A 144,179-nucleotide genomic window follows, 5' to 3' on the forward strand; every position below is an offset into this window, starting at 1 on the left:
AGATAGGCAAAGACCTGACCGTTATGGGCCCTGTAAGTCATGGTAAAGTTTTTGAGTTTGCTTCAAATCTAATGAGACACAACGGAAAGTCTTAAATAAGAGAGTGACATGGTCTTGGATTTTCAAAAGCTCTCTCAGTTGTAGAGGGAGTGATAGGTTGAAAGAGACAGAATTGAGACAAGTTAGAGGTTTATAGCCCTAATCTTGACAAAAGATGATAAGGATTGGATTTAGGAGATGGGTTAAAGGAATATAATTGGGAGAATTTACTGATGGGTTGCATATAATAGGTGAAAAAGATTAAGATTTCATAATATGACTTCATTATTGAAATTTTAAATTTAAAATCTTAATAAACCAAAGCTTTGATAACTAGCATTTTAAATAATTTTAAGGTTGAACAATGATAAAATTACTTCCAAATACAAGTCTCAAATTACACTGAGCATGACATACTCTGGTACTCGGTAAATGAGCAAATATATATTTAACAAATAACTTGGTGAAGTAGGTAGCATTTGGCCTATTCTAACAACTTATGAAAGCAAATTAACAATATATTATTTTTATCATTTTTCCTGATTTCTCAAATATTAGTGAAATAATGAATATTATGACTGAAAAGGTTTACCTGAAGTGCCTTGGCAGACCAGTCACTGGCAAACCCAGAACATTTTTGTTGCTATTGGACAAGAGGGACTCTTTCTGCTGGACTGGGTAGTTGGTGAGATGGGAGCCTGAGCTGCCGCTGCTCCCTTTGTCACTTCATGGGGAAAGACAGATAGACGGTTCTGCATGACATTTTTGAAGCCCTGGGTACAGTTCTGTGAGCTCTTCAACTTTCCAATGATGTGATGTGATAAATTTACTTTTTGTATTTTAAGCTAGTGTGATAGGATTTCTGTCATTTTTTTACAGAATGTATTCTGAGTAAGCAAGGATCTTAGTCTTAAACTAGAGGCTATAACTTAAGGAGAAGGGAAAAAATGAAGCCAACAATAGGAAGGATAGATGTGTATGTGGAAGAATCAGGACACTTGACATCTAATTTTGACTCGTCTACTCTTAGGTTTTCTGACTTTAGTTTTCTTATTTGGAAAACTAGTATTCATTCTAGCCCTGAAATTCTATATTTCTAAGGACCTATTTTATGTCTATATTTTAGTATCTTACTTAAATCGTACATCCTTTTTTTTTGTCTCTTTAGGAAAGATAGAGCTGTAAGGAAATAAAGACGTGTTTCTTAGAAGGCTAAATTGAATAAGAAAACGGAAGAGTATTCAGCTTAATGTACTAAAGTTGTCAGATCAAGATATGACCATAAAAGTAGATTGATTTACTGTAGAAAAATTAATGGGTCATACATGCATGTAAATTTATTTATGGAGATATTATGTTAACATTTAGCTTGAATTTTTTTTGTAAGATAAAGACCTAGCTATAGATAATGTAGAGAATGCTAATCTCTTAGCGACATACAAAACAAATTGTGCTGACCAGGTGTTTTGAGGTCCATAAAAGGTATCATAAAAATATAAAAATGGGCTCTCCTAGTGTTGGCTTGTATCTCTTTGGAGAAACCATGCGTTATTCATCTGTTCTCTGGCTTGGTTAAAACTGTTTCCTTTATTTTTCACATCACTGAGTGCATACAAAATGATAACAGAGACTTGGTACAGTGGCTCAAACCTGTAATCCCAGCACTTTGGGAGGCCAAGGCAGGAGGATTGTTTGAGGCCAGGATCTCAAGACAAACGAAGCAAGACCCTCTGTCTACCAGAAATTATATATATATATATATATATATATATATATATATAAACTAGCCAGGCATGGTGCACCTGTAGTCCTAGCTACTGAGGAGGCTGAGGTGGCAGGATTATTTGAGCCCAGGATTTCAAGACTGCAAGTGAGCTATGATCACATCACTACACTCCAGCCTGGGGGACAGAGTGAGACTCCATCTCTAAAATAAATAGATGATAGATAGATAGATAGATAGATATTAAATAAAAATTAAAAAAATAAATGAAAGGCCAGGCGCAGTGGCTCACACCTGTAATCCCAGCACTTTGGGAGGCCGAGGTGGGTGGATCACAAGGTCAGGAGATCGAGACCATCCTGGCTAACACGGAGAAACCCCGTCTCTACTAAAAATACAAAAATTAGCCGGGCATGGTGGCGGGCACCTGTAGTCCCAGCTACTTGGGGGGCTGAGGCAGGAAATGGTGTGAACCCGGGAGGCGGAGCTTGCAGTGAGCCAAGATAGATCCTGCCACTGCATTCCAGCCTGGGCGACAGAGTGAGACTCCATCTCAAAAAAAAAAAAAAAGAAAAAAGAAAACAGTTGTATGCTTCCCTTTGGAAGAGAAAACTGATGTTGGTCCAAGAATACTGGAAGCCAAAGACATTCTGAGACTGTGGGAATGAACGTTTGTACAGCCTTGTAATTCACACGAGGTGCATGTGTGCTTTGACATACTGGTTGAGACACTGGCTTAAAAAAGTAAAGGTGACATAGATGTTCCCATTAATTTTTTTTTCTCTAAATGAATGCTCAAAAACTTCCTTCCTGGCCAGGCACAGTAGCTCACGTTTGTAATCCCAACACTTTGGAAGGTCGAGGCGGGTGGATCACGAGGTCAGGAGTTTGAGACCAGCCTGGCCAACATAGTGAAACCCCGTCGCTACTAAAAATACAAAAACTACCTGGGTGTGGTGGTGGACGCCTATAATCCCGGCTACTCGGAAGGCTGAGGCAGGAGAATCGTTTGAACCCGGGAGGTGGAGGTTGCAATGAGCCGAGATTGTGCCACTGCACTCCAGCCTAGGCAACAGAGTGAGACTCTATCTCAAAAAACAAACAAACAAACAAACAAAACCTCCCTTCCTTAAATTCTGGCCTTGGATTTACGTCAGTTGGCAGTGTCATTTAGTCCCTAAAACTTACTATAACAGGGGTGCTAGCCCTTTTATAAGCTTGAAAAGAAAGACTCTCGATCTACATAAACTTTATACAATAAGCAGACTACTTTATAATTCCTGTTTAATAAAAAGGGAGCTTTTCCTTTGCATCTGCAACAACCACATTTACAGAATGCCTGAGATGAGGGATCACTCTGTGTTAAGCATTTGTTGAATTTGAGATCAGCCTTCTCAAAATATACATAGAGCACTTTGGTAGCTGTGCAGGTGGGTCCTTTTGCTGTCCAGCAAAAGCTGCCCTACTGCCTTCTCTTGGTCTGTGAGAAGTTAAACACTTTGCTTCCATGGTGTCTATGAGTTTAAAGCCAGCATTTGTTTCCTTGCTCTGAGTCTATTCTTTATAAAGTTAGTGTTTACAATAGTTAAAATTGGTCAAATACATAGGGAAAACCTAAAGAACTTAGGTGGAAAAATGTTAAAGCATTAGCTTGACCTAAAAAGAATATGCTTCTCATTCATATGCTTTCACTTCGTTTTCCTCGGGTAAGTTATCTCTCAAAGCAGGCTACTCTCACGGCTCCAACCCAGAGTGAATTTTGAAAAAAGTCCTACTGCCTGTTGAGATTTCTTCTGCATTGACTGCTGATTTCAGCTTTATTATTATTATTATTATTTTTACAGAGGCATTTCATTTCTCCTTGCTACTGTCTTCCCATGTTTTAAAATTACTCCTGTCTTAAGTCAATTTATGTTTTCCATGTGGTTTTGGAGGGGTGAGCAGTGTGCCCAGCTGTTTTTGATTTATACACACTCATTCTCTCCATAGTCTTGCCTGAAAATGGCCTCATCAATGCAGGATAGCAGAGACTACTTCCTGAACATAAAGATATATGCTTCCCTCTGGGAAATATACTGATTTAAATTTCCACCTGCTCTTCCGGGATTTATAGTATTTACTGAGGAAGTTATGCATCTGTCCTGCTCACTCTTTACTCTTCCACTTGGCTTACTTTTATTTGACTTTAAGCAATAAAAGTTGACTAAAAAGATAGAAATGATTCATTTCTAGGTGACACGAGGAAATGTGAGAGTGCAATTTCCTTCTATTTCACCAAAGGTAAAGGCTTAAAAGTAATTTTTTTCCATTTGATCATTCAATGCTGGAGTGTGCTTCAAGAAACATCAGCTGGTCAGCATTTGCTTTTATTTTATTTTATTTTTTATTTTCCTACAACATGATCTCTGCACAATTAAGTTTTTTTAAAAAACAACTCACAAATTTTCACCTACTGTTCTTGCAAAAACCAGTAGCATTGGGTAATGCATTTAATGGATAGGAACATTAATATTTTTAAGAAGTAGAATATGGATGCTTTGGATTATAATTTCAATTTGTTACGTAAGCAAACTACTTGTGACCTTGGTCTCTTCACCATCTCCATGATTGACATGATTGGCTTGGTTGGGCAGGTAGGGAGCCCTTCTCCACCTAAAAGGTTGCCTCTATCCTGAAGCTACTTGCTCAGCACAACAGGGTGTCCTTTTAAGATATGGGAAAGGTATGTGTATACATATATTTCATTTTTCAAATTAAAATTCTTTTCCATTTATTGCTGTCTAACCTGTCACTTCTTCCTCAGCTTATGCAATGGAGGTGTCTAACCTGGAGTCTATAGACCTCTAGGTTGCTCAATGGATTTTAGAGCATCCATAGTCCTTTCATGCATTATGCAAAATTTTGGGAGGGTGTGCAAATGTCTATTATTCTGAAGAAAGATATCCATGGATTAAAGTCACTGCTAAGGACTCATATTAAATTCTATAGCTAAAATAATCTTCATGTTTCATGGAGTTACATCCAGTATAAGACACAGTTAAACCGTGAAGTGTTAATTCCCTATGACATAATTTATGTTTGCTTATTTATTTGCATAGCTGGATCCTGCAGAACTTTCTTATGATCCACCTTCTGAAAAGCATTTGAGGCTCTGAAGGATTTAATCAGCATATACAACTGTCATTGTACAATCATGGTGAATCCTTGTATACAAATAAATGATCTGGACACTGGGAGCCGGGATTCCTGGTCACCCACCCATCCAAGCTGATCTTAATAAATATATTACTGAATTTTTAAAAATCGAATCATGAAGATATTAAATCTGAGTTCTAAGTTTCTTTTTTATTTTCAAAATAATCTTTTAATTTTTAAAAATTCCTGATGTTGTAGAAATAACCTGAAGTATATTGGTATCCACTCTTACATCCATATGAAAAACAAAATTGTTTAAAACCCAAGTTGAAATAAATCCAAAATGTGAAACAGTGAGCATCTTACACAATGAAATGTACATCTCAGCATTAACAGCTGAGTAGCTAAATAGATGCTTTAATTTTTTAAAACCTACAAAAGCAGAATCAGAAAATGTATAAATTATTTAAAATCTAGAATTTCTATTTGTTTAAAAGATAAAGGTAATAATGACATTCACCACTGAAGAGCTTGACTCAGTGTCAGCGAATCTGGTGCTGCTATCTGACCATCAATAAGAAATCTGTCCCACTAGCAAGTACAGCCAGTCTCAGGGATTACAGGCGGGTGCCACCATGCCTGGCTAATTTTTGTATTTTTAGTAGAAACGGGGTTTCGTCATGTTGGCCAGGCTGGTCTCAAATTCCTGCCCTCAAGTGATCTGCCCGCCTCAGCCTCCCAAAGTGCTGGGAGTACAGGAGTCTGCTATTGCAATAGAGCTACTGATGTACGTTTATATTTTGTCAGTAAGCCTAGCTTTGGAATGGCATTTGTAGATCTAGTTAGAATGGTAATTCTCTGGGGACAATTCCTTTCTAATATATTGATATTCACAGTGGTCTCTATGTGCATCTTCTTTCCTTATTCTGCTTTCATTCCAAAGATAACTCTAACCTGGCCTCCCTTACATAAGGAGCCAGATGTCATCGATGTTGAATAGGGCTGTGATGAGTTGGATTTCAATTACTGACCAAACGTTCAGCAAGTGGTGGAAGCTGAAAACTGCAGGACAAGTGACTGAGGAGAAAGGGGGAGTCAGTGGAAAAACCACTAATGGAAGGCCAGATGGAATAATGAAGACGCTGGAGAGAGGGATTACTTAGGGAAAGTAGTTTGGGCATTATTATAGTTTCCATATCCTATGTTTGTGTATGTATAAAACTTATACATCTTATGACTATGCAGTCATCCAAGATAACATCAAAACTCTTGGGCTCAGCTATTGTGAGACATAAGGGATGACCTCGCTGAAAATGATGCCCTCTGATAATGCCACATATATTCTCCAGCAATTCTTATTCAGTATATATAAGTACTAGTGCTTCCATTTGCTGAAGTGAAGACAAAATGACTCAAAATGAATAAAATGAATCATACAACAGGGAGAATTTTGTCTGCTCCTGAGAGTAACTAAGACAAAACAGAGTGAAACTGTAATTGCATCTTTCCTGTGTCTTGTCTGTGAGATCTAAGACATTATTAACAGCATTTTTAAGTGGTAGACTTAAAAATTACTATGAAAGAAGCCCCTCAGAGCTGATTTTCACCAAGACTTTCTTCACTCTACAATTTTGTTGTTGTTGTTTCTGAGTTGGAGTCTTGCTCTGTCACCCAGGCTGGAGTGCAATGCCGTGATCTCGGCTCACTGCAATCTCCACCCCCTGGGTTCAAGCGGTTCTCCTCCCTCCACCTCCTGAGTAGCTGGGACTACAGGCATGTGCCACCAGGCCTGGCTAATTTTTGTATTTTTGGTAGAAATGGGGTTTTGCCATGTTGGCCAGGCTGGTCTCAAATTCCTGACCTCAAGTGATCTTCCCGCCTCAGCCTCCCGAAGTGCTGGGAGTACAGGCGTGAGCCAGGCCTACAAATATTTCTTTTAGCCTCCCAATGCCCTATTACACTGTTACCATGCTGTGGTGGGGGTGGGGGGCTCTCCAGCATACTTAACGGAATTCTCTCAATGTTCAATAATACTTAGCTTTTGGGCCAAACTCAAATTCAGTATCTCCACCAGCCCTCAGTCAGTGTTCCTCTTTCCTAAAGCATCTGAACAACCGAAATGACTGCATTTCTTCTGAAATGTTCTCCAAATGTCCTGAGAATTGCAGCTGCTGCATTTGTATCCCATAGAGCAACACAATTCTGCAACTGCAAAATCTCATTAGGGGACTAACAAATTCTGCCCACAGATAGGCTGATAGAGGACCTGTGAACCCTTGAGAGCAATGGATGGAAGCAGAAGGCTGGAGACCCTCAGAGTACAGGCAGGACTGGCTACAGGCCACCTAGAATTCTGTCTAGAGTTTAATTGGAATATAATGTTCTGATACTAACTGCAGCAGATAGAGGTGGGAATCTGAGGGACTGATGAAACGTTAAGGAGGAGGGTGGAGAAGGGATGGCGAGGAGCCTCAGCTTCAGTTACTTAGAACAAGAAATTAATTTTTTTTTTTGAGACGGAGTCTTGCTGTGTGGCCCGGGCTGGACTGTAGTGGTCCAATCTTGACTTACTGAAACCTCCACCTCGCAGGTTCAAGCAATCCTCCCACCTGAGCCTCCCTAGTAGGTGGGACTACAGGCCTGTGTCACCACACCGGGCTAATTTTTGTGTTTTTAGCGGAGACGGGGTTTTACCATGTTGGCCAGGCTGGTCTCAAATGCCTGACCTCAAGTGATTCATCTGCTTTGGACTCCCAAAATGCTGGGATTACAGGTGTGAGCCACTGCACCCTGCCCAAGAAATTAGTTTTTGCCTCACTGTTTCTTGTGTTCCATATATAGTACCTGAACTTTTGGGCCTCATTTTGTAAGATGTTTTTCAAAGGTTCATGTTTTCCATTGCAGCCCAGTTCCCTGAGGCATTATGAAGCAGTCAGATCCCAGCTCAGCCACTGAAAAGCTATGAAACTTCAAGGCAAATTCTTCAAATCGCAATGTATATATCCTTATCCATGCTAGGTGCACTTTCTACTTGCCTCAAGGGATTAGGGAAGTTCCTCTCTTCTATATTCACATAATGGTTGGACTCTTGGGTGGCTGAGGAAGGGGTTGGAAGGATTGGAATCTTCTGTTTATATCCAGGGAAAGGGAATTTAACTTCAGCCTGCAGCCCTGTGGCACATTAAGGGCCCTACCCATATCATGTAGAGGTGGGGTGGGAAAGGGATAGTCTGAGAATCACCTTGGTACCTTTCTTTAAGCTATCCCTTTCCCATCAGTGTCTTTTCCTCCCAACCTTTAAGGGAGCCCTAAGCCTTAAACCCATCACCAGAAACCACAAATTAAAATGTACAATAGAGGCATCTCTGGGTCTACCCCCCCAACCCCCGTGAAGGACAGCATCCTGAGCAAGGCAGGGAAGATGCTTTCCAGACCAGGGGACACACTTGGTCAGTGGCTGCTTTGGTTCCAGCTGATGGATCTGCACTGGAGCCCTCCAGGGGGCACCTCAGATACTATCAGGACCCCAGTGTGGGCGCGGCGTCCTGCATAGATGTGAGGTTAGGCACTTGGCTTTCTTCCTGGTTCTATGAGCCACTATTTTACTGTATGCTTAAAAGTTCCTCTCGGCCGGGTATTGTGGCTGTAATCCTAGCACTCTGGGAAGTCGAGGTGGTAGGATTGCCTGAGTTTGAGATCAGCCTGGGCAACATGTAGAGACACAGTCTCTACCTTAAAAAAGAAAAAAAAATTAGCCAGTTGTGGTGGCACACACCTCTAGTTCCAGCTACTTGGGAGGCTGAGAGGCAGGAGGATCACTTGAGCCTGGGAGGTGGAGGCTCCAGTGAGCTGTGATCCCACCACTGCATTCCAGCCTGGGTGATGGAGCAAGACCTTGTTTCAACAACAACAAAAAAGTTCCTATCACTAAAATTACTAAAATATTTAACTAAAAAAGCTGGATTTTTGCAGAAAATTTGATTTACTCCTTGGTCTATGCATCTAATTCTAGATATCAGTATTTGTATACTCTGTAAATATTCTGATTTGAAGAATTTTCAAATATATATGGTTTTATTTTTTAAAACATGGCAAATATAGATTTTACATTTAGGAGTATCTTTTATATTTAAAGGAAGGACTTGAGCAGTGCTTTGTTGCCTTTTTTTTCCTGGTAGCTCTATGCACCATTTCTACTGAGATTTTAATAGAGAATCCACACCCTGCAAATTGAACCTGCGATTTTTGAATGAGTAAACTACAATTAAGGAGGTCATTTTCTTCTCATGTAAAGAAGGAAGAAACCACAAGAAAGAGAGATATACCTTTTATTTAAAGAAAGGTGTGAAAAGCAAATTTATTAACAAATTTAACACTGCTTGCATCTAGAAGATAGGATTTGGAATTGTGTTGCTTTCTCAAGCTGATTAGATCAAAGTATATTAGAAAACAAAAACAAAATAAGGGGCCAGGTGCAGTGGCTGAATAAGGGGCCTGTAATCCCAGCACTTTGGGAGGCTGAGGCGGGTGGATCATGAGGTCAGGAGTTCAAGATCAGCCTGGCCAAGATGGTGAAACCCCGGCTCTACTAAAAATACAAAAATTAACTGGGTGTGGTGGTGGGTGCTTGTAATCCCAGCTACTCGGGAGGCTGAGGCAGAGAATCACTTGAATCTGGGAGGCGGAGGTTGCAGTGAGCCAAGATCGTGCCACTGCACTCCAGCCTGGGCGACAGAGCGAAACTCTGTCTCAAAAAAAAAAAAAAAAAAAAAAAGCAAAACAAAACCAAAAACACATTTTCCAATTGTGAACCATGTTGACTACATACAGCTTCGGATTTCTGTGAATCTAGGCAGGAACAGACAGTTAAAATGTAAATGAAGCCCAGCACAGTGGCTCATGCATGTAATCCCAACACTTTGGGAGGCCAAGGGGGATCGTGGATCCCTTGAGCCGAGGAATTCGACACCAGCCTGGATAATATGTTCAAACCCTGTCTCTACAAAAAATACAAAACTTAGCCTTGTGTGGGGGTGTGCACTTGTAGTCCCAGCTACTTTGGAGGCTGAGAGCTGGGAGGATCACTTGAGCCTGGGAAGTCGAGGCTGCAGTGAGCTGTGATCACACCACTGCACTGTAGCCTAGGTGACAGAGTGAGACCCTGTCTAGAAAAAAATTTAAAAGAGAAAAAGTAAAGGAAACATTCAGTATTTGGACCTGTAGAGAAGCATGGAAAAGCAAGAATAAAATACTTTTATTAGGTCCAACTTTTAACATGATCAAACAAGAATAAGAAAAATACCATAGAGTTAATTAAAAGTAACCTGTAAGGCCCAGTGAAGAATGAGACAGACATGTGGAAACAAGATCTAATACCACTGGAAACAAGGAAATGCTTTGTTTCAGGGCTGGTTTACTGTGTTTCCATGGATTTGCAACTCATGAAGACATAGTGTGGCTTACTTTTGTGTAGTCTAGATAATATAACATAATTTCTTTTATTTTCTTCAGTAACTTCCTTTTAACATTTATAATTTTCTGCATTTGAGAACCTCACTTGGGTTATAAAATTGGAATGTAACTGTTGATTTTAGTTCGATGCCTCTGTGAAATACATTCTGCTATCCACACAATATTTCTAATTTCCTGTTCCTTCAGTTTTACATATGCATAAAACACACCGTAGTGGAACTGTCTGTTGAATGCCAGCACATTCATTTGTACCTGAGGAAAGAAAAAAAGTAACACAGATCATCAACTTATTTGGAACATTATGGAATAATATTAAGCTACTGACTGGCTTGTACTTGTGCATTGCTTATTTGTGTTTCAACAGGCAATCTCTAAATTGGGCCAAATAGAGGAGTATGGTGACAACTCAGAAAGTTCTAAAGGGAGAGTGTCACTCTGCAGATAAATGTAGACACGGAAGTTATTAAAGTAAGTTTGTAGAATCACAAGAAAACCTCCAAATTGAAATAGGAATGCTTTCACACTGTTAGTGGGAGTGTAAATTAGTTCAACCATTGTGGAAGATAGTGTGGCAATTCTTCAAGGATCTAGAACCAGAAATAACATTTGACCCAGCGATCCCATTACTGGGTATATACCCAAAGGATTATAAATCATTCCACTATAAAGACACCTGCACACATATGTTTATTGCAGCACTGTTCCCAATAGCAAAGACTTGGAACCAACCCAAATGCCCATCAGTGATAGACTGGATTAAGAAAATGTGGCATGTATATACCATGGAATACTATGCAGCCATAAAAAAGGATGAGTTCATGTCCTTTGCAGGGACATGGATAAAGCTGGAGACCATCATTCTCAGCAAACTAACACAGGAACAGAAAAACCAAACACCACATGTTCTCACTCATAAGGGGGAGTTGAACAATGAAGACATATGAGCACAGGGAGGGGAACATCACACACTGGGGCCTGTCAGTGGGGGGCATAGGGGAGGGATAGCATTAGGAGAAATACCTAATGTAGATGATGGGTCGAGGGGTGCAGCAAACCACCATGGCACATGTACACCTGCATAACAAAACCTGCACATTCTGCACATGTATCTCAGAACTTAAAGTATAATACAATTTTTTTAAAAAAGAAACATTATTTCATATGATTAACCAAAATTTTACACTAAAATTTGTAGCATTTGTAATAATGTTCTTCAGCAAATTCCATGAGGAATGGAATGTACTTCCATTACTTCTCACAGTTTTTAAGTAAACTCTTTCAGAAGGGTAAAAAAAAAGAAAAGAAAAGCTCAAAACTTTAGCAGCACTGTTAGCACAAACATTCCTAGGTCTGTGTGTAACTTTGTAGTAATAATACACCACTGACTATCAAGCTATGAATGTGCCTAATCAATTGGCATGATCAGCTGTAAAAAGAAAACCCAAAGTAAGAAAACATATAAAATCCACAGTAAGAGAAAAATAAGCTAATAGTATTTCCACTTATATCATACCTCACGCTCGTAAAACACGTCCTCCAATGTCTTTCCCCCACTGCCACCTACAGCTTCAAATAAAGGTTTGTATACCTTAAAAACAAAGACATTAATTTTAAAGACATTTTCATTTCTTATAAATGTATATAAATATATTTTTCCTAGCATTATAGAAATTGTATACCTATTTAAAAAAAAAATACCAGGAGGACTGAAAGTTTTTTATAGGATTTTGGCCTCCCAAAGAAACAATAAAAAAATCCAAATAACAAGAGTGTGGATGAAATTCTAGCCTACTGGCTTGTTCAGGGCTACAAGGCAATTCAACTCTCAGTATACAGTGTTTGAGCTCATTTTCTCACTCGGGGTCTTCGGGCTAGCTAGGTACATTATAGAAGCTCAGTGAATGTTCATGATTTGATCAGTATGGGTTCATAGGTTCTTTGAGATGAAAATTGATAAAATTCGCATGTAATTTCCAGTGTGGAAGGGGTGGAATTTGGGAGAAATCCAAATTTTAATATTGTGCTAAAGAGTCTCACGCAATTACATATGAGATGTCACAAGGTTTACGCATTTGCTGACTTTCATCTTTCCTGGAGTGCTTCAGAAATCCGCAGGAAAAGATGAGTGTCATTCTAGCCCTCGAAAAGTTACCTGGAGGTTACGTAACTGTGTGCAAGTCAGAGGGAATGGAAGCTGAGCCGAGGTGTACAACCTCAAGCTGAGGAGCTTCAGGCGCTCCAAGAGCAACAGGATGCTGGAGTGGGGGAAGGACACAAGCAGCTATGTTTCCTCTCCTGATATCTGGTCACTCAGCAAGGTGAGTGGAAAAACTAATACATCCATATTCTTCCTTGCAGTCCACCTAGACGTTCTGTGCCTAACCTTGTTTCCCTAGTGGGTACCTGAAAGGGCTGCTGGGTTAGACTATTTTACATAACGTTGATATGAGCTCACATTTCCAGAACACTGAACCAGTCTCCTGGGGGAACTTGCTTTATCAAACACTTCAAAAGGAGTGCTCAGATGACCATTCCTTGGAGATTTAAACAAGTACTTGCTTGGCAGGAACTTTAAAAATTAGCAGCTTGGGCTAGAAACAACGTGTTTCTTAGGGAGAGATTGCTTCAGCAAGAAACACTGCTTGCTACCTTACAAATATTATTACTTCTTTTGAGTATAAGCGGAAATTTGATGTGTGAGCTTCTAAAGCACATGGAAATGAATGAACACAAGGGACTTAGGGAAGCCAGTGTCGTCACATACTCCGTAATGATCCGCTACGTTCTTCATCTGGTCAAAGTCTTCTGCTTGAGCCAACAGCCGCAACCCCTCAGGATAGAGTTTGCCGAAGGTTGGATAGAGGGTCTCTCGGTCTTCTTTGCTCAATTCAGTGCCAAAGGAGTTAAGAGTAATGATAAAAGCACGTCTGTCGGCCTCAAACTGAATTTGCAAGACAAAACCAGTAAAATCTAATAAACTGCTAAATGCTATAAACAGACTCTTAAGTACACACATTCATTTCTGAAATGATTCGCTTTCCTTTCTGGATCTATATCTAATTATACTCCAGACATGTGTTATTGTGTTCCCTTAGTCTTTTCTTGTAATGGAGAAACTCTGCTTGCCAGAGAAGGATCACACAGCACCAATGATGACCTATGACTCCTGAAACCCTAGTGAGCTTTATTTCCCGGGCACCCTAGGATGAATTCCTCATGTGTCTCTGTCACATTAGGCCACTAGCGTCACAAGTGTCTCTTCTATAAAAAGGAGAATAATACCTATTTCTTAGGGTCCATTCAGGGACAGAACCAGGTAACATAAGTGGAAGTCTTAGCTGATGTTTGGAACAAAAAGTGCATGCCATACATGTTAATATCCCTTCCTAGTTGTCAATGTCAGCATAGTTTTTACATAATGAAATGTGCTACCTACCATTTGTTTACACTTTTATGGCTTTGGTTTTCCTTGTTAGTGTCCTAGGTGAGGTATCAATAAATCTAAGACTGTAGCTAAGAACTATGTGGATTGGGGCAAGTCATCTTTCTCGCAAGAAGTTTTCTTCTTTGTAAGATGCTGGAGTGTGGCTACATGATCTTCAAGGTAGGTCAACACATACTCACGGCCTGTCTTCTCTGTGCTGAACACAACTAGGCACCTGGGCTCGCATCCCTTCATCATTCCTGTTTCATCTGACCACTGAAGTCTTTCTTGAAATTTTGTTTCTATTCCTTTGAGCTCCATGTTTCTACTGTCTCTTGGTTCTCCTCCTACCGACTCTGGCCATTCCATCTCAGTCTCTCCTATAGGGGCTCCTCTGCCTATTGTGGGGGCTTGCCATGGTTTTCTTGGGCTATGCAGCTCTTCTCTAGGTACTCCAAATGCCCAGTACTTACCACTTCATTTTGAAATCTGTGCCTGCATTTCTCCCCACTACACTCTAAAATCTTTGAAGAACCATGTGTTTCTTGTTCATTGTTCTTTTTTTTTTTCCTTTGGAGATTGGGTCTCACTCTGTCATCCAGGCTGGAGTGCAGTGGTGGGGTCAGGACTCACTGCAGCCTCAACCTCCCACCTCAGCCTCCCAAGTGGCAGGGACTACAGGCACGTGACACCATGCCCAGGTAATTTTTCTTGTAGAGATGGGATTTCGCCATAATGCCCAGGCTGGTCTTGAACTTCTAGGCTCAAGAAAGCCTCTGTCCTGGGCCTTCTAAGGGTTAGGATTACAGGCATGAGCCACCATGCCCAGCCTTTAGTTCATTTTTGAATAGCCAGTGCCTGACACATAAGAAAGTCTTAAGTACTTACTGAATCCAACAGAGTGATGTGTGATCCTACTACTTTGAAATTCTCCAACATTCTCTATAATGTTGCTATTCAAAGCAATATTTAATGGCTCAGTAGCTTTGACGTCACCTGGAAACTCATTAGAGGTGCAGAGTCTCAGGCCACCGTCCAGCCCTACTCAACCAGAATCTGCATTTTCATAGGATTCCCAGGCTATCTGTATGCACGTGAAAGCTGAAAAGAATTGCTGTATGCTATCCTCTAATCAGCTTTTGACTGGTTAACCAATAACAAAACCCAACTTGCAACAGATTTCACTGGAAATCTTATGTAAGAACAGGTGTTTTCTATCAGGAGAGTGAGCGTTAGTTCCATCTGATCCTTTTGATTGCTCTCATGGAGATTATGGGTGAGCTGAAAAGTAGGGAGTGGCTTTATTTGGAAGCAAGGGCAGCTATCTCTGGCTACTGAATATAACCAGTTCTGTCAGTAATTTTAGACCCTCTAGGGATAAGAGAAGAAATGCAAGAAGAAGATTTCATGACAATAAGAAAACTTAAAACAAAAATTAGGGCAGCTAGAGCAACAATGGAGGTAATTGTCACAGATGTTCTTTAATGTGCTCTCTGATTCTAAAATGTTATGATCCTACGAAGAGAATTAGGGCAACCTAGGCAGCATTGCAGACATGGAAACAGCAGAGTCAGGCCAGAAGAGGGAGCTGCAGGAGATAAAGCAGGATGATTTGGAGGAATTGTCATGGCTCAATCATTGGGAAAGCAGTTGGAGAAGGATAGCTGGCTGGGGAGAGAATATGAATATAAGAAGAAAGGGCTTTGGCTGATACAGTAGGTTATGTGAGCCCTCCATCTTCTCGCTACCTCCTTGTCCTTGTTACCACTTCTTCCCTTAGCCTACCATGCATGTGCTCTGTTCCATAACTCTGCATGCTGAAATCCTCCCTGCGTTCGTGTCCCATCAAATGTCATCTTTTTCATAACAAGCCCTTCCATTTCTTCTCTAATTGGATATGATTCCCTTTGAACCCTGATTACATTCCATTTTCCTTTTATCATAACTGACTATATATCTACCTTACTCTTCTAGTCTAGAGGCTCTTTTGGGTAAGTGTGTGTATTATCCTATGAGTGAAAACACCCAACGTTTTAGAATTGGAAAAGGACTGTTCTTTGACCATCCCTAAGCAGAGTTTGACACGCATTTGATTAGAGGAGACTGAATGGGCTGGTGTTAGTGTGACTTAGCTCCTGTTTCTTGCAGAGAGTTGGCACGCTGTGTGGTATGGTGTATGTTGGCAGTCCTGTGCCTTTCCTTTTACTCTTCCCTATAAAAACTTACTCATGTTAAAACTAGACCCTATTTTTTTTTGTTATTTCAAGAGATAGCAATGAACTGTTTACTTGCTCAAAATCACTATCAGTTGCACATCATAAACTCAGACTGATGGGGTCACACATTCTCTCCAGTTCCTCATAGGAAGAAGGGCACACCTGGCGGGAGGCAGTGGGCGGAGATGTCAGTGGCAATGGAAAAGAATGAAGTGAACCGGAATGGAGCCCAGCCTTATCGGCACATGCACTGACCAGTAGAGATCAAACAAACATATTTTATGCTTGTTTTACACTGCCCTATTAACCATAAGATTGAAAAGTAGGAGTAAAAGGCAAATATTATACTACAGTGCATTTGCCTTGAACATAAGTCAATTTCTTTTTTTCATATAAAGTTATAATCTTGTAATTAGGTCAAATTTTCACATGTAAGCTGAGGTTAATGGTCTCTTCTACCATATTAAGTCTCTTGAAGTCTCCGGCCAAATGTGAGTATTTGAGAATATACATGGAACTTATAAACAGTAAGTGCTTTATAGTTACAAAAATAAAAGGGAGGTAATTACATGATAGAAAGTATTTATGTAAAGCTGACAAACACCCTTTGATCATATAATTATAAATGTTATAACTTCATGCCCTGTGTAGCTGATATTTCTATATAAATAAAAATTGTTCAATGGATTTTTATTTTTATTTTTTAGAGACAGAATCTCACTCTGTCACCCAGACTGGAGTGAGGTGGCTTATGGCTCACTGTAACCTGGAACTTCTGGGCTGAGGCGATCTTCCCACCTCAGCCTCCTGAGTAGCCAGGACTATAGGTGTGTTCTACCATGTCTGGTTAATTTCTGTATTTTTTGTAGAGGCAGGATTTTGCTATGTTTCCCAGGCTGGTCTCAAACTCCTGGCTTTAAGTGATTCTTCTGCGTAGGTCTCCCAAAGTGCTGGGATTACAGGCATAAACTACCATGCCTAGCTGGATTATTTTTAATGCTGTTTGAAACAAACAGACAAACAAACAAACAAACACTAATCTAATCTGATACCATGAAGATTGGAAAAGTTCAATGAGAACACTGGGCATATCGTAGTTTGATCACATCATCCCAGTGATAAGCATTTTTCTGATACTATCCTTTTTTTACATTACCGAGGATTACAAAGCCATAATTCTTACCTATTTCTTACCTATGCAAAGACATAATTCTTACCTTACCTATTTACCAATTTTTATCGTACACCATATGATCTTGCTGATGAATTAGCACTTATGTTTATATAAAAGAATTGTGAATGGTGAATTTAATGCAGAGGCACTATGGCAGAGTGGATAAGCACATAAGTACCAGAGCCAACTGCCTGCATTCCAATCCTGACTTACTAGCTGTGAGACGTCAGGTAAGTTATTAGCCTTCTCTGTGCCTCAGTTGCTCCTCCTGAAAAATAGATACTAGACTACCTATTCTGTGTGGTTTTGAAGTCTCAGTGAATTCATGTATATAAAGCACTCAAGATAGCATCTAGCACATAGTGTTAGCTATTAATAGTGCTATTGTATACCTTTGATAAGGTTATGAGTCTTGATATAACTTTTATTTCACATATTTCATGGGTATAAAGTACGCAAACCATTTCTAAACCACAAGAATTATGCTGAGTAGAAATTCTACTTTTGAGCCATAGATAATATGGATTCCTATAGTGTGGCTAGTAGTTGAATTTATGAAAAGAAAAGATAGGGCTTCATACGGTCACTAGTTAATCATATTGCATGATCAGCATGACTGAGAGACTATTTTTCATTCTGTCATTTACTATGCCTCAAAATGTTATTTATTTATTCAATATCCACTTTCTGTATAATATAGATAAGGACAAAAATATTTTTTGGAGATCTTTAATGATAAGATTTTCACTTCACAACTATTTAGGCTTTATTTTAAGAATTTCAGGCTTGGACAACATAGACAGACCTCGTCTTTTCTTTTCTTTTATTTTTCCTTCCCTTCCTTCCTTCCTTCCTTCCTTCCTTCCTTCCTTCCTTCCTTCCTTCCTTCTTCCTTCCTCTTCTTCTTCTTTCTTCTTTCTTTCTTTCTTTCTTTCTTTCTTTCTTTCTTTCTTTCTTTCTTTCTTTCCTTCCTTCCTTCCTTCCTTCCTTCCTTCCTTCCTTCCTTCTTTCTTTCTGATGGAGTCTCACTTTGTTGCCCAGCTGGAGAGCAGTGGCACAATCTTGGCTCACTGCAACCTCTGCCTCCCAGGTTCAACCTTCATGCCTCCTGTGCCTCAGCCTCGCAAGAAGCTGAGATTACAGATGTGCACCACCATATCCAGCTAATTTTTTTTTTGTATCGTTAGTAGAGACAGGGTTTCACCATGTTGGCCAGGCTGGTCTCAAACTCCCAACCCCAGGTGCTCACCCACCTTGGCTTCCCAGAGTGCTGGGGTTATAGGTGTGAGCCACCATGCCCAGCCAAGACCTGGTCTTTTCAAACTTTTCAAAAAAATAAAAAACTTAGCTGGGCATGGTGGCATGTGCACGTGGTTCCAGCTACTCAGGAGGCTGAGGTGGGAGGATCATTTGAGCCCAAGAGGTGGAGGCTGCAGTGAGCCATGATCATGCCACTGCACTCCTTCAGTTTAGGCAACAGAGTGAGACCCTGTCTCAAAAATCAAAACAAATAAACAAAATCTCAATAAGGAATAGCAAAATATCTTCAACTATAAAACTTTTTTGTTTCTTTTTTCTATATCACAAGTCATCAAGCAAGTAAAATTTTAATGATTAGATGTTTTGAGGGGAGCTAGTTTTATCACATGCAGTTTCAGAGCATTAGGTTGAAATATTTGCAAATGAAGTTAATTTTTTTTCTTTTTACCTAAAGGGTAATGCTTATTAGGCTTTTCTTGAAATCAGAATTCCACCCACCAGTGAAGTCACTGTACCAGATAATGTAATGATGAAAAATACTCTTTAGATAAAATTTAGTTTCACAGGGCAAAGTAAGGGCTTATAAAAGCCCAGAGTGATATTTTTTTCTTTTTAAGTGAATTAGGAAATTATTTACTAGCAAGAGGAATGGATGTAAAATACTCAGTGCAAATTATGTGCAGGATGCCCCACAAATCCTTCTGATCTCTGCCCTGAATCTCCCATGCATTTGCAGGTCAACATTCTTATGCAAGAGGACTCCTAAGCATAGATGAAATCTGTGGTCCTTAAGAGGAATTAAGTTATAACATCAACTAGAGAGGTAGATACCAGTGGTGGTGTTTGACACATAATTAAATGAGCTTACCAACTGTGAATCACATAACCAACGAGTCTTCCTGCCAAAAGCTGGAATGCTCATGGGTTGCTTGGGGCAGCCTGTATTTTAGGATTTATAAGGTACAATGTCCCTGTGGATGAAGCTATAGTGGACTTTTGGTGCCAAGTTGTGGGGGTTCCCAGCTGCCCAGTGTTCCCTCACCGGAGGGAATTTGGGTGATTATTGAGTGTCGATAGTCCATCCGTTGCTCATAGTGTCAGAGGCATTTGAACCAGAGCAACTCCATCTTGAATAAGGGCTCGGTAAAATAAGGCTGAGACCTACTGGGCTGCATTCCCAGACGGTTAGGGATTCTAAGTCACAGGATGAGATAGGAGGTTGGCACAAGATACAGGTCATAAAGACCTTGCTGATAAAACAGCTTGCAGTAAAGAAGCTGGCTAAACCCCACCAAAACCAAGATGGCGCTGAGAGTGACCATGGTCATCCTCACAGCTACAATCCCACCAGCACCATGACAGTTTACAAATGCCATGGCAATGTCAGGAAGTTACCCTATGTGGTCTAAAAAGGGGAGACATGAATAATCCACCCCTTGTTCAGCATATAATCAAGAAATAACCATAAAAATAGGTAACCAGCAGCCCTCGGGGCTGCTCTGCCTATGGAGTAGCCATGCTTTTACTCCTTTACTTTCTTAATAAACTTGCTTTCACTTTACTCTATGGACCCAAATTCTTTCTTGCTGAGATCCAAGAACCCTCTCTTGGGGTCTGGATTGGGATCCTTTTCCAGTAACAACAGTATACTAAATTTTTTATTGTTTACAATCTATTTTTTACATACTACATTAAAATGAATCATAACCAAATCTGTGTAAACATTATTATTTTCTAATTCCAAGCTAACTTTTCCATGTAGAAGAGTTCCATATTCCAACTTAAGAGGTGGAAAATACAACTCTTAACCAAATATATCAAATCATATGTATAATAAAATGTACTGCTTGTCTTATTTCTAGGTTAAAAAAACTTCAAAGATAAGGAAATATAAGTAAGGTTAAAACAATAAAAATATGTAAGCACCTTATTTAGCATAACAAAATTCAAGGACTCTTTCTTACCTCAAGAATGGGACACATAACTTCTGCTGTGACATCACCATGATTCTTACAGAATTTATAGAATGCCTCAAGGTAAGACTTAAAAAGAAAAAAGATCATAAAGTGATATAATGAATATATATTCCTTTTGAAAATGTCTAGATCAGCTTTTCATGGTTTATTAAATGCTTTAATGGAAACTGAATTACATCTCCCACAGGAAGATATTTTATAATAAATTTGGTAGAAGCTTTCACATTGCAGCATGTTGCACAGTCTAAAAAAGAACGCCAGAAAAGGACAAAACTGCATTTATCATAACTTATAATTACTTAACAAGCACTTTTTTTGCATGGTTTTGGATTATTTCATATGGTTAATTCTTGCTATTTTAACAAGAGTGCCAAGTTCTTTTCTGAGATCAGTGAATAATTTTAGATTCGGCCCTATGCTGACATTTGGTCTCTTGTAGAGGCACATTTGGGATGGCTTTGAGCATGGAGCTATATGGGAAAGGCTGTAGGGTCAGACTGCCTGGGATTGGATCCCAACTCTAATACGTTTTAGCTAACTGACTTCTTCCAAAGAAACCTTGGCTCTTCAAGCCTCAGTTTTCTCCTCTGAGGAATGGAGATAGCATAAACATCATATTTTTGCCAGGTGGATTAGTGAGTTAAGGCCTATAAATTACTTAGAACGGTGCCTTCTGTTAGTTATATCTCAAAGATGCCTCCTCTAGGCCCATAAGTCACTTTACCAAAAGGAACACTGCCTGCAATACAACTCTTCTGAAAGGACCACATGTTTGAACATAGCATGCCATAAATATGGCATGGCTGTATATATTCAGTTACTGTGTGTGAGTGTCCAAAGAGGCTAAGGTTATTTGACTAAAAATGGACAGATTTTGCTCAGCCTAAAGTATATACAGCTACTCAAATGGAGGCAGCACAGTACAGACGGACAGTCAGATTATGCAAAGTGGTACCTATGATGCAGTGAACACAAATTGTTCATTCTGGTATGCTGCACACAGTAGATTAAAATTGTGTGGGCAGATTAGCTGTGAGATTCAGGGATACTAACAGGATTGAAGACAGAGATGAACACTACATAACAGAAGGTTTACTATGTATGCTGATTGCTTTAAATGGATTGATATTGTTCACCCCACTTATTCACCTACCATCATCCAAACACCTTTTATGTTCCAGGTACCATGCAAGGAGCTAGGAATATGGAAGAATAGGGCATGTTATTTCCTCTCAAATATCTTGCTGGCTAGGGGAAGCTGACATGCATGCATTTAACTAGAGGACAGGCCAGAACTATAAAAGCTATATTCCAAATATGCACAGTTTCATAATTGCAGAAGTTGGTTAATGAGTAAAGTAAGTTTTAATAGAGAACTCTAGTCACAATATATTGTGTAATCAAGAAAAACACAATATTTGGGAAAACCATTACCTTATATAGTTTATTGCGTAGCAATTCAATATTCAGTTCATCTAGAGCATTTTCAGACATGCAGTCTTGAAAGAATGGAGCTGAAAGCAGAAATTGCCATACCAAAAAATGAATCTTAAGCAAGATTATAAACTGTAGAAAAGGTATCCTGAACACACCACCCTCTGCTCACTCCTGACAAGAACACTGCAGAGTTGCAATCCATACACTCCACTAAATAAGGCTAATAGTAATGAGGATGAAAGCAGTTATTACTTTTTAAGCATTTATCATGTGTAAGCCCTAAACCAGGGGTCCCCAACCCCCAGGCCAGAGACCAACACCAGTCCGTGGCCTGTTAGGAACTGAGCCACACAGCTGAGGTGAACAGTGGGCCAGAGAGTGGCATCAACTGTAATTACAACTGCTCCCCACTGCTTGCATTACCACCTGAGCTCCCTCTCCTGTCAGATCAACGGCAGCATTAGGTTCTCATAGGAGAGCAAACCCTATTGTGAACTGTGCATCTGAGGGATCTAGGTTGCACGCTACTTATGAGAGTCTAATGCCTGATGATCTGTCACTGTCTCCCATCACCCACAGATGGGACTGTTTAGTTGCAGGAAAACAAGCTCTGGGCTCCCACTGGTTTTACATTATGGTGAGTTGTATCATTGTTTCATTATATATTACAGTGTAATAATTATAGAAATAATGTGCACAATAAATGTAATGTGTTTGAATCATCCCGAAACCATCCCCTCTCTCCTGTTGTGGAAAAGTTGTCTTCCATGAAACCAGTCCCTGTTGCCCTAAAGGTTGGGGACTGCTGCCCTAAACCTCATTCACTACACTACACACTGAATATACTTTCACTTAATCTTCACAACTCCTTGGAGCTATTCACTTAAGGCTTTTTTTTAAGTCCCCCCTCCTTCACTATCTAATAATAATATTTATTATTTGCAACTTTAGTATGTGCCAAGCATTGAGTTGTACTTAAAAGTGTGTTTTATTTTTAAAACTCTGTTATAAAAAGATACGATTATTTCCAAAATGAGGAAACTGGGGTGAATTGAATTGCTCCTAGTCACCTTGCTGGGACCGGGCAGAGCCTGGTTTCATGCTCATGGTTGTCTGATTGCAGTCTCAACCTCTCTCGACCAGCCTATGCTATCTCAGTATTGGGTGCTTAATGATGACACAAATATTTTTTTTTTCCTTTTTAAAATATCTATCTCAAACAGCAACTATTTTGACAAATGATCAATAGTGAATTGCTGCTATCCAGATTTCCTGACAATATTAGATAATGATGCTTATACAATTATCTCTTTAGCATTTTGAATACTACAACTCTTGTTAGTGCCAAATTATAATGAAATTAACAATCATTTCATCATTGCTTCTGATGACTTGACAGATACTCTTCAGCATCTCAGAAAAATGACATTTTTAAACTTCCCAAAAGAAAATGCTTCCTATATGCAACCTTATCTAGACAGAAATTTAAATGGAAGGACAAGAAACTAAGTGTATAAAACCAAGCTAGAAAATTACATTTTTTTGGAAGAATGACAAGTTCTATTATTTATTTGCTATGACCTGGTATAAAGTGAAAGGTTTGAAGGTTGAGAGATGAGCTCCAGTTCGTTCTCTACTACAAATGGTTCACATGTGATCTGAGCAGGTTGCTTCATTTGTCCTGATCTGAAAAATGAGGGAGCTGAACTAGATAATTCCTTAATGTCTCTGCCACTTCCAGGAATCTTCATGGTATGCTACTGTATTCGTGGAAAAAAAATTGTGAAATCAAAGTACATTTTCTTTTGGACCACAGGGAAGAAAAAATAGTACATTTTCTAATGACTGTGATAACACACACAAGCAGCTACAAAATTACCTAAGTGTTCCTACCTAATGGCGTTTCGATCAGAATGGCATTAAAGAGATCTGAAGGTGTCTCTGCAATGTTGACAGCTTCCATTTCTGTGAAACGGCCCAAGGGGTGGCACTTCCCCAGAATTTCTTTCACAGATTTTTTCTGCAATGCACCATTCATCAGCAGAATCACATTGTCTATCATGTAACTGCACCTGGTTTAGAAGACAACTCAATCATTAGAGGACAGCTGCAAAAGGATAAGAAGCATCCCACAACTAAAAAATACACACTGTTTAGGTACACACTGTTTCATTCAGAAAATACATGAGTCTCTTTTTATTTTAAACACTGGGGTTTAGGAGATGTAGAGAAACATATATGACCTCTGAGACTGTCATAAATCGAAAAAGCATATTCAATATATATATATTTTTTTGAGGCAGAGTCTCTCTCTGTCACCGTGACTGGAATGCAGTGGCCCAATCTTGGCTTACTGCAACCTCTGCCTCCCAGGTTCAAGTGATTCTCCTGCCTTAGCTTCCCCAGTAGCTGGGATTACAAGCTCTCACCACCATACCCAGCTAATTTTTGTATTTTTAGTAGATACAGGGTTTCACCATGTTGGCCAGGCTGGTCTCAAACTCCTGACACCAAGTGATCTGCCCGTGTTGGCCTCCCAAAATTCTGGAATTATAGGCATGAGCCACTGTGCCTGCACCTGGCCATGAAAAAGCATATTCAATATTCTAACAACTAACTAAATAAAACCTTGGCTGGTGGGAATATGCGGAAGAAGCCCCTCCACAGTCATTCTCAAATGTGATGGGGCGGGGGTGAGGGTGTGAACTTGCTTGGTTTATCAGAATGGACAAAGGGCTTGAAAAGTTGAAAAACACAGACCTGGAGCATCTTACTCTACTTTAAAAACTGACTACTATATTTGAAACTGCAATGAAGCCTATCACTGAGGATTCAAAATTTAATTCTAAAAAATACTGTGTAATTCTGTCCTCATAGGAGATCACATTGTGAATTTTCTAGGCCACCTTCCTCACATCCCCGAGTTTATTAATTCATATTAATTCATATTTTAATCATTTTTATGTGATTTCTTTATTTGATATAAGCTCTGCTCGGGATACCCTGGGTGCATGTCCTGGTTCACTCATGTAGTCAGCACCTAGGATATTCCAAGCAATGAGGTTGAGAAGTAAATGAGACCTAGGGCCTTACTTTACAGAGAATACAGCTTAAGTGAGGAAATGGACAAAGAATCATTTACAACAAATCACAATAGGGCATACACGCTATGCTAAATAAATTATAGAGGAGTGTGGAAAATCACAGCTGGACACTAAACCAGTCCTGGAATTAGACTTGCTAGAGAAATGACAGTCAAGTAGAAACTTGAAGAATTGGTAGGAGCTGGCCAGCCAAAAGGGGCTGGGAACTGGGGAAAAGCACGTTTCAAGGCAGAAGGGAGAACATTTGAAAAGCCCCAGAGATGGGAACACAACGATACTCAGGGTGTTTCCTTTCCACTGGAGCTGGAACTGGGGCTGGGGCTGAGCATGTTCGGTCCCGAAAGACGAGATGAGGAGCTTGAATGTTAAGGGCAACAGAGGATACTGACTGCCCTTACACTGAAGGGAATATTATGACCTATGTAAATATTAAAACAGGAGAAAAGGCAAACAAACACCTACGCAGTGAGGTGCTTTACAAAAAGTTACTTTTCAAACCATAGCTGCAACACTGTGAGGTATGTCGTATTATTATCTCCATTTTATAGACGAGAAACCAGAGGGCCAGAGAGGTGAAGATATAACCCATGACGACATACACAGCTGACAAGTAGGAGAGCTGAGACTCAGACTCAGGCAGTCTGCTTCTGAAATCTTCCTTTGAACCCTCACATTATGTGCTTTTAGTTGTTGGGGTGATGTGTAGGTTTCTGGGCTTGACAGTTAGGTTATAGAGCCATTTATTGAGATGAGAGCATTAGGGGAAGAGGAGGTTGCAGTGGGTGCAGACGTTTTAGATGGAATGAGTTTAAGGTAACCAGGAGGTAACCAAGAGGAGATGCCAAGTAAGCCTAAGAAGTGTGTGTCCTGAAGACAGCTGCCAATTCGAGACATTTGGGCAAGCAGGTCAGGACGGGTTAGTTTAAAGGTGGAAGCCGAAGTCTTGGAAGTAAGCAGGATCACATTGTAGAGTGCATGTAGAGGTCTTTCTTGGGAACTCTGGGGAACCCCAGCATTTAAGGACCTTGAAGGAAATTCAGAGGGATGACTAGATGGGGGAAGGAGAATCAGGGGAGAGAATTTTAGGAAGTTCTAGAGAGTTCTAAGAAGTGATTGGAGAGTCAAAGTCCACATGTGAGACCTGGAAGTAGGCATCTGTAGGGTACAGCAACTAAGGAGTCATCAGAGAATGCAATGAAAATGCCTTCAGTGGAGTGTGTCTGTGCAAGGGAAAGGGAGAAGAGGATGGCGGAAGACTGGCCATTGTGTGTCTGAAATTAACGGGACATGGAGGCTTAAAGAATGGAGTTCATGCTGCAAGCTGACCTTGAAGGAAGAGAAAACCAGATACGTGGAGATACAGGGGCCAAGGAAGCTTTCAATTTTTAGTTTCAATATGTGTCCTTTTAGGGTGGGAGGAAGAGAAGTGAAGATATTTAAGTGCTGAGGGGAGGAGGCAGTTGACAAGGCGAGGTCACAGATCAGAAGGAGGAAGGGGCAATGCAAACCTAGTCCTTGAGGTTTCACAGTGATGGGAAGCTTAGCCACTGTTGTGAGATACACTTGAAAAATGATACCTTTTTACTGGATGAAAATTTACCTGAACACTTAGAAACATTGTCACCAGAGTCTGGCTGCATGGGGGACAGACTTCCTGGGCAGGGAATTCATTTCTGGCTGGAAAAGGGGGTCTCCTTCATTGTGGAGCTTCTACAGCTTACCCCCAAAAATTCTAACTAAAGATGATTTTGAAGCAGGCAATTATCTCTTTATAAAAAGCACATGACTATAAAGTTTCTTCACCTCCTGAACAGCAGTACCAAATTTAGACATTATGGAGTTCTAGAATCCTTTTTATCTCTTCAAAATGATATTAAAATGGAAGTGCTTATTTAACTGTCCCTTTATGGCTCAAAAGCAATTACCTCAGAGGGCAATTGCTAGTACTTAATAATCCTTAGCAGACTCCAGACACTTAATTGTTCCCCATAACCCCCCTGCAATGCAAAAGCATCTGAGCTGCGAACATTCCCCATTAGCAGAGGACTATTAGAGCAACGGTGACGGGCGACCAGCATCAATGGTGTGAGCAGGATGCAGGCTGCATATAACACCCAGACCTGCATCTACAGTGTGTGCATGTGTGTGTATTCAGTATTTTTATTTTTACTTTTTTACTAATAGACAGGCTAAGCTCTATATTGCAATGAGCAAGGGCTTTATAGATGGGGTTCAATTTTATTTCAACTCTTACTGAGTGGCCTTGTTTCTAAAATGGAACAATAACACCTGTTCTTGCAGTGTTGCTCAGAAACACTGAGAACCCAGGGCTTGGCCCACGGTGAGGGGCAGGGGTGTCTCTTTCCTGTCCCCTCTCTCATCTCCATCACACATAGGTACCAAGTATATAATTATCATTGGCTGTTGGGGTGACAGGGACATAATGTAACCAGAAGACAGTTTAGTTTCTCTAGACTATAATCTTTGTAGATCTCCAGGGGGTCATGCATGCAGTGGTTGGGAAGCAAATAATTGCTGACATTGACTGAGTAATTTTTGAACAAAAAGACACCAGGGTGTTTACCTAGTTCAAACCCCTGTTTTAGATAATTATCCTCATAAGTAGTGACAGAGCCACCCCTTCAGTTAGGTTAATTTTTCTCCTACTCATGGCCTAGACAAATGTCCTTTGACACCTGTAAAAATCATAGTCACCTAAAACTGCGATAAGCAAATTATTCAATTTCAAAAATTTTAGGATATTAAAAAATTTTTAAATGCTGATTCTTTTTGAGGTTTTTACTATGGGCAGTAATTATACGCACAGTCTCACTCAAGCTTCACAATAACTCAATGCTGTAAGAACAATTATTAAGGAAAACTGAGGCTTAGCAGTACTAAATACCTTACCCAAGATCACAGTGCTGGCAAGCAGCAGAGCTGGGTCCCTAAAATCAAAGTGCTGGCTCCCTAGTAGGTTCAGATAAAAGAGCTCAAGCCAGATGATATTTTAACATTTCCATTTGATCTTAGAGCTATTCTTTCTCCTCCTGCTCCCTAGCTTATTTAAGGATCTCAAAGATAACTATAATATATTTTCTGTATGATAACTACTACATTCTGCTGCTATAACAGTTGCTAAGAGGTCAAATAATATAGAGCCATAATTTGGTAAGTTAGAGGAATTGCTCTTCTCTGAATAAAAATTTTAGTACTTTAGTGTCATTAGCAATAGCTGAGAAATGACTGTCATTCACTAAGCACTCTGGCATGAGATAGAAAAAGAGAAACACCTAAGATAAACACAGTTCAGTGAAGAAGCTCTCCAGGGTATTACGTCTTCATTGTCACACCCACCCTTTCCCATCCACCACCCCCAATGCCTAGAAAATGCGAATCAGTTCTCCCACTCTATAATTTTGCCATTTTCTGAATAATATATAACTGGCAGCAGATAATATGTGACATTTTGAGACTGGCTATTTTAACTCTGCTCAGTGTTCTTGAGATACATGTAACACATTCAAGCTGTTGCATGTAAACAGTTTGTTCCTTTTTATTGGTGAGTAGTATTCCACGGTATTGACATACCACAGTGTATTTAACCATTCACCTATTGATGGACATTTGTGGTTTTTTTCTAGTTTTTGGCTATTACAAATAAAAACTGCTAAGAACATCTGTTTGCTGATTTTTATATTAAAATAAGTTTTATTATTCTTGGATAAATGCCCTGAAGTGCAGTTGCTGAGTGGCATAGTAAGAGTACGTTTAGTTTTTTAAGAAACTGCAAGACTATTTTTCAGAGTAGCTGTCCCAATTTTAGTGCAGTGTTAAAAACTTTACTTCTTTTTAAGTGTCTTTTCCTTCCCTGTTTATAACTTATATTTCCTCTATATACACTGAGAACCACATCAGACAGTGCAATGATTTTTCCTTCAACTGTCAAATACAATTTAGAAAACTCAAGAGGAGAAAGAGTATATTGTATTTACCCATATTTTTCTCCTTTCTGTTGTTCTTTCTTTTTTCCTGTTGTTTCAAGATTACTCTTTTTATCATTTCCTTTGTGTTTCAAAAGGTTTGTTTAGCCATTCTTTTAGAATGGGTCCGCTGGTGACAAAAATCTCCTAGTTTTCCTTCATCTTAGAATGTCTTGATTTCCCCTTCATTCCTGAAGAGTATTTTCACTGAATACAAAATGCTATTTTTTCTCTTGTCTTTATGCTTGAAAAATACTATACCACTTGCTTCTGGCTCCATGAGGTGCCTAATGAGAAATCTGCCATGGTTCAAATTGCTTCTCTGTTATTGGTAAGGTGTCATTTCCCATAGCTTTCAAGATTTGTTTTGTCTTTTTTTCTTTCAGAAGTTTGATTATGACATGTCTTGGCCTGGATTTCATTGGATTTTTCCTGTTTGGGGTTTCACTTAGCTTCTTGAATCGGTCGGTGTGTGTCTTTTGCCAAACGGGGGGAATTTTCAGCCATTATTTCTTTGAATACTTTTTCAACCTTTCTTTTTTTCTCCTCTCCTTCTGGGATTTATTACTACTCTGCATGTGGCCTCTATTGACACCAAGGCTAAAAAGAGGGCTCATTACTGCTGGGAGGTGGTCAAAGGCCCAGCTTCCCGCTCAGCCCTCTCTGACCCCACTTACAGCTGGGTAAGAGTAGACATCTGGGTCTCCACTGAGCCTTTGCTGACAGGGGTGGGGTTGCAGTTTTTCCCATGGCACTTAGTTAGAGTACAGCCATTATTATCTGAAGATTTTCTGCTTGTGGCCAGGTGTGGTGGCTCACGCCTCTAATCCCAGCACTTTAGGAGGCTGAGGTGGGCAGATCACAAGGTCAGGAGTTCAAGACCAGCCTCGCCAATGTGGTGAAACCCCATCTCTACTAAAAGTACAAAAATTAGCAGGGCGTGGTGGTGGGTACCTATAGTCCTAGCTAGTTGGGAGGCTGAGGCAGGAGAATAGCTTGAACCCGAGAGGCAGAGGTTGCAGTGAGCCGAGATGGCGCCACTGCACTCCAGCCTGGTGACAGAGCGAGACTCCATCTCAAAAAAAAAAAAACACTTTCTGCTTGTGAAGCTGCCCCTTTCCTGCCCTGGGTCTCAAGTTTCTTAGTCAATTGATCTTCTCTCTACCTTTTAGTCGTTAGTGTCTTCCAAGACGCCAATACTTCAGCCACAATAAGACAGCATCTTACCCTATTTAGAATGGACAGTATTAAAAAGACAAACAATAAAATATGCTGGAGAGAGGATGTGGAGAAAAGGAGATTCTTATACACCATTGGTAGAAATTTCAATTAGCACAACTACTGTGGAAAACAGTATGAAGATATCTCAAAAAACTAAAAACAGAAACACTATACAATCCAGCAGTCCCACTACTGGGTAGCTATACTAAGGAAAATAAGTCAGTATGTCAAAGGGATACCTGCACTCACATGTTTATTGCAGCACTATTCACGATAACAAAGATATGGAATTAACCTAAGCATCCATCAACAGATGAATGGGTAAAGAAAGTATGGTACAGATACACAATAGAACACTATTCTGCCATAAAAAGAATAATATGTCATTTGCAGCAACATGGATGGAATTGGAGGTCATTATGTTAAGTAAAATAAATCAGCCACAGAAAGCCAAATATCATATGCAATCACTCACGTGGGAACTAAAAAAAGTTGATCTCATAAAGGTAATGAGTAGAATGACAGATAATAGAGGTTAGGAATGGTGGGTGGTAGGGAGGGGGAGATGAGGAGAAGTAGATTAAGAGGTATAAATATACAGTTAGATAAAAGGTATAAGTTCTATAGTTAGACAGAAGAGCGGAGTGACTATAGTTAACAGCAATGTATGACATATTTCAAAATAGACTGATGGTTCCCAACACAGAATGACAAATACTCAAAGTCATAGACTCCTCAAATACCCTGACCTGATCATTACACATTCTATAACTATAAAAAAAAATCTCATGGACCCCATAAATACGGAAAATGTTATGTATCAATTAAAAAAGCAACACACTAATACTTCAAATGGTCCTGTGGTTTGTTTAGTGCCCTAAAGCTTTTTATACCTCAGGGCTATACATAGTATGGTATAAAAAGATGGTGGAAAAAGAACAGTTGTGATAAGGAGGTGTTAAGGGGAACCCAGCACAGTGTTCTGACTTCAAGTACTCTTAGGTAGTTTTAGTACTTATACATATAGGCACTCAGGATCTGGAAAGTGGTCATCTTATAATCACTCCTGTTTCCATAACCCTGGGAAAGCATCCTGTAGACCTAGGGGGACATGTACAACAGTGGAAAGGTTGCTGTCCTATAGAATGTTCAAAGTTATTCACTAAGATAGGTTTTAATTTCTTTTTTTTTAAATTTCAATTTTTGCATATGTTTTTAAATGGACATAAGGCTGGGTGCAGCAGCTCCCACCTGTAATCTCAGCACTTTGGGAGGCCGAGGTGGGCAAATCACCTGAGGTCAGGAGTTCGAGACCAGCCTGGCCAACGTGGTAAAACCCCATCTCTACTAAAAATACAAAAATTAGCTGGGGGTGGTGACAGGTGCCTGTAATCCCAGCTACTTGGGAGGCTGAGGCAGGAGAATCACTTGAACCTGGGAGGCAGAGGTTGCAGTGAGCTGAGATCGCACCACTGCACTCCAGCCTGGGCAACAAAGCAAAACTCCATCTCAAAAATAAATAAATAAAAATGGCTGGGTGCGGTAGCTCACACCTGTAATCCCAGCATTTTGGGAGGCTGAGGCGGGTAGATCACGAGGTCAAGAGATAGAGACCATCCTGGCCAACATGGTGAAACCCTGTCTCTACTAAAAAATACAAAAATTAGCTGAGTGTGTTGGTGTGCACCTGTAGTCCCAGCTGCTGGGGAGGCTGAGGCAGGAGAATTGCTTGAATCCGGGAGGCAGAGGTTGCAGTGAGCCAAGATTGCGCCACTAAAATCCAGCCTGGAGACAGAGTGAGACTTTGTTCCCCCCACCCCCCAACACAAAATAAATAAATAAATATAAAATGGACATAATAGATTAGAAAAATGCATATAATATATAATTAAATATGTTCTCATATTATGTTGGTCTTGTGTTTTAATGATTGAGGTATATGATTAAAGGATGGTAATCACTGATCTAAGGGGACAGAAGGGATATTGGACACTATATGACAAAGAACCGCTGGCCACACTGTTATTTGTCTCTAAGATAAAATCCAAAAGGGTCTCTGAGGTAGAGAAGGGGAGACTTAAGATTTCTGATGTGCTTATGAGTACTGAGTCAGAGTGAGCAGAGATGGAGATAAATTCAGACCTTGAGAACAGAATCGAAAGGGGAAGAACTGGGGTGGGGGGTCGTTATGACCGGCAGGCATGCTCCGAGGCTTCCCCATAGGGCACATGGGGAAGAGGACAGAGGCAGGCAGCTGGGCATATTATTCTTCCTCTCAAGTAGCCCCAAGAAGGAGGGCTTCACTCTGGGGAGAGAGTGCTTTTCAGGCTGCATCTGTCAGGATTTGCAATGGTATTTGATGAGTGTAAACACCCCTCCAGGACACCTTCCTCCTCATTCCTGGAACTTGAATTCTGTGATAATTTGTCTTATGGTTGCCCTATCTCCCAGGCCTGTCGTTTTCTTTTTCTATTTAGCTCATTCGTTGTTTTGTTTTCCCTGTCTGTCTCTTAAGCATTGCACACCCTGAGATTAGAAAAACTCTGTTTTGTAAAATCATTTTTAACATAACTTAATTTTTAGAATAATTTTAGATTCACAGAAAAAACTGAGATGATGGTACAGAGAGTTTCCATATACCCCATACCCAGTTTCTTCTTATTAACATCTTAAAATAGTATGGCACATTTGTTATAATTAATGAATCAATATTAACGTATTGTTATTCATCAAAGTCCATACTGTATTATTTCCTTGGTTCTTAAGGGATAGGAAGGAGATTTTTGCAAGGAAGAAGGAGAAAGAGAAAAAATGGTAAATTAGAATGGCTTTTGATGACCTGATGGGGAAGGAAATAAGACCCAGGTGGGATGAGGAAATAAGAGAAAATAGAGAAGTATAGATTATTATTTTCTTTTTTCTTTTCTTTCTTTCTTTTTTTTTCTTTTTGAGACGGGGTCTCCCTTTGTGACCCAGGCTGGAGTGCTGTGGTACAATCACAGATCACTGCAGCCTCGACCTCCTGGGCTCAAGCAATCCTCCCACCTCAGCCTCCAGAGTAACTGCAGCTACAGGCATGCACCATCATGCCTGGTCAATTCCCACCCCCCCGCCTTTTTTTTTTTTTTTTCTGAAACAGAGTCTCACTCTGTCACCCAGGCTAGAGTGCAGTGGTGCAATATCGGCTCACTGCAACCTCCACCTCCCGGGTTCAAGCAATTCTCCTTCCTCAGCCTCCTGAGTAGCTGGGATTACAGGCATGCGCTATCACGCCCAGCTAATTCTTGTATTTTTGTAGAGACGGGGTTTCACCATGTTGGCCAGACTGGTCTCGAATTCCTGACCTCAGGTGATCCACAGGCCTCGGCCTCCCAAAGTGCAGGGATTACAGGCATGAGACACTATGCCCGGCCAATTTTTTTTTCCTTTTTTATAGAGACAGGATCTCCCTGTGTTGCCTAGGCTGGTCTCAAACTCCTGGGCTCAGGCAATCCTCCCACCTCAGCCTCCCAAAGTGCTGGGATTACAGGCATGAGCCACCATGCCTGGCCAGATTATTCTTTTCAACAAACATGGCATCACAGGGTGAGAAGAAGTAGACAACTACTGTCTTCACAGGGTCGCTGTGCAAATTAAATCAAATTACACATAGGAAAGCAGTTTGTAAATCATAAAGAAGTTGTCACAGTAGGAGGAGCCCAGGCTTTGAAACAGATAAACCTGATTTAAGCCCAGCTCTGCAACTTAAAAACCCTAAGAGTTCCATTTCTTCAGTTTTGAAATGAAAATATTTATTCAACTTTGAATGGTTGGCATCAGGCTTAGTAACACATATGAAAGCGCTTGTAGAGTGCCTTGGATAAAGGAGGACATACACTGTTAGAAGAAGATATTTTTCTGTAAACTGGACTTTGCGGGAAATTATAAGCCACATCATCTTTAATGTAAAACATTTGAAAAGTTTAGTCGAGGTAAGCCTGAGCTTTCTTCATCTCTGTAGTTTTGGATTTAGTTTTAGCTAAGAGAGTTCTTTCTAAATTTACCTATTGCTCCCAGATAATAAGAGATTATCATGTCAGTTGTGGTGTGAAGACCAGAAGCTGAGTGATACAGTCATTTGGAAGGCTGGGACACCAAAAAAGAAGACCGTAAATCGTATTACTCAATAGTGTTGAGATACTAGCCCTCAAGTCTGATTTATACCTATTTCATAAAACCTATTACCACCTCGTTTTGTATCTTGTAACCCCAGAGCTGTCTTTGTGTGGTCATTATTTTATATACTGTTTCCTTTAAGTTATCTGAACTTCAAAAAGTTCAATATTACCTCTTTGGAAATGTAATCAGTAATCTCAAAATATTACTTGCCGACTGTTTGTCAAAACTGATAACAGCTTTCCTATAAAGAGACCTGAGCCCCTTTGCTAGATGGAGGCACCTCAATACTCAGTCTGAACTTTGTCCTTTGGGCCTGAGAGAACATTTAACTTGGTGATGACAACAGCTTCACTGTCTACACACATTGTGACTAATATTCGGCTTGATCACAGGAGCCACATCCCTTTTATTGTTTGTTTGTTTATTTATTTATTTTGAGATGGAGTTTCGCTCCTGTTGCCCAGGCTGGAGTGCAATGGCGTGATCTCGGCTCACTGCAACCTCCACCTCCCGGGTTCAAGTGATTCTCCTGCCTCAGCCTCTCGAGTAGCTGGGATTATAGGCACCCACCACCATGCCCGGCTAATTTTTTTGTATTTTTCGTAGAGATGAGGGTTTCACCATGTTGGCCAGGCTGGTCTCTGCCCACCTCAGCCTCCCAAAGAGCTGGGATTACAGGCATGAGCCACTGTCTGGCCTTATTTTATTTTTTTAGAGACAGGGTCTTTCTCTGTCATCCAAACCCAAGTGGTGCAATCATAGCTCACCACAGCCTCTAATTGCTGGGCTCAAGTGATCCTTCCACCATGGCCTTCCAAAGTGCTGAGATTACAGGAATGAGCCACTGTGCCTGGCCCAGAAAGCCACATCCTCGTATCAGGCCTTGATTGCTACAGGTTTCCTTTCTACCCTAGGAGGCTGGATCCACATCCTTCATCTGCAACATGTAATCAAATTCTTTATGACAACCATTTTGTTTTAGGTGACCAGAACTATGTGAGATGTTGGCTAGGTAACAATTATACATAGAGAATGTACAAGGATAGGGACATAAAATGCATGTTCAGGCTGGGAGCTGTGGCTCATTCCTGTAATCTTAGCACTTTGGGAAGCCGAGGCAGGAGGATTGCTTGAGCTCAGGAGTTTGAGACCAGCCTGGGCAACATGGCAAAGCCGCCTCTCTACAAAAAATACAGAAATTAGCTGGGTGTGGTGGTGCGCACCTGTAGTTCCAGCTACTCAGGAGGCTGAGGTTGCAGTGAGCCATGATCACGCCACTGCACTGCAGCCTGGGTGACAGAATGAGATCCTGTCTCAATTAAAAAAAAAAAAAAGCATTTCAGGGATCATTGCTCATGGAAAGGATCAGGGTGTGTGTGTGTGAAAGGCACCTTTCATTTAGGAGTTTCATTGAGGAATTAAATAATTTATAAAAGTACACTAAATGTATTTCACAATTTTTCAATGTATGAATTTTCAAATGAAAGTTTTCCTTGATTACATTGGTAAACATTTTTTGTTATACTGTGGATTTGTTCAATCCAACACTAACCATATATGCTTACATGGGGCAACCCTGTCATATTGCGTGATTTCCTTGTCAGCTGAATTTAGAATATCCCCATAAGCATTCTTCTCTCTCTTAAAATTTCACATTTTTGGTAACATTTCTTCCTTCTCTGAAGCTTCCCTTTTTTAAATAGAGGAAGTGAAAATTAAAATAATTTGAAAAAGCAAACAATTTTGCTGTCACACTTGTTTTTCCTTGTAGCAAAATAAAATACTGAAAAATTACTTAGAAGTCAGCATTGCCATAATAGCATATTTTAGAACAAGAATGCTGATCACTTTGCATTTCCCAAGCCCTTGGTTGCTCTGGAATTTTACGAAACCTCTTCAGTATTTAAGATTCTCTACAATCTTGGTTTAACCCAACTGTTTAGATTAAAAATTCTTCAAACTTAACTTGTCCTCTTCTACATTAATGTCTTGGTTCCTAGTCTTCTCCAGATGTATAAAGTTTCCCTTCCTTACCAATCCTTTAAGGCCATATTCAAGTATCATATTTTTCATGAAGCTTTTAAAATGTCTCCAGCTAGAGGTGATATCTTTTTTCTTTCTAGATTTCTGTATTTGTATTTATCCTGGGGTGAAATTAATTTTCTGTATACATTGGCAGTAGCAGTGATGAACATAAAGACTACTTAGCTCATTCATTCACTGCCTCACATATTTAGTGTGGCATAAGGCTTGGATTCCAGTACTAATTCTGCCACTGCAGAGCTGTGTGCTCTTGAGTAAGTCGTTTTACATGTTCATTTCAAACATAGTTATTTACAGATAATAAATAACTATAGGGGAGTGGGAGAGGGAGAGCATCAGGAAGAATAGCTAATGGATGCTGGGCTTAATACCTAGGTGATGGGATGATCTGTGCAGCAAACCACCAAGGCACACGTTTACTTAAGTAACAAACCTGCACATCCTGCACATGTACACCTGAACTTTACACTATATACAAAAGGATATATATATATATATAGGCTGAGCACGGTGGCTCACGCCTATAATCCCAGCACTTTGGGAGGCTGAGGCAGGTGGATCACTTGAGGTCAGGAGTTCAAGACCAGCCTTGCCAAAGTGGCAAAACCCATTCTCTATAAAAATACAAAAATTAGCTGGTCGTGATGGTGTGTGCCTGTAATCCCAGCTACTCAGGAGGCTGAGGCCGGAGAATCACTAAAACTCAGAAGGTGGAGGCTGCAGTGAGCCAAGATCACACACCTGCACTCTAGCCTAGGTGACAGAGTGAGACTCTGTCTCAGAAAAACAAATAAGTTAATTAATTAAATTAAGTAAATAATACATAAATTAAAAATATATTAAATAAAATATACCTGTATATATTTATGCAAAAAATTATAATAGATTACATTTTAAAAGGACAAATTGTGGACAATACGTATATGATCTCACTGTTCTAAAACAAACAAGAAGCCCAACTATGTATATTTATATCTGTGTTTAAATATAAACACATGCATATATAAAAACATTTTTCACAAGGGAAAAGTTTAGAAAGATACGCATGAAAGTTTTGAGTGGTTACCTCTGGGCTCTGTGACATGAATTCTGAAGTATAGTCTTTACTCAATCCATTTTATTATTTCTAAAAAGCCAACAATACTAGTACCACTCCATAGGGTTGCTGTGAAAATTGATTAAATTTAATACAGGAAAGTGATTATAAAGGTACTAACTTGTGTAGTGAGCGCAAAATACATTTTAGTAAAAAATCTCTCTCGTTTTTTAAACACACGTGCTTATTTTCAATTAAAAAATTAAAAAGATAACATAAAACTAGGACAATGGGTAAGTATGGATTTCAGTCTCCATCCTGAAAATGAAGGTTATGGGACAGTCTCAAATCTCTTAAATTAAACAGTTGGGGAAGGAGTAGTATTTTGGAAAACAGGTTATTGGGATCAATATCGCCTCCTGGTGGCTGATTGGTGCCTTGCCAGACAGTTGCTCAAGCACAAAGCAAAGACTACGCCCACCTTGGTCCTGATTTGTATCCCACTCAAAACTGTCGTAGCGATGGCATCCTAAGCTCTTTCACATCCATTACCTTAACATCCTCAACCTCAGACACTAATTTTATTGACATGTGGCATCAGCAACCCAACAACAGTAGTGGTGGGGCCTGTGTTTTCTGTTCTCTCTGCTGTTTGCCTCTCTCCAGCCGCGTCAACCTACAAACGCTTAGCCTTTCAAGCCTTAGCTTGGGCATCACCTTCTTCATGCCACCTTCTCTCACTCACACAGGTGAACATTATACTCAAATACACAAATAAAATTAGCTACATTTTTTGAGCATGTGTATGGATGTGTGGGTATATTTATATATTGTATAAGTATACATTTTTTCAATCAGCCAGTTTCAGGGGAGAGTGATCTGTGTAGTCACACAGGACTCCATGCTTGGTTTAATTCTCTGCTGCTGTTCTCTTGAAATCACTGAACACATTTTAAACAAGGAGCTCTATATTTTGCACTGGGCCTCACAAAATATGTAGCTGGTTCTGTTTTTAAATTAAACTCACAACTCTATATTGTATATAATTATGATTCCTGTACTATAGATAAGGAAACCAAGGCTTTGAGTGACTAAGGGACTTTTTTTGAGGTCCTACAGTTGGTATATTATAGACCCAGTTTAGAGTCTACCTACTGGTTATAAGAATTTCTCACCTGGATCAGGGATGCCTGGAGGGCTTTTAGAAGAGCAAATTCATTGATTGCATTCCAGAACCTAGTAAATCATAATTTTTAAAAGCATGATCTTAGAATCTGCATCTTAAGTAACTCTTCCATTGGTTAATGAACAAAGTCTATATTCAATTCATTTCTAATCTTAGAGTCTCGCATAAGCCTTTACTCATAGTAGTCACTTACTGTTATGCTGATTAAATGAATATCATTCAGTTACAGATAGACCAAGTATAGCTTTGGCAGAATAGCGCTAGTGTTTTTCAATTCACAAAATGCTTGAGAGTTTTAAGCACTGAAGGTCTTATCAGCAACTGCAATAGGGACATGTTTGCCCTGCACTTGCTCCCCTTTGACTATTCTCATTGAATCTCTGAGTGCAAAGCCTTTAAGACAGTGCAATCTGTAAGACCACAGAAGAACTTTTCCGACCAGAGACTCAGGATCACAAGGGCATGGTGGTGTCAAAAAGCCAATTTCATATTATTGGAAATTTGGTTGTTGAAGTTAGAATTCAACAAATGAAATATTATGCAAAGCTTGGGGAAAGAAAGACACAAAACTCAACACATCTATGTTCATGACCAGATGGAAGGCTATATACTCATTTAAAGATGTGGGAAAAATGCTGATAACACACAGAGAAAAACCAAGATTCAAAATTAAAGTGATGATAATGTTAGTTCTTTAAAAATGTATAGAAAAAGAGGATAGGAATATGTCAATTGATGGTGAGATTTAGGGTGATTTATTTACTTCTATAATTTCCTCTAATTTAGCATGGTCTTCCTAGTCTCTTTGATAAGAACTAAAAATAAAATCCACTTATATTACTTGCAAATCCTTTCTTTCCTTAACTTAGAATTCCCAGGAATTATTGTCTGCTTTCCCTCATGCCTCATAAATCAAGATACTAAATCCTGTTAAATCTATCTCTCAAATGAATCTAATCATATTCCCCACCTTCCTGTCTCTACCATTCAAAGTTCCAATCTAAGCTTTTAAAATAGCTTCCCCTATTGTTTCTCTGCTTTAAGTTCCATCCCCTCCATGCATCTTTTATAATACTAACAAAATCATCTTCCTAAGATATACATCAGATCAGCCCCCTCACTTTGCGAAGCAGGAGTTAAAAAGTAAAAACATGCGAATAAGCAAAAAAGAAAAAAATGATCACTTTTGGAATGCTATTTGGAGTGACTTGATATCACATCTTAGGCTTTTTACTTAGCAGCTACAAGGACTTGGACACTTTATTTTTAAGTATGCCCCAGGAAAGCAGCATAATAATAGCAATTGCCAGTTATTGAACAAGTGCTACGTGCACAGTAATCCTAAGAACAGGTACTCTCCCATTGGCTAGATGAGAAACTAATGCTTAGATGTCAAACCGCCTTTGGCCACACAGTCAGAGGTAGCAGAAGTGTTCAACCACTCTATCACATGGCCACCCAGGGGGAAAATACTTCTCCCCTTACAGGGTGGTGACCATTAAGTGAGGGGGTATCGTCTGCAGCACACAAGAAGCATGGAATTGATAGTATTTTCTGAAAGCCTTCCTGTAGTGACTTTTACTTAGAGACTTAGTGACAAAGCCCTTCACCTGGTCAACCTCTTTACTCTCTTGTCCAAGTCTCTGTTCTCTCTACTCATGTCTAGGTTCCAGCAACATCTGAGATGCCGTGTCATCTCCAAACACAAAATCCTTTCATGTCTCACTTATTCTTTCAATCTATGCCAATTTTAAACAGTGGCCAAAATTCTACTTTCTCTACAGAATCATTTAAAGTCAAAATTCCTTGTTCCAATCCTCTAGGTTCCTCTCACTGAATGTTCAAGCTTCTATTATAGCTGTAGCTTAATTCTGTCTTGCTTTTACACCGTTTGTGGACTTGCTTGCTGCATTAGAATGTGTATCTAGTGATATTTAGATTATCACTAGAATGTATCTAGTGATAATAGGGTGATCAACTCATCTGGTTTTCCAAGGACTTTCCCGGTATCAACATTATAAGTTCTGAGTCCTGAGAAACACTTTGGGTAAACTAAGGTGTTCAGTACCCTAATGTACAGCACACCACAAAGGCTGTAGATGGTTTATTATGTGTCATTGGGATATTTTAAAACTTTGATTAGCCTTTAGGAATGAATCTTTAAAGATTTCTTCAGTGTGTGGTCCTTAACCTCAGATTCTCAGTAATGTGAGAATTAGGACTTTAACCTAGGATTACTCACTACTGTTTAAGTACCAAAGATGACATTTCCTTGGTCATCCTCTATTCAGAAATTTTACAGCCTCTGAGGTGGGATACTTTGAATGCTTGAGAGATTATTTTTAAAAAGATGCCTGGTTTCAAAAGAGATGAGAAGTTGAAATGCTGATGGAAAATGTTCGATAGGAAGGAGGAAAAATAAAACAACCAAGGCCTATATTAAATGGTCTCTTCGTTAAAATGTTATTGGATTCATTCCTTTGTTTCACACAACTGTGTATAATTATAGTATACAAACCCTCCAGCAGATCTTCCTGCTATTAAGTATTTAAAAATATCCATTCCAGATTTTCAAAATAAGTTTCACATATACAGTAATTATATCTCATAAAATGTGCAATGCTTAAGATTGTGTTTATTATACCAACTTAAATTTAGACTGTCTCTATTAACATTGATTTAATCATTTGTATAATGCTGTCTTGGGCATTTCCTAATAGGGCAGGAAGTTACTTCATTTGATGGAATTTCATGGGTGCTAGAGAGACCCTTGAATTTGCAAGATATACTGGAAGAGAGATAAGAGAAAGGGTTTTAGAACTGTGGGATACCTTTTCACCATTTGTATATTCTTTCTCTTTCTTTCTCTTTTTCTTTCTTTCTTTCTTTCTTTCTTTCTTTCTTTCTTTCTTTCTTTCTTTCTCTCTCTCTCTTTCTCCTCCTCCTCCTCCTTCTCCTCCTCCTCCTCCTCCTCCTCCTCCTCCTTCTTCTTCTTCTTTTGAAATGGTGGAATCTTGCTCTGTCACCGAGGCTGGAGTGCAGTGGCACGATCTCAGCTCACTGCAACCTCCACCTCCCAGATTCAAGCAATTCTCATGCCTCAGCCTCCTAAGTAGCTAGGACTACAGGCATGCACCACCACACCTGGCTAATTTTTGTATTTTTAGCAGAGACAGAGTTTCACCATGTTGGCTAGGCTGGTCTCAAACTCCTGACCTCAAGTGATCCTCCCACCTTGGCCTCCCAAAGTACTGGGATTACAGGCGTGAGCCACTGTGCCTGGCCATATACCATTTCTTATTGTAATAAATCTCTAAGCTCCACAGAGAGCAGCTGAATGCTGCCAGGGTTGCCAGTCACAAGACATCATATGACATGATGGGACAGATCATGGATGGAGATTCAGAAGACCTAGGCTTTGGTGCTATCTAGTCTCTGACAGGGAGATAATGCTATCCGTATAGGTAACTGTCAAGAGAAACTCATGAAAGTATTTGTGAAAGTCACCTCCAAGTAATCAAGCTGAGGCCCCCTGATTAAACATTTTAAATCAGAGGTGCACCTCAGTATAACCTGGGTGCCTTCAAAAATACAGATGGGCTCCATTCCAAGGCCAATTAGATCAGAATCTACTGAAGTAGGGGTCAAGAATATAAGTAGTTTTTGAAGACCCACAGATACTTCTGATTTGCTTGCCTTATTATAAACTACCAGGACAATGATGAGATCATTAGCTTGCTAGACTGATAGACCTGGAATGGAATCCCTTTCATGTCTCTTACCTTTGTAACTTTGGAAAATGCATTAATTCATTGACCCTCCATTTCTGTAATTTTAAAAATGGAGATATAAACACCTGGTTTGCAGGGTTCTTGTGTAGAGGTGAAGGTAAAACATCCAGATCAGAGTAAATATGTTCAGGGGTCTGATAAGTAGCTTAAATACAAGAGTGTTGGAGACTGTGGCTAATGGAAGAATGCAGCTTTGACAAAATGGTTTATTTATTTATTTATTTATTTATTTATTTATTTAAAGAGACAGGGTCTTGCTATGTTGCCCAGGCTGGTGAATCAAACTCCTGCACTTAAGTGATCCTCCTGCCTCAGCCTCCTGAGAAACTGGGACTACAGGTGCAAGCCACCACATCTGACTTCAAAGTGTTTTTTGTATGTTTGTTTTTGTTTTTGTTTTGAGACAGGGTCTCACTCTGTCACTCAAGCTGAGGTACAGTGGCATGACCATGGCTCTGCAGCCTCAATCTGCTAGAATCAAGCAATCCTCCTGCCTCGGACTCCCCAGTAACTGGGACTACAGGTATGCACCACCACACTGGGCTAATTTTTAAATTTTTTCTCTTGTAGAGACAAGGTCTCACTATGTTTGCCAGGCTTTTCAAACTCCTGGCCTCAAGTGATCCTTCTGCCTTTGCCTCCCAAAGTGCTGGGATTACAGACATGAGCCACTGTGCCTGGCTCAAAGTGTATTTTTTAAAAGTTATTTTTTAAAACACTGAGCTGGCCTCACAAAATGTATCTGCAGGCATGACATCCAGTTTTATCCCTAATATAATGGTCAATAAAAAACCAATTCTCAAGTGCTATATAAAATATAAACTGCTGAGTTATTTGGATATATTTTTCTAGCTCTGTGTAAAGTATTGCTGAATGCAGGATTCTATACTGATTCAACAAGTATTCAATGCCCATTAGGTAATAGCGAGTCCAGACAGAGATACTAAAAGCACTAATTCAAAGCATGTATAGCCAATAGGAAGAGTAGATAAATTAAAATATATCCTTTAGTAACAATACTGATACTACCAAAACCACCTTTCCAATTCTACTTTTGCGTTAACATTCTACCCAGGGCTTTGTGATTATCTGTATTTTTGTACATAATTTTTAAAAATACTGCTTATAACTAGAAATATTTAAAATTTTAAGTAATTATTTTTGTTTTAGAAACAGTATATTTTAACATAGTAGTTTGTTGTGAAATAGGGACGCTTGCTTAATTAATGAATGCTAAGTTTCCTTCCATGTCTAAGATTCTATGATTAGGGCCAGGCGTGGTGGCTCATGCCTGTAATCCCAGCACTTTGGGAGACCGAGGTGGGTAGATCACCTGAGGTCAGGAGTTCGAGACAAGCCTGGCTAACGTGGCGAAACCCCATCTCTACTAAAAATACAAAAATTAGCTGGGTGCAGTGGTGTGCACCTGTAGTCCCAGCTACTTGGGAGGCTGAAGCAGAATTACCTTTTTTTTTTTTTTTTTTGAGACAGAGTCTTGCTCTGTCTCCCAGGCTGGAGTGCAGTGGCGCAATCTCGGCTCACGGCAAGCTCCGCCTCCCGGGTTCACGCCATTCTCCTGCCTCAGCCTCTCCGAGTAGCTGGGACTACAGGCGCCCGCCACCACGCCCGGCTAATTTTTTGTATTTTTAGTAGAGACGGGGTTTCACCGTGGTCTCGATCTCATGACCTCGTGATCCGCCCGCCTCGGCCTCCCAAAGTGCTGGGATTACAAGCGTGAGCCACCGCGCCCGGCCGCAGGGGAATTACTTGAACCTGGGAGGCGGAGCTTGCAGTGAGCCGAGATCGTGCCACTGCACTCCAGCCTGGGTGAGAGTGAGACTCCGTCTCAAAAAAAAAAAAGATCCTATGATTAGGAAACAAGAAATCTGTGGGATCATCAGTGAGGGGAACCTTTGGCCAAAGGACTCACAGCTGTTTTTAGAACGAGAGCATTTCCCAGTGTATTCTGGGCACATTGCCTTTATATCAGATTTGTTTCCTAATCCCAAAGTACAAACCCTGGCAGCTTTCTGGCTCAGATAAAATCGGGTTGCCCTCTGTCACTGTCATGGTCAGATTTTCTGAACTCAACTAAAATCTGAGCAAAATAATTTTATGAAGCCTACTGCTAACAATTATTTCAAATCATGAGTCCACCACTCGTTAGATCTGTGATCAGGGCAAATTATTGCACTTAAGTTCTAGGTTCCTCATCCTTAGAATGGTGATGGTAAGAATTGAGTAAGACTTGTCAGGAGGGTTAAATGAGATAATGTTTGTAAAGCACTTAGCTTTCCAACCTAATAAAGTCCCCGGCATATAGTAATATTCTGTAAATGTTGTCTAGTATGTTGATTATTATTTTTCCTTCCACACAACTAGGGCCATTTCGTCCTTCAGCTCAGGAATCTTTACTGTTTCCGTAATTATCCATGCCAGGTATTTTTGCAGGAGGCACCACTGCTTGCAGAGCCTCTCTCACGGCAGCTATTGAAGATTAGATATGAATTTGGAACTGACTCAGCCCAAAGCCGAAGCACTTTCTACTTCCTCCCAACCATCACCGGGAGGAGGAATATGTTCTGTAAGCAATCCTGGCGTCTTCTTTAATCTCTACATTTTGGGTTTCTCCTTAAGGTTTTTACTTTTTAGGAAGGGCCTTGCAGATACCAACAAAATATACCACATATACACACAACCTTGAAAAATATTCTGCGGACGGGCGCGGTGGCTCACGCCTGTAATCCCAGCACTTTGAAAGGCTGAGGTGGATGGATCACTTGAGGTCAGGAGTTCAAGACCAGCCTGACCAACATGGGGAAACCCCATCTCTACCAAAAAAAAAAAAAAAAAAAAATACAAAAATTAGCTGGGCGTGGTGGCGTACGCCCGTAAATCCAACTACTCCTGAGGCTGAGGCATGAGAATCACTTGAACCCAGGAGGCGGAGGTTGCAGTGAACCAAGATCACGCCACTGCACTCCAGTCTGGGCAACAAGGGTGAAACTCCATCAAAAAAAAAAAAAAGAAAGAAAGAAAGAAGGAAGGAAAGAAAGAAAAGAAAGAAAGAAGAAAGAAAGAAAAGAAAAAAAAGAAAAGAAAAGAAAAGAAGAAAAGAAAAGAAAAGAAAAACTCTGATGTGATAAGGTTCAACTTCCTTAGCCTGGCATCAAAGACTTTCCATAATCTGACTGGAGTTTGCGTCTCTAGCCTCGTTTCCCCACTTCCTCCTTCCTATCTGGCACACCCACTCCAGTCAAAACCGAACTGTTCCTCAGGCATGGAACAATCTTCCCATCTACATGTTTCAGCCCCGGATGCTAAGGCTTCTCCCGTATTGCCAAATTCTACCATTTCCAGGCTCAGCAACATCAGCCCTTCTGGTAAGGTTTTCCAGAATTCCTGAACCGAGTCCTATGTAAGTCCATATCTAATCTCTACCCCTGACTAGCTGTATATTTGTGAATTCTTAGAAAACATCAGCATCTGTGTCTTGCCTGTAAGTAATATGGAAGGAATTATCCTAACCCATAGCGCTGATGGGAGGGCTGCGTACAGCAAACAAGAAACATCGGCACTAACGTCATGCCTCAGGTATATCCACAATTCCTTCCTTCCTCGATCTATGGTCTTTTCTTCTACTTGCTTACTTACAGAAATGGAGTAGAAAGGGAGAGCTATTTGGGAAAAACAATTTGAGCTAGATCTGTAGTCTAATTCTTTACACGAAAATAAATTCTAAAATGGACCAAAGTTTTAAATGTAAAAAATGAAACAACATCTGTAACAACAAATAAATAGAAGAAAAGACAAGTGGATTTATTTATGAATTTGGAGTGAAGGCCTTTCTAAACAGGGTACAGTAAAATACCCAGAAGGCAATGAATGAAAACAATGATGAGTATAGCTAATTAAAAGCATTCAATGTTTCCACAGCAAAAACCCACAAACATTATAAAAATTAAATTATATAACACCAAGAAAATAGTTTTGCAACATATATTATTAAGGGCTAAAACTTTCTTAATTTACAAAGCGCTGTTATACATCATCAAAAAACTGCTGAAAACTGTAATAAAAATAGGCAATTAGGTCCTGTATCAAATCCACATAAATAATAAATATGAAATGATCAATTTCACTCATGAAGAAATACAAATTGAAGCAAAGAGATACTATTTTTTTTAACCTATTGGACTGGCAAAAGTTAAAAAGAAAATATCCAATGTTGGTAATGGTAAAAGGACACAAGTCTTGCCACAGGTTGTTGTAGGGGGTTAAAATTGGTGCTACCTTTGTTGAGAACTTAGAAATATTTACTAAAATAGAAAGATGCACATTCCTTTGACTCACCACTTCCACTGCTAAAAACTGAGCTTAGAAATAAGTTCAAGACCTGCATAGAAATAAGCTAATTGGTCTATGGCCATACCACCCTGAACGCGCCTAATCTCGTCTAATCTTGGAAGAAATAAGCTAATTGCAAATTTTTTTGTAAGGGGAAAAAATAAAAATAATTTAGCTACTTGTCAATAAATGATTGGTAAGTGGAGTCATGGCACATATAGCCAATTCTATGCAGTTATTTAAAAAGTATGATGTTTTCCAGGCATGATGGCACATGTCTATAATCCCAGCACTTTGGGAGGCCAAGGTGAGAGGATGGCTTGAGCCCAGGAGTTCAAGACCAGCCGGGGCAATAAGTGCGACTCTGTCTGTAAAAACAGAAATAAATAATAAAATAAAAAGAATGACAGTCACAAGCATATTTCTAAGAAATATTAAGTGGGAAAAAAGTACAGAAGGAATATGATTCCATTTGTATAAATTTGAAATTGTGGGTGGGAGAGTGTGTAGCAATAGACACACGTACATGTAAATATTTTTCTGGAATAACACATAAGACATTGAGAAGTGGTTACTTTTGGGAGAGAAACTGAGTGGGGAAGAAGGGGACATGTAGACACAGAGTGATATTTTTATTTTATGCTTTTCTGAACTCTTGAAAGATTGTAATCATGTCCCTTAATTACTTTTCTTTTTTTCTTAAAGATATTATTCATTAAATAAAATTGATCCTCAGATTGTATGATGCGATGTGAAATTCCAAACAAAAGAGCCTTCCTTTACTTCTACTCTTGCCCACTGTCAATAATAGGAAATTTGCATTGGTTTTTCTTTGTGCCAAAGGCCTAGGAATGCAGGTCTGTTTTCATGGAATATTTTCTGTTTGCCATATTTAGATGCCAAGGAATATGTGCTACAGTGTGAGAAATCTTGCTGACTGACATATTATTTTCCCCCGAAATTAAAGGCATGTGTAGAAGTTAAGGTCCACTTAACTTTGTTCAGCTCAGCAAGCATATTTGGACATTCTTAGTTCCATTTTCTTGTTCACTGGACTCAAGGGCAGAGATACCGTCATTTGTAAAGTGGAAGAATGTATGATGGAGGCGGGGCATGGTGACTCACACCTGTAATCCCAGCACTTTGGGAGGCCGAGGCAGGAGGATCACCTGAGGTTTGAAGCTCGAGACCAGCCCAGACAACATGGTGAAACCCCCATCTCTACTAAAAATACAAAAATTAGCCAGGCATGGCAGCACATGCCTGCAATCCCAGCTACTTAGGAGGCTGAGGCAGGAAAATCTCTTGAACCCCGGAGGCGGAGGTTGCAGTGAGCCGAGATCACGCCATTGTACTCCAGCCTGAGCGACAGAGTGAGACTAAGTCTCAAAAAAAAAAAAAAAATTAAAAGAATGGATGATACGGAAGGACAAAGAAAGAATAGAAGGATAGAGGGAGTATCATCTTCCTGGTCAGATAAGCGGATTCTTTTCATTCCCTGCTCCTTAGGGCAGCACCGTCATTTTATCGTTCAACCAGACAGAGGCTGAAACTGCTCTGCTCTTTCAGAAGGAGTCTCTGACCTCTATTTTTCCAGGCTTTCTCTTATGATATTTTCTTGGAATCTGCCTCTAAAAATCTTAGGTTGTCTCCCAAAGCCATGCTTTCATACAACCAACGCCCAGTTTCCTGTATTCATATAACATGTCTCTAATTTCCTATTTCTAGTACTGAGCACAGTGTTTGACATGAAGTCCTGTTCTTTCGTTCCCCTTTGACTAATCTTTGGCTTATATTATCCAGCGTTTTTTTCATTGATATTTTCCTTCCACAAATGTATTGATGCCTGAGTGCCAGGCGCCAGACCTGGGCTTGGACCTAGTCTTCAGAACTTTGTGCTTTACATCTAAATTTTATCTACATAATGCACAGCTCATCTATTTGTGGGTCATTCTTCCCAGTTTTTCAGCTAGGAGAACTGGAAAGGCATAAGCTTATTTCAAATGGTCCCTTTGAACACTAAGTAAAATTTATTACTTGGTGTCATAAAAGTGCAGTTCACTATTATGTGAGAGTTCAATTTTTTAAAATTTTTTAAATTTTATTTTTTTTTTTGAGATGGAGTCTCATTCTGTCACCCTCGCTGGAGTGCAGTGGCACAATCTCACCTCACTGCAACCTCCACCTCCCGGCTTTAAGTGATTCTTCGGCTTCAACCTCCCGAGTAGCTGGGACTACAGGGGAGTGCCACCACGCCTGGCTAATTTTTGTATTTTTAGTAGAGATGGGGTTTAGCCACATTGGTCAGGCTGGTCTCGAACTCCTGACCTCATGATCCACCCACGTCGGCCTCCCAAAGTGCTGAGATTACAGGTGTGAGCCACCGCTCCGAGCCCCAAATGTTTTTTAGAATGAGGAGCTCATGTGTTGCACAATTGGAACCACTGATGATGGATAAAAATAAAACATATATAACTTTCATAACTGCTACTTATACTGTTACAGAGGGAATTAGGAGTGGTATATGTGACCTTATGAATATTTTGAGATATTGTCAACCCCACCCTCGAAAGTGATCCAAGAATGTCACATAACATTTACCTTCAGTACTAACACCTTAAACACTGGCAACACTTTTTTTTTTAAATGAAAACTGAAAAGATTCCTTTAGATGGAGGCTACCACCACTGATATAATCATGTTTATAAATCAATGAAATCCATTTTCTAATGCAAAAATGTGGCTCTGTGAGCTGATCAGTTGCTAAAATTTGAATGAATTTAAACTTACAAACAATGGAAAAGGTTTTAAGTCTCACTCTGGCTTGATACCCACCCTGTAACTGTTAGGGGTCATCCACACGAGTACATTGGGGCTTATTAGGGCTTTCTGTCATCACTTACGTCATATAGGTGAGAAATGTGCTGAGGGGCTCCAGGGAATGATTCCGGAAATACTCAAATTCTCCACATAGTCTTTTCCTCATCTCGGTGTCAATTTTGGAAACAGTAAGAGGATTTGTGTGATTAGCCAAAAAGTTACCATAATCAGTAGTCTGGAGATGAATTTTCAGGTCTGAAATTAAATGAAACCCCAATGCAGGTTAAATTTTGAGCATACACAAATAGCTTTTTCAACATTAGTTGAATTCGTGCTAATTTTGTGGTACATACATATGTATTATCTTATTAGATTTTAATATAAGGTCTAAATATGATTTAGACTTGATCTCTAAAGCAACAAAAAATGTAATGTGAATATGGATAATCCAGCACACCACAAAATGTGTTTTTCTTTTGTTTTGAGAGGTAGTCTCCCTCTGTAGCCCAGGCAGGAGTGCAGTGGTGCGATCTCAGCTCACTGCAACCTCTGCCTCTTGGGTTCACGCAATTTTCCTACCTCAGCCTCCCAAGTAGCTGGGACCACAGGCGCGTGCCACTATACCTAGCTAATTTTTGTATTTTTTTAAGTAGATACACGGTTTCACCATGTTGGCCAGGCTGGTCTCGAACTCCTGACCGACCTCAAGTGATCTGTCCACCTCAGCCTCCCAAAGTGCTGGGATTACAGGCAGAAGCCACTGTGCCTGGCCCTCACAAAATATTTCAATTACCTAAGAAATCTGGTATTATTTAGCAGGTCTGAAAAAAAAACAAAACAAAACCTAACAAACACCTAATCCACAGATGGCAAACAGGTTTTAGTCATTTGGAGATAGCTATCTGGGAAACTGTTGAGGATACGAATGCTCCATCCCAACTTGATGGAAAAGATAAATGTATTAGTAGTAGCTACCATGGGTGTGGGGGCAGGTGACATGGGCAGCCATCGCTGCTCTGTTTCAGTATCCTTTTATTACAGACAAAGAAATTGAAGCTCAGTGGGACTAAATGGTGGAGTTATCTAATGAGATTGAAGTAGGAGATACGTCCCCTTTTTCTTATAATCCAGCATCGTTTCCACCAGACCATGCCATGCATCCTTTAAATGTCATCCATTTTGGCTGCCAGGTAATTGGATTGAACTTAATTTCAGCTTTGTTGATTGTCACTTCCTCCTGAACAAACCATGTGTTTTCTAGCATCCATACTTCAGTAAATGCTGACCCAACCCCACTCTACAATTTCTTCCTGCACCCCTTTTCAGATTGGCTTATTATAATCTACCCTTCAATGTTACCTTACTGGTAACATTAAAATAATAGTTACCAGTGATTGAGTGCTTATTAGGTACCAGGTATTGTACTGAACTTGTATTATCTCATTTAATACTCATGGCAATTTTATGAGGTAAAAATGATTTCTATGCCTTTGTACAGATAAGAACACTGAAGCTCAGAGAGGTTAGTAACTTGTTCAAGATCACATAGATTAAAAAATTTAAAAATCTCACGTAGATAAACTGTGATTCAAAGCCAGGTATTCCTGACTTCAAAGTCACTTAAAACTTTATTTTATTGCCAACTAATTCAATTAGATTATCACTTGTTCTGTAAAGATTTAATTATCTCAGGCAGAATTATTCACTCTCACGCATCTGAATTTGAAAGTACTTTGATAAAACCTCTAGCATAACACCTATTATAGGATATTATATAGTCTTAAGCATGTTAACCCAGAAGGCAGTTACACTATCTTAGTTATATCTTTTATCTGTGACTCCTTGTGCAGAATCCAACATGTAAGTGTTATTTCATATCTGAGTATCTAAAATGTCCTCGGCAACATCCAGCACACATATGGAGCTTATTGGATCTTTCATTCAAACATTTATTAAGCATCTATTATGTGCTGCCAACTACAGGAGACCCAAAGATAGACCAGACATATTCCTCATTCCCAAGGAAACTCATTGTTTGGTAAAGGAGAAGGCAGCTACAAATGATTCAAACAATGTGTTAATTTAGCGATAAAGATAAGGTCCTTGATTTATGGGAACATAGAAAATGAGACCTAGATCCATAAGGATAGGAGCAAGAAGCCTAGGAAAGTGTGTTGAAGGAGATGAGCCTTAGAATACTATGTAAGAGTGGAGGAAGAGGGGAGAAAGAGTAAGAACAGAGGCAGGCATTCGATGACTTAGTACAGGTATGGTGTGTGGAAGGAGCTCAAAGCGGTTCAGTGTTGCTGAAGTATTAAGTGGGAGATAAATAAATTAAAAATGGAACTCCCATATGATCTAGCAGTCTCACTACTGGGTACATATCCAGAGGAAATAAAATCAGTATGTTGAAGAGATATATGTACTCCTACATTCATTATAACATTGCTCACAATAGCTAAGACATAGAATCAAGCTAAGTGCCCATCAATGGATGAATGGACAAAGGAAAGGTGGTATAAATATACCATAGGATACTGCTCAGCCTTCAAAAAGAAAGAAATCTTGTCATTTGTGATAACTCAGAAGTAGAGAGTAAAGTAGTGGTCATCAAAGGGCAAGGAGTGGGCAAGGAGTGGGCCAGGAGTGGTGGCTCATGCCTGTAATCTCAGCACTTTGGGAGGCAGAGGTGGGAAGATCCCTTGAGCCCAGGGGCTCGAGGCTGCAGTGAGCTATGATCGTGCCACTGTACTCCAGCCTGGGTGACAAAGCAAGACCCTGTCTCTACATTTAAAAAAGAAAGAAAGAAAGAAGAAAAAGAAAGAAAGAAAGAAAGAAAGAAAGAAAGAAAGAAAGAAAGAAAGAAAGAAAGAAAGAAAGAGAAAAAAACCGACTTAGTAGGGGACAGGTGAGAGGGTGAGGGGTTGGAAAGATGTCAAAGAATACAAAACTCAGATTCAGTTAGATAGGAGGAATAACTTCAAGAGACCTATGGTACAAAATGGTGACTATAGTAAATAACAATGTATTTTTAAAATCATGTAAAGAGTAGATTTTGTGTTCTCCCCACAAAAAATAAGTATGTGAGTTAACATATATGTTAATTCACTTGATTGATAACATATAGGTCACATTGGGCAGGCTTCCAAATTAACCTGCCTGGTGGAGGTCTTATGATGCCTGTCCTGTCCTGTCCGGTCCTATCCCAGAGTAAAGAATCTTACCATGAGTCCCTCAGATTGTTGATGTACTGATTAATACATAACCTACTGGCACTGACAAGGACCCTGATTTGTTTCTGAATCATCAAGTTTTGGTGATTGGTTTCTGCATCATAAAGTTTACTGATTGTCTTGCACATAGACATTTCAGCCTGTATATTATCTGTAGCCAGTGATTGTAACCTCTGTATTGTGACCTTTAACGAAAAGAACAACTCTAGTATGAAGAGTCCTCCTCTGTTCTTCTAAACTTTCCCTTTAAAGCCTTCCAACTTGTAGCAGACTCTGGGACACACCCAGCTTTGTTGCTCTGTCTTCCTTGATCGGTCCTCACATTTGGCTTCCAATAAACCTTTACTGAACTATTTCCGCTTCAACAGACTTAATTTTGGTTGATACCACAATTAATACATATATTAAAACATCATAGGCTGGGCGTGGTGACTCACGCCTGTAATCCCAGCACTTTGGGAGGCTGAGGCGGGTGGATCAGTTGAGGTCAGGAGTCCGAGACCAGCCTGGCCAACATGGCGAAACCCCGTCTCTACTAAAAACACAAAAATTAGCTGGGTGTGGTGGTGTGTGCCGGTAATCCCAGCTACTCAGGAGGCTGAGGCATGAGAATTGCTTGAAGCCGGGAGGCAGAAGTTGCAGTGAGCTGAGATTGCGCCACTGCACTTCAGCCTGGGCAAAGGAGTGAGAGACTCTGTCTCAAAAAATAAAATATAAAATAAAATAAAACATCTTGTTGCATATGATAAACATATGCAATTTTTATGTGTCAATTTTAAAGGAGTGGTAGAGAAGGAGAGGTGAGATTTGAAGCCAAAGAAATAAGCAGGACTGTCCTAGGGAGGGTTTGGTATGCCATGTTTATCCTGAGATAACAGGAAGCCACTGCGAGCTATGAATGGATTGCTCTGGTAGCTGGGGGAGGGTGGATCTGCAATTAGGGACAATGTGGCTCTTGCAGTCTTCCTCAGTGTCTGGAGTAGATTTTGCATCGGAAATGCTGTTCATCTGAAGGCAGAATTTATTTGCTCAATTACCTATTTAATTAACTTAAAACAGTTCTACTTTGTTGCCATGCCTTATTTGGCTTTCATTTTGGCATTTCAGATTTTTATGCAATTTGACAGTTTGAATTCTCAGCACCAAGGAATATTTGCCAACAGAAGTGACACAAATGGTATTTCTTTCAAAACCATGATATTTTGCTCATGTGACATATGTTTCTTTCAAGCTAAATAACTTTCAAGCCTTTCAGCTGCCAGGGACATCCTGAAATTAAATGTCTCAGTGTTTCATACCCTGTAGGAACCTTGTAATACTGTAATCAGTGAAAGTAGAACAGAAGGAACCTCTCTTCCCCAGCACTAAAATGATCCAAGGGATGCTTGATTTCAGATTCCAAGAGAATCTGAGGGTCTGAAATGCACGCTGGGATGATGATAGACTGTCAATAATAACAACAGTACTCATAGTTTTATAGTTTTCATAATGATTTCACTTAATTTTTTTTCCTACATTTCCCTAAATGCTTATCTAAATAGGTGTGTGAGTAATAAGACTTCATGGTAAAATAAATTTGGAAGGCACAAGCTTCTTTACTGTAGGAATTGAAAGGTTTTACTACATGAAAGTGATTTCTTTGAAAAGAGTATGGGACAGAACCTCCCAAGCCACTAAAAAACAATGGGCCGCCCACAGAGCACACTTGGGAAAATCACACTACTTTTTATCTAGAAAAGTAGAGTGGCAAATGGTGTTTTTTCCTTTTTATTAAAATAAGGAAAATAGGATATATTCCAAACTGTGGGATCACTACCAATTAGATCAATTTAATAGGTGTCACACAGCAATAGAATAAAAAAAAATAGATTACACCATTTTAACAAATAGAGTCTATCACATAGTGTGAATGTGTGCCTGGATGTATGCACTCAGAGTCATAATATTAACATGCGTTTTCTGTGGGTTGCAGTTACTGCGTGAAGGGAATTATCTGAGATCACTTGGCTATAGGGAAGTTAGACTTCATGGTTATTGTCTACTAATTTGTTGGCAGACTATTTTTAGAAAATTCCTTTTTGGCTGGGCGTGGTGGCTGATGCTTGTAACCCCAGCTACTCTGGAGGCTGAGGTGGGAGGGTTGCTGAGCCCAGGTGTTTGAGACCAGTCTGGGTAACATAGGGAGACCCCGTCTCTACTAAAAGTAAAGAGAAGTGACTGTCTACCGTTCTATCCAAGCAGCCCCCTGCCTTTCCCCACACTCTGCTGCTGCTGAACTTAGGGAAATTATCTGACTTTTCTGAACTCAGTTTCCTCATCTACAAAATGGATATAGCCTATGCTTTCAGGTTGTTTTGGGGATTAAACAAGGTTGTCTGGTACAGCGGCTCATGCCTGTAATCCCAGGACTTCGGGAGGCCGAGGTGAGAGGATTGCTTGAGGTCAGGAGTTTCACACTAGACTGGGCAACATAGCAAAACCCCATCTCTACAAAAGAAAAAGAAAAGTTAGCTGGGCATGGTGGCACATGCCTGTGATCCCCCTACTCAGGAAGCTGAGGTGGGAGAATTGCTTGAGTCTGGGAGGTGGAGGCTGGAGTAAGCCATGTTCAAGCTACTGCACTCTGGCTCAGGCAATAGAGTGAGATCCTGTCTCAAAAAATAAAACAAACAAACAGACAAACAAAGAAGATGCAGGTAGGTAAAGAGCCAGCATAGAGAATCCACCACAAAATATTATTTTTTCAATTGTACCCACCTATCTCCAAAATAAATTGCTAAGGAATTCAACTTTTATCCTCTAAACCAGAATTTTTCCAACTAACATATTGGAATCAACCATCAAATCTGGTAATTACTCAGACTTTTATAAATACACCAGAATATGTACAACCAGACACTTCTTTCTCCATTTTTGCTAATATACTGCTATTCTCAGGGTGTGGAAATTTCAAAGTCTTCTTTGGTGCTTTATTACTCCAAATGCTCTGCATTTCTTCCCTGATTTCTGCTCCTCACTCCCATTTTGAATGACATCTGGCACTTCGATTACTGCAGCAATCTTTGAATCGATTTTCCCACGCTCATTTCTCCTCATGTGCTCCCCACCTGAAGTTTAATCTTTCCTAAGAATTGTTTTGGTCCTGTAATGATCCTAAAAATAGCTTGGAGCCACTGAAAAGTTTTAGGCAGATTAAAAACAACTTTTATAAAATTTGTAGAGCGTTTTACCATTGCCAGAATGGTTTTAGTATACATAATCTCTTAACTTTAACAATAATCCTGTTTCATAGATGAAGAAACTGAGGCTCAGAGTAACTTGTTCCTGTTTTCCACGCTGGCAAGTAGTTAACTGAGAATCATACCTGACTCTTGTCCTCATTCAGTGTTAGCTTCAGGATCCTGAAACTTCAAATCAAACCTTCAAGGTTTTTCAGAGTTTTCCCAGCCTGAATTCCAGCCCTATCTCCAAGTATTCTAGTATTGCAGCCTAACTGGTTTACTCCCCATCTACAGGCTTTTATTTTTTCCCTTTTTAAATTCATTTTTTTTCTCTGCCTGCTAGAATGTCTTGACATCTCAATTCTTCTCCTCCTGAAACCCCATTTCATTGGCCTTTTATCAACCTATTATTCAAGATTTGGTTCACCTTCAAGTATATCTGCTGTCAGTAGGTTTGAACCATTTTTGGATTTGAATTTTTATCTCATTTTACTTATTTGTGACATCCTGTCAACTACACAGCTGTCTAGGTAGTAAATGGTGCCATTTTTTTTTTTTTTTAGACAGATTCTTGCTCTGTCACCCAGGCTAAAGTACAGTGACATAATCATAGCTCACTGCAACCTTGAACTCCTGGCCTCTAGCAATCCTCTTGCCTCAGCCTCCCGAAGTGCTGGGATTACAAACATGAGCCACTGCACCCAGCATGTTCTTTTTTGTACTCTCCACAGCTCCAAATGCATTTTTTGCCACATAAATGAGCCTCAAATATTAATTTGTGATTAAAACTTAAGATCCATGTAGCAGTGGCCCCACAGAACTTCATTATTGCATTATCCTAGTAAATCTTACTAGGGTTGAAAATCTTCATTTTAATTTTTACTTACCAAAATAAATATTTTCAAAACTGGTGCTATCTGAAGGAGAACAGAATAAACTAAATGGAGTCATATCCAAATGCGACTACCCAAAACCATAAAATGGAAAGAACTATTTCAGGAATTCCAAAGTCTAGCAGAAGAGGGAAAACAAATTCTTGTTGTATATAAACTACAGTGCAGGGGTGTATTGTTAAGATTTGCAATTTACAAAACATCTTCAGATATTTTGGATCCTCCCAGTGAACTGGGAGTTAGGCCAGGGAGATACCATCTAAAGATGAGATAAGAAAGCACTTATCAGTGCTCACGCTTGTAATTCCAGCATTTTGGGAGGCTGAAGCGGGAGGATTGTTTGAGGCCAGGAGTTCAAGACCAGCCTGGGCAACAAAGTGAGACCCTGTCTTTGCAAGTGACAAAAAAGTTAGCCAGGCTTGGTGGCACACACCTGTGGTCCCAGGTACTTGAAAGGCTAAGGCGGGAGGATCACTTGAGCCTAGGAGATTGAGGCTGCATTGAGCCATGATCACGCTACCCACTACTGCATTCCCTGGCTTGGGCAACAGAATGAGACCCTGTCTCGAAATAAAAAAAAAAAATAAAAATAAAGCACCATGTTAAAGGATAAGCAGCTTGCTTAGAAACCCAGAACCATAAAGCAGAAGATCCAGGACTTGAACCCAACATGCAGATATTTCCAGCGTGTATTTTCAGATTCTTACTACATGCAAAATACACTCTTAGGCTTAGGGAGGTAGGAGAGAGAAAAGTTTAAGGTGTACTTTCTGCCCGTAAGAAGTTTACAGGCAGCCGGGCACAGTGGCTCACGCTTGTAATCCCAGCACTTTGGGAGGCCGAGGCGGGTGGATCACGAGGTCAGGAGCTAGAGACTATCCAAGCTAACACAGTGAAACCCCGTCTCTACTAAAAATACAAAAAAGTAGCCGGGCGTGGTGGTGGGCACCTGTAGTCCCAGCTACTCGGCAGACTGAGGCAGGAGAATGGCATGAACCTGGGAGGCGGAGCTTGCAGTGAGCCGAGATTGTGCCACTGCACTCCAGCCTGGGCGACAGAGACTCCATCTCAAAAAAAAAAAAAAAAAAAAAAAAAAAAAAAAAAAAAAAAAAAGTTTACAGGGTGGCTTAACGCTTGTAATCTCAGTACTTTGGGAGGCCGAGGTGGGCAGATCACTTGAGCTCAGGAGTTCAAGACCAGCCTGGACAACATGATGAAACCCCATCTCTACAAAAATACAAAAATTATCCAGGAACAGTGGCCTATGTCTGTAGTCCCAGCTGCTCAGGAGGCTGAGGTGGGAGGGTCGCTTAAGTCCAGGAGAGGTAGAGGTTGCAGTAACTGAGATCACGCCACTGCACTCCAGCCTGGGTGTCAGAGCCAGACCCTGTCTTAAAAAAAATAAAAAAGCTTGCAATAAAGCGGATAGAGCTATGTATTTATTTATCAGCTAAGCTTGTAACCGCAGCAGCTTCTGGAGCTAGATAGACAAACGAGGCAAATGTTCTGCCTCAGGATGACACATCTATGCAAATGTCACAGATGTTATACAGGGTTAGGTTCATTACAAGGTACCATGGAGCACAAAGTTGAAGCTTGTCAATTCCGTCCCATCATAGATACTGTAGGAAGAGGCTTACAGAGGAAGTGACTTAAATGGAGACTTTAAAGGGAGATGGTCACTTTCCAGGGACATGGGATAAGGGATGGAATTTGTGATTGAAGGTGCAGCTTTAGAAAAGGCAAAGCATTCTGAGGAAGGGCTTACAAGGTAGATCAGCCTTTTAAGCATAGTGTCATTTATCTTGCCTGATGGAAGCTCTTGGTGTGTGTGTGTGTGTGTGTGTGTGTGTGTGTGTATGCGTTTTAAACAGGAAAGAGAGAATTGGATATGTCTTATTAATATAAGGCAGAAAAAGTGCTATAATTAGAGGTACAAATAATGTCTAAGGAAGCAAAGAGAAAGCTCTTTGAAATCAGTCATCCTCCTATATGTTATTTTGAAATTAAAAACAAGTAATAGGTGTATATATGTGTAAACAGTGACAGGTCCCTATGCTTGTCACTCACCTACCCACCACCCTCTGCACTCGTTCCTAGCTTCACGTAACCTCTATTTTTAGTTTCTTTTTAATCCTTTCACAGTTTCTTTGTATCTAGGCAATCATATAGGAAGTATATTTTTAAAATTTATCCCCCTTTTTACTAAAGAGTGCCATGCCACACCTGGTTCTTCCCCTTGCTTTTCTGACTTAATATATCTTGGTAATCTTTCCATATTTCTCCTTTTAGAGTGCTTCCTCATGCGTTTTTCCTTTTAAATACAGAATATTCCATTATGTGAATGTTCCATAACTTATTTAACTTATTCCTGGCTGGTCGTGGTGGCTCAGGCCTATGATCCCAGCATGTTGGAAGGCCAAGGTGGGAGGACTGCTTGAGCCCAGGAGTTTGAGAGTAGCCTGGGCAACATAAGACCCTGCCTGTATTAAAAAATAAATTTAAAAAAATGAAAACTTATTTCCTGCAGAGGGACACTTGATTTGTTTCCATCTTTTTCTATTCCAAACTATGCCACATAAAAGGCTAGCCACGGTGGGTCACACCTGTAATCCCAGCAGTTTGGGAGGCTGAGGTGGGTGGATCATTTGAGGTTAGGAGTTTGAGACCTGCCAGTGCCAACATGGTGAGACCCCATCTCTACTAAAAATACAAAAAATTAGCCAGATGTGGTGGTGCACACCTGTAGTCCCAGCTATTCGGGAGGCAGAGGCACAAGAATCACTTGAACCCAGGAGGCAGAGGTTGCAGTGAGCCGAGATCACGCCATTACACTCCAGCCAGGGTGACAGAGTGAGACTCCGTCTCAAAAACAACAAAAAACTATGCCACATAAAGAGCCTTGTACAGCTGTCATCTCACCTGTGTGTAAGTTTGTCTATGAGACTTGGAATTCCTGGACAAAGTGTATAAGCATTTGGAATTTCGGTAGATACTACCCAATTGCCATCCTTAAGGGGTTCTCATTTTTCTAATATTTTTATTCTCCAGGTAGGATCCTTTTTAGGGCAGGGACTCTATCTTGTTCATCTTTACTTTCTTGGCCCTAGCTAGAAAGTACTTACTAGATGGTGTTGAATTAATTCCTACCTGAAGACACAGTTGGAGGAGCTCTGAAGCTCAAGCCCCTTGACAGGGGCACCATTGTTGGTGAGATATAATCAGCTTCCCTAATTCCCTTCTAAACAAACTGTGGCAAGGACAAAGTAAGGACTTAATCCAGGCCGGCAGCTAACGTCTGTAATCCCAGCACTTTAGGAGGCCAAGGCGGGCGGATCACTTGGGGTCAGGAGTTTGAGACCAGCCTGGCCAACATGGTGAAATCCCATCTCCACTAAAAAAAAAAAAAAACAAACAACAAAAAAACAAAACTAGCCAGGCATGGTGGCACATGCCTTTAATTCTAGCTACTTGGGAGGCTGAGGCAGGAGAATGGCTTGAACCTGGGAGGCAGAGATTGCAGTGAGCCAAGATCATGCCATTGGACACCAGCCTGGATGACATGAGCTAAAGTCCGTCTCAAAAAAAAAAAAAAAAAAAAAAAAGACTTAATCAAGAATGACCTCCCACATCTTGAGAGCCAGTGGACACTGTTATCATATGTTTTAGAAAACACTATTTACTACTAAACTTTAAGTATTGATTTACTATTTTGTCTTTTTTGAGGAGGGAAGAATATTTCCAAAAGTCTTATTTGTAATTTTTAAAAATTCTGATGCAAACTGTAGTGTTATTTTTTAAAAGAATATCCTATGCTCTTTTAAAGTTATTGTTTTGGTTCAAAGTCACTTTTAAAGACCCTAAAGTTTATAGATACAACTTTAAAGCAATACCAGTGGCAAAGGCAATGGGAACTAATTTCCTTCTTCTGTACCTAGGAAAGACTGAGTCACAGTGGATCCAGAGATCTGAATCAAGTCACAATTAGTCAGGGGCAGGCCTCGGAATACATGAGTATTTCTTACCGCACTCAACCCAATTATGCACACAATTAAGCCCAATTATGAATACTAACACTTTTCAAAGCTTTGCTGGATGATCTTTATTTTCTCTTTTCTAAATTTACCCAAAACCTTATATGTTCCTTGCAAGTTGTTCTAAAACAATTTGTTGCTATCAGAACACTTTCCTTTTAAAGACCAGATGACTTAAAAAGACTAAAGCAAATTTAATCTTGGCCAAGTTAGTTTTTCTTTTACAGAAAGTGCCTGCTTCAACATATGGTATTGGAATGGCACAGTGTAACCTGCTGTTTATCCATAATTTGTATGGTGTATATTTTGTGCAAAAGTAAACTAAAATCTTGAATCCTTTAGGATTCTATTCCAACAAGTGCCCTTGATTTCTTCTCAACTCTGAATCTAGCTCAGGGCAGACTGAGTCTCCCTAAGTACATTCACAGATGCAACAATTGCACTGCTGTTCACACACTATTTATTTCTCAACATCCTATAAAATAATCAGGTACAGCAGTCATTATTTTCTATTTCAAAATGGAGTGGACATCAACTCAACACAGACCTATTCATATATCTTCAATTTATACTCAGGAGGCAATGGCATATTTTTGTGGAAAGGGAGACACAGATAGCTCTATCCATCCTCCATCACTGACAGCCTGTTAGGTGGTCACAGCCATTCTAAGCCCCACTGTCCTCAACTAACAGAAGACATGAAATTCTTGTTTAGATTTGTTTTCTCAGCAGTCATGATAACCTAAACATGGTTTGATGATTCATGCTTGATATTTCTGGTAGTCTCTGAACAGTAGATTGGCACACAGATTCAAATGTAGTTGAGAATTGGGAAGAGAGTTAGAAATCATGAGACACAATGACAATAAAGCAGTAGAGTACAGGTGGGGTGGCTTCAGGTGGTTTCTCATCCCCTGACGTTGTATGGAAAATTCTGCATATGCCTGCTTATGTGTGTTTTTCTAACACAAGCTTTATTCTTGAGGTCTTTGAGATGGTTTGAAACCTTTTCTTCTCTCTCAAACTGAAAATGAAGATACCAGATTCAGCTAACTCTCTACGTACAGGATAGATCTGTTAATCTCATTTCTTGCTCCTTCTATCTATCCCCTTCCCTCAACAAGTCTTTTGAGTAAAAGGGACCTTGGCAGAAAATATAGGGTGCAAATTTTAAATTCCTGATTTTTATCTTTTTACTTTCTAGAATTCTTTTTTTTTTTTTTTTTGCCTGAGACAGGGTCTCACTCTGTCGCCCAGGCTGGAGCACAGTGGTGCAGTTACAGCTCACTGCAGCCTCAACCTTTTGGGCTCAAGCCATCCTCCTGCCACAGCCTCCCAAGTAGCTGGGACTACAGGCATGCGCCACCATGCCCAGCCAATTTTTAAATTTTTTAGTAGAGACAAGGTCTTGCTATGTTGCTCACGCTGGTCTTGAACTTCTGGCCTCAAGCAGTCCTCTCACCTAAGCCTTTCAAAATGCTGGGATTACAGGCATGAGCCACTACACCCAACCTATTTTTCTAGAATTTTTTCTTTTGTTTGTTTTTTGAGACAGAATTTCACTGTGTCACCCAAGCTGGAGTGCAGTGGCATGATCTCAGCTCACTGCAACCTCTGCCTCCCAGGTTCAAGAAATTCTCCTGCCTCAACCTCCTGAGCAGCTGGGATTACAGGTGTCTGCCACCACACCCAACTAATTTTTTCTATTTCTAGTAGACACGGGGTTTTACAGGCATGAGCCACCTCTCCAGGCCTAGAATTCTTTATATGGCTTTAGATATGGCTTCCCTTGATTTATCTCTGAATTCTTTTCTTCTTTCCTTCTTTTTTTTTTTTTTTTTTTGGTATCACAAAGATATTTTATGTATTCCTTGCATTTAAATTTGCATTCCTTAGCTCATTTAAGAGCTTGGCTGAAAACTAAATAGAATTCATTAAAATGGCTCCTCTCAGAAACACTTAGTCAGCCCTGTGTTCTTTATTTTATGTAGATTTTCTATACATGACTAACGTTCTCCAGTCACCAAACTCTTATTTTAATATGCTGAAGTGACTTAGGATTTGGGGTTTTACTGTAATTATCTGTAGCCAACAGAATTAGTTATCTGAAAGGTTCTTGCTGTTTCCAATGCTAATGAAGTGCAGGGTTTGTCCTAACTTGGGTGGTTCTGTCTGAACTCTGGCTTTAACTGGTCAGAACTGTAAACAGCCTCAGGACCCTTCAGCCCTACTTGAGGAGACTGCAAAGTCACCTTTAGAAGGTTCATTGGTTCGTTTTTGCCTTTTAATACCCTTCCTAGGAGGCTTTATTCTTCGTGCTTTCTTGCCTTTTCTAGAATAATCTGGAAGCTTTAAACCACCTTATTATTGACCTATATGGGTTTTATAAGTATGTTTCAAAATGAGTGAGTGTAGCTGTTTTTAATAATGAAAATACTGTTACAGATGTGGAATCTTTGGTAAGGTTTTGAAAAAAAAAATTTGGTTTAGAGACAATTTCCACTTGTTGAGTATTTATTTATTATAACTGAGAACACTGAGACTCAGAGGCTTGGAGCCACGGGTCACCTACGTAGGCATGACAGAAGTCAAATCCAGGACTTTTGAATCCAGGGCTGGCCCCACCAGTAACATCTCTTGATTTGTTTTTTTTTTTTTAACTTCAGTTAAAGGTAAATTTCAAACTCTCAAATCAATAGATACTGAGAAATGTGATAGAATAAAATTCTATAGAACAAGATTTTAAATATATATATTTTTTCTTTGTCGTAGATCCCTTGGCAGTGTGGTGAAGCCCTTCTCCAAATGTTTATAAATATGTAGAATGAAAATACACAGGATTATAAAGGAAACCAAATATTTTTAGATATAGTTATCAAAATGTCTTTAAAATGTATAAGAATCTGGCGGGCATGATGGCTCATGCCTGTAATTCCAGCACTTTGGGAGGCCAAGGCAGTCGGATCACCTGAGGTCAGGAGTTCGAGATGAAAACCCATCTCTCCAAAACGTACAAAAATTAGCCGGGCCAGGTGGTGGGCACCTGTAATCCCAGTTACTTGGGAGGCTGAGGCAGCAGAATCGCTTGAACCCGGGAGGTGGAGGTTGCAGTGAGCCAAGATCATACCACCATACTTCAGCCTATGCAACAAGAGTGAAACTCCGTCTCAAAAAATAAATAAATAATAAAGGATGCGTGTAATATCTAACTTCAAAATAGGGAAAACATACATGACATTTCAAGGTATCTGCAAGAACTTTAAAGGGATATGAAAACATTGAATTTTTGTTGGTGACAGTGTCACAGATACTACTTATCTTTTTTTTTTTTATTATACTTTAGGTTTTAGGGTACATGTGCACAATGTGCAGGTTTGTTACATATGTATCCATGTGCCATGTTGATTTCCTGCACCCATTAACTCGTCATTTAGCATTAGGTATATCTCCTAATGCTGTCCCTCCCCCGATACTACTTATCTTAACTACTGTGATTTGTTGCCTACATTCGTAATGAAAGATGTTACATTTCACTTAGAGGTTAAAAATAGAGATGTATTTTTTTTTTCCTCATTCAAGTTTATGGACCCCAGAAATCTGGACTGCAGGAATAAGGATCTGCTCAGAACTCTCAAACCATACGATTATGGGCTTTTTTTCTCCATGCTTCTGGAGAGTGACATCATTTCATTTTGTTTTTTTTTTCTTTTTAAAGGGTGAGAAGAGCTACACTTACCTTCTAGGGTCTCACACTGGACCAGGTTGATATAGTCTTGCTGGGTCAGGAGGCTGGCCTTGCATCCTCGAACCAGGCCCTCCAGGTAGCCATGGTCCACGTTGAAGTACAGCTCCGCACCTTCGAGCATGGGGGAAGAGATCGAAGCCAAGGTAGGGTGAAACGGCTCTGTAGTCCTGGACAGCCCCTGAAGATTTGCACTAGCCTGGGAAAAGTGCGAGTAATTATCAGGCAGCACAAGCAATCTATCAGGTGATAGTCAGGGTTTTTGTGACTAGTTTCCTCCGGTTTCAGTGGCTTTCAACACAGCACACTCAGCCCTGTTTTTACAGCAACAATGAATCAGCCAGATGACCCAAGTAAACCCAGGCAACAAACCACGATTGGGAAAAAGAGATATGAGAGTCAGGGGAGGATCCAGGCTCAATTCTTACTCTCTCACAGAAGGGACCCTTCCCAGCTTTGCTATTGGGAGGCTTCAAACTCCTGAATAGTTTGTAAACATTCCTACCACCAGCTGAGCTTTCAACTGTAATTTACACTAATCCAAAATTCTTTGAGGACTATCAGTATGAACAAAGAGAGGGTTTTTAATAAAAATAATTTAATTTAGGCCGGCATGATGGCTCACCTGTAATCCCAGCACTTTGGGAGGCTTAGGGGGGCAGATCATCTGAAGTGGAGACCAGCTTGGCCAGCACGGTGAAACCCCATCTCTACCAAAAATACAAAACTTAGCCAGGCTTTGTGGCGCATGCCTGTAATCCCAGCTACTCAGGAGGCTGAGGCACAACAATCGATTGAACGTGGGAGGCGGAGGCTGCAGTCAGCTGAGATCGTGCCACTGCCCTCCAGCCTGGAGGACAGAGGGAGACTCTGTCTCAAAATAATAATAATAACAATAATAATAATTATTATTATTATTATATAAGTAAATCAAATGTGACTAGGCAGTTTGAAGAGTCATGAGAACCTAATTCTGCCACACAGTGTAAGACAAATGGTCAGAAATGTCCTAAAATTGCCAAAGGCGGGCAGTTGCTTCCTAGCCAGTCAAAGGGCATAGCCCAGGAAGCAGTCCTGGAAACAGATACAGAAGGCTATGATTCTATAATAATAAGCCACTACCACTCAAAATTGGACTGTTTAGAAGGCACTCTATTTTCTTTTTCCTACTTGAATCTCATGTTTACTCTGCAATGTGGATCTGCACATACAGTATTATTACTAAAATCACAAATAAGGAACCAGGCCTCGGAAGCTGTGAGGCAGCTCAAAATGCACAGCTGGCAATACAGTAAGTATTTAATGAAGCTGGGACTTGTGTTGAGTTTCATACTCCAAAAGGAGTGCTTGTTCTCTCATATATTGTATTTAGTTAAAAAATTATGTAAAATATCCTGAATGCTATTTGCATATAGAGTGTTTCATATATATCGTGTCAAATCTTTAATCGGAACTAAAGTCCCAGAAATTATCCGGTCTCTATCAAGGTATTTCCGAACTGTTTGGGAGAAGCTAGATAAAAAGGAATCAATGTAAATTCTGCTTTGATTGTTGAAAATCACAGAGAATCAAACCTACCTTTTCACAGTGCCCAGACTTTGAAAGTATTCAATAAATAATAGAGGCTGTCATTATTGTTATCATTCTGTATCCACCCACCACAATTCCACCATCCTTAAACATCCTGAGTGTGTTTTATGTTGAATCAGTCACTTATTTATCACTTCTGTGGTCAAAAGATGGTTACATATCCGCAGTTTTATAGAGTTCAAACTAATACAACTTAAATTATAAACACCACATTTATCTTTTCCTAATTATTTTACTATGTTTTACTATTATTTATGCACTTGAGGTTATTATGTCTATTGTATTTATAAGGTAGATATTCTATATAATGACATGCTGTCATGCATCTCTTCTCAACTCTGGGTTTAATGACATAATGATGGTAGCTTGCAGCAGACCATGGCAGGAATGAAGTATTTATACCATGAAAATGGGCAAATGCTACAAATCAGGGCTTGATTCATTGTTTGGTTAATTGTCTGGACTTGAGAAAAAGATGGAGAAAATGTTAATAAAGCAAAGTAAAAGTATGTAATGTTTATAGCCATTATGTTGTAAATTGCAAAAAAATTTGAAGAAATGTTCTTTCAGTATTTAAAAACTGTTATCTGATTCAGCAAGGAAGCCACTCCCTTTATGAAGATCAAGAGAAGTTTTACATATGTCTTCGTAGTTTCACTTTCATATTATTCATTAATGTAAATAGAAATATTAGCCAACATTTATGTTGGATATTCACTTATTTGTCAATTGCAGGTACAGGTTGGGTACAGATAGAAGAATTGAACAAACAAAAAAATCAATGAAAACCTTCTGTGAAAATCAATTGACTATTGAATTGGAATTTACAATAAAGAGTATTTTTTTGGCTGGGTGCAGTGGCTCACGCCTGTAATCTCAGCACTTTGGGAGACTGAGGCAGGCGGATTGCTTAAGGCCAGGAGTTTGAGACCAGCCTAGGCAACATAGTGAGACCCAGTGTCCACAAAAAATTAAAAAAAATTAACCAGGCATAGCGGTGTGCACTTGTGGTCCCAGCTACTTGGGAGGCTGAGGTGGGAGTATCACTTGAGCTGGCTAGGCGCAGGTTGCAGTGAGTCGAGATCACAGCATTGCATTCCAGCCTGGGTGACACAGTGAAAGCACATCTGAAAAAAAAAAGTATTATTTTACTGTTACTTATAAATTGGTTGATACACATTCTTTGCATCAGTAAAATTTAAAATAAACATGCCATACATTTTTATGGACAGCCAATTGTTAAATGTGCACGCCACAGCATCTTCACAGTCTTGCCTAGAGCCAATCCTGGAGGTCAACATGCTCAAAAAAAAAAAAAAAAAAAGGAATTTTGTTGTTGTGTGTGCAAAACAACTTTCCAATTTGCCATATTTTACATTTATATGTAGAGACAATTTCAATGCATCTTTAAAATAATAGTCACCCGCATCTTTTGCTATTATGAAATTGATGGGTAAGGCAGCAAAGTTTTCCCCTTCCCTTCACATTGTCCTTCTCGCCTGGCAGAAGCAAAAATGTCTCACTCCTGCTAAAGGTACTTGTCATAAATGCCATCAAGCTCACAAAAGATGAGAGGAAACCCAATAGAATGACAAGATCTGGAGTTTCTTTACAAATGGGTCCTTATGGTGAAAACATAATAAAATTGTCATTCCAGTGTTTAAACTACCAATGATGTTCAGGAGAGTGGGCTTTGCAATGTGACAGGCATGGGTTTGTGGCTCCATCTCTCTAAGGGCCAGTGTTTTCATGCGTAAAATAGAAATAATAACACCTGCCTCATAGGTTGTTGCAAAAATTAAATAAGATAAAATCTTTAACATGCTTAGCACAGGCGGGCGTTGTGTGCTAAGTACTTGGTGAAAGGAAGCTACAGTTTTAGTTATCCATGGTCAATGACAGTCTGAAAATATTAAATGGAAAATTCCAGAAATAAATCATACACTTTAAATTTCGTGTCATTCTGAATAGTGTGATGAAATCTTTCTCTTGCCAGCCCCCTATGCCCCAGCCAGAACATGAATCCTCCCTTTGTCCTCCAGGCTGTAGGCACCCCCTGCTTGTGAGTCACTTAGCAGCCATCTCAATTATCAAACCAACTGTCAAGGCAGTTGTTTTATGTTCAAGTAACATTTATTTTACTTAATAATGGACCCAACGTGCAAGAGTAGTTCATCTAATTTATAGATAAACTTTAAATTACACTGGTATGTATGTACAGGAAAAAAACATAGTGTATAAAGAGTTTGGCAACCGTTGGGGTGGATTAGGAGGGACTATTGTACAAAAACCACTGTAATCACTTTCATTTATTTATTTATTTATTTAAGAAGGAGTCTCGCTCTGTCCCCTAGGCTGGAGTGCAGTGGCACGATCTTGGCTCACTGCAACCTCTGACTCCTGGGTTCAAGCGATTCTCCTGCCTCAGCCTCCTGAGTAGCTGGGATTATAGGTGCATGCCACCATGCCCAGCTAATTTTTGTATTTTTAGTAGAGACGGGGTTTCACCATGTTGGCCAGGCTAGTCTCAAACTCCTGGCCTCAAGTGATCTGCCCACCCCGTCTTCCCAAAGTGCTGGGATTACAGGTGTGAGTCACTGAGCCCAGCCTGTAATCACTTTTAGATTGAATTTCCTAAATCCAGGAACAGTGCCTTATTCATTTTTCATTTTCTTTTTTTTTTTTTTTTTTTTGAGACGGAGTCTCGCTCTGTCGCCCAGGCTGGAGTGCAGTGGCGCAATCTCGGCTCACTGCAAGCTCCGCCTCCCGGGTTCACGCCATTTTTCTTTTTCTTTCTTTTTTTTTTTTAAAGAGAGAGGGACTCACTGTCACCCAGGCTGGAGTGCAGTGATGTGATCATGGCTCACTGCAGTCTTGAACTCTTGGGTTCAAACCATCTTCCCACCTCAGGCTCCTGAGCAGCAGATACTACCGATGCACACCAACAGTCCTGACTCATTTTTCCATCTCTCCAGTGCTTAGTAGCATGTCTTGTGGGGGGCAGAGAATTCAATACTCATTTCATGAATTAACTAGAGTCAGAGTTTTAAAATGACTTAAAATTGCTTTTACAGAATCTTTAATTCCCTGTTTCTCTAGGAAACACTATACTTGGCGAGTGTATCCGAAGAGTGAGGGTATTTTGTGGTTTTGTAGCATAATGCACATACATATATAATTGTGGATGCGTGTATATCTGCATAGGATGTATAAGAATTATTGTGACTTTCTGTCAACTTCAGGGGCTCCTAAGAGTCATTATCTTCATAGCATTAGAGGATCAATTTATTCTGCAAGGAAAGGAGATATTCCTTGAAGAGGTAAAGTGTCTCTTATTCTGAGCATAAAAAGTTTCTTTCTAGGTGTAGTAGGTTCTTCAAAGCACAATGCAAAAGCAAAGGAGAAGAAGGCTGCTTCCCACACAGCACACAGTCCTCTGATGTCTTCGATGCAGCTAAGGCAGCCCAAGGCTTTGCCAACTCTAAAGCAGTTGTCAGGGTGGACAGTCATATTCACCCTCAGCCCCTGAGAGCATCTTTAGAGGCAGTGTGTGGTACACAATGCCCTCAGAGCAGACCTATGATGCCATCATTAATAGCTAATCAAAGGCCAGGTCAAAGCCCTTTCCTAGGACTATCAGCACTTTAAGAAAACAAAACAAAACTTTTAAACTTTTTAGGTTGGGTACAGTGGCTCACGCCTGTGATCCCAGCACTTCGCGAGGTGGAGGCAGGTGGATCACTTGAGCCTAGGAGTCCAAGACCAGCCTGGGCAACATGAAAAAATCACGTCCTTACAAAAAATATAAGCAAACAAAAATTGACTGGGCGTGGTGGGCACATGCCTGTAGTCTCAGCCACTTGGGAGGCTGAGGTGGAAGAATCGATTGAGCCCCTAGAGGCTGAGGCTTCGGTGAGCCTTGATCACGCCACTGCAATCCAGCCAGGGCAACAGAGTGAGAACGTGTCTCAAAAAACCAAAAACAAAAACCCAAAAAAGAAATCCCAAAACAAACAAACCAAAACCAAACCAAACTCTTAAGCTTTTTATGATGGAAAATTTTAAACATACAGGAAAGAAACACTACTATAATTAACCCCCACTTATCCATCACCTACCTTCAGTAATTATGGACTCATGGCCAACCTTGTGTCAGTTACACAAAGGATCAGTAAAGTATTTTTTATATAGGTCAAACAGTAAATATTTTAGGAATTGTGGGCCATTTCATCACTGTTGAAATGACTCAGCTTTGCTATTGTAGTGGAGAAGCAGCCGCATATCACACATAAATGAATGAATGTGACCTTGTTCCAGTAAAACTTTATTTACAAAAACACTTCATGGGTCAGATTTGACTTCTAGGGTATAATTTGCCAACCCCTGATCTATATATAACCTTGCTCACTTTCTTCCCACCCTGAATTATTTTCGAGTAAAACCAAGATATATTATTTTATCCATAAACATTTCAGTATCTCTGAAAGATAAAGATCCTTTTGCCATATAATCACAATTCTATTAGCATACTTAAAGTTATTCCTTAATATCAACAAAATCTAGGCCGGACATGGTGGCTCATGCCTGTAATCCCAGCATTTTGGAAGGCCAAGGCAGGTGGATTACCTGAGGTCAGGAGTTTGAGACTAACCTGGCCAACATGGCAAAACCTCATCTCTACTAAAAATGAAAAATTAGCCGGGCATGGTGGTGGATGCCTGTCGTCCCCAGCCGAGGCTGAGGCAGGAGAATAGCTTGAACTCAGGAGGCGGAGTTTGCAGTGAGCCAAGATCATTCCACTGCACTCCAGCCTCGGAGACAGGGTGAGACTCTGTCTCAAACAAACAAACAAACAAACAAACAACAAAAACCCAAAATCTAGTCAATGTTCAAATTTTCCCAATTGTTTTGTAATTTTTATTTTTTATTTTTGCAGTCGGTTTATTTGAATAGGAGACACTACAATTGGTTTACATGTTTTTATATTTTCTTTTAGGTATGCCTTCCCTCTTCTAACCCTTCTTTTTAAGAAACTGGTGGGTCATGTACCCTGTAGAGTTTTCCACATTTGGAATTTGCTGATTGCATCGTGTGGTGTCATGTAACATGTTGTGGTGTCCCCTGTAATTCCTATAAATTGGTAGTTAGATCTGGAGGCTAGATCACATTTATCTTAGATTTTTCTTTTGCAAGAACACTCACAGCAGTACTGAATGCTTGCATCAGAATGCATGTAACATTTGTCTCTCACTTTTTTTTCAAAGCAGCCATTTATGATCACCACCTAGATCCGCTATTTCATTAGGAATAACAAAATATTTATATTTTTAGTTTATTACTCCTTCATTCATTAGCTGAAATACTCTTAAAAAGAAACTACATCAACTATTGGTTACCCTAGTATACAGTTTGTATAGAAAAGGCAGGATAGGCCAAGTGCGGTGGCTTACACCTGTAATCCCAGCACTTTGGGATGCCAAGGCAGGTGGATCATGAGGTCAGGAGTTCAAGATCAGCCTGGCCAAGATGGTGAAACCCCGTCTCTACTAAAAATACAAAAATTAGCCGGGCATGGTGGCGGATGCCTGTCGTCCCAGCTGAGGCTGAGGCAGGAGAATCGCTTGAACCCAGGAGGCAGAGTTTGCAGTGAGCTGAGATCACACCACTGCACTCCAGCCTGGGCGACCGAGCAAGACTTTATCTCAAAAAAAAAAAAAAAAAAGAACAGGATAAAGGCCAGGGTTTCTAACAAATAAAGATATTATTAAGGTACATGAATAAACATGATTAACATGTTCTTTCGATACAACTCTGGCAGGAATTTTTTGTGTTTCCTTCCTTCCTTCCTTCCTTCCTTCCTTCCTTCCTTCCTTCCTTCCTTCCTTCCTTCTTTCCTTCCTTCTCTCCCTCCATCCCTCCCTCCTTTCTTCTTTCTTTCTTTCTTTCTTTCTTTCTTTCTTTCTTTCTTTCTTTCTTTCTTTCTTTCTTTCTTTCCTTTTCTCTTTCTCTCTCTTTCTCTCTCTTTCTTTCTCTTTCTCTCTCTTTCTTTCTCTTTCTCTCTCTTTCTCTTTCTTTCTTTCCTGTCTTTCTTTCTTTCCTTTCTTTCTTTCTTTTCTTTTTTCAGACAGAGTCTTGGTCTGTCACCCAGGCTGGATTACAGTGGTGCAATCTTGGCTCACTGCAACCTCCGCCTCCCGAGTTCAAGTGATTCTCCTGCCTCAGCCTCCTGAGTAGCTAGGATTACAGGCGCCCACCACTGCAGTCAGCCAATTTTTGTATTTTTAGTAGTGATGGGGTTTCACCATGTTGGCCAGGCTGGTCTCGAACTCCTGACCTCAAGTGATCCACCCACCTCAGCCTCCCAAAGTGCTGGGATTACAGACATGAGCCACCACACCTGGCCAACTCTGACCCTTTTTGATAGCTTCCTTGCTTTCTGTAATGACTGGATCTTCCAAGCTCATTTTGTACGATTTTTTGCCCAGACCTAGAGTGAGCTGTTCTCTGAGAAGCTATGGTTTAACACTGCAGTTCTTATTCCTGCTGCTTTATTAAGATATAATTGACAAAATTTGAATATATTTACTGTATAGAATGTGAATTTTTGATACATGTATACATTGTGAAATGATTATCTTTTTTTGTATATGTATAAAGAGAAAAATTTAAGATTTAGTCTCTTAAATTTTAAGTGTACCATACAGTATTGTCACCTATATTCACCATGCTGTACATTAGGTCCCCAGATTTACTCACCTTGTAACTGAACATTAGTACTCATGGACAAATATCTCCCCCTTTCCCCTCTCCTCCAGCCCCTGGCAATCAGCATTCTACTTCTGCTCTCTGTTTCTATGAGTTCAACTTTTTCAGATGCCTCATATAAGTGAGATCATACAGTTTTTGTCTTCATAATCCCACTTCTGGGCATATGTCCAAAGGAAATAAAGTCAGTATCTCAAAGAGATATTTACACTCCCATGTTTATTGCAGCATTATTCACAATAGCCAAGACATGGAAATGCAGTGGCATTCAATGGATGAATGGATAAAGAAAATTGATAAAGCTAATACATTTATATGTATATGTGTACATACATATGTGTGTCTGTGTGTATATATATATAATGGAATGTGTTATTATTTATTTAGTCCTAAAAGAGAAGGAAATCCATTTGCAACAACGTTGATTAGCTTTGAGAAGATGGCAGTTCTTTTGTTAAAAAAAAAAGGAAATTTAAAAAAAAGATATGGGATCTCACTATGTTGCCCAGTCTGCTCACCTGGGCTCAAGTGATCCTCCTACCTTGCCCTACCAAAGTGCTGGGATCCAGGAAGATTGCAGTTCTTAATGCATGTTCAGAAAAATGCAAACCCCGTGCAGTGCGTGGATGGTACAATACGTGGTGTGATGGCCCCACACTTCTCTCTGGAATCTAAAGTGAGGGCCCAGGAGGCAGATTTCTAAGAGCAGATGTGCTCAGTAGGGAACAGTGCTTTTGTGGATGGCTATGTGGTTACCTTTTCTTAACTTTCCCTCCACTACTTAAGTTTTTCTAATTAGAACATGTCAAAACAAAACAAATCTTCCATATCAGTCCAAGAAAAACATTATCCTGGAAAAAGTGAATTATAAAATCATATGAACTTGATGCCTGTGTATGTTCTTCAAGGATTCTAAGTTGACTAAGGCAGATTACAGTGAGAAAACTTAGCATATGACTGTCTTCAGTATCAGAACACTGCAGGCAAACCTGATTGCTCACTTGATATTGATTCCAAACAGATACTATGCTCCTCAGCCAGAGCACACTCCTGGTTTAACTTGCTTTTGATAAACAGAGGAGAATTTGTGAACTGTCGCCAGAATCATTGACTTTCTGGACTTCTTCACCCAGAAGGATCTCTTATGTTTGGAGTTGGAAGTGGGGCCATTTATGCTTTGTTGATTTTGGCAATTTAAAGTTATGAGTATTTTAGTATTTCCTTCTTTCTGAAGAGAAGACTAAAAGAATTTCAGGTGTTGGTTAGTTATTAAATCTTCCTTGGCAGTAATTTGTAATGCGTTATTTGCCCAAATGGTTTACATTCTGTATTTTAACAAAATAATATTTTTGCTATTATATATTAATTAAACCTGGACCTGATTTAGTACACTTTCCTTCATAATATCTCACTGTTCTTCAGTGACCTTATTTCATTTCTTATTACAAAATCTGTCTAGTGGCAAGAACTTTTATTTGAATTAGAAAAATGGAAAAATCAATCATCATTTGTTAATATTTAGATAAAATATTTTTGCAGGTATAACTACAAAGCAAAAGTAAGAAGTTCAAAATCATGGAATAGCTATATATTTCAAATGCTTAAGGGAATTACTTAGTACTTTAATCCAAATTCTATATTCTGATTGCAGTGAAATGAATAATTACCTGGGAAAGATGATAATTTTTGTCTATATTTTATTATATATTACTGTCCTTATTTTCTTCTTATCAGAGCAGTGCATACTTTTTATAAAAATTGAACCATTACAAAAATATATGAGATTAAAGCTACTTAATACCACTCTTAAAGAGAACCTCTGATAACAATTTGGGGGAACACTAAAGTTGCTTATTGAAGCACCAAAATATTTGCTTCCGGTGGCCGAATTAATTTTTCAAAGGTCATTTTGATTTTGAACCACAAGAGGTCGCCATAACACTATAGCAAGCGTCTACATTTGGTTCCTCTCATCTGCAAATTTTTTATTTGAAATATGTCATGTCAAAGTTTTAACAAGTGGCTTCGGGTTGTTTATGTTAAGAGATTCTTTAGACATCTCACTAAGTGTCAAGAAGTTCTGCTACTCCCTAGCTCTTACTCACTTCCCAAACCACTGTTGGTCTTCATCACAAATGTCAAGCCTTTCTTCTCTTTCCTAAAGAGCAAGTGACTTTTTATGTTTTTTGGCTGTTATTTCACACTCTATGTATGTTTTCATTTCCTCTGTGTGTTCACAGTGACTTATTTTATTTTAAGAATCCCTGAGAGATGATCTGTAAAAAACAAAAGAGAGTTCTGTGAACAAACAGGTTTGGGAAATGCAGTTGATAATCAATGTATCATCTTGGACAGTCCGTGTGCATATTAACATAATAAAGTCTCTGAGAAGCCCTTCGTAATTAAAGGTGTTTAACTTTAACCCAGCGCTTTCCAAACAATTGATTGGACAATGCCTTCCTTTGTTTAGATAGTTGTATTAGTCCTTTTTCACACTGCTATAAATAACTACGTGAGCCTGGGTATTTTATTTTATTTTATTTTATTTTATATTTTATTTTGTTTTATTTTATTTTATTAAGAGACAGGGTCTCCCTGTGCTGCGTAGGCTGGTCTCAAACTCCCGGACTCAAGTGATCCTCTTGCCTCGGCCTCCCAAGTGCTGAGACTGAGTAATTTGTAAAGAAGAGGTTTAATTGGCTCATGGTTCCACAGGTTATGCAGGAAGCATGGCTGGGGAGGCCTCAGGAAACTTACAGTCATGGCAGAAGGCGTAGAGGAAGGAGAAACGTCTTACATGGCCAGAGAAGGAGCAAGAGAGAGAGGGGGCAGATGCCACGACACACTTTAAAACAACCAGATCTTGTGAGAACTCTATCAGGAGACAGTACTATGGGGATGGTGCTAAACCATTAGAAACCGCCCCCATGATCCAATCATTTCCTACTGGGCCCCACCTTTCACACTGGGGATTACAATTCAACATGAGATTTGGGTGGGGACACAAAGCCAAACCATATGACAATTTAATACATTTAGCAACCTGAAGAAGTGGTATTCTTTTGAACATTATCTGGGAAATTCTGATTTATAATATTAATTATTTTAAAAGTGTTACAAAACTCATATATCACTATTCTATACATATCCACTTCATTTTTAACTTGAACAAATTATATCTTTTGAATTCACATGAATTTAAAAATTTGTATTCTAAAATATGTATTTTTAAAGCTTGACGGTATTTTCTTCTGTCTTCCAAATATTTCCTATTTTTAATTTTTTTGCATTTTGATGGCAATGATCCCAGGAGCTGTCTTGCTACAGCAGTAACTTGTATAGTAATTACATAAACTAATGATGGAAAATTCACCGGCTGGACTTGTAAATGGCATTATTATGACTAGAATACTATTTTCATGAGAAATAATGAACTAAGGAAAGTGAATTATAGGCAGAAAGATCATTATTTTAAATTATTATAAGGCCACAAAAATGTCACAGAAGAAAGATTAGTAATCAGAAATGGTTTTATGCTAACAAACCTTGCAATCTTAGTGTACAAAGAGACCTTAGTGTCATTTGATATAATGTCATATCACCTGCAGAAATCGGGAAGAACTCATGACTGTTTGAGGCTGATCATTAAATTTTCAGATATCTTCAAGTAGTAGAAATATCTGTTTCCTAGCAAAGCAAAACGTGTTCCCACGAAACTAATCTACTGGTTCTACTTCTGCAATATATAGGTTTTCTTTTTTTGAAATGACTTTTTTATTTTCTGGAAAATAAATTTCTTGATGTAAGAATTCTCTAAAGATCACATGGAATAGAATAATAGAACATATTGGCAATGACAGAGAATTTAGGACAACAAAAACAGCCTTCCTACCTTAAAGAAAGAGAAACGCAATTTCTAAAAGATTAAGAAAATTTTTAAATGTTAAGTTAAATTTAAAAATTGTAAACATCATTATTGAAATATAATTCAATGCCATAAAAGCCAACCCTTTAAAGTGTGCAATTCAGTGGTTTCTTATATTCAGAATTGTGCGATCATTCTCAAAATTTTAGTTTAGAACATTTTTATCACTGAAAAAAGGAATCTCATACCCATTACTACTCATTTCCCATTTTCTCCCTCCTACTTTCCCCCACCTCTACACAACCACGCATCTACTGTCTCCATAGATTTACCTATTCTGGGCATTTCATATACACAGAACAATATAACTTGTGTTCTTTTGCGTTTGGATTCTTTTGCTTAGCAAGATTTCAAGATTCATCCATGTTGTAGCAGATACAAGTACTTTACTCCTTTTTATTGCCAAATAATATTGCTTTCTCTTTTTTTTCTGTCTCAAATCTTTTTTAAAAATAATTTCAACTTTTATTTTAGATTCAGGGGTACATGTGCAGATTTGCTACATAGGTATATTGCATGATGCTGAGGTTTGGGGTACAGATGATCCTGTCACTCAAGTAGTGAGCATAATACCTGATAAGTAGTTTGTCAGCCCATGCCCTCCTCCCTCTCTTTCTGCTCTAGCAGTCCCCAGTGTCTATTGTTGCCATCTTTATGTCCATGTGTACTCAATGTTTAGCTTCCACTTACAGATGGAACATGCAGTATTTGGTTTTCTGTTCCTGGGTTAAATTGCTTAGGATAACGACCTCCATTTGCATCCATATTGTTGCAGAAAACATGATTTCATTATTTTTATGGTTGCATAGTGTTCTGTGGTGTGTATATGTACCACATTTTCTTTATTTAACCCACCATTGATGGGTACCTACGTTGCCAAGGGCTGATGCCCACCTAGGTTGATTCAGCGCCTTTGCTCTTGTGAGTAGTGCTGTGAAAGACATGTGAGTCCATGTATCTTTTTGGTAAAATAATTTATGTTCTTTCGGGTATATACCCAGTAATGGGATTGCTGGGTTGAATGGTAGTTCTGTTTTAAGTTCTTTGAGAAATCTCCAAATTGTTTTCCAAAGTGGCTGAACTAATTTACATTGTCATCAACAGTGTATAAGCATTTTCTTTTCTCTGAAGCCTCACATCTGTTATTTTTGTTTGTTTTTTAATAATAGCCATTCTGACTGGTGTGAGATAGTATCTCATTGTGGTTTTGATTTTCATTTATCTGATGGTTAGTGATCATGAGCATTTTTTTCTTATATTTGTTGGCTGCTTATATGTCTTCTTTTGAGAAGTACCTGTTCATGTCTTTTGCCCACTTTTTAATGGGGTTACTTATTTTTCACTTGTTGATTTGTTTAGTTCCTTATAGATTGTGGATATTAGACCTTTGTTGGATTCACAGTTTGTAAATATTTTCTCTTATTCTGTAGGTTGTCTGTTTACTGATCGTTTCTTTTGTTGTACAGAAGCTCTTTAATTAGGCTTCGCTTGTAAATTTTTGTTTTTGTTGCAATTGCTTTTGAGGACTTGGTCATAAATTCTTCCTTAAGGCTAACTTCAAGAATGGTGTAAGAATTTAAAAAAAAAAAAAACAGACATCACAAATCAATAATGGCAGAACTGGGGGTAAAACAAAGATATTACAATTCCAGGTTTATGATACATTTATGTTTTATTTTAAAATTGATTTATAAATGATACATAATTTTGTCCAAATATTAGTTAACTATTGATTGACCTTAGAGCTCTATTCTGAAATGGGGTTATTTTTCTGGGGAAAAACTCTTCTACTTCTCTATTTCCACCATGAGTTGGCAGGCTACTGAATAGTACACAACACAGGATCTCAGATACAGGTATCAGTGAAAAGAGTGGTGAATTGCAAAGTCAGCAAAGATAGGAGGTTATAAGATTTGGGTGAGTGGAATTTACTTGGAGAGAATGAGGTCATCACCTTCCCACTCCACTCTTCTGCTAAAGCAATGAGATCCGGTCTAATGTCTCCTGAACCCTAAGAGGTAACTTGCTTTGGTGATCTCACATGTGTGGTGAGTAGAAAATAAGAAAATTTTTTCAAAAGAACTGAGATTGATCATACAGTGCATTTCAATGTCATAATGTATCCAATATAGAAGGCTTTTCTGGGTATATGCAAAAGGCAGAAACAATAAAGGAAAAAGCGGAAAAATTTCTACATAAATATTTAAAATATATATATGTTTAAAAATTATCATAAACAAAACTGAAAGACAAGACTGACATTTATTTTTGAGTCCCATAGACTGAAACATCTGCTAAGAAAGGAGTATTCCTTTGGGCAGAACTGAATATGCCAAAGAGTTAATATCTTTAATTTATAAAGAGCACATTAATAAAGGAAAGAAAAATTGGCAAAGGGCAGATAGTTTTATTGTGAGGGTGGAGAGGAGAGCAACCCAAAAGAAAAATTGACAAAAAAGAGACAATTCACAAACAGGAGTATAAGTGGCCAAAAAATGTCAGGAGCAAAATTGAAACTTTCTAATAATCAAAGAAATGTAAATTCTAACTGTCAGGTTTTATTGAATTCTTCAAAAAATTGAAAAATTGATACTACCAGTTGAGTTCCTCAGGAAGCAGGATTTTTAGTTAATTTTCAACTTTAATTTTAGTGTGTAGGACTTTTATTAGAGAGGGTTCCTGGAATCAACACCTGTGGAAAGGAGTGGAAGTAAGATTGGACAGAGGGAGAACTTGAGCTCTGATGCAGACTCAAAGAAGGCCTCAGCCCACCCCGCAGGGAGCTCTGGAGTTGTGATGACCTTCAGAGTGATTGGAAACAGAGAGCTGGGCCTTTATACCTTCCGTATATTAGTCCTTAGACATGAGCTTACGCATGACCTTGGGGGAGGCAATTTTCTTTAGCTGAGGCATTCCCAAAGAGGAACCAGCCAGGGGCTTACAGAGGGTGGGGCAGTGGGAGCAGCCACCTCTGGGTGCAGGTAAGAAAGAAGAGCGATGCCTGCAGAGAATTTAAAAACAATAACGAACTGCCTACAAAGTAGGTCTGCTTTTTTTTTTTTTTTTTTTTTTTTTTGAGACGGAGTCTTGCTCTGTTGCCCAGGCCGGAGTGCAGTGGCACAATCTCGGCTCACTGCAAGCTCCACCTCCCGGCTTCACGCCATTCTCCTGCCTCAGCCTCCCGAGTAGCTGGGACTACAGGCACCTGCCACCATGGCTAATTTTTTATACCACCATACACCACCAAGTCTAAAGAATGTCAGTGATAAAATACTCTCTCTCCAAACTTTTGTTGGTCTAAGGTCAAAATAATTGAAATTACTGTGGAATTTAATAATATGTATGTAAGTTTCACATTTGCACACTTTTATTAGTCATCTGTGATACAGTGATATAAGAAGAAATATCTATCTGTATATCTATAGTTTATCTATATCTGCTATCTGTCTTTATTTATATCTATTTTGCTATCTATATCTATATCAATAGATACAGATTTTATCTAGCTATATCTATCTATATTTATATCTGTATCTATATCAATCTATATCTATATCTGCTATGTATCTATATCTATTCATATGAATAACTATATCTATATATTTATTGCCAGGAACTGGGGGCAGATATGTAGATATGCTTCTCAACTATATACGTCTATATCTATATCTGTCTATATGTACAGATATAGATAGATATAGCTATAGTTGAGGAGCATCTGTATAGATATATTTATAGATATAGATATATTGGTCCCTGCCCCCAGTTCCTGGCATAGAGCTCCTAAAACCCTCATAGATGGGGGTGCTATAAGTATTTTTTGTTGTAATATTTGTTCTAATAGTATTCGGTCTCTGACCCCAGTTTCTGACACAGAGCTCTTTAATCTCTTGAAATTTCCTGGGTGACAGGATCTTTTTTTTGTTCTAATGAGGCAAATCTTGGAGGTTCCTCAAGAGCCTCAGGACGTGGGCTGTTGCCAGGGGAACCAACCATGTGATTAGAGGGGTGGAACTTTCAGTTCATTGGGTGCTTGTGAAAAACACAGATTTTTGTCTTTCCCAGGCTGATATTTTGAGAACAGTGTTCTCGAATTTGTGCTTTTTTTTTTTTTTTTTTTGAGACAGGGTCTTGCTCTGTTGCCCAGGCTGGAGTCCAGTGGTACAATCACAGATCACTACAGCCTCGACCTACTGGGCTCAAACCATCCTACTGCCTTTCACCATTTCTAGTTACTGGAGCCACAGGTGCACACCACCATGCCTGGCTATTTATTTATTTATTTATTTAATAGAAACAAGGTCTCCTTATGTTGCCGAGGTTTAGAATTTCCATTTTTAACTAGCTCCGTGGGTTATTTTTGCATTAAAATGAATTATGATGATTATTATTTTTAGAAATGGGGTCTCACTATGTTGCCCAGGCTGGTCTTGAACTCCTGGGCTCAAGCAATCCTCCCGCTTTAGCCCGCCAAAGTGCTGGGATTATAGGCATGAGACACTGTGCCCAAACCCTGATTTATGCACATTAAAGTTGGAGAACTGTTGATAATTGCTGGGATCAAGGGTGACAAAAATGACAATATACATATTGAACTAGTGAATACTTTTTTTTTTGAAACAGGGTTTGGCCCTGTCACCCAGGCTAGAGTGCAGTGGTACAATCTTGGCTCACTGCATCCTCCCCATCCTGGGCTCAAGTGATCCTCCCACTGCAGCCTCCTGAGTAGCTGGGACTCCAGGCTCATGCCACCATGCCGGGCTAATTTTATTTTGTATTTTTTATAGAGATGAGGTTTCGCCATGTTGCCCAGGCTGGCCTCGAACTCCTGAGCTCAAGTGATCCTCCTGCTTTGGCCTCCCATAGTACTGGGATTACAGGCATGAACCACTGTGTCTGGGCCCTGAATACTTTTATTTTTTAATTTTATTTATTTATTTATTTATTTGAGACAGGGTCTTGCTTTGTCACCCAGGCTAGAGTGCAGTGGTGAAACTATGGCTCACTGCAGCCTTGACCTCCTGGGCTCAAACGATCCTCCCACCTCAGCCTCCCAAGTAGCTGGACTACAGGTATTAACCACCATGCCCAGCTAATTTTTAAATTTTTTGTAGAGACAGGGTCTCGCTATGTTTCCCAGGCTGGTCTTGAACTCCTGGACGCAAGTGACCCTCCAGCTTTGGCCTCTGAACATGTTGGAATTATAGGCGTGAGCCATGGCACCCAACCTGTGAATACTTTTAAATTCTGAATTTTATTTGACTCCTTATCTGAGCTATTTTCCTAGCAAGTGATTATATAATCAACATTTTAAAAGGCCCAAACAGATAGAGAAAATCAGTGATGCAATTTTAGTAACCTGAGAGCCCTTTTTCTCTCAGAAATTTACTGCTTCATTAAGGTACCCAACATGTATTTAGAAACTGAAGTAAATAAATGAAGAAGAAATGTCTTAAACAAAACAAAGAAAACACGAGATAGCATTTCAGAAAGAGCACTTCACATAGTGGAGGAACGAGTTCTGGATCTAAACATCTTCAGGTATTCCTGAAACTAAATGACCCCTGACAAATTTGGACACCAAACTCGTTGATAATACGGTGAAGATAATTAGGTCTTGAAAGCTTTCACAGTTGGCTTCAGCTTGACCACAGTCTTCTCTTGGGCAGTAGGGCTGTGTCCTACATTCTGAGACTAATGTTTGGAGGGAAACTGTGACCTCCAATTTCAATCCACAGCAGGGTTCTCCAAAATGTTGCAGAAAGAAAATTGGTCACAGACTAACAGCTGGGGAGAAAAGTGTGGTCAAAGGTGCAATTGACGGTGTTCCAGGAAGAAAAAGCTATTTCCCTGGAGAGAAAGAATTGTGTGGAAATTGTAGATATATAAGAAGTATCTTATATAGGTTGTGAAAATGCATAGAATCTACAAATCAAACAAGAACCAAGGTTCTTTTTCCCTATTAACTTTTTAAAGTCTTGTTTATCTTAAACATTGCGGCAAGGAAAGCCAGAGTACATTTCAGTAAATGGTTAAGAAACACTGATTTATTTAAATTAGAAATCAGTTTTGAAATGTTTGTGAAAACTATGCAAAAATTCTTCAAATAAAAATGCAGAATTGATTTTTATTTGTTAAAATGTTCATTTGAAAATAGTTTATCTAGGTATTCAGTATTACCATTTAAAATAATAATTGCATTGAACACTTGGTATCTATGGTATCCATGAGAATTGTGTCTTGCAAACCTCCTACTATGGCGAACACAGTTGATTGGGGGCCCCAGGGTCCGAGCTTTGAAATCCATCTTTGAGTTTGCGCAGCGGCCACACCACCCATGAGCAGCTCCTCATCAGCTGACTGAGTGTGGTGAGGATGCTAAAGCTGATCTTTTAACTGACAGACAGGGGACTCCTTTCTCAGTTGACTTTGACTCAAGGACTCCCCGATGACCTGCATAGCACTCTAAGAAACTTTCTCTCAACCCTCTTCAGTGGTTTTCCTAGTCTTTCCCATCACTCTCTTTAATTTTTTTACATGGATATTACACCTAATAAAATCCTTGCACATTTAGTTCTGTCTTGGCATCTGCTTCTTGGAAGATCTAGAATAACAGTATCTCTTTGATAGCTTCTTCCCTCAGAATTGCATTCTGATTGGAGGTTACAGTGGTTGAATTTGAGGTGCAGGAATAAAAATGCATATTTTTTTTGTAAAAAAAGAAGACTGTGAAACTGGAATCTAGACTGCAGTGATGGAAAGTTTAAAAATGTCTAACTGCTGACACGCCACTGATATTTATTTAGTTTCTTTTTATTTCCATTATCCTCTTAAATATTTTGGATGATTTCATCCTCTTTTTCATATTTATTTCTCTATCACCTAGCAACTGCACATTTTCCTTTCACGATGTTTTACTTGAAATTGCATGAGTTAATAGTTATCTTAGACCTTTAAAAAGTTTATGAAATGGAGGGAACATCCCTGAAGAAATGAAACAAATAAATATAAATAACTTATTATGGCAAAGTCAAAGAACTTGATTAAAAAAGCATAGATATAAATATATTTAAAAATAAATAAGCATACATATATAGTCTCATAATAGTTTTTTTAAACTTTTAAAATTTAAATATTATTAATTTATTTTTAGAGATGGCTCTTTCTATGTTGGCTAAGCTGGTCGCAAACTCCTGGGCTCAAGCGATCCTGTTGCCTCAACCTCCCAAATTGTTGGGATTACAAGTGTGAGCCACCATGCCCAGCAAGTCTGATAATAGTTTTAACATCATATGAGGGCTGGGTGTGGTGGCTATCTCCTGTAATTCCAGCACTTTGGGAAGCTGAGGTGGGCAGTCACTTGAGGTCAGGAGTTCAAGACTAGCCTGGCTAACATGGTGAAACCCTGTCTCTTCCAAAAATACAAAAATTAGCTGGGTGTGGTGGCATGCACCTGTAGTCCCAGCTACTCGGGAGGCTGAGGCCAGAGGATCCCCTGAACCTGGGAGGCAGAGGTTGCAGTGATCTGAGATCGCACCACTGCATTCCAGCCTGGATGACAGAGTGAGACTCCTTCTCAATTAAAAAATATCTATGTATCTATGTATCTATCTATCTATCTATCTATCTATCTATCATCTAGCTATCTAATCTATAGATATTTAAATATAGCTAAATATATCTATATCTGTAGATATCTAAATATATCTATGTATCATATGGGCTACAGACAATTAATAAAAATTTATAGATCTAAGTCAGGTAGCATGATGCCTCCAGCTTTGTTCTTCTTGCCCAGGATTGTCTTGGCTACGAGGGCTCTTTTTGGTTCCACATGAAGTTTACAGTAGTTTTTTCCAATTCTGTGAAGAAAGTCAGTGATAGCTTGATTGGGATGGCTTGAATCTATAAGTTACTTTGGGCACTATGGCCATTTTCAGGATATTAATTTTTCCTATCCATGAGCATGGAATGTTTTTCCATTTGTTTGTGTCCTCCTTATTTCCTTCAGCAGTGGTTTGTAGTTCTCCTTGAAGAGGTCCTTCACATCCCTTGTAAGTTGGATTCCTAGGTCTTTTATTCTCTTTGTAGGAATTGTGAATGGGAGTTCACTCATGATCCGGCTCTCTGTCTGTTATTGGTGTATAGGAATGCTTGTGATTTTTGCCTTTAATTTTGTATCCTGAAACTTTGCTACAACTTCCTGAGAAGTTGCTTATCAGCTAAAGGAGATTTAGGGCTGAGACGACGGAGTTTTCTAAATATACAATCATGTCATCTGCAAACAGAGACAATTTGACTTCCTCTCTTCCTAATTGAATATCCTTTATTTCTTTCTCTTGCCTGATTGCCCTGGCCAGAACTTCCAATACTATGTTGAATAGGAGTGGTGGGAGAGGGCATCCTTGTCTTGTGTCAGTTTTCAGAGGAAATGCTTCCAGTTTTGCCCATTCAGTATGATATCAGCTGTGGGTTTGTCATAAATAGCTCCTATTATTTTGAGATAAGTTCCATCGATACCTAGTTTATTGAGAATTTTTAGCATGAAGAGGTGTTGAATTTTGTCGAAGGCATTTTCTGCATCTATTGAGATAATCATGTGGTTTTTGTCATTGGTTCTGTTTATGTTTATTGATTTGCATATGTTGAATCGGCCTTGTATCCCAGGGATGAAGCCAACTTGATCGTGGTGGATAAGCTTTTTGATATGCTGCTGGATTTGGTTTGCCAGTATTTTATTGAGCATTTTCGCATCAATGTTCATCAGGGATATTGGCCTGAAATTTTCATTTTTTTTGTTGTGTTTCTGCCAGGTTTTGGTATCAGGATGATGCTGGCCTCATAAAATGAGTTAGGGAGGATTCCCTCTTTTTCTATTGTTTGGAATAGTTTCAGAAAGAATGGTACCAGCTTGTCTTTGTACCTCTGGTAGAATTCAGCTGTGAGTCCATCTGGTCCTGGACTTTCTTTGGTTGGTAGGCTATTAATTACTGCCTCAATTTCAGAACTTGTTATTGGTTTATTCAGGGATTCGACTTCTTCCTGGTTTAGACTTGGGAGGGTGTATGTGTCCAGGAATTTATCCATTTCTTCTAGATTTTCTAGTTTATTTGCATAGAGGTGTTTATAGTATTCTCTGATGGTAGTTTGCATTTCTGTGGGATCAGTGGTGATCTCCCCTATATCATTTTTTATTGTGTCTATTTGATTCTTCTCTCTTTTCTTCTTTATTAGTCTTGCTAGTGGTCTATGAATTTTGTTGATCTTTTCAAAAAACCAGCTCCTGGATTCATTGATTTTTTGAGGGTTTTTTCGTGTCTCTACCTCCTACAGTTCTGCTCTGATCTTAGTTATTTCTTGTCTTCTGCTAGATTTTGAATTTGTTTGCTGTTGCTTCTCTAGTTATTTTAATTTTGATATTAGGGTGTCAATTTTAGATCTTTCCTGCTTTCTCTTATGGGCATTTAGTGCTATAAATTTTCCTTCAAACTACACTGCAAGGCTACAGTAGCCAAAACAGCATGGTACTGGTACCAAAACGGATATATAGACCAATGGAACAGAACAGAGGCCTCAGAAATAACACCACATATCTACAGCCATCTGATCTTTGACAAACCTGACACAAACAAGCAATGGGGAAAAGATTCCCTATTTAATAAATGGTGTTGGGAAAACTGGCTAGCCATATGCAGAAAACTGAAACTGGACCCCTTCCTTACACCTTATACAAAAGTTAACTCAAGATAGATCAAAGACTTAAATGTAAGCCCTAGGACCATAAAAGTCCTAGAAGAAAACCTGGGAAATACCATTCAGGACATAGGCATGGGCAAATACTTCATGTCTAAAACACCAAAAGCAATGGCAACAAAAGCCAAAATTGACAAATGGGATCCAATTAAACTAAAGAGCTTCTGCACACCAAAAGAAACTATCATCAGAGTGAACAGGCAACCTACAGAATGGGAGAAAATTTTTACAATCTATCCATTGGACAAAGAGCTAACATCCAGAATCTACAAGGAACTTAAACGAATTTACAAGAAAAACTCAGAAAAACTCAAACAACTCCATCAAAAAGTGGGCAAAGGATATGAACAGACACTTTTCAAAAGAAGACATTTATGCAGCCAACAGACATATGAAAAAATGCTCATCATCACTGGTCATTAGAGAAATGCAAATCAAAACCACAATGAGTTACCAACTCACGCCAGTTAGAATGGTGATCATTAAGAAGTCAGGAAAGAACAGATGCCGGAGAGGATGTGGAGAAATAGGGATACTTTTACACTGTTGGTGGGAGTGTAAATTAGTTTAACCATTGTAGAAGATAGTGTGGCGATTCCTCAAGGATCTAGAACTAGAAATACCATTTGACCCAGCAATCCCATTACTGGGTATATACCCCAAGGATTATAAATCATGCTACTATAAAGACACATGCACACATATGTTTATTGTGGCACTATTCACAATAACAAAGACTTGGAACCAACCCAAATGTCCATCAATAATAGACTGGATAAAGAAAATGTGGCACATATACACCATGGAATACCATGCTGCCATAAAAAAGGATGAGTTCATGTCCTTTGCAGGGACATGGATGAAAGTGGAAACCATCATTTTCAGCAAACTAACACAGGAACAGAAAGCGAAACAGCACATGTTCTCACTCATAAGTGGGAGTTGACCAATGAAAACATATGGGCACAGGGAGGGGAACATCAGAGACTGGGGCCTGGGTGGGAAGGCTAGGGGAGGGATAACATTAGGAGAAATACCTAACGTAGGTGATGGGTTGATGGGTACAGCAAACCACCATGGCACATACATACCTATGTAACAAAACTGCACGTTCTGCTCATGTACCCCAGAACTTAAAGTATAATAAAAAAATTTATAGAGATCATTCTTTGTTTGGAATACTTGGCTGGACACAAAGACTTAGGTTTTCAAGAGACTTACTACCTAGTTTTGATTAGAGTTGACATGAAAGAAAAAGTCATAGAAGCCCAGGATTTGGAAGAGATCTGAAGGTTCAAGTCCAATCACCTTTGTGCTTGAGTATCCTTTTCCTCAGCAAGGCCAATGGGTGCCCAGGCTGCTTAAACAGCTCTGGTGATAGACAGCCTGCAATTTCCTAAGCATAGTGTTCATCTCTAGATTTATCTTTGACTTTCAAAATTCCCCTTTGGGTGCAGTGGCTCACACCTATAATCCCAGCACTTTGGGAGGCTGAGGCAGGAGGATCACTTGAGCCCAGGAATTGGAGACTAGCCTGACCAATGTAGTGAGATCCTGTCTCAAAAAAAAAATTTTCTCTTTGTAGTGAAATTTCACTCTTCAGTCCCAGTTCCACGACAGTAGAAGCCAGCCTCCATGATGGCTTCTCCAAATCCCCACCTCCTAGTAGCCACATCCCTGTGGAGTTTCTTCCCACATTGACAAGAGTTGCTCTGCATGACTAACAACATGTGGCAAAAGTGATGGCATGCCACTTCTGAGATTGAGTTATGAGAGACCGAAGCTTCTGTTTGCGTGTTCTCCTGCTCATTTGCTCAGGCACACTCACACTCCTCACTGGCTGTGGGGGATGCCAGCTGTCATGCTGCAAGGACACTCAGGCAGCCTATGGAGAAGCCCACGTGGTGAAGAGTGGAGGCCTTCTGCCAACAGCCAGCTGGGACCTGAGGCCTGCTGACGGTCATGTGCATGCACTTGGAAGGGGATTCAGTTCCTGTCAAGCCTTGTGATGACTGTAGCCTCGTCAGACAGCTTGGCTGCAACCTTACTCCTCAAATCCTGAGCCAGATCTACCCTCTCAGATACTCAATCTTCAGAAAATGTGAGAAAATAAATGCTTGTTGTTTTAAAACTGTAAAATTTTGGGGAAATTTGTTATGCAGCAATAGATAACTAATGCAACCCCTTGAAGCCATTTATTTATTTATTTTTGAGACAAGGTCTTGCTCTGTCATCCAGGCTGGACTGAAGTGGTGTGATCCGTAGCTCACTGCTACCTCAAACTCCTGGGTTCAAGGGATCCTCCTGCTTAAGCTGTGACTACAGGTGCACACCACCATGCCAGGATAATTTTTTGTGTAGACGGAGTCTCACTATATGCTTAGTCTGGTCTCAAACTCTTAGTCTCAACAGATCCCCCTGTCTCAGCCTCCTAAAGTGTTGGGATTACAGGTGTGAGCCACCACACCTACGACCATTCACTTATACAAGATAATATTTATGAGTATTTATAACATTCCAGGTGCTGATGTAAGTGCTTCACATGAATTAAATTATTTCCAGCCTGGGCAACATAGCAAGGCATTGTCTGTACAAAAAAAAGAAAAGAAAATTAGCTAGGTGTAGTGGTGTGCACTTGTAGTCCCAGGTACTCAGGAGGCTGAGGTGGGCGAACTGCTTGAGCCCTGAACCCAGAGGTCAAGGCTGTGGCGAGTTGTAATCAGGCTGTGGTGAGCTGTGATCACATCATTGCACTCCAGCCTGGGTGACAGAAAGAGACCTAGTCTGTAAAAAATAACAAATAAAAAGTAAAAGAATTAAATGATTCCCAACAACCCTATGACATTCGTGTTATTATTATTTCAATTTCACAGATAAGAAAACTGAGAAGACAGAGAGTTTAAATATCTTTCCTAGGGTCACAGAACTGGTAAGTGGTGTACCGGGACTTGAACCTGGAAAGTCTCCTCTCAGAGCTGTCTCAGGAGGTTGCCATCAGGCTGCTGGCCAGAGCTGCAGTCGTCTCAAGGCTTGGCTGAGGTTGAGAATCGGTTCCCAGGATCACGCCTATAGTTGTCAGCAGGCCTCAGTTCTTTGCTCTCTGTCAGCTGGAGGCCTCCCTTCCTCACCATTGGAACTTATTTTATCAGTGATTTTAAAAATGAGATCATGCTATGTAGGCTTTTTTTTTTTAACCTTGCAACATATTGTAACTATTTTACCATGTAACCATTTCTAGCCATCGTTTTTGAAAGCTTTGGATGCAAATTGCCAACTTGAAAAGGCAGAAATCCTTTAGGCAAATCAGTGAAAATACAGTGAAATACTCTTATCATTTTATCTTTTTAAACTTGTGCATTAAAATAAGAAAACCTCATTTCCTGTTGTGCCTGGGGATTTCTTTAAGTCACTACAATAACAAAATGAAATTTATGTTTTTACTGGACAGCAGAGATTTTTTCTATCACTTATTACTATATACTAATTTTTATTTTCTTTTTTATAGTTACAAGACAAATAAAACTTATAAAACTTGAAATTCTACAGAAGCTAAATATTCTTTCTTTGGTGCTAAATATAAAGATATGCAAGTTAACATGAATTATTCATTAGCGTAGTGACAAAAATATTCTCAGTAATTCAAAAATTATTACTGACTTGCCTGAATTATTACAGTCCTAATTTTGTAAGGTGCCGTGATAGCGCGAAATAGTTTGGCAGCGTGTATATATATATACAGGTTTTCTCACTGCATTTGCTTAGGGTGTTCGTCTGGGTTCTAGACATCTATTGTGGCCCTGAGTTTTTCTGTCTTAGATGGATTACCCGGAAGATGAAGGTCATGAGTGCCAGACACAGGCCTTTGTCAACCGTTTAATGCAATAGAAGGCAGTGAAGTTATACTTTAAATATTATAAGCTCTTAGAATTTTAAATATATGTATATATTTAATGTTCACGTCATCTGAATATGAGCTCAGCGAAAAGTTCTTTAGAGGGACGATATCTTTTATAGAATCGTATAATTTTATATGTTCACTTTCTCAGGTTAGAGATGCAGAAAGTGAAGCCCAGAGAATTAGGCTCAGGCTCTGCCCGCTGGTTGACTTTGCTTTCATCACGTCGGATTACACACACAGACTGTGACCAGCGATGATCCAGGCGTCTGGGTCGTCAGCGGGTATCCTGGGGGCTGTCCTCCTGACCACGACCCCTCAGTGGGGTTTCTTTCCGAGTGTCCCGCCCCTCGCAGCTGCTCTTTGATAAAGGGCGGAGGAACAGGGCTGGCTGCTTCCCGAGTCCCCAGGTCCCGTGAGCGGCGGGCGTGTTGCGGGTATGGGGTGCGGCGCCAGCAGGAAGGTGGTCCCGGGGCCGTCAGCGCTGGCCTGGGCCAAGCACGAAGGTCAAAGTCAAGCCGGCGTCGGAGGCGCGGGGCCCGGGCCCGAGGCGGCGGCCCAGGCGGCGCAGAGGATACAGGTGGCTCGCTTCCGAGCCAAGTTCGACCCCCGTGTCCTTGCCAGGTAAAGCGCCACGTGAGGAACTGGCCTGGGACTGGGCTGACAAAGAAAAACCCCTGGCCAAGACCGCCTCAAGGTTTCCTTCAGCTTGACTCAATTTTGGACAGGGTTCTTTCGGATGATAGGCCACTGATCTCCCCCTTTCTCTGCCCTTTTGAGATGTAAATCTTCTACAACCCAAGAGTGTCTTTTTCAAGCAGCTGGGAGCCATCCCTTTGAAATGTAGTCATCAAGAGAGTTAGGGCCACTGTCTCCCAGTCTCTGTGGGAGGGTAGGAGCCTAACTTCCATAAGAGCCAAGTAGCAAACACAGATCTCATTGACCGCCTCTCCCTAACCTTCTCCCATTCTTTTCCACTAGCTTACCCCAGCGCTTAAAAACTTTCTTGTCTTTTGTTTCAAAGGCGTCCATTTTCTTTCCCCTGTTGCAGAAGCCTTGACCCCTATTGCAATAGTCTGGGATAAGCCTTCCTTGCTGTGTTCCGTAAGTGCCCAGTACAATTTCTCTTTGACATCTCTGAGCAGGGAGTTCAGAGGATGGGAAAAAAGAGAGCAGGAGCAGCAGCAAACAAGGGAAGGAATTCCTGTCTTCGGAGGTGGGGGGTGCGGGTGTGAGAGGACTGCCTGCCAACCTCCAGCATCTGTGGTGGAAGACGGCTTTGCCACTAATATCCTGGGGCTGGGTCCTGCCAGACCAGGTGTGTGAAGGATCTTCCACTAAATTCTAAAAATTGGGATTACAGTGAGTGAACTAGAGATGCGCCTTTGAGACAACCAGACTTGAGGTCCAGTCCCATATCTTCTACCATATACCATGTAGAACATTCCTTAGCTTTCTTCCTTCCTTAGTTTCTAGCTCTGTAAAATGGGAGTATCTATCTCATAAGACTGTTTCGAGCATAGTTAAAGTAATACATGTAAATTATGCTGCACAGTGCATGGCACCAATCCTCATTAGACCTTAGTGCAGTGCTGATTATTGTCTTCGTGAATACAAATAAGCCCTTGCTATGTAGAAGATTGCAGGTTGGTTGGCCTCCTGAATGTACCATGTTGGACATGTTGGACATTTTGACCAAGTAAATCACAGAATCCCTTTCTCCTCTGTGTGTTTCGGGGGACACAATAACGAGTGGCTCAGCTGGCTTCCCAAGGCACTGCTGGTCCTAGAATTGCATGCTCACTTCATCACAGTGCTCTGTCCAGAATCTATGCAGAGCCATTTCCTGGCTTCCTTGAGAACTTTTAGTACAATGACTCCTGGAGGATTAGTCCAGTGGCTGCTAAGCCTAGAGTAGAACAAGGCTAGCTAATATGACTGAACTGAATCTGAGTAGGTACAGGGTCTTGCCAAGACTGAATTGGTTAAATGGCATCTCTGGTCATTTGTAGTCAGAGAGATGATGCTAGTCTGGTCTAGTCTTCATCCACCCTCCTAATTCCCAATCCCAGGGTAGACCCAGACCCCTAGAGTGTAAAGGCATCACAGAAGCAGAGGATCTCAACATTATAAGGGCTTCAGAGACTTTAACTCAAGACTCATATTTAATCAATGAGTAGTTGAGTCCCCAAAGGTTAAGTGACTTGTCCAAGTTAATGGTAGAATTGGGACTAGAACACAATCATCTTCCTTCTCCGTTGTGATTCCATCTATAACTTTTGCAGAAAAGAGATGATAGAATTTAAATATGAGTATATTTACTTTCTTGTTGGGAGTTTATTACAATTGTTTCTCTCAAGCAGATTGTGACACTATTATTATTTCCTTGTTTCAAATCTTTAATCTATGTTCAAAAATTCCCAGTTTATATCACAACAGCTGAGGTTAAAGTAATAGTTCCAATTTATGTAGTCCCTGGGATGATACAAAATTGCCCCACGTACTAAACTGACTTTGAGGTTACTCTTTTAAGAGAGTGGAGGGGTAAAAGTGAAGGAAATGAAAAGGCCTTATAAAGGCATTCTTCCCTACTTGATGTGATCTTTACTTAATGTTTTCAAAATATATATGATGATTCAGAAATAATATGTATTCAGTGAATGATTCTTTTGTTCAGTGTTTATTGCCACTCTTCTGTGCTAGGCACTCTGCAAGGTATAACCACGCAAATCATAGACATGCTCACCATTCATGGCAGTTGAGGACTCACGAGCAAGGCTGTAGCTATAAGAATTTGTTATGGGACAAATTGAATAACAATCTGAGGCATTTATTTCCACCGTTCTAAATCTTGGCTTAAAGTGTACTGTTTCCTCCAATGCCAAATTACTAGCATTTTTTCAAATATTGGAAATGTGAAGCCCCCTTAACAGTATTGAATAAAGCTTCCTTTATTTGAGCAAAAGAGTGTAGTTCTCAGAAATGGTAGTTTGTTTGATATGATTAATTCTGTGAACAAATGAGTTTGATGGCAGCTTTGAGGGCATAGCAATAAATTAGCATTTACAAAGTGTGTTCATCCACAATAGAGGTAATATAAAACTTGGTTGGTCTTCAAAGCAATAGAATTTGAAATGCCTGTGATTATCTTCAAAATCACACTGGGAATGCATGTGAATAAAAAAGCAGAGTTGGAAAGGGAAAAGGGGAAAGAATCTATTTAAGATGACTAAATTGCTGTCTGTTTTGATAAGGTAATTGGCCAGAAAATTAAATGCTCTGTGGAGAACAAAGCTGTTTTCTGTAATCTGGTACAGCCAAATGTCATTTTTATTCAGTACATACAGGAATATAAAGAACAAACAAGAAGGCAAAAAAAAAAAGTTACAGGAAAAATAAGCTCAATAAAAGAAGTAAGACTATTTAAAGCATTGTTTAGTATTAGAATCTTTGGTATTGAATATGTGATATAAAAAGGTGCCTTCTCCCTGGGTACTCCCTGAGTACATTCCATTCTCTGTCATCCTTAGCTAGGAGAGGTTTTATTAAAATGAAGTCCAGGCACAGTGGCTCACACCTGTAATCCCAACACTTTGGGAGGCTGAGGTGGGCAGATCACTTCAGGTCAGGAGTCCGAGACCAGCCTGGCAAACATGGTGAAATCCCGTTTCTACTAAAAAAAATACAAAAATTAGCCGGACATGGTGGTGTGCACCTGTAATCTCAGCTACTCAGGAGGCTGAGGCAGGAGAATCGCTTGAACCCGGGAGGCAGAGGTTGCAGTGAGCCAAGATAATGCCACTGTACTCCAGCCTGGGTGACAGAATAAGACTCCATCTCAAAAAAAAAAAAAAAAAAAAAAAAGAAAGGAGACCTGTGTTCTAATCCTGACTCTACAACGTAAACAACCAATTGGCTAATGTGTTCTTCAAATTTCCTCATCGGTAAAACAAGAAGTTGGGTTAAATACCCAACTTTAATAATCTTTCCAGCTATACAATCATGATTTTAAGTCTAGCATTTTCTCAACATGTCTTAATATGAAGTAGAGGGTTAAATTTGATAGGATTCCATTTTATTTTTTACTTTTTTAATTTTTGAGAAAGAGGTCTCTGTCACCCAGGCTGGAGTGCAGTGGTCTGATCACAGCTCACTGCAACCTCAAATTCCTGGGCTCGAGGGATCCTCCTGCTTCAGTCCCCTGAGTAGCTGGGGCTACAGCTGTGTGTCATGATTGGCTAATTTTTTAATTTGTTATAGAGAAGGCGTCTCACTTTTTTGCTCAGGCTGCTCTCAAACTCCTAGGCTTAAACAGTCTTCCCACCTCAGCCTCCCAAAGTGCTGGGATTACATGATGAGCCACCGTGCCTGGCCAGATTCTTAAATTTTAATAGACGTTTACACAGATAATTAAAGCTTAAGATCCCTTGCATTTGAAATCTGAGCTGATATCCTAGCCTTTTTTTCTTCAACTTTTAAGTTCAGGGGTACATGTGCAGGATGTGCAGGTTTGTTACATAGGTAAACATGTGTTCTTGGCCTTTTTGTGGGATAATTGGTTTACAAATTATGACATACATTCCACGTTAAAATTCTCTTTACTGCCTAGAAATTCCAAGTGTGGGAATGGGGATGGAGGGAGACTGTGAGAAGCTACTGGCTGCAAGGTGGCCCTAACACTACTCCCAGCAGACTGCTGAAACCGGCTCTTGTAATAGCACAGCTGCATTTACTTCTTCCTTATTAACAGCTACTGTGTACAAGATGAGCCTGGAGCTGAGCTCACAGTCAAGCAACCCAAAGAAACATACTGTTTATTCTCTGCCTCCTGATATGGGATCCTCTGCCTTTTGAGAAATTATAAACAGGAGTAAGCTTCTACTTTATTCTCCCCCACTTGATTTGTTTGTTGTTGAAGAATGACAAAAACAAGGGCTAGAGGAAGGAAAGAAATTGGTAGAGGGGGGTCTTAACCTTCTTGAAACCGTTTTTGTGAAATGCGTTTGAAAGGGCTGGATTTGAATCCCATCCATTCCAACTACAATCTGGGTGGCCTTGATAACTCATTTAACTTCTTTCTAAGTCTGGATTTCCTTATTTGAAAAAGGGGAATATTATTATATTACCCAGCAGGGTTTTAGTAGGGATAAGATTTTAAAAAATTGTTGGCATATAATAACTGTATAATAAATGGTAGTTATTGTATTGAGGTTGTTTTTCTACCAACAGATTACCTTTATATCATTTTCCTCCATTTCAAAACAGGATTTGGGGCACCTTTCAAAAATAATAAACACAAGTAATAATAAGCAAATAAATCCGATGAGAGGAATAGAAGGATAGAAAAGATGATATAAAGCATGGACTTAAATAATTTTGAGAATCATCACTTCTGGGGATAACATGTTTGGTTTTTCTTCCCAACAGATATGACATCAAAGCTCTTATTGGGATGGGCAGTTTCAGCAGGGTTGTCAGGGTGGAGCAGAAGACCACCAAGAAACCTTTTGCAATAAAAGTGATGGAAACCAGAGAGAGAGAAGGTAGAGAAGCGTGCGTGTCTGAGCTGAGCGTCCTGCGGCGGGTTAGCCATCGTTACATTGTCCAGCTCATGGAGATCTTTGAGGCTGAGGATCGAGTTTACATGGTAATGGAGCTGGCTACGGGAGGGGAGCTCTTTGATCGACTCATTGCTCAGGGATCCTTTACAGAGCGGGATGCCGTCAGGATCCTCCGGATGGTTGCTGATGGGATTAGGTATTTACACGCGCTGCGAATAACTCACAGGAACCTAAAGCCTGAAAACCTCTTATACTATCATCCAGGTGCAGAGTCGAAAATTTTAATTACAGATTTTGGTTTGGCACACTCCGGGAACAAAAGTGGTGACTGGACAATGAAGACCCTCTGTGGGACCCCAGAGTACATAGCTCCTGAGGTTTTGCTAAGGAAGCCTTATACCAGTGCAGTGGACATGTGGGCTCTTGGTGTGATCACATATGCTTTACTTAGTGGATTCCTGCCTTTTGATGATGAAAGCCAGACAAGGCTTTACAGGAAGATTCTGAAAGGCAAATATAATTACACAGGAGAGGTAAGAGAGCATTATTTTATTTCTATTGTGTTGGTTTAGAGTGGGCTTTCTCCACCTTGCTACTTTCGACATTTAAGACTGGATGATTCTTTATTGGGGTTGTCCTGTGTGCTGTAGGATGTTTAGCAGCATCCCTGCCCTCTACTCTAAATACCAGTAACGCACCTCCCCCAGTTGTGGGACCCCCAAATGTCTCCAGACATTGTTAAATGTCCCCTGTGGGGCAAAATTGCCCCTGACTGAGAGCCATTTGACTCAAGATAGCAAGGGCCTCCATTACTAGCTGCCTGTGGTTAGCACATGACACTGACAATCAAGTAGATAAATGAGTTCCTCTGCAGTTTTTTTCTCCAATCTGTGCAGAGCTTGAGCTGGCTGACTAGACTAATGTGTTCACAGAAACTCAGCATGACGCTTGGGTGTTTGGCGAGAGATTTTTCTGCCTTAAATCTTGATGATCCGAGCCCTTTTTGTGATGAAGTGTTTTCTCAGCGAAATGTTTAACCTCACAGCTTGTGTAAAATATTTATCCACTGATTAAACTTGAAACTCCCAGTGTTCATGAATGTGTTAACTTTTTTGTTGTTTTGGGTAAGGAAGGAAAGTTGCCAACGCTTGCGTGTGGGAAGCCTGACAAAATAGGAAATTCATTTCATGTACAGCAGATGAGCAAATTTATTTGACTTCTAATTTCTCATGAAGAACAACATTGATATTTGCTTATACCTACTTAAAATGTAACATGTATATCTACAGCAACATCTTTAAGCAAAATTAAAGTTAAATAACAAATTTAAATATAATGTTTTCTACACTCTGACAGACCTTTAGCGCCTTATGGTACATGTATATGTTTTTACAAACTCATACAAATTGATAAATGAGAACTAAAATTTACACAAGGAAGTAGGAAAGGATGGCAAAAATTCACAGACAATGCAATACCATTGATTATTAAAAGTCTGAAAAATGTCCAGCCTCACTAATGACCAAAGAAATGCAAATGAACACACAAATGTTTTTTTATTGTCTTTCAAATTCATAAAGATAAAACAAAAAACAACTAAATTCTACACATGGCTGCGAAGAGTACTGAGAGATTAGCCCTCTCACTAAGTACTAGTAGAGGACAAATTGTCATAGGTTTCTTGGAAAGTAGTTTGAAAATATGAATCTAGAACTGTCTTAGACCATTTTCACACTACTGTAAAGAAATATCCAAGACTGGGTAATTTATATTTAAATAAAGGTTTAGTTGTCTCACAGTTCTGCATGGCTGGGGAGGCCTCAGGAATTTACGAGCATGGCAGAAGGCCAAGGGGAAGCAAGCTTGGACCTTCTCACATGGCGACAGAAGAGAAAGAGAGGGGGAAAGAGCCGTTTATAAAACCATCAGATCTCGTGAGAACTCGCTCACTATCATGAGAACAACATGGGGAAACTGCCCATGATCCAATCACCTCCACTTTGTTCCCCTCCTGACACATGGGGACTACAGGGATTACAATATGAGATGACATTTGGGTGGGGACACAGAGCCAAACCATATCAAGAACTTTAAAAAATTTATGTATTTTGATCTGATAATTTGATTTGTAAGAATCTAAGCAATCCCAGATGTAGCAAAGGTTTCACTGTAAGAGTACTAATCCAAGCTATATTTACAAAAGTAAAAAATTAAAAAGAGTCCTGAGAGAATGTTTGAACACATAACTGAACATCCATATGATAGAGTATGATAGTCCCCAATTCATGCACATTTAAAAATTGTAATGACATTGGAAAATTTTCACGATATACTGCCAAGGGGAATAAAAGCAGGATATAAACTGTGTATACACTATGATCACGTTCATGTGGGAAAATATTTGCATGGGAAAAGGCTAGGAGGAAATACAATAGGATGTTTCCAGGGCTTTTCTCCTGGTATGGTGATTTGGATCATTTTGATTTTCTTTATAGCTTGAGTATCTTTCTATTTCTGTTTTTGTTTTGTTTACAAAGAACATATATTTCTGTTTCGGTTATCTACCACTGCATAACAAACAATCCCCAAACCTAGTGGCTTAAAACAATCATCACTTTTTTATGACTCATGAACCTGTGGTTGATAAGGCTCAGCTTGTGACTCTTCTGTGCCACATGATGTTGGATGGGACTGCAGTCATCTGGGGGCTTGACTGGGATGGAATATCCACAAGGGCCCCACGCAAATGTCTGGCATCTTGGTGGGGATGGCTGGAATCCGGGTTCAACTAGATCACTGGGACTCCTAGGCCTTTCTCTCTCATTCTTTCTATGCATCTCTGGCTCTCTTTTCCTCCACGCGTTTCTCCATGTGCTTTCTCCAACAGGGCAGCCAGATTTCTTACATGACAGCTGAGGGAAGGGGATATTCCAAAAGGGAGGTATGGAAGTTGCCAGTCCTCTTCAAGGCTAAACTTGAAAATAGCACAGCTCCAAGTCTGCATCATTCTATTGGTTACTGAGTCCTACGCCAGCCATGATTCAATGTTGGGGGGAACTACACAGAGTGTGATATGGGGGTGTGGTCCATTGGGGCCATATTTGGACTAGGTATTATAATTATTTTTAATGTGAAAGAATAATAAACAATATATAATATTTTCGGTTAAAAAATTCTTTTGTTAGGTTTAATTCAAAGAGTTCCTAAGGTCAGTTTCCCCAGAAGCAACTCTGAGAAGAGGATTCACGTGCAAGTGATTTATTATGGATAGACTCCTGGGGAGACAGGTAAGGGAGTGAGGGGAGCAGGACAAGGAAGGCAAAGAGGCCAAGGCCACAGAGGGTAGGCCTTATTCAGCAGGGGAGATATTAATACTTCTCAGCATTGTCCAGAGGCTAATAGGCAGGGTTTTCACACCACACCTATCTGTTGGTCACTGGGGTTGGTAATGGTGGTAAATTCTCAGGCCTTCTGAGGTCAAGGCAGAGTGACTCCATGAGCCCCAGGGCAGTCTGCTGAAAAAGAGCAGGGGGCTGGGATTTAGAAGCAAAGCATTTCAAAAGAAGGGTGCATGCATGCATACAGGAAAGAGGGGCCCAGGGTCTAGATGGAGCATTAACAGCATCTCCGTGGTGGGAGGTGCAAGGCACCCTCTGTTTCTTGAGGAAATGCCTGCCTGTAGCCCCAGAGTACTGACAATATACACCACAGAGGAGTGTGACTGCTTGTAATAAAGTACTAGATTTATATTATCTTGATTTCCTTCCCCATGTCTGTCAGGCACTCATGTCCAGCATATTAACATTTCTTTTGATATCACCAAGTGTCTTAGTCAGTGCAGGCTGCCATAATAAAATACCACAGGTTTGGTGGCTTAATTACTTCCCTACAGGCCTCATCTCCAAACATAGCCACACTGGGGGTTAGGGCTCAACAGAGAATTTTGAGAGAATAAAATAATCAGTCCATAATACCAAGGAATCATATATTGGTAGGCTCAGAAAAGTATATCATCATGTTTTCATTTGTCATCATATTACCACATATTTAGCATCTGTTGCCAAGTCTAGTAATTGCTAATTGTACCAATTTTATTTAAAACCAGGTGACCATTTAGGGTAAAGGAAATTTTCCTTCCCCTCTGAATATAATTTGAATCTATAAGGCAAACTGATAATAGGCAGATCAACAGGAGAAAATGTATATAAATTTATTTCTGTGCACAGGAGCCACACAAAAGATGAGACTTAAAGAAGGGCCAAATGACTGAAGTTTTCGTACTGTACAGAAAGGAATAGAGACTGGGAGTTTGGAGACAGGTTATGGGAGGGGGAGGGGAGAAATGGCATGGTGAGCAAAGGCTGTCTTGTTATGCAGATGAAGTCTCTCAGGTAGCAGCTCTCAGAAAGAATAGATGGAATCCAGTGGTGACAGTTTCCCTGTTGGAACTTTAATACTGTCAGATATTTCCTATGAGTTAATCTTTCCTGGTTTAGGATAAGGCTGATAATGGGTCTCAGAGAAATCCTGTTTGCATCCACTGTTTACTTCGCTAATGTAGATTTCCTCTACAGATGCAAATCTTTTCCACAAAAGGACAGCTTTCAGAGCCACTGTGGTGTCTGCAGCCCCTCTAAAGAGCCATCTCAAAATATGCCAAAGAAGTATAGTTTGGTGGATATATTTTGGTTTCCCATATCCTCAAGTCTGGAAGCATAGATGTGGTAGACAGAATAATGACCCACCAAAGATGTCCATGCCCTAATACCCAGAATCTGTGATTGTTACCTTATATGGTAAAAGAGAATTTGCAGATGTGATTAAGTTAAAACTCTTGAGATTGGGAGATAATTATGGATAATCTGGGAGGCCCAATATGATCACAAGTTTCTTTATAGTAGGGAGACAAGAGGGTCAAAGCTAGAGAGAGAAGAGATATGACTATGGAAACAGGTTGAAGTGATGTGCCTTTGAAGATGCAGAGAGGGGTCATGAGGCAAGGAATAAGGACAGTCTCTAGGAGCTAGAAAAAGCAAGGAATGCATTTTCCCCTAGAGCCTCTGGAAGGAACACAGCTCTGGTGACACTTTGATGTTAGCCCATAAGACCCATTTTAGACTTCTGATTTGCAGAACTGTAAAATAATAATTTGCATTTTTTCAAAAAGGTTTTCTTTTGCCTATAACTGAAATTCCAGATATGACACATTGTATAAATCACTTATTTTCCCCAGAATTCAGGTATAAAAATCAAATTAAATAGGTTGGGCATTGTGGTGCACACCTGTAATCCCAAAACTTTGGGAGGCCAAGGCAGGAGGATTGCTTGAGCTCAGAAGTTCTAGACCTGTCTGAGCAACACTGCAAAACATTATCCTACCAAAAATACAAAAAATTAGCCAGACATAGTGATGTGTGCCTGTAGTCCCAGTTATTCTGGAGGCTGAGGTGGGAAGATTGCTTGAGCCTGGGAGGTCTATGTTGCAGTGAGCTAAGATTGCAGCACTGCACTCCAGCCTGGGTGACAAGAGTGAGACCCTGTCTCAAAAAAACAAATAAAATAAAATAAAATAAATTGGATGAAAACTTCCAGAGATTTATGTGTATACCTCTTATGGTGAAGGGGAGTGATGTGTTTAATATAATACTAAATATTACACTAATATCTAACAGAGTCATACTCTAGCTCCACTCATATATAAGTAAAAATTAGCCATAATATTAATGTTTAATTTTTTGGATTTTGTTGTGAAATATATTCTTTTTCATGAAATCTTCAATGATCATTCCACTTCTGTCATTCTTTCCCTTTGCCAAATACTGTTTAGAATTATAATTAATTTCATTTGTTCTAATTTAATCTGGTTGCTATAGGTTGCTGCTTTAAGACATTACAAGCTCCTTAAAGGCAGAGATACTGCCATATTTTCTCTCTGCATTCAATAAGACATCTAAAAGGAATAAGCAAGGAGAATGCATTCAATTACAAATAAATTGCTTTTGAAAAATATTAAAAGATTCTGATTTATAACTGCATAAGTAACTGTATCTCAGATATAACTGTTTTGAACACAGCTTAGAATTTCTGACTTACAGTTAGGTAGATGATAATTAACATCCTTAGTTGCTGAGTTTATTAGATCCGTTCTGGAATATGTAGGTGGTCTGAAAGGTTACATCTACTCTATTCACTGGGTTTTGCAGGGTGGGCGTAGGAGTCCCCTTTTCTAGTTGCTTTCTGCAATGCTGGAGGAGCAGCCAGGGTAGACAGGTACAGCAGATGGTGGAGAAGGGATGGAAGAGAGCACAGATTTCCTCCCCAGTGTGCAAGGAAGGCCTTCATTTATCTGCTTGATTGCCAGTGCCTTCACAATGGCTTTTGGATGGTGGCAGAGCTCGTGCATGAGACACTAAATAAAGGACTCATCATGGAGACCACTTGAAGGCATCTTTATGCGGTCTTCACCCCTTCCTTCTGGTCAGGACTTCCTCATGCCGGAAATTTTGTTCAGCTCAGTGTCTCTGCTCTTAGGAGCCTCGCCTCGTGGTCTTGGCTGAGAGATCAAGTATGATTATGTATCTCTTCAAATACAAGTGCTTTAATATAAGTGGGAACAAAGCCTCAAAGTTCACGGGGCAATGGAAGAAAATCTATCATTGCTTAGGAAAATTGGGTCAGGGTCCATGAAAAGGGCCACATTTGTGCTATCTTGCAGGAAGGGTAGTCGTTTCTGGAAGGAAGAAGATTCCAAATAGACAGAATATATGCAAAAGCATATAAGGGAATACATGGACTAGTAAAATGTAAAAACTTTAGGCCAGGAGCGGTGGCTCATGCCTGTAATCTGAGCACTTTGGGAGGCCGAGGCGAGGCGAGCAGATCATGAGGTCAAGAGATCGAGACCATCCTGGCCAACATGGTGAAACCCCGTCTCTACTAAAAATACAAAAATTAGCTGGGTGTGGTGGTGCGTGTCTGTAGTCCTAGCTACTGAGGAAGCTGAGGCAGGAGAATCGCTTGAACCCGGGAGGCGGAGGTTGCAGTGAGCCGAGATAGCGCCACTGCACTCCAGCCACTGCACTCCAGCCTGGTGACAGAGTAAGACTCTGTCTCAAAAAACAAAAACAAAAACAAATGAAAACAAACAAACAAAAAAAACTTTAGAGCTCAGATGCCTGCATTCGTGTGTGTGTGTGTGTGTGTGTGTGTGTGTGTGTATACATGCGTGCATATTGATATAAGTATTTTGAAAAACTGTATAATATAATAATTAAGAACACGATCTGGGCCAGGCATGGTGGCTCATATTTATAATCCCAATGATTTGGGAGGCTAAAGTGGGAGGATCACCTGAGCCCAAGAGTTCAAGGCCAGCCTGGGCAACATAACAAGACCCCATCTCTACAAAACACATTTTTTTAAAATTAGGTGGGCATGGTGGCATGTGCCTATAGTCCTAGCCACTTGAGAGGCTGAGGCAAGAGGATCACAGCTGCAGCGAGCTATGATCACACCACTGCACTCTAGTCTTCTGGGTAACAGAGTGAGACCTTCTCTCTAAACAACAACAACAACAAACAAACAAACAAACAAACAAAAATTCCCACTATCTGGAACAAGAGTGACTGGATTCCACTACCAGCTCTGCAATTTACTGTGTAACTTGGGACATTTAAAAGTTTTTTTCTGTATCTCAGTTTCTGCATTTGTGAAATGGTAATCATGGCGGTACCTACCTAACAGGGTTGTTGTGAAGATCAAATAAGCTAATAGATTTAGGTGCTGAGACTATTTTCATATGCTAGTGTATACAGAGTTAGTGCTATGTGTATGTTCATTATTTTTGTTGTTGGTAATTACTATTAACTTGGGAGACTGGGACTGAAAGTTTGAATTTTGCCTAAGTAAGTTATTAGTTTTATGGCTTTTTTTCTGCAGTATAAACTTCATTTATCAAGTGCACCTTTTAAATCTTTTACATGGAATAGTGAAGAAAGGTTGGTGTTAGAATTTTAATATTAATGATAAATTACAAGAATTCTCATCAATGAGTTGTGAATCATATATTCTCGTCTAATTATATTCCACTGTATCACAGTCATCTTTTTTTGGTGAGCAATACATTGATTTTTAAAAAGGAGTCTTATAACCATATTAGCTAGCTGATGAGGACAGACACTGATATGAAAAACATTTTTTTCTATTTTGAGAGACAAAGTCTCACTCTGTCACCCAGCAGGCTGGAGTGCAGTGGTGTGATAATAGCTCAGTGCAGCCCCAGACTCCCTGGGCTCAAGCAATCTTCTCACCTCTGCTTTATGAGTAGCTGGAACTACAGGTATGTGCCATGCACAGCTCATTTTTTAAAAAAAATCTTTTGTAGAGATAGGGTCTCGTTATGTTGCCCAGGCTGGTCTTGAACTCTTGGTCTCAAGTGATCCTTCTACCTTGGCCTCCTGAGTTGCAGAGATTACAGATATGAACCACAGTGCCTAGCCTAAAAACATATATACACACACACACACACACACACACATATGTGTGTGTATATATATATATATATATGTATGTATATATATTTTAAAATCCCACATGGATATTAATAGAAAATGGTCCCTATCTACTTAGGTTCACCTATGATTCTCATACTGTTAAGAAAAACTTTTGCTGATATTCTCTTTTAGAAGTAACATGTCTGATTGATTATGCTCATCTTCACCAGCCATGATCCCAATTTTGCTCCGTCTCTTTCTCTCCACTAACTTCTCTTATTCTCTTGTTCTCCATTCAGGTTATTAAGTAGGAAAAAAGGAAAGAAAAGCAGAACATTCAGTACATTAATCCTCTTTCCATCATGACTAGAATTCTTGGAATAAATATTGTACCATATTTCAGATAGGTCTGCTAAGCCTTAATTCCTGTAATTTGGTTCCCATTCCTACGGTTTAGTTCCTAAGTACTTACGCTCACCAAAAAATATGGTGCTTAATGATTTTTAATGATATTTTTACTTTAAAAGTTACTTTATAGAAAATAATTTTAGTGGTTTTAAATCTTACAAAAGTAACTTCATTTTCTGCTCTATCACTTTCTTCATCTCTTCTCTGACTTGCCTTAAACTGAATAGATATAAACCTTCATCTCTTAAACTCAATGATAGACAATAAGTGTTTCTAGGAAGGGAAATGATGGTGATGTGTTTTGTTTTGACTGTGTAGATGTCACCTTGCATTAGTGATTAGGGTATAACAGTAGCTATGCTATCTACTTCCTTGATTAGGTTGTATCTTGACCTTGATATCATCAGTGGAATTCACAGAGTTGAGAGGAAAGGAACTATTTGAGTAAAGTTTCCAGAAACTGACTTAATATTAATACTATGTTTATATTATACTTTAATAGGTTTATACTGCAAGAACTAGTTATAAATAATACATACATTATTCCATATGTTTATACTATAAGCACTAGTTATGAATAATAAATGTATATTATGCATAGAAGAATGAGTCATCTGTTGATTTGGGGTACAAAGGCCAACCCGTTTATTTTGGTCACTCTTACATTGTTTTTTCTTTGGAGAAAATGGAACACTCCTCTTGTTAACTTCTGGTACTTTGAAAAATAGTAGGTGCTCAAAAAACTTCAACTGTACCCAATTTTACTTAAATTTAGAGTTTTCCTTATGAGTAAAGAAATGGAAGCATTCCTTCTCTCGAAGCAGAACCCCATCACACACAAAAATATCCTCTTTATGAGCCTAGTGTAAGATTAATTAACTTTCCATTTTAAAATTAAATGGCACCTGTGACTTGTGAATATGTGTTCACTCTTCCCAGAATTTACAAATGCCCCAGCAGGCAGAGCATTCTGACATAATTAGTCAACGCTTTGTCTTTCTGCAGTTTCGTTTTTGGCAAGATAAAGCATTTAAAATCTGATTTGTAGATTGAGAAATAAAGAAATAAAAATATTAAATATCTATAACAAAAATGATGTATGGAATCTTCTGCTTCCTGAAATGTGGAAGAATAATTTTTGCCATGTCTACTACTAACAAAGTCATGGAGAGTAATCAGTTTGGGGCATATTTACATAAAATTTATTTGCAAAGCGTGAGTTAAATTCTACCAAGACCGTACACTAATGTTCAAAGAAGGAAGGAAAATTCATCAGAAGGTTGTCACGAGTAGAAATTTTTAATAAAACTTATGATTTTTGTGGAGATAAATGTGATAATGAGTATTTCTAGTGCAAGGAATTGAATGATAGCTTATTTATTTTTAAAAATAGATATTTGTAGCTTTTAAAAAAATATTTAATTAAATCCACCAATAATTGTCCTATACTTCAAGAGCTCTATATTTAGCAAATTGTAACATTAATTACAATCTTAAATTCAAAGGTTTTCATCTAGAATTTTAGGGACTGGGTCTATGTTGTGTGTGTGTATGTGTGTGTAGTGTGTAGCTTTTTAATAATTTTTGTTTCTTTGTATTTTGAGACAGGGTCTTGCTCTGTCACCCAGGCTGGTTACTGTGGTATGATCACAGTTCACTGCAGCCTCAAACCTCCTAGGCTTAAGCAACTCTGCCACCTCAGCCTCCAGAGAAGCTGGGACTACAGGTGCGTGTCACCACACTAAGCTAATTTTTGTATTTTTGTAGAGACAGTGTCTCACTATGTTACTCAGGCTGGTTTTGAACTCTTGGGCTCAAGTGATCCTCCTGCCTCGGCCTCCCAAAATGCTGGGATTGCAGGCATGAGCCACCACTCCTGGTCTTAATAATTATTTTTATAATGATTTTTTTGTGGGCATTTATGCAAAGGAACTGAGAAATATTAAAGTGTTGACTAGTTGTAGGAATATTAGTCATTCTTTAAACCAATTACCTAGTTAGCTTTTGTATATTTACCAATCTTTTGCACAAAATATTAAATTAGCCCCACTAATTGGTGTTCATAAAAAAGAAGAGAATGAAAATATTAATCTTGAATATATGATTCTTGTCTCCTTGAAGAGGCACCACCAATTTCCATGAGATTCCTGGGGCTCATGGTGAGGAGGAGAGATAGGGGATCTATAGTACACAAAGTGATGTGTGACCACTAGATAAAGAGAAGCTTGAACAGGCAGTGGTTCACGCCTGTAATCCCAACACTTTGGGTGGCCGAGGCAGGTGGATCACCTGAGGTTAGGAGTTTGAGACCAGCCTGGCTAACGCGGTCAAACCCTGTTTCTACAAGCTCTCCATAAATTGACTCCTAGATACTCTCCAGTTGTTCTTTATGGCTCAGGAATTCTGCAATTTATAACTCATGCTTGAATAATAAGCTTTGGCTGAAGAACTTTTTTTCCAGTTACTTTATTTTCTGCAACTGCATTTTAAACATACAGTCATTTGGGGTCATCTTAATAAGCTCTCCATAAACCTTGCTGCACGTATTTTATATTCTTTCAGAAAGATTCAGTTGCTTGTCTTAAAATGTTCCAGAGGAGCCATCTAATTTAACCTTCATTTAAATAGCCTTGAGCTCAGATAGATGTGTCTGGATTCAGGGCCAAATAGATGTCTAGCCAGAACCAGAGGGCATAGCATTGTGAGTGTCAGCCACTGATGTGCATTTTCTAGACTGGCAGAGTTTATATTTTATTTTTCCTGTGTTTGAGTATTTGTCAGATATGCTCATTTATTTTATGACTTTTATTTCTGGGATAAATATTTCTCATGTCTCATTTACCTAAATACACTGAAGGAAAAAAAAGAAGAGTTCTTTTACTGGTTTCTTATTATTCAAATTCTGGATTAAGGCTGGGGGCAGTGGTTCACGCCTGTAATCCCAACACTTCGGGCGGCCGAGGCAGGCGGATCACCTGAGGTTAGGAGTTTGAGACCAGCCTGGCTAATGTGGTGAAACCCTGTTTCTACAAAAATACAAAAATTAGCTGGGCTTGGTGGCACGTGCCTGTAATCCCAGCTACTTGGGAGAGTGAGGCACGAGAATCGCCTGAATCCGGGAGGCGGAGGTTGCAGTGAGCCAAGATCATGCCACTGCACTCCAGCTTGGGCAACACAGTGAGACACCATCTCAAAAACAAACAAACAAACAAATTCTGAGTTAAGTTGGCATGGGTGGGGGTGGGAGTGGGTCTGCAGTCACAGTTACTTGGGAAACTGAGGCAGCAGGATGGCTTGAGACCAGGAGTTCAAGTCCAGCCTGGGCAATATAACAAGACCCCATCTCTAAAAAGAAACAAAACAAAACAACAAAAAACAAAACATAGAGTTAATAGGGTGCTAAGAGATTGGAGAGTGTGATGTCTACGTATGGACTCTGATTTATCCTTACACAAGGGCAAAGACAATACCTGGAAGGATTCCTTTATCTTTCCTTGGAAATACCATGTTTTAAAGACACACATCAACTAGAAATTGTGTTTGAGATACAGCAAACGTATGGGTAATTTTCTCAATGTTTCTCTTTTGTAGAGGACAAAGGATACTAAACTGTAGTGTTTTCCAGGTATGTGGTATGTGTTGGTAGAGTCAACCTAAAGGATGAGGCTGAGGCACAAAATATAGTTTTTAAGAGCTTGTCTGATCAGGCCAAAGTGGGGACATCTGCTCTGGAAAACATCCTAACTTCTGTGGGGCGTGTGCTCTTAGGTCTGGGCTGATACAAAGTTGTTTGAGAGGAATTAACACTGGTTTACAGAAATAACATTGATTAGTGATTGGCTATATTGTGGAACTGTAGGGTATGAGTGATGGTGTCCAACCTATGGCACTTTATGGCTACTTGGTGTTAGATAGTGTAGAGCCCGCATAGCAAGTGGCTTCAAGAGGTAATAATTTAGCACAAGAGGAGAATGAGAAGTGACGGCTGTTATATTTCAGTGCCTCTCTTGGCCTGATAATTTAAAGGGGCTTGCATTCCTCAGATTAAATGTTTCTTTTCTTTCTCAGCAGATAATGCAGAAAGCAAATTTGAGTATAAAGAACAGCCTTCTTAACCCCATGCTCACAAATGCCACTATGAAGTGCTGCTATTGTACTTAAAGTATGTGCAATTGCTGTAAACACTGCCACAGTAAATCCCTGAAATAGGAACTACTTAGCTGTGCATATTGAACTGTGTCATAGCTGTTACATGTTGAATCTATTTGTAGTCAAATCTATTTGAATCTGTTTGTTGCATGTTGAATCTATTTGTTCCCAGCTGATTGGGAACAGTGAGGGCCCAGTGTGTTTGAGGAAGTACACTTCACTTTCCTTCCTTCCTTCCTTCCTTCCTTCCTCCTTCCTTCCTTCCTTCCTTCCTTCCTTCCTTCCTTCCTTCCTTCCTTCCTTCCTTCCTTCCTTCCCTCCTCTCCCTTCTTTCTCTTTCTTTCTTTCTTTCTTCTTTCTTCCTCTTTCTCTCTTCCTTTCTTCCTTTCTTTTTCTTTCTTTCTTTCTTCCTTTCTCTCTTTCTTCCTTCCTTCCTTTCTTTTTCTTTTTCTTTTCTTTCTTTCTTTCTCTCTTTCTCTTTTCCTTTCTTCCTTTCTTTTTCTTTCTTTCTTCCTCTTTCTCTCTTTCTTTCTTTCTTTCTTTCTTTCTTTTTCTCTTTCTTTCTTTCTTTCTTTTCTCTCTCTTTCTCTCTCTCTCTCTGCCTCTCTCCTCCCCTCTTCTCTCTCTCTCTCTCTCTCTCTCTCCTCTTTCTTTCTTTTTAGAGACAGGGTCTCACTCTGTCACCCAGGCTGGAGTGTGGTGGTGCCATCATAGCTCAGTGCAGCCTTGAATGCCTGGGCTGAAGGAATCCTCCCACCTCAGCTTCCTGAGTAGTTGGGATTACAGACATGTGCCACTGTGCCTGGCTAATTTTTACATTTTTTGTACAGATGGGGTCTTGCTGTGTTGCCCAGGCTGGTTTCAAACTCCTGGACTCAAACTATCCTTCTTCCTCAACCTCCCAAAGTGCTGGGATTACAAACGTGAGCCACTGTGCCTGGTTCAGAGTAAGCTTTCAAAGGAAGGGAAAAGTTGATGATTTCTCAATCCATTCCACTTTCCCCTTCTACTCCTTCTCATTCTTGAAGTCACAGGAATTCTGTGAGATGACCACAGTGTTGCAAACACTGACCTGATGTTGACATAGTTCATAAAAGACAGCTGCTTTGCCTTGTCCAGGTCCTGTAAATGCAGTATGGGAACTCGTATTGATAACAACAGCACAATGGACAGATTTCTGAGAAGGTTTTCTCACTCATTGGACAAAGAGTTTGGAAGAGAATTTCTGTGTTTGTGTTTGTCTTTTTCTTCTGTGAAAGTTTTTTCTTTTCCTCCCTCAAAATTGGTTTAGTTCCTCTATATATGTAATGACAGAGTATTAAAACTGCTTATTTGAAATAGTTTTTCGGATTTGATTGGCATTAATCTATGTAATTAAGAATAGGTTTCTTTGTGTTTGTGTATGTTTCTATTTTATTCATTTTATTCTAACTTATTTATTTTTATTCTCAGCCTTGGCCAAGCATTTCCCACTTGGCAAAGGACTTCATAGACAAATTACTGATTTTGGAGGCTGGTCATCGCATGTCAGCTGGCCAGGCCCTGGACCATCCCTGGGTGATCACCATGGCTGCAGGGTCTTCCATGAAGAATCTCCAGAGGGCCATTTCCCGAAACCTCATGCGGAGGGCCTCTCCCCACTCCCAGAGTCCTGGATCTGCACAGTCTTCTAAGTCACATTATTCTCACAAATCCAGGCATATGTGGAGCAAGAGAAACTTAAGGATAGCAGAATCGCCACTGTCTGCACTTTTGTAAGCAGATGACCTCTAAAACCATTTTTGCCTATTTTAGGACCATTTCATCATGATTAGGGCACCCTCAAGCTCCAAGGACATGGGACTCCATGGTATTGTTGGATACTATTGATATTGACTTTTAACATTTTCTTGTTCTATATATTTTTCGTATACCTGTATTCATTTTCCCAAAATATACTGCTGCAAATGATTAATAGTTTAGTAAATACTAGCTATGTTTAGATAATTGGAAACAATAAATAAATAAGAAAATCTTTAAAGTATGTAATGGATTAAATAAAATACAATACTATAGAAATAAGGGATGTATATGTGAAGGCATGGTGAACGAGAGACATAGCAGGAATAGTTAGATATGGGGAATATATGTATTTATCCCGAAATTACTGATTTTTATTTAAGCCCCAGTATACAGTGTTAACTAGGTAACACTCAAAGTAGTTATAAGTGTCTGTTAATTTCATATTTAGTCTGCAAATATTTATGAAAAATTATTAATTATGGGGCCTATAAAGAACTATAAGATATAATTTCAATCTATCAGAAACTTTTAGTCTAATTGGGGCATTATTCAAGGGAAAAATGGAGATTTTTAAGAATCATAAAATAGTGATTTTTTTTCTAGTGTTAGCATTCATCAACCACCAGTGTTTAGAAAAAAATATATGATCATCTTGCTTCTTATCACTACTGTCAACTCTTTTTAGTATGTACTGGTTTCTTCTAGAATTATTTAATCAAATACCTTGATGACTTTAAACATTCACCATGAAATAATTATAGGTAATGCAATAAAGAGGTAAGTTTCAAAACTTAGTTCTCTAGGCAAGTCGCATATGGCCTGATCTCTTCTACAGTAAATTTTTATAAAATGATATAAAGATTGAAATATTCTTAATCATATCTGTGAGTCACTCATATGTGTGGGTAAACATAGTAAATAAATGATTAACTAGTTGATATTGCTTATTTTATTCAGTAAAATAATAAAATGTTAGAATGACATTTACTGTAAGTTTAAAATCAGTCTCAATTTTTTCATTTTATTTTTCTCTTTTAGGCTATATAGATGGAACAGCTATATATCTGATATATAGATATGAATATGTAATTAGTGACACAACTATTTTCTTTTTAAGTTGTAATGCTGTATCACACGATATATGACAGTCCTGGATTAATTCCTTTAATATAGAAAGACACTTACAAATTCATTAGATAAATCATAGAAAAATGGGCAAATATTTTACCAGGTGGTTTATAAACATATAGATGGCTAATGAGTACATGAAAAAAATGCTTAGTTTCATTTGTAATTTACAAAATGAAAACTAAAATGACAAAGAAAATGAAAATTTAAAAGGCAAAGAATTTTTTTTTACCCATTAGATCAAAACAATTTAAAACTTGGATACTACATATGGTGGAAGGTTGCGGGCAAGCAGATACTCTCATGCCCTGCAGAGAGAGAGGAGTGCAATTTGATGCCATCTCATGGCCTTGGGGGACAGTTTGGTAGTAATATCTACTCACATTAAAAATGCATGGACCTTTGATCTAATTGTATCATTGGTAGCAATTTGTCCTACACATATTCTTGCCAAAGTGTGTATAAAACATTGTGCATAAGGCATAAAACATTGTTATTATATTAACAAGAGTCATAAATAAACGCCATCAGTAGGAGAATGCCTTAAAGCATGTCACATTTAAGCAAAGGTCTACTATGTAGCCATTAAAAATAATGCGGCAGATCTGTAAGTTTTGTTATATAACATGTTATTGTGTTAAAGGAAAAAGCAAAAAGCACAGGAGTATTACAGTGTGATCTCCTTTGTGTGAAAAAAGTATGTTCAGAAGCTTGACAGATTGCTAAGAATTTGATAAAGGAGACAGTGATTATCTCTGGAGAAAAAAAGAATAAGTCTGGGGTGGGAGGGAAAGGTTTACTTTTCATTTTACACCTATTTCTACCTTAACATTAAAAAAATTGATGTATTTCAGCTGAGTGTAATGGCTAACCCCTGTAATACCGGCACTTCGGGAGGCTGAGGCAGGTGGATCACTTGAGGCCAAGAGTTCGAGACCAGCCTGGCCAACACGGCAAGACCTCATCTCTACTAAAAGTACAAAAATTAGCTGGACGTGGTGGTACACAACTGTAATCCCAGCTACTCAGGAAAGTGAGGCATGAGAATCACTTGATCCTGGGAGGTCAAGGTTGCCGTGAGCAGAGATCATGCCACTGCACTCCAGCCTGGGTGACAGAGTGAGATCCTGTCTCAAAGAAAGAAACAAAAAAATTGATGTATTTCTTTTAAGTCTATAGTAAAAAGAAAATGCAATTAAAAATGCAAGTGGCAAAAGGGAAACAATCTGAAAGGGAGAAGCTTGAATAAGCACCCCGATAGAAACTGGGGATTGACTAATGAGATGTGAAAACTAATTCTTTTTAATTGAATATTTCATATATTTGCCCCCCCTGAAGTTTTTAGAATACAAAAAAAGCAATCAAAATTTCTAATGCTAATACTTTCAGATTTCTTAAGCGATCAGGAAGTCGCTTTCACATGCTGCCATGGTCATTTTATCCTAATATTTATTGAAAACTTACTCTGTGCCAAGTACTATGCTAACTTTAACACACATTATTTCATTTGCTCCTCACAACAAAGCTACAGGGTATTATTCTTAATTTGGTTTCTGTCTGAGGAAACTGAGGCTCACAGATGTGAAGTAACTTATCCAAGGTCATCAGTAGGTAAATAGCAGATTTGGAATCAGAAACTCAGAACTTTTCCCTTAATCTCTTTGTTGGATCATTTCCAAGAATTGAGAATGCAAAAGACAGGTTCTGATGACTTAGATTTTGTCTATGCTGCCACAAAGAAACAATGCCATACAATATTATGCTGAATTATGGTGTAAATATTTGTAGTTTCCATGGATAATTGACTTTCGCCTTTGCCTGCGTAGGTTGCCTTGAGGTGCTTTTCTACCCTCACCAGCCCTAATGAGCCACCCCAGCAGGGTGGCTCCTCAAGTCCAAGGGCAGGACGAGGTTATTGCTGGGACAAAAAAGGATATTAAATGCAGGGCAACGCATGAGGTCTAGGAGAAGTGGGGCTCGGCTAGGAAGACAGTCAAGCCTCAGAGATCAGCAAAGGCAGGGAGTTTAATTTGGGGAGGCCGTCTGCAGAAGATGAGATCAGAAGAATCTCAGACACATGCTCCAGGCAACCCAGGCTCAAGAACCCAGATAGAGGGAAACAATTAGGGGTCAGAGCCTTTGAAGAGGGCCTTAACACTGAGTCAAAGATTTCTCAAGGTCAGAGTGCTTGTGTACATGGTGACTGGGGGACCATTAGTGAGACAGCCTACAGGATGGGAGGATTGAGAGGTAGGCAGTGCCTCTTGATTCCTACGTTTTTAGGTTCTCAAGAGCAAGGACCAGGTCTTATTTATCTTTGAAACCCTGGGATCTGGTAGCCCGCATATAGCAGGCACTCAGTTAGTGTTTGAAAATGAACTGTGGACTGGTCTCTGTATCCCCTTTTCTCTGATCAGCAGCCAGAGTTCCCTTTGAAGATCTTCTAAATCACTCGCCTCTGTGTAGAAGGATGAATGAGACGGGAAAGGAAAAGGCATGATGAGGGAGACAAGATGCCTAGCGGGATGTACACTGGGAATTTTCATTCGTAGAAAAAAAATCCTTCTCTCTCCTGCTGAGTACCCCTGGGCCCTCGCTAAGAATCCTCTCAACCTTAAAGGCTTTTGAATGGAAGGTTGCGGTTGGGTAATTAGTTCTCTTCTCTCCAGCTTTTGTAAAGTTCTTATAAATCAACTCAGTTTGTTTTTTAACTGTTTCTCTAATAAGCTCATGGTTCTCTCAGAGGCTTAGTTTCCTGTTATCTTGATTTGGTGTGACAAGGAACTTCTATGTCAGTTTATTCCCCAGAATGGAATTCTCCCCACTCCCTTTTCCTACTGCAAACAAAACAGACCAACAAGCAAATTAACCAACCAACCAATCAACTTACCTTTCTAAATTCTACTTTTGAATAAATAGATTTTGACAGTCCTACAAATTAGACATATCATTCCGCTTTATTGTGAACTCCTGTGAGAAAAATAGATAAACTAGCACTTTTTCATCTATTTTGACCCTATTCTACCATCCTCTGGTGAAATTAGGTATTGCAAATCAATTTCTAAATGTGGATATTCTTTTCTTTATTTGACCGGGTTAATATCAATAGAGTGAAAAGAGCACTCAGATTATTTTATAATAAACACATTAAACCTCACCTTTTCTTTTCTTTTTTTTCTTTTTTCTTTCTTTTTTTTTTGTGATACAAGGTTTTACTCCTGTTGCCCAGGCTGGTGTGCAGTGGCATGATCTCAGCTCACTGCAGTCTCAACCATCTGGGCTCACGTGATCCTTCCACCTCAGCCTCCAGAGTAGCTGGAACCACAGATACGCGTCACTATGCCTGGCTAATTTTTGTATTTTCAGTAGAGACCGAATTTCCCCATGTTGCCCAGGCTAGTCTGAAACTCCTGGCCTCAAGTGATCTGCCTGCCTTGGCCTCCAAAAGTGCTGGGATTTCAGGCACGAGCCACCATGCCCAGCCATGTTTCATTTTTCTTATTACTTTTCTTATTACTTTTGTGGAATCACTTCTACTTATTTCCTAATAGAAAAAACAAGTGTCTCCTGAACGATAATGTAAACTTCTTTCATTGCTATGTAATACTCATTTAGCTTCTGTCTTATTATTTGTTCTGAGCGCTCTTACTTAGTATATTCTCTCACCCTTTTTCTGTTTCCTGGAAGCTGTGTGATAGCTCATTGTCATCTTTGCCTGCCATATTTTATTTTTCAGTTTTTTATGGTGGTTTTATTGAAACACTAAACGTGCACATGAGCTGTCTGTTCATTTTCTTTGCTGCACAACCTGGCATTGTGGTTGGTGACTCTGATGGTCAGCTGGGTGGCTCTTTCCATGTGGCTTTGCAGTTCTGGAAGGAAACATTGTGAGTGATCTCAGCAAAGTAAGATTTGTTGCACATCAGCAGCACTTCCAGCTCCTTGGAGTTGTGGACCAGGAGCTTCCGGAAGCCATCGGCAGCATGGGCTTTGTGTTTTTTTATTGCGCCCATAACCAGTGTTGGGCATCAAGATCTGGCCCTTGAACTTTCTACGAACCATGTTGTCAATACCTCTGGGTTTCCCATCAGTTACGCTTAATTTTGACATGTTCGTCTGACTGGTGTTGGATGAACTTCTTGGTCCTCTTTTTGATAATCTTGGGCTTCATGAGGGATCTAAGAACGGCCATGATGCCAGGGAGAAGACGGCTGCCATCTCCATAGGCAGTGCCGAGGAAGACAGCTTTGCTTGCCATATTTTAAAAATGTTTGTTTAAAAGATCTACTTCAATGACATGTACAGAATGTTAATGACTAGTTTTGAACGGTTCTATAATGTTTGACATAACCTGTATATCAGAAATCATGCTCACATGAGTTGTAGTCACCTTTTCATACTATTGTATATTATACCATTGTCTATTAGCTACATATAAATACGTGATGGTGAAGCGTGTATAGAATTCTGGAAAGTTAAAATCTTTAGGCTAATGCACAAACACTTTCCATTTAATATGACAAATAATGATTGACTTGTGCTTGGGATTTTTTTTAAACTTTTACTACAGATGCTTTATTTATTTATTTTAAATTTTACTTATTTATTTTTTGAGATGAGGTCTTACTATAATGGTAGGTTGGTCTTGAACTCTTGGCCTCAAGCAATCCTCCCACCTCGGCCTCCCAAGGTCCTAGGATTACAAATGTGAGCCTCCACACCTGCCCATTAGAAGCTTTACTTTAAAAAGTCATTTTTAACAAGAGTTAAATTCACAGAGGGAGGTTCTAAAACCTTAAACATGAGTTAATATGAATTTCAATCTTGAGACCTAAGATGATGCATTAGTTTCCTAGGGCTGCTGTAAGAAAATACCACAAACCAGGTGGCTTAAAACAACAGAAATTCATTCCCTCACAGTTCTGGAGGACAGAAGTCCAAAATCCAGGTATCTCTGGGTTTGGTTCCTCCAGGAGGCTCTGAGGGAGAATCTGCTGTGTCCCTCTCTCCCAGCTTCTGGTGGTGGCCAGCAGCCCTTGGCGCTCTATGGCGCATGGCTGCCCCCCTGTTTCTGCTGTAGTCTTCACTTGGCTTTCTCCTCTGTGTGTCCCTGTGTCTTTTCCTTTTCTGTCTTTTATAAGGATTCTCATCATTGGATTTAGGGGTCCATCCTATTTCAGGATGATTTCATCTCTAGATCCTTACCTTAATTACATTTCAAAAGACTCATTCCAAATAAGGTCACAGTCTGAGGTTCTGCTTGGATGTATCTTTTAGGGGTTACTGTGCCATCCACTACACATGGAAATCATCACCTGTGGTTTGCAGCTTTGAAGAAAATATGTGCTATCTTCCCTGAGCACTGGCGTCCTAAACCGCTTTCTTTGTCTTTCTGTTGTCTCTGGCCTTGGCTTTATGGCCCTACTTTCAATATTTTATGAAATGGTGCTTTCAGTATTAATTAGTGGATTTGTTCAGAACAATATTCTACGTAATTGTTCCAATTCCATAAAATTATGTAATTACATTCTATTTCTTGGTATATAAATTCAGGAAAAGAGAGAATCTTATTTGCCTCTGAGAAATAATTAATTGAAAGTACCAGATATTACTGTCTATTTATTCATTTTCCTATTTTAAAGGTTTTAAGGTATCTTACGTAAATAGATAAAAACGAGATAAAAGTCCACTTGAATTGAGTGGAAGAGGAATGCAGGAAAAGAAACCTTTAAGTAGAAGGGATAGGAAAAACTAAGATAATATTATCACATAAAAATTAGAAATAAAAATATAAAACATTTAAAACCATAAATTACAGAAGGCGACTTTATATTTGACTTTGTTTTCTGGCAATCCATTCAAAGAAGAAAGCAGGTACATGCTTCAATGTGGTCATAAAATTACAACAAATAATTTTAATTCGTTGCTTGAGGGAAGCACATTCATTCCTGACCCAGACTCAAAAGAAAATTTCTTGTGGGATCTCCCAGGGAGGATGTACAATGTAATTAACAAGTGCAATGCAATCAGCAACATCCTCATAGTAAACACAGTGAGCAGTTTCCACAGGTTCTTGTTCGTAATGTCCCTCAATGTCAGCCAATGGGTAGTTTGATGAAAACAAGTCCAGGGAGCTCAAAAAAACATGGTCCAGGGATGGAGCTCCATGTTGGTCTGGATTACTGAAGAGAGGGATTTTTAGAAGATTCAAATGAAGGAATAGCTTATTTGCTTTTCAAATAATATTCCAGAAATATTGTTTCTCACCCTGATTTTGGTTTGCATTGCACAGCAGTGATTCCAGGTCCTACACGTGACATTACCTGCAAGGTGGCTGCCCGCAGCGCCAGCTCAGGGCACAGCCGTGTGGGTAAGCTGGCAGCCGGTGGGCTGGGCTGACAACCTGTGCCACACACATGCTGGACAGAAGCTGCCTCCCCTCCACATGGAGGTGGGATGAGGGCACATCCTTGGATGCCACCAGGATTTTCTTCAGAAATTAGAGCCTGCTGCAGTGCCCAAAGGAAGGGGCAACCAAGGTCACCAAAACTCCACAGTAAATGGCATGGATTATTTTAATATTTGAAAAACCTTGAAGTGACCATGGCAAAATACTTACTTCTGATACGTAAAATAAATTTAATAAAGTATCATATGACTTTTATTGTTAGTGTCCCCTCTTGGTGTACCTTCTTCTAAAATAAACTGGCATAAAGAACTGTTTCTAGGGAAATTGAATAAATTAGTGTGTTATGTAGAATTAATACCTTTATGCTGGTTAAAAGTTGGGGAACCTCTGATGAAAATGATGACATGGATTTAAAAATAGATCTCTAGTTCTTCTTCCCAGCAGATTTCCTATAGGAGGGTCATTCATCTATTGAAAGCATACCTAGTTTGTGATAAGAGAGCCTCTTCATCTATATTTCGGCTACTTATGATTTTATTTTTATAAGATTCCGTATCAATTATTAACACATTTTCTTGATAATAAATCATCTAGGCACAGATGGAATCTCCTCCCACTGGTGAAGGCAAATGCTTGTCTCAGCAGAATAGCAGAAAAGCAAGAGCAAGAAGCTTTTCCTTGGATACTTTATGCCACAGCAAAGCCAGAGAGAAGCCAATTACATTTGCTTCCCATGATGCTGCAAAGATTTGGGGAGAGTAGGAAAATCCTGGACTTTTATGTTGAGTGCTTGACCACCCGCACCTCCTAGCCCCCTTCAACATCAACACCTCCGGCATTTAAAAAGTGGGGCAGTGAGTCTGTAGCAGGAGGATGCAGAGGCTGCTGCGTGTTCACGGAGCCGTCCAGGGGATTAACCGGCTGGGTTCAGCTGGGTAGTTCTCTTTTGGATCTAGAGGCGGAGTTCTCCTTGTTCTCACAAAATGTCTAAAGTTAGATTCATGCCGCAGGCAGGTCTCCTGGTACCAGCTTGGTGTGGCGGCTCTGGCCACAGTTTAGAGCAACTTCAGAAGCGCGCTGTTTCACTCTGTGCCAGAGCTGGCTTCAGTTTTGAAGCGATTAGCGAAGCTCAGCGCTGGGCGCCTTGCATTAGCATGGCTTCAGCGCTAAGGACGTTCCTGGCCACAGTCACTGCCATTTTCCCCTACCCACAGGTGTGAGTTAGAGACAAGCAGAATAGTGAGCAGGGGGTGGATCACGCGGGAGAGAGCTTTTCATGGCCTTTAGAACAGACTTGTGCTTAGAAGGGAAAAAGAAAGCAAAAGGGAAAGGAATCAAGAATGTGGCCACTTCTAGCACACACTCCAATGTCCTTAAAGCAACCCAGGGACTCTTCTTCCCCTGCCAGAGTTCATCTGAAATTAAGCCCCCCTCCAGAGTGGAGAAGCCACCCCAGAGTTATTTGTGAATCACAGCTTAGGTTTGAGGGTTTCACTAATCCAGGCTCCAACCAAGGCAGAGGACCCGGGACCGGGACCGGCACATTTCCAAGAGATGGCCAGTCTCCATTGGCACTCGCAGACAAAGCGGGAGACACTAACAGCTGAGGGGACCAGGCTTATTTTTCTCTGGCAGGAAAACCAGGGAAGAAGGAGGCAGTTTGGAAATGTGGCTGTGCACAAATGCCAACTTCAAAGTGCTCTGTGTACAAAAGCCAGCACAGAAAGCAGGCTTCTTAGTGGAAAGAAGAGCATTGCCCCAGTGGGAACTACAGTCCATGAAAGATCAGAATTACTGAAACAGCTGTTTTCTATATTGCAGTATGGGTGATTCTGAAAATAGGACCTCTTTGTGAAGAATAGCCTGTGGCTGCTGGATACAAAATAAGAGAAAAGAAGCAAAATCAGTCCAGGCCTGGGCTCTTAACATTCATACCTATGCAGACTTCAGGGAAGAAAAAAATCTCTGAGCACAATTTTATCAAAAGCCTTTACAAAATTGGTAGATGGATTGAAACATGGGTGTTGTAATTTTGAAAATGCAGACTTTTAAAAAAAATTCTGACAGCTTTTCAAAACAAGAAGTAAATGTCGTTGAGAAACAGACATCTAATCACGACATTGCAAAGTAGTAAACAAGCTTTTCAACAATAATGAAGCATAATTCATCATATTTGTCTTATTAAATATAATTTTTATGAAAGTAAAATAAATCCTATTGTTAATAATTATATTTTATCATTAATAAAGACAAGTTAAAATTACTTTTAAAGAATCATTTTGTTTTTAGCTTGTCTTTTTGAAATTTCTAGTTTTGCATAATTTTCCTGAAGTATGTGTTCATATAATGGCGTATGTAGATAATTTAATAGTAAACAAAAATAAGTAAATATATTTACTGATAAAGACTAAGAAAGTTTGGAGACCATTAATCAAAGCTATCAATGACATTTCTAATAATCTGCACACTCAGAAAGATTAAAGTTATTGATATTATTGAATATCCTGAGGTTTGCTTTGGACTCAGAAATGCAGCTTCAACTGAATTTTGTCCACAGAGTCAAAAGCAAAGGAAAGGCCAACAAAAGCCACAGAATATCTTTGTTATTCCTAGCAGATTTTTTTCACAAGAAGATTAAGAATATAATTGTTGTTTATATCCCAGCCTATAATTTATCAAGAAGAGAAAAACGGGAAAATGGAATCTTTTTTTTGCAATGTCTGATAAGTTAATAGTTTACATCTTAGGGAAAGAAACAGATTACCTTTTTAAAGATAGGGAAGCCCACCTCTGGTTGCAGAAGGAAGGGATATACTTGTAGATGTTATAAAGATAGTCAGAGGCCAGGATGGAAGCCCAGTCTTCCTAATAGTCTTTAAGTAGTTCTGTGGTCAGAGCATTACATTGTTAGTCAATGCACATCCATTTTTTTTTTCAGCCTTCTCTGCATACAAAGCACCGCTATTTAAAAACTTTCTTTCACAAAGTTTTGTTCTGCTAAAATCAACTTCAATCCTTAAGAATGCTGTAGTTACATATATTGAGACAGAGTCTTGCTCTGTCGCCTGGGTTGGAGCACAGTGATGTGCCCATGGCTCACTGAAGCCTCGATTTCCCAGGCTCATGTGATTCTCCCACCTCAGCCTCCCTAGAAGCTGGGAGTAGAGGCGTGTGTCACCACGCCCAGCTACTTTTTATTTTATTTTATTTTGTAGAGTTGGGGTTTCACCATGTTGCCCAGGCTGGTCTCAAACTCCTGGGCTCAAGCAATCTACCCACCTTTGCCTCCCAAAGTGCTGGGATTACAGGTGTGAGCCACTGCGCCTGACTGTACTATGTATTTACCCGGTTTTATTTTTAAATTTATTTTTATTTATTATATATTTATTTATTTTTGAGACAGGGTCTTGCTCTGTTACTTAGGCTTGGGATCGTGCCTAGGGGCACAATCATGGCTTACCTCAGCCTTGACCTCCCAGACTCAAGCAATCCTCCCACCTCAGCCTCTCTGAGAGCTGGGACTACAGGCACGTACCATCATACCTAGGTGCTTTATAAAAATATTTTGGTAGAAATGGGATCTCACTATGTTGCCCAGGCTCGTCTCAAACTCCTGGGCTCAAGGAACCCTATGACCTTGGCCTTCCGAAGTGCTGGGATTACAGGAGAGAGCCACCATAAAATAGAGCCACCAGTTCTATTTTAAATCTTCAGTAGATTTTAGTAGCCTTTCCAAGTGATGATAAATATGCTTTCAAAAGAAATGCCAACTCTGAAATTTGTTTAAGCCAATGAACATTTCCATTGTAGATATAAGGGTGAAATATGAGATGTGAGATGCAGCCTACACGAGTCGATGATCAGAAAATCCATAGACACTTTGCCTAAATGATTGATTGCTCTTTTCGGAGTAGCCAGTGTGGCAGGCCTGGGACTCCTGGTCACATGTGGCTTCCCTGTGGGGTGATGACTCACCATGACTCTCATCCATCAGCCTCTTTATGTCTGTCTAGCTCAGCTGAACACCCCCATTCCCCCCTACCCCAAGTGAAAGATGGCCTGAGGCTCTTTATTTACTTTATTGAGCAGAACTAAAGAGCTGAGGGTGTCTGCTTCACATGTCACTTAGCAAAACAGCAGCAGCAGCAACAATAATAATAAAACCTATAAATATAATGAATTCTTTTTTATTTTTGGTCAGGTCAAAAATTGCTTCTTTAAAAAACATACAGGCTTAAATATTCCAAACCCAATATTTAAAAGATAACTCTCCAGACTAACCATGCCACTGCTCTTCTGACCTTGTACTTAATGCAAAGGTAGCTGGACCTATCGGGAAGAACCCATGTCCTCTAGGGTTCTGAGGAACTCCTTGTAGCTATGATAAGCTATGAGTGGAGGTGGCACATGGTCACTTGTTAAAGGGTCTGTAGGACTTTTTCCATTCATATAAACTATGATGATCAAAACATCCAAGGTTTGTGCTAGCTGCATTATCACAGCATGAGCAGCCACCTTACAAATGTCCCGTCTGTCCCTTTCTGCTTCAATTTCATCACCAAGCCCTGTCCTCTACCTCCACAATGCCTCTCCACAATGTCTCTCTCATTCATTTATTTTTATCCATTCCCGTTTTAGATCTTTTTTTTTTTTTTTTTTTTTTTTTCTAAATTCTGCACTACTGCAGTAGATTTCAGACTGGTAGCTTTGCTTTCAGTTTCTTTTCTTTTTAATTCATTTTCCACATTACACACACACACACACACACACGCTTCTAAAACACAGATCTTGATTGTGGCATCAGCATTCTTAAAATCCTTGAAAGAAAAGGCCTACCAATAATCCACTGAATATATTGAAACTCCAACTACAGTCTTCTCATGCCATCTTTCTAGTCATCTCCTCACCCTTGTCCTGCCTGCATACCCACCATGTGTTGTGGTGACACTGCAGACCTCAGGTCACTGAAACACTCTGTGGGTGCTGCACTTTCTTTCAGTGACTCCAGTTGTAATGTCTTGCCACAGCTGTGTGCCTACTGTTTTTACTGTGTGTCAGCATAAAGCCTTGATTAAGGCCAAGTTACATAAAAATGATTATATAGCTTCACTTCCAGAGATTTTTGTTATTCTTTGTAAGGACACACCTCTATCATGTAAGACAATCACTAATTGTCTAGTTATTAGTCTAGATTAGTTTAATCTAGATTAGATTATCACTGCCTAATCTGGTCCTGCTCCAGGACAACACTAGTGTAAGCTATTATGAAAATAAAATCTGAAGTAGACTCATGTGATCTTGTCACCTGGGTTCTAAACAGTGATGACACTTGGCTGGCCCGTGTTATGACTGTTGAGTTGCAGTTATAGTCATGGTTCTTCTGGAAGAACAATGGATATGCCTGTTTCTTCATTCAGGCTCATGACTTTATCCAACTCATGACTAATTTTTTGTTATAAATTTTATTTTTTTTGGGGGGGCTATAACAGATGTACATGCTCATTGTGCAAATATGTAAACCCCAAAGAGAAAATCAAATTACCCATAATTACAATACTCAGAGATATCTACTGCCCACATTACCATACTTTATAAATATGTATGCACTGTTTGGTCTCCACTTTTATATTGTGGAATTTTTCTGTCTCTTTAAATATTCTTCCACTACCTGATGCTTTAGCACGTGGATGTATCATAACTTATTTAGCCATTATCCTACTTTTGAGCATTTAGTTTATTTCCAAAACTTTGCTATTGTAAATAAATGGTATAATGAAAATGCTTGTAATGTCTTTCTTTCCATTTTTGTTCTTGAGAGAAATTCTCAAAATGTAATTGGCAGATCAAAGAAAATGAAATTTTTACCCTCTAAAAAATTTACTTAAATGTACACTTCCCATGCCCTTGCCAAGATATTGGGTACTGGTAGTTTAAAAATAATCTGGTCTACTCAAATAGATGAAAAATGATATCTTGACTTAATTTTGATTTCTTTACTTTCCAGCGGCAAGTGAGCCCAAAGATGAATTTGAGGGTAGAGACTAGAACTCAGGACATATGTATGGAAGGATAGTGTATGTTACTTTGATAAGTCGTCTTTACTCAACCCCTGTCATGTCTTTATTTGCCTGTCAAAAATAAAACAAACAAAATATTCAAGCCTGAAATGCCTTGTTCTATAATTTATTGACAAATTTTATACAATAGCTTATTTTAATGAGATTTTCTTGGCAATCCCATATTCTTCCCTCTGCTGCTGACATCAGTGCTTGGGGAAGGGTTCAGGGCTCACTCAGTAGTCAAGATTGAGACCTGTCTAAACTCAGAACCAAGATAATATAAGCAGTGATGGTTTAAGACCTTCAATTTGAGGCAGGGGCAGGAATAGACTGCTCATTTGCCTCAAAACTTCTGCGAAATAAAATGTTGATAAAAGAAAAGAAATTACATTTATTTTGTCTTTGTAGTGCCTACAACTGTTCTCACCAAAATTCTGCAGTTACGCTTTCAGGGAGGATACAGTTAAGTGGCTTTACTCCATTTGGGGAAGTCGCTGGTGACTAACAGGCTCTTGGTTATAAAATAAGTAGAAAATGTAAGAACTCTTATCAGTAGTAGCTGGCAACTTCTCACAAGGAATGAAAATACCAATTTTTAACTCTACTTTGTTGAAATGTTAGAGACAGTTCAATTTATAATTCAGAAACCAATTTCCACTCCTGCAAAACAAACAAAGCAAGGAAGCAAGCAGAGTGAATTATTCTTCACTGAAACTGGGCGTTCTTCTTTAAGGCTACAGACCTGGAGAGCTGAGACCTGCATGTGCTTGTGGTTAGGCAAATGCTGTAATTGCATATTTCTAACCTCAATTCCGCTCTCTAAAGTGCCATACTAATGTGAGGCATTTTTTTTGAATAAGGATCCTTCACAGCCACACTACCAGGCCATCAATATCAAATTGCTGAAAGCCTCAACTATGGCCAAGTTACATAAAAATGATTTTGTATAGCTTCACTGCCAGAGATTTTTGATATTCTTTGTAAGGATACACCTCTCTCATGTAAGACAATCACTTTGGATATCAAAATTTTTCCTTTTGAATGGCAATGTAATTCTACCAAATTGTTGATATTTCTACTCTTGTCCATTCAGATTTACTTGGCACTTGGTTTGTTCCAGGCACTGCATACAGTGTGGTGGCCACAAAGATGAAAGAGACTGGGTTCCTACCTGTCTAGGACAGTGGAAATAGGCATGTGTGGGAACGTCTAGGACAGTGGAAATAAGCATGTATGGGAACAAAGCACGTGGACTCAACAGGTAATTGTCTTGAAATGTGTACAGAGCATGGTGTTAACAGAGACAAAGGACTTCTGACCTAGTATTGCCGGTGTGGCCCCTTCTAAATGATGGATGAATTCTCTGTATATCTAAGATTCAGATGCTTATTCCTAATAAAGCAGATTGTATTAATAAGCATCTGACACTAGATGGAGCCATAAGACGTTCAGCTGTTAGCACTTTGTAGGTCTGGAGTAATACTAGTTCAAACAGAAGTCTGAGGTTAAAAATTTATTAAGGAAAAGGTACAGTTTACAGAGCTAACATTTTTTACTTTCACATACGTTTATATATTCTTCAAAAACTAAATTGTAGACCTACATTTTAGATGATTACAAAGTGGATTTTTTTGTTTAAAAATTATATGTAGATATTACCATACAGCAAAATGTTTGGTGTTTTTTATATTTTCAGGTCCAATCTTTATTAAACAGTCACTGTCTTCTATGTCAAGATGGTATAAGTTATGAGTCAAGATAGTATTAGTCCCAGTAATGAAGCAGTTGCATTCTAATGAGTCTCTTTATTTTCAGAAAACTTTGCCATAAGAACAGATAATAGAATTATAATAGAAACATATTTATTATTTAAATTCTAATTTAATGAATGAACAATTATTGAATGCTCCTGCATATTATAACCTGGGCTAAGTGCTTTCTAAACATAAAATATCATTTAGTTTTCAAAAGGACCCTTTGAAATAATTATCATGATTCATGATTCCCTTTTTATGATAGAGGAAACTAAGTCTCCAAGAAGTTAGTAATTTGCAGTAGATCATATTGTTAATAAACGCCAGGATGACTAATAATGTCAGATTGTCAAAGATCAAATGGATGCCTTAATGTGAATTTTAACATATCTGAAAATCTTCTTCTTCATTTGTTTTTCAAATATCTGTCCCCTGCCATCTATATTCACCCTTTCTGCTACTTCTATTAAATAAGTGTTGGAGCTCCTTCATTTATCTTCCAAATGTTTTATTTTCCTTTTTTTTATCACTCCATGCCATATTTTAGGTAATTTCCCCAAATCTATCTTCCAAAATTGCTAATTTTCTCAATTCTGTTCAATCTGTTCTTTAATCTTTTCATTAAGCATTTATTTCTATAATTCTATTTCTATTTTATTTGGTCTGCTCTTTTTTTTTTATTAGATCTTGTCTTAGGGATCCTATTGGAGAAGAAGTTTAGTGCCAAGGGTTAAATAAAGGTGGAGGTTCTGGAGTCAGACTGCCTGGTTTGCATTCTGACTGTGTGATCTTGGGTGGGTTACTTAACCTCCTTGTGCCCCAGTCTCCTCTTGTAAAGTATGGTAGTAAAACCTAGTCATGGGGTCACTCTGAGCAACAGATGAAATCACAAATGTGAAGCAATCAGCATAGCACTTTATATTAGGTAGGTGCTCAATAAATGTTAGCTTTGTTAGGATGTGTTCCTTTTATGATTTCTCCATGATCAGAAGTTCCTGAGAAGCAGCTTCTGTCATTTGTTGCATCTTCTGGCTTTCTCTATGGTTACTCATTGCCTTGTGAAGTTTGTAATTTTTTTTTTTTTTGAGATAGCATCTTGCTCTGTCTCCCAGGCTGTAGTGCAGTGGTGCGATCTCGGCTCACTGCAACCTCTGCCTCCCAGGTTCAAGCAATTCTCTTGCCTCAGCCTCCCAAGTAGCTGGGATTAAAAGTGCCCACCACCATACCCAGCTAATATTTTGTATCTTTAGTAGAGATGGGGTTTAGCCATGTTGGCCAGGCTGGCCTTGAACTCTTGACCTCAGGTGATCCACCCACCTCGGCCTCCCAAAGTGCTGGGATTACAGGCATGAGCCACCATGCCTAGCCAGAAGTTTGTAATTTTTGACTGTGAGCTTATCCAAGTGAAATTGAATTGTTTTCCACAGATGTCCTGCGGTGCCATGGGTTGCCAAGGTGTCCTTATAGGGTGAGGTCACATTTGCCTCTGCATGTCTGAACCAGCTTTGGTGATAAGTTGTCAGTTTGGGTAGGGCCTCATGTAGACAGGGCCACCTCTGATCCCACACTCACACAGGGTGGGGACTTGATGTTTTGATTTCTAAGGGGTGAATCTCCTCCCACCCAAGGCCCTCTCACACTGTGTCCCTGAGCCCAAAGGATGGGTGGCTCAGCTTCTTGTCTTAGTTCTGGAGACTGAATAGTCTTTCATTGCTCTCAGATTTAAACAGGAAAATTCCTCAGTTCAGTGCCCCATCTTCCTCCATACTCAGGGGACCATCACACTTTCAAGGGATCAAAGCTGACGTCTAGCCCTGAGGCCTTAGATGAGCACAAAAGCTCAATGTCCTCTCTGGTTTTGCTTCTGCTCGTGGCTCTGGTACCCAGTTCTGGCTTTGTTTAAAACATGCCTAAGAAGTTTTTCCCATTTGCACTCAGGCATACTTTTAAAACATTCCATTCTTAAATGTTATCTAGAATTTTCATGCTTTTGAAAGAGTGGGATGTTTTTTCCCACTAGCTCAGTCCACCATATGGACTGGAATTCCAGTTTTACCATTTGAAAAAGAAACCCAGCATCGAGAAAGATAAATTAGATGGAGGTGAAGTGAGTGATGGGTTGTGGGGCTTGGCGTCTTCCCAGTCTGCCTACACAAATGGAATATTGTCTGCTGCAGCGGTATGGTCCCAACAACAACTTTGCTCTTTTCTTCCAGATAAAGCAATCTGTGGCTCCCTAGAATTCCCACCCTGTCTATGAATGCAGCTTGGCAGGTAAGGCAGGTTTTGTGCCTCCCTCAGGAATCCCCCTCCACAATTCTATCCCCCATCACTAGTGACATTACTTGCTCAGTTTGGCCAATGCCCTTTGTGAATCTCTGGAGTGTGATCCTTGCTGCTCCCAGTCCCACAAGAGCTCATATAAGTTGCATTCCAGATGTTTCCAACACACTTCCATTACTACCACCCACCCAGGGCACAGCCCTGCCACCCCCATCCCCGCTCCCCCCAGCCCTCACTTGTCATCTCCTGGCATTCTAATCCTTTCATATCCTGGCCTCCAAAAGCTATGAAGCTAAACAGAAATTGTTTTTTTAAGAGTTTTACTCTTGTGTTGACTTCAAAAGCCAAACTTTATGTAATATTTAAAGAGGTTTATTTTGAGCCAAATATGAATGATCATGGCCTGGGATATAGCCTCAGGAGGTCCTAAGAATGTGTGCCCAAGGGGGTTGTGTTACAGCTTTGTTTTACACATTTTAGGGAGACAGAAGTTACAGGCAAAGACATAAATCAATATGTGTAAGATATACATTGGTTTGGTATGAAAAGTCAGGACATCCTGAAGTGGGAGCTTACAGGCTACAGGCACATTCAATGATTTTCTGACTGGCAATTGGTTGAAAGAGTTAAGCCTTGCCTGAAGAGCTGAATTCAGCAGAAAAAAGTCTTGAGTTAAGATAAGGGGGGTTGTGGAAGCCAAGGTTCTTGTTACACAGATGAAGCCTCCAGGTAACAGGCTTCAGAAAGAATACATGATAAATATGTCTTACATGATGGACCTTAAAGGGTGTCAGACTCTTAATTTAAATCTCTCCTGGATCTGGAAAAGACCTAGAATGTAAAGGAGTTTCTCTACAGAGGTGGCTGGAGTGCAGAAAGGGTGAATAAGCCCGGCATAGCTGTGGGTGCATTGAGTCTGCCAGCTCTTCATGTGGGCGTACCAAGAGTCTTTGAAAGGCTGAAGAGGCTCTGCTCCCTTGCTTGCATCTTCTGCTTTGACCGCTGCTGTCTGACTTACAGACCCCTTTGCCCCATGCACTGACTCCAGGCCTTCTCTCTGATCAGGACTCCTTTCTCGTCTTTAGCTCCTTGGCTTCACTCCCCAGTGTTCCATACATGGATGGACCACATGTATTCTGAGAAACTGAGATTCAGATGGATTCTTCATGATTTCAAAGAACCAAGCAAGACCCAATTGCAATCACTCTTTTCAGCCTAGCTCTCTATAGTCACTTTTCCCATAATTCCTTCCCACAGTTTTTAAGGCATAGCTATAATTAATCTGGATTAATAGCCAACTGATCAAGCAGTGTGTTTAAATGTAATGAATATTTTCTTTAAATAGAAATTTTAAAAGGTGAATTATGTCCACTGTCTTAGGAAACAACTCTATACTTTAGTAGTCATGTCTAGATGCCAAGCTAAATATACATCTGGACCATACAAAATTGAGCAGCTGATTGCTGTCTTATTCCAGAACATTTTCTCCTCTCTTTCCTGGTTAACTATTGCTCACTTTTTATGTCTCAATTTAAATGTCGTTTTCTGAGAGAGACTTGATTGGAATCCTTAGTCTCTGTTTTTGTTTGTTTGTTTTTGTTCAAAGCACCCATATTCACTATTGCATTTGTACAATTGGAATTATATATTGGTTTGAATGATTGCTAATTGAGCCCATCTTTTCCTCTAGACTGTAAAGTCTATGAAGCTCTTATTTCCTCAGGATCTCACACAGTGCTTGGTACCTGGAAGGCACACTAAATATTTATTATGTAAAGACATTAATGAATCTTGCTCCTTTAAGAAATTGTTCTGCCAACTAACAGCTATGGTTATAGGGAGAAATGGCTCTTTGGGACTAGGGGAATATTTGAAAATTATATTTGACTCCACTCAAACCCACACGGCTCAAGACCAATTTCTTTATTAGCCAAGAAAATGGCTAAGTTCTAATTATTAATTTGTAAGTAAGTGCCCAGTCATAGGAGGTTGATGATGAACTTGAAGCTGAAAACTAAATAGAATTTAAAGGTAATAGGTTGGTTGAACCTCGGGTGGGAAAGAAAGCATCTGTTATTTTGTGTTTATAAGACTTTATGTTTCACAAGCATAACAAATAGAGAAGCACATGTTGACAGAAGGAAATTGAAATGCAGAGAATAGCAATTGCAATCACAGTTTTCTGTTGCAGGGCTTACAATATTGCCAATATTTACTGACAAGCTTTTGGGACAATAAATAACTGAAAAAATAGTGATAATAAAGCAAATAAGAGCAATAAGTGTGATATTCATGGAAACGCACAATAGTGCAGACAAGAGTAATTCACTCTTCCTAGGCGAGTCAAGTAAGGCTATAGAGAGAAGGTGACACAAACTAGGTCCTGAAAGATGAGTAGGGGCTCACCACCTGGCAAAAAGAAGAAAGAGAATTCTAGGAACAAGAAATGTATGCATACGGCATGATGATGTTTGGGAGCACAGCTTATCTGAAGATCAGAGAGACACTGAGTGTGAAGGGGTAGCGGCAGGTGGTGGGCAGTGATAAAAACGGAGGCTGGGAGGTGAGGCTGTGCCTGGCCTGGGAAGAGCCTTTCATGCTATGCTTTCAGGGATGGCAGTGGAAAAACAGTTTACATTACAAAATAGCATGGCAATTAACTACTCTCTGGAAGAGGATAATTTTCTGGCTGGCATATATCTTCCCTTTTGAGGTTTCCACATTGGAAAATAAGGAAGAGAACCATTTAGCATAAATATGACTGCATTTGTTACTCTGGCCATTAAAAGAGTCTCAAATGCTGTAACCGATGTTGTGGCTCCTCAGCAGTGTTCTGGGAAGAGACAAGCAGCAGTACAGTACAGAAGTTCAGAACATAAAAGTCTGGCTTTAGATGGTCTGAGTTTGAATATTGGCTCTCTCTTGACTAAGCGATTTAACCCCTTAAAGCCTCATCTGTGAAATGGACTTGAAAACAGTATTACTGATGACAACAATAGACACAGGAGACTACTAGTTGGGGGAGACGGGGAGGGGTCAGGGGTTGAAAAACTAACTGTTGGCTACTACGCTCACTACCTGGGTAACAGGATCAGTCGTACCCCAAACCTCACCACCATGCAATATACCCATGTAACAGACCTGCACGTTTACTCTCTGAATCTAAAATAAGATATGAAATTATAAGGAAAAAAATATATAAATATAATTTTTTTCTTTTTTCTTTTTTCTATTCTTTTTTTTTTTTTTTTGAGACAGGATTCCGCTCTGTCACCCAGGCTGCTATGTAGTGGCGTGATCTCGGCTCACTGCAAACTCTGCCCCTGGGGTCAAGCAATCTTCCCACCTGAGCCTCCCAGGTAGCTAGGATTACAGGCACATACCACCACACCCAGCTAATTTTTGTATTTCGTGTAGAAATGGGGTTTTGTCATGTTGCTCAGGCTGGTTGGGACTAGGGGAATATTTGAAAATATATATTTGACTCCACTCAAACCCACACAGCTCAAGACCAATTTCTTTATTAGCCAAGAAAATGGCTAAGTTCTAATTATTAATTTGTTTGTTTTTTTCTTTTTTGAGACGGAATCTTGCTCTGTCGCCCAGGATGGAGCACAGTGGTGCAATCTCGGCTCACTGCAAGCTCCACCTCCCGGGTTCACGCCATTCTCCTGCCTCAGCCTCCGGAGTAGCTGGGACTACAGGCGCCCGCCACCACGCCCGGCTAATTTTTTGTATTTTTAGTAGAGACGGGGTTTCACCGTGGTCTCGATCTCCTGACCTTGTGATCCGCCCGCCTCGGCCTCCCAAAGTGCTGGGATTACAAGCGTGAGCCACTAATTATTAATTTGTAAGTGAGTGCCCAGTCATAGGAGGTTGATGATGAACTTGAAGCTGAAAACTAGATAGAATTTAAAGGTAATAGGTTGGTTGAACCTGGAACTCCTGGACTTAAGTGCTCCACTGGCCTTGGCTTCCCAAAGTGCTGAGATTATAGGCATGAGGCACCACGCCCAGCCTGAAAATAGTATTATTTAACTTCACCGACTTGCATGAGAATTGAAATAATACTTGTAAAACACTCAGTTCAGTGCCTCCCACAAATAGAAATAATAAATATTAGGTAACAAGAGGTCGACATTCAAGATGCATTCAGTACACATCAGAATACAGTCTCTTATCCATAAAGCCTAAATCAGTACTCATTCAGTCTGAGAGTTACCTCACTGGAACTTCACTGACATCAGAAATGAACTTTCTTTTCTGGGGCTATATTAAATATTCCTTGCCAGAATCTGCACAGAAATTCCAATGGTAGATGAACAACAGCTGCTTGGCATGTCAGTCACCCCAAGACCCTGACATCCTTAAGATAATCTGAGTACAGGTAGCTTTGTCTTAACTATCTAAAATATGATAATTAAGAGACTTGAAAATTACACTGTGGTTACTGTGAAGCAAAAGAATTGGAGTGCTTTGGAGCAGTCGTTACTCTTGTCGTCATGAAAGTGATAGAATACAATGAGCTGAGACACACAAATTAATGGAGGATCATGCATAAGTTTTTATACCACATGGCTTAGAAAATTCAAAGAAAGGTTGTAGTAGCTAGGCAAGAAGAAAAATGTGATTAAGAAAGGCCACGGCAGAAGAGCTTTAAGAAAAATGGCTGGTAAGAACAGCTCTTTATCTCTTTCTCTCTGTCTCTCCTTGTCCTCTCCCTGAAGGAGTGCAGAAGGAGAGTGAGCGGGGAGGAATTAGTTAAGACGCTGGCTTGGCGTGCCAAGCACAATGATAACTTCTAGAAAAAAGGCCCTAGGCATCTTAAATTTATAACAAAGAAGAGAAAACACAACAAAATATGCCAGCTATTCTTTTGGTAAAGGGAGTGAAGTGCACCTCTTCACATTTTATTATGAAAGGAAAAATCTTTTTCATACAGCCATCTCCACTCATTGCTGGGCTGAACACAGAGAATGGAGGGAAGCAATTATGTGCAGAATGCACACTCCCTGGGTGAGTGGGAGCCAGGCATGTATAATCACAGGTAGAATATTGGAAAATTTCAAGAACAAAAATGATGTTAACTTAGAAAATTGCCTCAAGTCAGGACTTTGAGATGACTGTGGGGATTATGCAAATGAATTATCCCCACATGCGATGATTATATAAGGAATTTGGCAGGCTTTTATTTATATTTCTTAGGCCTGCTGAGGATTGGATGTCCCCATTACATGTTCTCTCTCTCTCTCTCTTTTAGTTTTTTGAGACAAGGTCTTGCTCTGTCATCCAGGATGGAGTGCAGTGGTGTGATCTTGGATCACCGCAGCCTCAACTTGCAGGGCTCAAGTGATCCTCCTCCCCAGCCTCCTGAGTAGCTGGGACAATAGCCCCACGTCACCACTCCTGGTTGATGTTTTGAAAAATTTTTTGTAGGGTCCAGGAGTGTTGGCTTACACCTGTAATACCAGAACTTTGGGAGGCCAAGGCAGGAGGATTTCTTTTGCCCAGGAGTTTGAGACCAGCCTAAGCAACATAGTGAGGCTGAGACTGAGAGATTTAGAGAGAGAGAGAGAGAGAGGCCAGGAATGGTGGCTCATACCTGTAATCCAGCTTTCTTTATCCTGATCTCACTACATTGCCTAGGCTTGTATCGAACACATGGTCTCAGGTGATCCTCCCACCTCAGACTCCCAAAATACTGGGATTATAGGAATGAACCACTGTGCCTGGCCTCTCTCTCTCTTAACATTTCTTGATCCTTCTGTTGAATACTTTTAGTTAATATTTCAGGGAGTAAACATTAAAGACACAACCAATTAATAACTAAACCAGCGTGCATATGTTTTAGTTTTTTACCTACTAGATTTTCAAGTCCTTAAGGGCAGGAAACATCATGATGTCCCCATAACACTCTATAATTACCAATAATGTGACCTCAAGTGAGTCATGTGAACTGTCTGTGCCATGGTTTCATTAGCTACTAGATACGAATGGTAGTAGCTCCAACATCATTTATTTCTTGTGATAATATAATGAAATGATTCAAGTGTATATCATGGTGCCTGACCCATGAGCTCTATTTGCTGATATGTTGCCCAATGTTTGTAAATGCCCTGCTAGACCTTTCACTCAGAGGGTGAAATCTCTCAAAGATTTTATCATGCTGCCCCTATGAGATTCCTAGAATGCTGTAACAAAGTGTCACAGACTAGATGGCTTAACACAACAGAAATGTATTGTTTCACAGTTCTCGTGGCTAAAAGCCTGAAATTAAGGCATTGGGAGGGCTATGTTCCCTCTGAAACCTTCAGGAGAAAATTCTTCTGGAGGGCTATGCTCCCTCCGAAACCTGCAGGAGAAAATTCTTCCTTGCCTCTTCCTAGCTTCTGGTGGTTTGCTGTCAATCTTTGGTGTTCCTGGCTTGTATCTGCAGCAATTCCGTCTCTACCTCCATTGTCATAAAGCCTTCTCCCTGCATGTCTGTCTTTCTTCTTCCCATAAGACACCAGCATACTGGATTTGTGGCACACCCTCTTCCAGTATGAGCTTATCTTAACTAATCATACCTCCAGTGGCCCTATTTTCAAAGATACTGGAGATTAGAACTTCTGTATATCTTTTTTGGGGTCACAAGCCCATAAAACTACTTTATTTTATGTTCATTAACTCTATGGCTACCTATAACCATCAAACATTAGGTCTAATTAAATAAACCGTGAAAGGGGAGGTTGTTTAGATTGCCCAAGATTATGGAAGACAGAAGTCAAGCTCTCTGCTTCACAGCTCTTTACTAATAAAAAAACTAACTGCAGGTATGTGACTGTAGATAAATAAATCACAAATGAAAGGTCAGCTTTTTTGGTAAGCAATTGCTTGATTTACATATATTTACACATATTGTGTTTATGTTATGGTTGTGTTTTCATGTCAGGCTTGTTTGCAACAATATAGAATGCAATCCCAAAGCAACAACCTGGAAATAAAGTAAATGGTGTTTTGAATGCAATCTGGTACAGATGAGGTAGATAAATGTGATGTTGAAGGTTTTTATCGTTTTGTATTTGTGTGTTTGTTTTTTGAGACAGGGTCTCACTCTGTCACCCAGGGCTGGAGTGCAGTGGCACAATCACAGCTCACTGCAACCTCAGCCTCCTGGCTCAAGTGATCCTTTAGCCTCAGCCTCCCAAGTAGCTAGGATTACAGTTGTGTGCCACCAAGCCTGGCCAATTTTTTATTTTTTGTAGAGACAGGGTCTCACTAGTTGCCTAGGCTGGTCTCATAGACCTGGGTTCAAGCAATCCCCCTGCCTTGGCCTCCCGAGTGCTTGGATTACAGGAGTGAGCCACTACTCCCAGGCTGTTTGTCTTTTTTTGTTCATTTGTGTGTTCAATCAAGAAGAAAAGATTATCTTCCAAGAAAAGTATGACAAAGGGAATCCAACAAAAAGAGCACCTTTTGGGATCTTGGTGAAGTCAGAACCAAGTTACAATGTCTGAAGTTGTAAAATCACATCGACAGGAGAGCAGTGTCCACATAAGATGTGCAAATGACCTGAGCAGTCCCGAGACTTATTATGGATGAGGATACAGAGAGGCACTAAGTACCTTTTCTGTGGTTCCTGGGCAGGTATGGTTAGAATGTTGGACTCCAGAGCCCTTGCTTGATTAATCGTCTTGTGCAGCCTCTATCTAGTTGGGACCTGCCTGGCCCTGCTGCTTCTACCATCTCATGAAGCTTTCTCAGTCCCAGGCTTCACATTTGGGCCTCTCAAGACCCCACCTTCTCAGAGAAGATGTCATTGAGCAACAATATTCTCATTACATCACCCTTGTTTTATATTCGCATCATATTTGTTGAAGAATACCTCATTTTGATTATACTTTGTAGGAATAAACTTAATTATTTGAAATGCAGTTAAAAGCAAAACCTATATGACAGCAAGAAAAACTATGGAACACCAGTTGAGCAAGGTTTATGTACAAGACACTGCCTCACTCTTTTTCACCCATCAATTTGATCCTCAGAACTCTTAGACATAAGGTTAGACATGAGGTACTATTATTTGTTATTCAGAGATTAGAAAACAGATTCATGAGGTTGGTGCTTTGTCCAAGGCCTTCTGAGAAGGGAATCATTCAGTCTGGAGAGATGTTGAGATCATCTGTGGTCTTAGATGTTTCTGCTCTCTTCTGGAAGCTTACTAGGCCTACAGCTAGTGTTGATCATACATTTTGTTTGTTTGGGTCCATTACATGGCCATCACTCTGGATAGTGTCCAGGCTAAAAGAATTTAAACATGTCTCAGGTGCAATTAACCTGCTGGTTGCTCTCGGAGTCACATCTCATAGTGCTGCCTGGCTATTCCTGAGGAAGCCTCACATTGGCAGATGATCAGCTCTGGAGGGCATATGCTGCTGTTATAAATCTGCATTTTCTAGTTGTAGAAATACAAAAATATTCCAAGGAAATGCACACAAAGTGTTTTTGAAAAGCAAACATTTGTGCAAAAATGATGTTTTTCATTTTTCTCTGTGTTGCTGGCTGCATTTCTTTGGAAGGTGATTATTATACTGAATGATTGTTAGCACAGAACATCAAGGCCATCACGAGCTCATCTTATGCAGTCAGCATTTCTATTGAATTACAAATGTGGCATTCACATTCTCAAACCATTTTTGTCTTTCTGGCATTTTGCCTGAAAGACTAAGTTCCATTGCTTGTTTTAATAATCTATCTCTCTTTGACATATAATAATTCAGATCTTCCTTTATGTGGAAAGATGAGCATCCCTCTTGTGATGAGATGGTTACCAGCATTTCTGACCTAGAGGGAGGGTTGTAGCAGGTAGGGGTGCAGTGTGGGGCTCTGTCTGACATAAGGTCAGAATCCCAGCTCTGCTTCTCTGCTGAAAATTGCTTAACTTCTTTTGGTCTTGGTTCACCCATTAGTAAAATCAGGATAATAGTAATTATCCTGATTTTAGCATTTTGGTGAAGATTGAAGGAGATTGTTTGAGTGAAAAATGTTTTTCCTTTTCTATACTCTCAGAACACTTCTGGTCACCAAAATATGGGGATTTCTCCTTTACCACACAATTCTCCAGTTCTTTGCAGACACCAACTGGGTGCCCTACAATCCGTAAACCAAAAATAAAATTCTAACCTTCCCAGCAGGCTGAATGGAACCCTTCTTGGCCAAGGGTACCCCAAAGAAACCTGAAAAACTAGTTCAGGCCATGCTATGAAAGGGGGTGAATATACCTCATTACACCCTCGTCCCTTTGGAACTTAGACACAACTGACCAGCATTAACATTAAAACAGATATCTTAAAATTCACAAAACAGACTTTGTAGCAAGATATACCAAATTCTGACTCTGGTATTGCATCACATGACAGAAAACAGGCCCTGAAGGGAATCAAAGTAATTTTATCCTCAGATTTATTTGTTTAACATGAGCTCTTTCCCTTGCTAGGTCTTTTCAGCAAAGTCTGACACCTTTTAGGGTCAAATAAGAGATATTCACCATCTATTTTCTCTGAAGCCTGCTACCTAGAGACTTCATGTACATGACAAGAACCTTGGCTTCCACACCTCATTTATCTAAACTTAAGCACTTTTTCTGCTGAATTCAACTCTTCAGGTAGAGCTCACCTTTTCCAACCAATTGCTAAGTACTCGAATCCACATATGACCTAGAAGCCCCTGCTTTGAGATACACTGCCTTTCCAGCTCAAACCAATGTATACCTTACATGTATTGATTTAAGTCTTTGCCTGTAATTTCTGTCTCTCGAAAATGTATAAAACCAAGCTATAACCAAACCACCTTGGGCACATATTCTCAGGACCTCCTGAGGCTGTGTTATGGGCCACAGTCCTTAACCTTGGTGAAATAAACCTTTAAGCTGATTGAGACCTGTCTCAGATACTTTTGTTTTCCAAATTCAATTCAATTCTGACACTAACATAAGTTAGTGCACACCCCCACAGGTGAAGGGCTCAGGCCCATATGACCACCCCCATGTAAGACGCTAATTGCAAATAGTGGGTTCCCAGGTTACCCACAACTTCTGATGGACCAGTTACAAACTGGAGGGTCTCATAACCCCCTTCTTGAGTTTGATCATTTGCTAGAATGGCTCACAGAACTCAGGGAAACACTATCTTTACCTATTTACTATAAAGGATACAACTCAGGAACAGGCAAATGGAAGAGGTACATAGAGAAAGGTATGGGGGAATGAAACCACCTTTGCAAAGATTATGTTACCAAAACACCACAGGTTTGTCCTAGGTCATTGCTTGCCACAATGAAAGCCAATCACTGAGACAATGAGTATTGCCAGGAAAGAAGGCTTTAATCCAATGCTACAGAAGAGGAGATGGGAGATCAGACTCAAATCCATCTCCCTGACCAACTAAAATTGGGGGTTTATATAGCAGGAAAGGAACATTAACTACATGTGTATAAACAGGAATTGGGGGGGGTGAGTAAGGAAGAGGAGTTAATTAACCAACAGGAAGCAGATGGTCAGATAGGCAATCATGACAGGTGAGAGATCTGGCATCTTATTGTTCAGATGTGTGATCTGGTAAGTTTCAGTTTCTTGATACTATCTGGGAGGATTGATGGTTGGTTTCCTGAGAAAGGGACTCAGATAAGATAAATGTAACTTTCTTAAGTTTTAAGATTGGGAGTATCAATTTCTATGTTTATTCAAAATAAACTGTAAATGTCACTTCTATGGGAGAATTGGGCCAGTTTCAGTCTCCCCTATTTATCAGTTCCTCACTCGTGTGGAATCTGATCGTTCATCTTTCTGGCTGCTTCATGCTAAGGAAGGGCATTGTGGGTAGTTCCATGCCATGGGTGATCATGTGACCACTCAGAAATCAAAGGTTGATCTAATATCATGATTTTCTTCAGAAGCACATTTTTTTTCTCTCCAGTCCCCAACTTTCACCAAAGACAAATCACAGCAGGGCCAACCTACCTGCAAAATAATCTTCAGTCCCACTATACTGGGCCTGATTACCCACATGAAGTGTAACAAGAATCACTGTCCATATAGGCTCTTCTAAATTGGTTTTTCTGAAACCTCTTACAAGGCCATTTTAGTCAAAGCCCTGGGAAAATAACCAGTTCTTCCAACTGCATCCCATTATGAAAGAAAACAAATTTTTATTGAACTTATGCAAACAACCACATTGTCATGAATTAATCACAAATAGTTTATGAATTCTGGAGAAATTAGGCAGAGAGAGAGAAATATGACTCAAATTCTGCATACTCTACTTATTTGCTAAAGGCTATAAATAGCTGAAAGAAAAAAGTTCTGTAGACTCTGAAAAGCAAAAGAATCAGCAATGTTTCAAAGAAAAAAGCCATAAAAAAGTACTTCTGTCCTCCAATAATTCAGTCCACGCAATCAACTTCTGCTCTGCTTCATATTGGATTTGTAAATGTTATCAACACATCCACCTTTTAATTAGAGTCCTGGACATTTTTCTCTAGTCCAGTGGCACAATCTCCAGTTATGAGAAACATGCATTTAAGAGTCCTTTTCATGAACTCTCCCAAAGAAGCAAGCCCTGGACTGTAGCTGATTATAAGCTGCTTTTTGCAAAGAATCAAAGCAAAACAATTGTGGAATGCAAAAGTTTCAGGTCAGATACAATTGACAAGGAAATTTGGTTATTTTTGTGGCATATAAAAACTTAACATAATAATCATAATTATTACTGACAACATATATTAAGACATATCAGGATTTTAGAAATCTCATAAAATCCTGAAACACATTAACAGCACATCTATATAAACATAACTCAAAGAAAGTTAAATGCCATCTCACATTGACAATGTTTCCTGTATAATTTTAACAGAACAAATAATCCTACTATGTCTCTCTTGAACTTTAGTAGACCCAATATCCAAAAAAAGTTAGAGTATGGTCAAAATGATGAATTTAGAAGTTAATATTTTGCTTTTGGAAAGTTTGTCAAATGTCAAAGGCTTAAGACACTTGATATCACAAAATAGAATTGCAGGTCACTATAAAATAGTCATTCATTTGGCTGAAATGATAAAAACATTTACTTTTTGATAAAGATGAGACTTAGTTTTCCAAACAATAAGACCTAATACAGACAGCATAAGGCCAACTAAATCTGTCTTCCCCCCTCCGTTTTTTTCCCTGCAGTTTACTCAAAAGTTAAACAAAAATCTCTTATTAATATTACACAAAAATTTCGTTCAAAAGAGAAAATGAAATTTTACATTTGTATGGTGTATTATTAATGTTAAAGCTAATTTTAATAAAGCCTTATAAGCAAGTCTATCTAATTTTAATCAGTTTGACCATAAGGTAAGATTTCCAAAAACCTTTTATAACTTTTACAGTTTTTTTTTTTTTAAAGAGCAGATTGATGCTTCAAGAAAACCCTATTATTCTAGCACTGGCCTTTGCATCAGTGTACTTTTGATATTTATGTTTAATTTATAGAAAAATTGTGAATTAATTTCATCCCTCAAAATTTGCCCTTATAATCTCACATGCCCATGTCTTCCATGATAATTCCTGGGCCTAGAGGGATTGAATAGTTTTAATTTTTGGCCTTGTGTCTCATGAAAGCAGTTCATTTTGATTGTTACCTTCTCCTGGGTCTGAAGATAAGGCTTTGGTGTCAATGTTCAAGATTTACAAGGGGTAAGTGCCTTTTTCAGACCCTGGAGTCAAAACCTTGTAACTTTTCAACACAAGGACTAGGTAATAGGACGTTTATACTGCGCAAAGACCTATCATTCTCTCTAACATGCCACAAATTAAAACACTGTGACTTAGTGTCCAGTAGTAACTGCCCACAGCACTTCAAACCACTGTATTAAAGTGGTGAGGTTATTTCTTGCATGTTTCTAATTGCTAGCAATCTAGTGACAGAACTGTGAACAAAAGCATTAAAAAAGTGATAGCTCCTATGCCAACTTATCAAAGTAAGACAATTAACTTTTCTCTTTATCACTTAAAAACTGGTAAATGCAAATATCAGTTTTAGAAATTCAGCAGGAGGATAATCAATTTTCTCTTAAATACTATACAACAAAACAGGGACCAAGTAAGAGTAAGCACAGAATAATTTCATTTTGGCTTTTTTAAAAGAGTACCATCACAATTTTCAAGAATGGTTTCTAGATATAGTATTGACAACTGATTAGGTAACTTTTGCCACTGGAATCTTCAAACCAATGCAAAACTTGTACTTATTTTGTTTTTGAGTATATACCTGAAGGCCCAATGGTAATAAAAGGCTTGGAATCAAAAGTCACTGAAAAGTCTCACATTTTTTATTACTACTTAATCCGAGTACATGTCACTTAATTTTAATAATGGTAAGCACAACTAAAGTAATTTGAGAGAAATCCCAGTTAATACGATTTTCCTAAGAACAAAGCCAATCTTTCCTGAACATTAAAACTTTGTACCCATACCACAATTTTCTTCTCTTCACCTAAAGGAAAAGTTCTGAAATCAACTTAAATTATTGATTGAATTACATTTCAATGGAAAGAAACATAATTTAAATAATTCTACTCCCACCGACTTTCCCAAATAACAGAATAAATAATATACTATTTCTATTCTGAACATTAAAAATAAGCCTTTTATTTGAATTTTTTGCCAGGAAACCTAAGGCTCTTACAGTTCTCTAAATCATCAGAGGTAAGCAAAACCAAACCAGTTTTAAACAGCTGGTATGCTTGATCATTTTTTTTTCTTTTGGAGGCTTGACAAAGTTACCTTAAGATTTTCGAAAAACAGAGCAAATAATGAACTGTTGGAAATGCATAAGAAACAAAATGAATATTCACAGAACCAAATACATGCCTTAACTTATAAACTAAAAAACATTGACAGTTTTATATGTGTATATGTAAGTAAGGCCCAAAGGAAAACAAACAGCAAGTAAATGAAAATTAAAAGCAAAAGCAAACAGGAAAGTAACCCCAATTTTTTCTCTTACTCAATTTACTATGGAGACTACAGTTGTTACCCAGAGTCTAAAAAACAAAGAAAAAAACAAACAAAAAAACCCCATGATGGATATCCTGTTCCTTATACACAAAGTAGTGTCTTTAAGTCTATCAATACCACTACACATTTTGTACAATTAAGAAATTCACTTTAGACCCACGATCACTAAATGCTTTAGTGCTACTACTTACTATCTATGCAGAATAGCAGACACAGTGTGAAACAAAGCAATGCAGCAGGTATGTAAAATTTAGCTTCATGCTTAACTGTATTAAAAAAGAATTAAAAAACTGTATTAAAAAAGAATTGCCAGCCGGGCACAGTGGCCCATGCCTGTAATTCCAGCACTTTGGGAGGCCGAGACGGGTGGATCACGAAGTCAGGAGATTGAGACCATCCTGGCTAACATGGTGAAACCTCGTCTCTACTAAAAAAATACAAAAAATCAGCCAGGCCTGGTGGCGGGCGCCTGTAGTCCCAGCTACTTGGGAGGCTGAGGCAGGAGAATGGCGTGAACCTGGAAAGGCGGAGCTTGCAGTGAGCCGAGATCGCACCACTGCACTCCAGCCTGGGCGACAGAGCGAGACTCTGTCTCAAAAAAACAAACAAAAAAAAGAATTGCCAAACTGCCAGTGTATTTCTTTATAATATTTCTTAATTCACCTTCATCAAGACTAAGAGCTTTAACTATGAGCAACATTAATTAGCCAGATTTCTTATATTTTCTGTTGGGTTTTAAAGAATATTTTACACAATCCAGTGGTTGCAGCAACCAACAAGCCCCAAGACTGTTCAAACTGAAACAGTTAGGGTGCTTTCCTCTCTCAATCGGCTGGGATTGTTCAACATGCACATGGAAATTCCTATAGAATTCTCCAAACAGATAAAAGCAGATCCCACTGTCTGGTACTCACAAAAGACATTCACTTGCCTGACACACACACAACTGCAAAGAAGCCTCCAAGAGTGTCCAAACTGAAACAGTCAGGATGCTTCCCTCTCTCAGTCAGTCAGCCTTGTTCAATCTGCAAATGGCAGTTCCTTTAAAATTTTCCCAAATTGAGAAGAGCAGATCCTGCTGTTTGGGTCCACAAAGGACACTCTCCTATCTTGATGCAAGTGTCAAATTTCAAAAGCTGTTCTTCCTAGGCAATCAGGAACACGGTTGGGGCTGGCATTTTTAAAAAGTTTATCTAGATTGGCAGGGCCAAATACAGAGACCAAAACCCAACTACAGCCAAAGAAGGGCCAGGCAGCTGCTTAGGAGGGCTTCTGAAACTCTCTTGGCCCATGACAGCTGAGCCATGACAATGCATTCCCAGTCAGGGAACCAAAATCTGTTACCAAAACACCAGGGGTTTGGTCTAGGTCCCGTTGCTCACTGCACAGAAAGCCAGTTCACTGAGTATTGTCAAAGAAGAAGGCTTTAATGAAGTTATGCAGCCAAGGAGATGGGAGATGAGTCTCAAATCCATCTCCCTGACCAACTAAAATTGGGGGTTTATATAGCAGGAAAGGAA

The 144,179-nt window shown here is 39.5% G+C and overlaps 2 protein-coding genes across 2 annotated transcripts; one reads left to right on the plus strand and one right to left on the minus strand.

Annotated features, from left to right (window-relative positions):
- Positions 1-9,208: 9,208 nt before the first annotated feature.
- On the minus strand, positions 9,209-64,861 carry ATP6V0D2 (ATPase H+ transporting V0 subunit d2). The gene is made up of 8 exons (XM_003268265.2): positions 64,663-64,861; positions 49,629-49,800; positions 23,750-23,928; positions 21,854-21,933; positions 20,408-20,485; positions 13,134-13,310; positions 11,883-11,957; positions 9,209-10,621 (listed from the first exon to the last, which is right to left on the minus strand). The coding sequence occupies exons 1-8, from the start codon at positions 64,790-64,792 to the stop codon at positions 10,460-10,462; spliced, it is 1,053 nt and encodes a 350-aa protein (XP_003268313.1). The 5' UTR covers positions 64,793-64,861; the 3' UTR covers positions 9,209-10,459.
- Positions 64,862-90,966: 26,105 nt separating this feature from the next.
- On the plus strand, positions 90,967-112,321 carry PSKH2 (protein serine kinase H2). The gene is made up of 3 exons (XM_003268264.3): positions 90,967-91,220; positions 96,024-96,690; positions 110,659-112,321. The coding sequence occupies exons 1-3, from the start codon at positions 91,036-91,038 to the stop codon at positions 110,962-110,964; spliced, it is 1,158 nt and encodes a 385-aa protein (XP_003268312.2). The 5' UTR covers positions 90,967-91,035; the 3' UTR covers positions 110,965-112,321.
- The last annotated feature ends 31,858 nt before the right edge of the window (positions 112,322-144,179 follow it).

Source organism: Nomascus leucogenys, chromosome 16, assembly GCF_006542625.1.
Source record: "Nomascus leucogenys isolate Asia chromosome 16, Asia_NLE_v1, whole genome shotgun sequence".
In the NCBI taxonomy this organism is placed as follows: Eukaryota; Metazoa; Chordata; class Mammalia; order Primates; family Hylobatidae; genus Nomascus; species Nomascus leucogenys.

What these genes read in the sequence shown, in the direction of transcription:
- ATP6V0D2 (XM_003268265.2), bottom strand. Translation starts at nt 64,792, where the DNA reads ATGCTCGAAGGTGCGGAGCTGTACTTCAACGTGGACCATGGCTACCTG. An exon ending in TCTGATCGAAACGCCATTAG is followed by an intron (nt 21,934 to 23,749) that starts GTAGGAACACTT and finishes TTCTGCTTTCAG; the next exon opens with CTCCATTCTTTCAAGACTGC. An exon ending in ACGTAGCGGATCATTACGGA is followed by an intron (nt 11,958 to 13,133) that starts GTATGTGACGAC and finishes TTTGTTTTTAAG; the next exon opens with GTATACAAACCTTTATTTGA.
- PSKH2 (XM_003268264.3), top strand. Translation starts at nt 91,036, where the DNA reads ATGGGGTGCGGCGCCAGCAGGAAGGTGGTCCCGGGGCCGTCAGCGCTG. An exon ending in GACCCCCGTGTCCTTGCCAG is followed by an intron (nt 91,221 to 96,023) that starts GTAAAGCGCCAC and finishes TCTTCCCAACAG; the next exon opens with ATATGACATCAAAGCTCTTA. An exon ending in AATATAATTACACAGGAGAG is followed by an intron (nt 96,691 to 110,658) that starts GTAAGAGAGCAT and finishes TTTTATTCTCAG; the next exon opens with CCTTGGCCAAGCATTTCCCA.